The following is a 124,796-nucleotide window of genomic DNA, read 5'->3' as shown; positions in this document are numbered from 1 at the left end:
AGGGAGTTTTCTCAAATTGCAACCTTTACAAAAGTCAGCCCTATTTGGGGACAAAGGCTTTTTCTGGCATTCGTTTTCCCTCTGTTTTATACTTTGCACCTGAAAATATTATGTTATTATGAAAAGGTATTATAAACCTGGTGTGGGGACAAAGCCCCAGAGAGCAGTTTCCAGGCTCTCGGCCTCACATGGAGGGGTGCTGGCTCGAGTAGTAGATGGCCCTCAGTAGTGGCTAGTTGGCCGTCAGCTGTAACCATTGAGCAATTGGCCACTAATATAAATGTTGGGGAGTCCAGGAGAGTCTAGGGAAGTTAGAGAGTCGGTCGGTTGGCAGAAAAGCAGACAGCAGGTCGCAGGTCCTGTGAATCCAGCCTCCAGTGAGACTATACAGTATGACTCCCCTACCTATGGCTCCCTGGGTGTTCCTTTTCGACCTCACCATATCCTGCGTTCTTATGTGGGGAGTGGGGCGTGGGGACAAAGCCCCAAAAAGCAGTTTCCAGGCTCTCGGCCTCACATAGAAAGGTGCTGGCTCGGGTAGTAAATGGCCATCAACTGTGATCAGATGGCCAGCAGCTGTGGCTAATTGGCCGTCAGCTGTAACCCGTAAGCCATTGGCCACTAATATAACCGCTGTGGCTATGCTAGCAGAGAGAATGGGGGCTAGCAAGAAGATGGTGGCTGGCAAGTGTGGACTGCTGTTAGGATGGCGGGTTGCAGATTACGTAGATCCTGCTTCCTGTGTCTCCAGCCCAGCCGCCAGCGAGAATATATTGGTTTGACTCCCCTACCTATGCTCCATGGGTGTTCCTTTTTGGCCTCACCATGTCCTGCGTTCTTATGTGGGGAGCGGGAGCACAGACCCCGCCTGTGACCCCGCACGACAAATGGCACAGCGAGCAGGGGCCCCCCAACGACACATGGTGTAGTCGGCAGGATACAGTGCTGGCGAGAGCTCTCCGAAGGGCAGTGGAGCAGTTTGTGCGTATGAAAGCTCAGTCTGAGGAAGACCAGGAGGAGCAGCTGCCGGAGAGCTCGATCCCCGTGGAGAGGTGGAAAGACGTGGATGGTTCCCCAACCAGCGGAGGCTGGAGAAAGCGAAGATTGTTGCCGCCCTGTGGGCTGGGAAGTGCTTGCTGAGGCAGCCCAGATGCAGGACTTGTCCCAGGAGGAAACGCTTGCTGAGTCCTCCCTGGGAGATGAGGGTGAGGTCAAGGTCATCCCTCACCCCCAGGACAGCCCTGGCAAATGACTATGGACTATGAGGAATTGCCTTCTATTCCTGATTTAATGGATGCTTGGCTGTTTGGGAACATACCACCATGTAGTGGGACTGGCGGATGTTTGCTTTTGCATCTTGACTGGCCACCATTGATAATATGTAAGCACGTTGATGTGAGCCACTGTTGTTCCAGCACAGTACCCTGAGAGGCCCAGAGAGAGAGTGGCAGTGCCCTGAGAGGCCCTGGCTGTGTCCAGGAAGTCTGGCTGTGTCCAGAGAGAGTGGCAATGCCCTGAGAGGCCCTGGCTGAGTCCAGGAAGTCTGGCTGTGTCCAGAGAGAGTGGCAATGCCCTGAGAGGCCCTGGCTGAGTCCAGGAAGTCTGGCTGTGTCCAGAGAGAGTGGCAATGCCCTGAGAGGCCCTGGCTGAGTCCAGGAAGTCTGGCTGTGTCCAGAGAGAATGGCAGTGCCCTGAGAAACTCTGGCTGTGCCCGGGGAGACAGGTGGTACCCTAAGAAGCCCAGGAAGTCTGGCTGTGCCCAGAAGTACTGGGGTGGTGCCCTGAGAAATCCTGGCTGTGCCTGGGGAGACTGGTGGTACCCTAAGAAGCCCAGGAAGTCTGGCTGTGACCAGAAGTACTGGGGTGGTGCCCTGAGAAACCCTGGCTGTACTCAGAGAGCCTGGCTGTCCTGTCCAGGATATTGCATTCACCTCCAGGCTCCTTGCACAGGGCCCCTCGCAGAAGACGCTTGTCGCGTAGATTGTGAGGCAAGACCCTGTAGGGGTGGAGTGTGGGGACAAAGCCCCAAAAGCAGTTTCCAGGCTCTCGGCCTCACATAGAAAGGTGCTGGCTCGGGTAGTAAATGGCCATTAACTGTGATCAGATGGCCATCAGCTGTGGCTAGTTGGCCGTCAGCTGTAACCCATAAGCCATTGGCCACTAATATAACTGCTGTGGCTATGCTAGCAGAAAAAAAGAATGGGGGCTAGGCAAGAGCGGATTGCAGAGAGGCAGATGCCGCCAGTGAGAATATAATGATATGACTCCCCTACTTATGGCTCCGTGGGTGTTCCTTTTTGGCCTCACCATGTCCTGCGTTCTTATGTGGGGAGCGGGACCAGAGACCCGCCGGACGCCCTGCACAACAAATGGTGCAGCGAGCAGGGTCCCCTGCGTGACAACATCCTTTGTTGTGCCTTGCACAGTGCCAAGTGCCTGGTAGGAGGTGAATAAACACCTTGTGGGGACAGAGCCAGCAATGCAGTTTCCAGGCTCTCTGCCTCAGTTGGAAAGGTGGTGGCTCAGGTAGTAAATGGCCATCAACTGTGATTGGATGGCCAGCAGCTGTGGCTAGTTGGCCGTCAGCTGTAACCAGTGAGCCATTGGCCACGAATATAACTGCCGTGGCTACACTAGCAGAAAAATGGGGGCTAGCAAGAAGATGGTGTCTGAGCGAGCAGGAACGGATTGCAGTTAGCACGGAGGATTGTAGCTAACAAGTGAGGTTGGTTGGCAGAGAAGCGGACGGCAGGCTGCGGATAGTGTGGCTCCTGCTTCCTGTGTCTCCAACCCAGCTGCCAGCGAGAATATAGTGGTATGACTCCCCTATCTATGGTTCCATGGGTTTTCCTTTTTGGCCTCACCATATTCCGCGTTCTTATATGGGGAGCGGGAGCTGAGACCCCGCATGCCGCCCCGCATGACACACCTGATGGATTGAACTGAATCCCACCTAGTCTACTAAGAGGAAGAGGGAGTATCTTCACTCATCCCCAACCCACCTGTTCTGAGCATCCAAACAAACTCATTTAAAACAGGTCTGTCTGTTGGAGAAGGCAAAACCCTGAGGGGTAAAGAGGGAAAAGAGATTAAGGAAGCTATAATGTAATCATTTAGCCATTAACCCTTTTATATTTATTTAACCTGATAAAGCAGGTTCCTCTATAAAAGAGAAATCATTACATTCGTAAGAGGGGAAAGAAATACCCCATCTTACAGAAAAGGTTAGACTCTTCAACCAGAAAGTTAATAAATGGTCATGTCATAGGTGACAGGCAATATTGCCAAATTAAATAAGAACTGAAACCAAGATAACCTTTTCTTAACTTTGTTATCAGCAAACCAAATCACAACAAGTGAAGTCTCTAGAAATTTGTCAAGCATTACAGTTTTGGTCCAAACAAAAGATTTCTGAGAGGCTACAGCATTATTTCTCAGAAATAACATGTATTAAAATCACTTGGCAATTAGGGCTAGTTTGGTTCCATTAACCACGTTCTTTGTTTTTGTTCTTTGAGTGTGCTTTCCTTTCATCTAGAACTGTGTTAAAGGCTATGAGGGGTAGACACACAGACCATGCCCTCGAGATTGTGTGACCTGATGGGACGATAAGATATATAAAGTGAGAATACACAACAATGGGCTTTGGTAATGCTAGGAAAGCAGCGATATTCTTGGTAGTCAGGAAAAGAAGAGAATATGAGAAATGAGTTGAATGCATAGGATTTGATTAAGCTGAAAGGAGGTGAGAGCTGCAGCATGAAAACAGGAATTAGCAATATGTGTCCAAGGCCCATGAGGAGGCAGGTCTGGCTAGATGGAGGAGTGTTTCCAAAGTCATTGGTGATCCAGCTGATCAGATCAATAGATCTGGCAAGATAATAAAGGGCCTGGAGTGCTAGGATGAGTTTGATCTAGTTTCCTTAACAACGGGCAGCTAATGAAGTTTTTCATGAGCTGTTTCTGGAAAAGAACTCTTAGGAGCTATGTGTAGGATGGATTTTAGGGCGCACTGCCCTGGAAGCCGAGGAAGACTGCTGCAGTCATCCAGATGGGAGGTGCTAAATCTGTACCAAGGCAGGACACACTGCATTCTGTAAGAATTTCTCAAAATGTGGAGGGGCAGGGAGAGTTCCATCTGCAGCACAATCAGCTGGGGTGACTGTAACAAATGCAGGCTCCTTATCCCCACCCTACACCTATATGATTGAAATCCTAGGGCGTTAGGCTCAGAAATATCTGGGTTTGTAACAAGCATACCAGGTGATTGGCATTTCAGCCCTACTACGATGCATCAATTGAAATACCAGATGAATTAATTGCAGGTCAAAAAACTTAAATCAGGGGCCGGCCTGGTGGCTCAGGCGGCTGGAGCTCCGTGCTCCCAACACCGAATGCTGTTGGTTCAATTCCCACATGGACCAGTGGGCTCTCAACCACAAGGTTGCCAATTCGACTCCCACAAGGGATGGTGGGCTGCGCCCCCTGCAACTAACAACGGCAACTGGACCTGGAACTGAACTGCACCCTCCACAACTAACATTGAAAGGACAACTTGATTTGGAAAAAGTCTTGGAAGTACACACTTTTCCCCCAATAAAGTCCTGTTCCCCTTCCCCAATAAAAATCTAAAAAAAAAAAAAATGAAATCATAAAAGCCCTAAAATAAAAAATAGATGATTATGCTAAAATGTGGACATAGGGGGGACTTTCTAAACTGAAAATGTAGAAAAAAACTACCATGTAGGTAGATTTTACTACATAGACCTTAAGAACTTTTATATGACAAAAATATAATTAACAAATTAAATCATAAAAACAAACAGAAAAAAGATACACACATATGGCCAAGGCTCATTATCTTTATTGTATAAATAGCTTATATAAACTGATAAGAAAAACATGACTCCAGTAGAAACCTTGGCAAAGGCATGGAGAGATAATTACAGGGAAAAGAAATGTATTTGGTCAAAAAGTGCTTTGTTCTACCTCACTGGCAATGGCAGAACACGCAAAGTACATCAAGTACACATTGTGATTTTACCTACCAAACTGGTGGAGATTTAAAAAGCACGGGGGAGGCTGGATGGTTCAGTTGGTTAGAGAACGAGCTCTGACCAACAGGGTTGCCGGTTAAGTTCCCACATGGGCCAGTGAGCTGCGCCCTCCAAAACTAGATTGAAGACAAGGAGTTGTTGCTGGGCTGCTGGAGGGGTGGCCGGATGTCTCAGTTGGTTAGAGTGCAGGCTCTCAACAATTCCCACTATGGGATGGTGAGCTGTGCCCCCCGCAACTAAAGATTGGAAACGGAGACTGGACTTGGAGCTGAGCTATGCCCTCCACAACTAGATTGAAGGACAACAACTTGGAGCTGACGGGCACTGGAGAAACACACTGTTCCCCAATATTCCCCAATAAAAATTTTTTAAAAAGCATGAATGTTCCTCAAAGTAGATCATGGGCAGTGAGGGGCAGTGAGGCGGGATGCTCTCACACATTGCTGGCAGGACTGTAAATTGATACAACGTTCCCGGAAAGCAATTAGAATCAAGAGCCTTTAAAAATTTCATACTATTTGCCCTAGAAATTCCACCTCTGGGAATCTATTCTAAGGAAGTAGAGATACAGAGAAAGATATATGCCCAAAGGATCTCACGGTTAAAAATAAACAGCACCAAGATAGATGTAGGGACGGAGTCCCACAGAACAGTTTCCAGACCTCATGTGAAGAGGTGCTGGCTTGGATAGTAGATGGACATCAGCTGTAACCAGTTGGCCATCAGATGTAACCAGTTAGCCATTAGCCACTAATATAACTGCTGTGGCTATGCTAGCAAACACGGATTGCAGTTAGCAAGTGGATTGTGGATTGCAAATCGTGTTGATCCTACTTCCTGTGTCTTGTCAGGCTGGGGTGCAGGAAGACCCTTCGTTGGGGTACTGAAGGATGTTTGCTTTTGTGTTTCGACCAGCCGCCATTGAGAATATAGTGGTATGACTCCCTTATCTATGGTTCTGTTCTTGTTCCTTTTTGGCCTCACCATGTCCTGTATTCTTGTGCGGGGAACGGGAGCTGAGTCCCTGCATTATAATAGAACGTTAGAAAAATGTGGAATGGTTACATAAAATACAGAGGGTGTGCGGGGACAGAGTCCCAGAGAGCAGTTTCCAGGCTCTCAACCTCATGTGGAGAGGTGCTGGCTCGGGTAGTAGATGGCCATCAGCTGTCACTAGTTGGCCATCAGCAGTTACCAGTTAGCCATTAGCCACTAATATAACTGCCGTGGCTACGGTTGGCAGAGAAGTGGATGGCAGATTGTGGATCCTGTGGCTCCTGCTTCCTGTGTCTCCAACCCAGCCACCAACGAGAATATAGTAGTATGACTCCCCTATCCATGGCTCCATTGATGTTCCTTTTTGGCCTCACCATATCCTGCATTCTTGTGCGGGAGCAGAGCTGAGTCCCTGCATGAAGGGTGCCAAAAAAAATGTATACACATTTTAAGAAAGGAAAAAGCTATTAAAATTATAATACTCAATATATACTGATAACAAAAGATAAATACAAGTCACGTTTGACTTCTGCAATTACAAGAGGTGCTCAAAGTGGTTATCCAGAAACTTCTGATTACGACGAACTACTGCTTGAGCAACGTTGACCAAAGTGTCTACTTATATACATTTTTTGGTACCTCCGGTATGGTCTGTCCATAGACTACCGTGTTTCCCCAAAAATAAGGCCTAGCCGGACGATCAGCTCTAATGCGTCTTTTGGAGAAAAAATTAATATAAGACCTGCTCTTATTTTACTATCATATAAGACCTGGTCTTATTTCACTATAATATAAGACCCGGTATAATATTGTCATGCGGAATGAAAGGCGGGGTCTCTTCTGGGGTCTCTAGCCCCGCTCCCCACATAAGAAGGCAGGATATGGTGAGGCCAAAATGGAACACCCACAGAGCCATAGATAGGGGAGTCATAACACTATAGTCTCCCTGGCGGCTGGGTTGGAGACACAGGAGGCAGGAGCCACACGATCTGCAACCTGCCGTCCTCTTCTCTGCCAACAAACAACCCCACTTGCTAACTGCAATCCACCCTGCTAACTGCAATCTGCTCTTGTTAGCTCAGCTACCATCTTCTTGAGAGCCCCCATTTTCTGCTAACGTAGTCACAGAAGTTATATTAGTGGCCAATGGCTCACTGGTTACACGTGACGGCCAACTAGCCACAGCTGATGGCCATCCAATCACAGTTGATGGACATTTACTACCCTCAGGTAGTAACCGTTCCACGTGAGGGCGAGAGCCTGGAAACTGCACTCCTGGCTTTGTCCCCACAAATATAATATAATGTAATGTAATGTAATATAATATAATATAATATAATATAATATAATATAATATAATATAATATAATATAATATATAATACCGGGTCTTATGTTAATTTTTGCTCCAAAAGACACATTAGAGCTGATTGTCCGGCTAGGTCTTATTTTCGGGGAAACATGGTATTGCAAAGCCACGAAAAATGACATTCAGGGTATGGTGTTAGAAGTCAGGATATGGTTACCTCTAGGGTGTGGGGAGTGGCTGGCAAGGGCCATGGGCGGGCTTCTGAGAGCTGACAATATTCTATTTCTTCATCTGGGTGCTGGTTATACAGGTGTGTTCATTTCGTGAAAATTTATTGAGTTGTACTCTGGATATGTGTACTTTTCTGGATGTATGTTATACTTCAATAAACATTTAACTTAAAACGGTGCCTTTGAAAGTTTGTAATGACGTGGAAATATGTGTAGAAGGCAACCTTAATTTAAAAATACAGGATAAAGAATTGTGCATTCAGTATGATCTGAAATTTGTAAATAAAATATGCACTAAAAGACAATCGATAGTGAGCTTGGGAGTGATTCATTTGTCGATTTATTTTCTATTTTTGTACTTTGTAAATGTTCTACAATGCACAGGCATTACATTGATAATAAGAAAAAAAGTAAGATATCAGAGAAAAAAGTGAATTGATGAATCTTATTGAAACCCCCATAGTCCAGACTGTAAAACTGAGAACTAGATTTTATCAGTTCCTGTGGAAGGGATTGAGATTCTGAAGGACTAATTTACACTGAGTGGATTTATAGGAAACTGGCTTACAAACCAAATGCCGGTAGGACTATAGTTTCTAGTGACTGAAATATTTTTATCTCCTATCTCGGGTTATATCTCCCAGCTATTAATGTACCCAAGAAACCAAACTAGCAATCAGAAGGTCACTTGCAATTTGAACATACGGGTCTGAATGCTTTTGAGGGCTCTTTGACTGGATTATTTGTAACACGTCTACCAGACCAGTGTTCCTGTAACTTGAACAGTGCTGGATAAACACTGACTCTCCATGTTCTTTTTTACCACCATCTCTAACTAGTTACCAGAATCTTCTGTCATTACAATATTACCTGCCTCCTATCTTCATTACATGTCACAGTTGCTAAGGTAACAGCTCATCTTACATGAATTACATTCCAGGTTGGTAGCTCCCAGGTGAGATATTGGGAAGCATCTTAATTTCATCTGCAGTATATCCATAAATTGTATTTATAAGAAGTCGCTTTGGGGAAGAGTTACAGATGGTTAGTTTCATCCACTGTGAAAAAGTTTTTTCAGTTGAAGTGTCTATCATTTCCTGATTTATGTGTCTAATTTTTTTCTAAACTATATCTCTTATGTTTAGAGATACATATTACTTTTTAAAAATTTATTGGGGTGACAATTGTTAGTAAAATTACATACATTTCAGGTGTACAATTCTGTATTACATCATGTATAAATCCCATTGTGTGTTCACCACCCAGAGTCAGTTCTTCTTCAATCACCATGTATTTGACCCCCTTACCCTCATCTCCCATCTCTTTTAAATTTTAACCAGCATTTTCAAATTTTAGTGTGCATCAAAATTCCCTGGAGGGCTTGTTATAACAGACCTCTGGTCCCATCTCCAGAGTTTATGATTCAGTGGGTCTGAGGCAGGGTCTGATATTTTACATTTCTAACAAGTTCCCAGGTGATGCTGACATTGTTGAGGAGAGGACCTATACTCTTTGCTCCATGGCCTCTGGTCAAAGGCAAAAGAGCCTACAGCTTTAATGGAGCACAGAGGGCTTGCATTCTCCTCATCACTCAGTGGTCAGAGTTCCTGGGATGTGCAGGTTCCAGTCACTGCCTGTGCCACTCCAGGAAGACCAAAAGACTGGCTAGAGACTCCACCCTCGGAGAGAAAACAGATCACAGGCTGTGCTCATAGAACATAATATGTCTGTGGGGACAGAGTCCCAGACAGCAATTTCCAGGCTCTCGACCTCACGTGGAAAGGTGCTGGCTCGGATGGTGGTTAGCCATCAGCTGTAACCAGTTAGCCAATTAGACACTGATATAACTGCCATGGCTGCATTGGTTGGTTGGTTGGTTGGTTGGCAGAGAAGCTGCTGACAGATTGAGCATCATGTGGATCCTATTCATGTGTCTCATCCGGCCGCGAGCGAGACTGGGGTGCAGGAAGACCCCTTGTTGGGGTACTGGCCGATGTTTGCTTTTGTATCTCCAATCCAGCCACCAGCAAGAATACAGTGGCATGACTCCCCTATCCAGGGCTCCATTTGTGTTCCTTTTTGGCCTCACCATATCCTGCGTTCTTATGTGGGGAGTGGGACCAGAGTGCCTACATGACTGTCATGCGGGGCGGCAGGCGGGGTCTCTGGTCCCGCTCCCCACATAAGAACGCAGGACATGGTGAGGCCAAAAGGGAACACCCACGGAGCCATAGACAGGGGAGTCATATCACTATATTCTCGCCGGCGGCATCCGCCTCTCTACAATCCTCTCTTGCTAGCCCCCAATTCTTTCCTGCTAGCGTAGCCACAGCCGTTATATTAGTGGCCAATGGCTTACGGGTTACAGCTGACAGCCAACTAGCCACAGCTGCTGGCCATCTGATCACAGTTGATGGCCATTTACTACCCAAACCAGCACCTTTCTATGTGAGGCCGAGAGCCTGGAAACTGGTTTTTGGGGCTTTGTCCCCACAATGACACATGGCGCAACGAGCAGGATATGGTGCAGGGCAAAGCTCTTTGAAGGATAGTGGAGCAGTTTGTGCATGTGAAAGCTCAGCTTTGGGAGGCCCCTGAGGAGCTGTGCTGGGAAAAGGAGGCGTGTCTGTCTGGGAGACTCGAGTCTCTGGATGGCACGCCACCCTGTTGGCCATGACAGGCATTGTTTTCCTTTTGGTAGTTTGCTGCTGCTGTAGGCTCTGAGGGTTGTGGACAACTTACACCAAGGCCTCCACCCAATCAGACGCCTCTCACGGCAACCAGGATTCTGGCCAGGTAGGAATGGCGTCTGACTCTGGGGGACAGGTGGCCCCAACACAGTGTATGGTAACCGGTAGCCACTGTTTTCAGGAGGTGGACCCCCGAGGAGGGGTGGGAGGACATGGACGGCTCTCCAGCCAGTGTGGAGAGGGCCCTGCATGTTCTGGCTGAGCCTTTGCCGGAGGAGGCGAAAGGTACAGCCAAGTCATGTGGGCTGGATGTTCATCACTGCAGTGCATCATAACATGGAGGACCCACTTAATGAAATAGCTCAGGTGCCAGGCCAGCAGCCCCGGAGGGAGTTGCTGGAAGCTCGGGTCTGCCTGTTGGAGGAGGAGCCCCACAGTGGAGACTCTGAGGCAGAGTCAGACAATGCAAGTGGAGTCAATGTAGCCTTCAACCCCGAAGCCCAGCCCATCATGAAGCAAAAGATAAAGCATGAGCAACCTTTGGACCCCGGGGGGCCTTTCTGCCAGAAACCCAGCTGTGACTGAGTTCACAACCTACTCCCCTTACACTTCCACTGAGTTGCAGGACATTGGGACGTGGTGTTGACAGTGCCCTGGAGAGCCAGTCTCGGCTTGGCTACTACATTTATGGGATAGGGGCAGACAGCATTCTCTGCTCCCCAGACAAAATGGAAAAGCTAGCCTTCATGATGGGGCATCCGTCCCTGTGACAAAGGTTACAGAATTGCCATAGGTTGGCCCAAGACCAGGGCAACCACACTCTAATGGAGTGGCTCACTGCTGTGGTATTCACAGTATGGGGACAGGCTGGCAAGCTGCCAGACACTGTGTTAAATGGCAATCGTATATGGAACTTACTCAAATCATCTGTGAAATAGGTATGAGACATGCTATGTTCAACCCTGATATGCAGGGGATGAATGATGAACGTTTTACAACCAGCATGAAAGATCTGGTTTTGGACACTGCCCCTACAAGTACTTTTGGATCCTTGATCGCCATTCTTACACCCTACGTGGGGCGGCGGATCCACGAAGTTACCACTGCTATAGCCATCCTGAGGGATGTTGAAAGCCATTGGCAAGGGAAGTTAAAACAGGAGATACGAGAAATTAAAACCTAGAAGCCCAAATGAAAAGTAAAGGGGCGAGGTCGCAGGCCTCAGAAAGTAACACTTACCCAGATGTGGAGTGACCTCATGGCAGCAGGGGTTGATCAGGAAAAAATACACCGACAACCCAATGCACTCTTGTTGCAAAGTTGGAAACATTTGATTCCAAAACAACAATTCCAGCAAAACCCAAAGTGGAAGTCCAGGAAAGTGTGACCTGTGTCCCTACAGGACTTCATGTGGCAGCTTGAGGTTGACTCCTTTCAGCTTGATTGGGGTGTGCAAGGTACCTGGTAAGAGGGGATGAGCAGGGACCAGAGGCCCCACGTGAAACTTTCCATACATTGGTCCCCTTCTAATGTGCAGAGGGTTTTGGCCCTAGTTGACACTGGCGCAGACTGCAGTCCTGTTTATGGGAACCCAGAACTGTTCCCCGGACCAGCAATCTGCATTGATGGCTATGGGGGAAAGACTGTGACTGTGAAAGCCATTTCCTTGCCACTGGGTATAGGAAGGCTTCCCCCTCGTACCTATAAGGTTTATGTCTCCCTCATTCCAGAGTATATTCTAGGGGTGGACGTGCTACATGGCCTCAGCTTACAGACGTCGGTAGGAGAGTTCCGTCTCCATCAGGGAGGTGAAAGCGGTGACACGCGGGCATGCTCACCACCCTCCTCAAGTGTTGCCACAGCCCTGGAGTGTGGATACAGTGTGACAGTACCGCCAGCCAGGAGGGCAGGAGGAGATTGGTCATACAATATTGGAAATGGAGAAGGCACATATTGTGAGGCCAATGCACAGTCCCTTTAACTCCCCAGTATGGCCTGTCAAGAAACCAGATGGGACCTGACGAATGACTGTGGACTATAAGGAGTTAAATAAGGTGACGCCACCCTTGCACGCTGCAGTGCCTTCAATACGTGATTTAATGGATCGTCTGACTGTCCTCCTGGGAACTTATCACTGTGTAGGGGACTTGGCCAATGCTTTTTTTTTTTCCATTGACATTGCACCCGAGTGTCAAGAGCAGTTTGCTTTTACTTGGGATGGGCGGCTGTGGACTTTTCAAGTCCTTCCACAGGGATACTTGCACAGCCCCACTGTCTGCCATGGGCTCGTAGCTCAGGACTTGGCACAGTGAGATTACCCGTCCTCGGTGGTCTTGTTTCACTATGTTGATGACATATTGCTAACTTCTGATTCTCTTTCAGATTTAGAGCAAGCAGCTCCCTCTCTTCTCTGCCACCTGAAGTCACGTGGCTGGGCGGTGAGTGAGGAAAAGGTCCAAGGCCCTGGCTTATCTGTCAAGTTTTTGGGTGTTGTGTGGTCGGGTAAGACAAAGATCATACCTGAGGCAATTATTGATAAAATACAAGCATATCCCCGGCTGACCAAGGTCTCTCAACTGCAGATGTATTGGGATCTGCTGGGGTATTGGTGGGCATTTGTACCCCATTTTGGACAAATGGCAAGGTACTTATATAACATGATAAAAAAGGGGGCCTCATGGGATTGGACAGAAGCTACAGAGCAAGGCTTTGTTGCCACAAAACAGGCAGTGCACCAGACACAGGCTCTAGAAGTGGCAGTTGTCCGTTTGAACTTGATGCTCACGTAACCCAAGAGGAGTACAGTTGGGGGTCTCTGGAAACGACAAGAGCATCTCCAGTTGCCAGTGGGATTTTGGTCCCAATTGTGGAAAGGAGTGGAAGTCCGCTACTCTCTAATAGAGAAACCGCTGGCTCCTGTGTACGCAGCCCTATTGGCCACAGAAGCCATCACAGGAACGGCATGAGTGTTGGTTCGAACAACCTATCCCGTCCAGGGGTGCGTCCGTATGTGGACCCAGGGACCCAAAACGAGGGTGGCACAGACCACCATTCTTGCCAAGTGGTGTACCTACTTGGAGCAAAGCAGCACCCTTAATTGAAGCCCTGAAGAGCTACTACAGGTCCTGAGGCCTGTGGAGCTTATAGCCCAGGCTGAGCCAAGTGCTCTGCCTAGGGGGGAGGACTTGGAGCCCTCTCTCTACAGAGAAGGACAGCCCCCAGTACCTGAGGATGCCTGGTATACTCATGGCTCTAGGCAGGGAGCTTCAGCCATTTGGACGGCTATTGGTGTGCAGCCCAAAACAGACACCATTTGGTTTGATACTGGGACAGACCAGAATAGCCAGTGGGCTGAGCTACGGGCTGTGTGGATGATAATCAGCCATGAGCCCAGGGCCCCTAGTTATTTGTACTGACAGCTGGGTGGTGTTCCGCGGCCTAATGCTGTGGCTCCCTACATGGAAACACCAGAACTGGTTGGTAGCACACCATCCACTTTGGGGTCAAGCCATGTGGCAGGACCTCTGGGACCTAGGGCAGAGAAAGGAGGTGACCCTAATGCAGGTCACAGGTCACTCCCTCTTAGTGTCCCCAGGTAATGATGAAGCAGATGTCCTAGCACAGGTCCGATGGTTAGAACAGGCCCCTGCCACTGATGTGGCCCATTGGCTGCATAGGAAATTGCAGCATGCTGGAAGCTGAACCATGTGACAGATGAGAAGACGCTGGGGTCTGCCTTTGAAATGGCAGGAGATATCAGATGCCTGCTATGATTGTGCCATCTGTGCCCAGGACAGCCCCCAAAGGTGGAGGCTCCCCTGGGAGACACAGCAGATTACGCAAGGGAGGGTGCCCCTCACTTGCTGGCAAGTGGATTACATCAGACCCCTGCCTAAACCCTGCAATGTGATGTATGCGTTCACAGTAGTGGACACTGCTATGGGGTTGATATTTGCTTGGCCGTGTCCAGCTGCGGATCAGCAGCATACAGTGGTCACTCTTACACGGCTATGTGCCCTCTATGGGTGCCCCCAAGTCATTGAAAGTGACAGGGATACTCATTTTAGAGGGCAAAAAGTGCAGCGCTGGGCTGCCAGGATGGACGTGCAGTGGTTGTTTCATACCCCGTACAATCCACAAGCAGCTGGCATGATTGAACGCTACAACAGCCTTTTGAAGCGAGGCCTCCGGGTGTCAAAACACCCTCTCAAGATGCACGAGTGGGCCTCGCGTCTGTGGGACATCTTGAGAATCCTGAATGAGAGACCACCTAAGGGAGGGCCTGCACCAGTTCTGCTACATCGAACGGCCGCTCCCATTCAATTACAAGTTACCACAAGTGAGATTCTGCTAAAGCCAGGCTATGGCAGAAATTGAAACATTTTGCTGCCAGCACCCACATGCTTAAAAGAAGGGGAACGGCAGCAATGGACTTGGCCGTGGTGGGTCAAAAGCCCCCACTGTCGGTGGTTGGGCCTGATAGCCGCATGGAGGGCTGGTTTGACCCATGATTTGCAAGTGACTCTAGGGGTGGTGGCCGAGTGGCCACCGCCAGTGACTGTAGTATACGGAGGTTCTGATACCGGGATGATTTTGCGGGAAACCTATGTTCTCTCGCTATGGCCTATTATGGGGTCCCCTGTTCTGTTACTTGTTGAAACTATGCAAGGGACCCCAAGCACTGCCATAAAGATCTGGTACCACAAACGAGGAAAGTTACCAGTGGCAGCGACCCTCCTTTCCCAGGACAAAAAGCTAGCGTGTATCCTCTCAGATGCAAAGGATTTGCCACTGTTGGTTCCTGTGACTACTACTTCTTTCTTTCCGTAGGTGCCTATGGGCTAATACAGCACAGGTGCTGGCTCGGGTGGTGGGTGGCCATCAGGTGTAACCAGGTAGCCAAGTAGCCACTGATATAACTGATGTAGCTGCGTTGGTTTGTTGGTTGGTTGGTTGCTTGGCAGGGAGAGAAGCGGACGGCGGATTGCGCATCGTGTGGAACCTATTTCATGTGTTTTGCCTGGCTGCTAGCGAGATTCGGGTACAGGAAGACCCCTTGTTGGGGTACTGGCCGATGTTTCCTTTGTATCTCCAACCCAGCCGCCAGCGAGATTATAGTGGTATGACTCCCCTATCTATGGCTCCATGGGTGTTCCTTTTTGGCCTCACCATGTCCTGCGTTCTTATGTGGGGAGTGGGACCAGAGTACCTGCATGACAATGTCTCAAAAGAGCTGGGTTAGGCTTAGTGTCTTACTCCTGACAGCTACAAAAAGTTGATGCATGTACAATATGACTTTGGTTTTCTTTTGAAAGCAGCTGAAAGAGTTTAAGGTGAAGCACAGTACTTGCTCTTCCATAGGTGGGTAAGAGTGTAACTACCTAATCAGTTGGAATTATGATATAACTGACACATGCAGTCCATGTAGGGTCTCGATTAGCACTACTTGTGAAGCTGAGAAAGCCATTACTGTGCAAACTCTCCTCAGAGCTTGTTTCTCACACCTACCTTATAAAAATTATAAGTTGCCTACAGTAGACAGAGACGTTAAGCTGAACATAATGCTCACCCTACCATAATCTTATTTCTCTTTTCACCTTTTACTCATTTCCCACCATGTGCCTTGTATTCCCCTGAGATCAGCTGAGGTAGCTGCGTTTTAAGGCAACAAAGCAGAGTGCAGTGTTCATTAGTGTGGTTGAACATTAGAATCACTTGGAAAGCTTTTGAACAATATCTGTTCTGGGGATCCCACCCCAGGCCAATTAAATCAGAATATCTACAGATGGGCCCTGCTTATATGCATTAAAACAAATTTACTATACTATAAGACCTGGTCTTATTTTACCATAATATAAGACCTGGTCTTATTTTACTATAATATAAGACCAGGTTTTATGTTAATTTTTGCTCCAAAATACACATTAGAGCTGATGGTCTGGATAGGTCTTATTTTCGGGGAAACATGGTAGAACCCATTGGACTTATTTCACAGGGCTGTCTTGAGGATCGAATGGGCTGGGGTATATAATGCACTGTAATTATATAATGCCTAGCACAGAGTGATCACTCATTAGATGGTAGCTAGTGATAAAATTAAGATACCCCACTTCAGCCTACAGAGCAAGTCATAAGGCTGTGACCCTATGAGAGATGTGGATGCTGTAACCACTCTGCTATGGATTTCACCATCACTATGACAGGGTAAATGACTCTGTAGAACATGTATCTTGCAAACCTCTTCCATAAAAAATGGGGGAAATGGTGCTTCTTTGGATAAGACACCAAGTAAAAGCAAACCAGAAACAAAGTAACATTAATACTCTAAGATAGCAGCCCACAAAGTACCTCGAGGAAGCAAAGGACCACTTGGGGTTCTCAGAGCACACTTTGAGAACCACAAAAACAGTGCATGATGGTCTGCACTGTAACTGGTGGCCTCACTAGCAGTAACCCCAGAATTTCTAGAGAATTCGGGGGTCACAATACAAAAAACTTAATATCTGTTACCTAATGTCTTACCAGATTTGCACATTCATAATAACTCCTCATTCTCTGAAAGCATGTGAGTTTGTGACCCCTGGTACCATCACCACCCAGAGATTTCTTCGGTTGAAGCAAAAACCTACAAATATCCAAGTGGTAGGATGTATGTGACAAAAGATATCACGAACAGAATTTCTCATGTCCTAAGAGACAACAAATAGGGCCACCTCTTTGTAGGGACTGGGTATTAGATCTCAGTTCAGTTTCAAGTTCAAGTTAAAAAAAATCCAGCATTCTATTTCACCTCCAGAGCCAAATAAAGACCAAGAATATCCACCTCAAACCAATAGACAACATTATGATAAATAAAAGTTAGTAAAATGTAGTAGCTCATAAAATGGGCTTTTGGTTTCAAACCTAACTGAGTTTCAAATCCCAGCTCAGGAAAAAACAGACATGTGAATTTGAGCAAGTTACTTAATCAATGCCTAATAATGACAGTTCCTACTTTTTTGGGTTGCTGTAAGGAATGAATGAGATTATGTATGTAAAGCATTTATAATGACACATGGTAAGCCCTCAGTAAATGAAAGCTCTTTACTAACTAAAATCATTTTCACCGGCTTCAAGACAAAGCTAGACTGCTGCCATTTAAAAGTGCTTAGTAGTGTTCTGAGTAACCAGAATCTTTCTTACACTTGGGCAAGAGGGGCTTCTGTTCTGGGACACATGATTTAGACAATCCGTCGCATTACAAATACCAAAAATAAATTTATTAAAGAAAACGTGCACTTATGTTGCTCAGGATCCAATGCCCAACACTTAACCCTAAAACTCTGCTCTGGTGATTAGCATCATTCAAACATAAGGGGAATACTTCATACCTCTTTCCTATGTAATTGAAACAAAAGCCAAATGCATCCAAATGCCATGAAGTTTTGTGAGTTATGCTGCTGCTGATGTCAGACACTGTTTTGGTGTGCACGGAGAATCTGAGCAGCAGAAGTGCTTAGTAACAGAAAAGACAAATTAATTTGTCAAGTCCTTCCTCTCTCAATAACCATAGATTCTTCCATAACAACGATTGTTTCCCAGTAGTAATAAGCGTTGGCTTTCTTGCTTCTCTTCGTGTTCCAATTCATGATTCCTTGACATGTAATAAGTGGGTCTCCATTTGTACTCTTGCCCCAAGCCAGGCAAATGTTAGAAGCTCGCCCATGGATAACACAGTAAGATGTGAAAAAGAAATGTGGTATGACTATTGGAAGGGAGACAAAATCGTCATTATTTGTAGCTGATTCACTTGTCTATCTAGAGAACACCCAAGGGAATCAATTGAAACACTCATAGATTTTTTTTTCATTGTTCAGTGTTCTATATGTAAAGTCTCGTTACTGTTGGATGAACATTTTTAGGTTTATTTTTCTTTTTTTTAACTATTAACTTGATATTTCATTTAAATTGACTTTATATACATTACCCTCCCCCCTTTTTTTAATTTATTGGGGTGACAATTGTTAGTGAAATTACATAGATTTCAGGTGTACAATTCTGTATTACATCATCTATAAAGCCCCTTGTGTGTTCACCACCCAGAGTCAGGTCTTCTTCCATCACCAAATATTTGATCCCCCTTACCCTCATCTCCCGCCCCCCACCCCCTTACCCTCTGGTAACCACTAAACTATTGTCTATGTCTATGAGTCTTTGTTTCTCATTTGTTTCTCTTGTTCTTTTGTTGTTTTTGGTTTATATACCACTTATCAATGAAATCATAGGGTTCTCTGCTTTTTCTGTCAGACTTATTTTGCTTAGCATTATACTCTCAAGATCCATCCATGTTGTCACAAATGTTCCTATATCATCTTTCCTTACTGCCAAATAATATTCCATTGTGTATATATACCACAACTTCTTTATCCATTAATCTATTGAAGGACATTTTGGTGAAACATTCATAGATTTAACAAGAGAGTTCAGAATAGAATTCAGCAAAGTGGCTGAATACCAACCAGTAATTTTCCTGTAAGACAGTAACAACCAGTTAGAAGATATAATGGGGGGAAAAATACATTCATGATGGAAAGAAAAAAAATAAAATTCCTAGGAATAACTTTTTAAAAAATGAATAGGCTATACACAAAAAAACAAGGATATTTATATACTCTCAGCAACCAGGATTCGAATAAATGGAAACTTATGCCTTGTTTTTGGATGTGAAAGCTATATTTTGTAAGATATCAACATTTAAAAATTAATTATATGTTTGATTCAATCCAATCAAAATCCAAAGTTATTTTACCTTGATAAAGTGATTGCAAAGTTCATCTAAAAGAATAAATAAGGTAGAATGGGAAAAGTTTCCTTTGGATAAACAATAATAATGAGGGGAGACTTGGCTTTTAAGATACTAAAACGTATACATAAATTATATTTAAAACATCACACTATTGTCACAAGAACCAACAAACAAATCCATGGGACAGAATAGAAAGCCTTGAGACTGACTTAGTAAAAAGATAAGAATTTGGACTGACGTCATAAAAATGGCGGTGTGAGGTGTGCCTCTTGAAATCTCCCCCGGAATTTACAACAAATTGAAACAACTATAACTTCACAAAGGACTCCCTACGGAGCAGACATGCAAGAATAAGAGGCACCCTACTGAAATTATCTAAAGGTGGGCAAATTGTACAAGAAGGGGAGGAGGGAAGGAAGAAGTGTGGCCACGTGTCTGCACGGATGCAGGACACAGACCTAACTCAATGCTCCAAGCTCGCTGCATTCTGGAACTACTGCAGCTGAGGGAGAGGGAAGAACTCGGACTGCTAGGGCTCCGCTTATGGCCCACAGGGCTTACGGGGCAGCATATAACACGGCTGAACCCAACGCTCTCAGCAGAGACCTCAGAAAAAAGACTGAGGGAAGAAGGCTGAACACTATGGTTTAAGGCCTCACTGCCAAGCAGAGAACGGAAGCCTTAGGCACTGAGACTAGCAGCCCCCTTCATACCATCCCAGAGCTCACCTCACCCCCAACTGCCCAGTGCTAGAAGCAGAACAGTCGCAGTGTCAGATCAGAAGAACAGAATATTTGCTGTTCTGAGAACTGTGGTCTGCAGACCCAGATTCGCAGCCCAACTAATTCTGGCAAAGGGTAGGGAGCTGTGGAAACAGGACCCGCTGTGGCGATGGTCACCGCCATTGCTCTAGGCCACCTCTCACAACCCACCCCGCCCATGTCTCCACCTATCTGGGTAGATCCCTGCAGGTGTAAACAGAACTGCTGAAACGCAGGGCTCTGAATCTGGGGCGGGAAGAGCTTTGGAATTTCAAAAGCTCTCCGCATCACCACGCGGACATAAACTGCTAAGACATAGGCGAACTGTTCACAGAGGAGAAGCCCACCTTCCAGGGAATCCCCCTATTGTGTGAGAAGCTGGAATAGTGCAGAGAAAACATAACACTACAGTGTGAGAGTGAAAAAAAGGCTGCAGTTAGAGAGAAAATAAAACATTCTACCAACACGTACTGGAAAACAAAAGAAAGACCTCTTCTTATCAACCTATTGCAGAAACCACTCTGTAGATGTATAAGAAGAGAAATAATAAATCATTAATTGCCATGAAAAACCAAGGCAACAAGACAGCTGAGAAAGAAACTGAAAAGTCTCCAGAAAAGGAAATTAAAGGTATGGAAATATATGACTTAAATAACAGAGAATTCGAGATTGCAGTTCTGAAAATACTCAATGAGATGCAAGAAAACACAGACAAGCAGTTTAATAAACTCAGAAACACAATCAAAGAACAACATGAACATTTTACCAAAGAGATTGAAATTTTGAAAAAGAACCAAATATAATTTCTGGAGATTAAGAGCTCATTAAAAGAAATGAAGACTGAAATAGCCAGCTTAGGTAGTAGAGTTGACCATATGGAGGAAAGAATCAGTGGCATTGAAGATAGAAACGAGAAAATGACACAGATGGAAGAAGAAAGAGACTTGAGACTTAAACGAAATGAAAGAACTCTACAAGAACTTTCTGACTCCGCCAGAAAGAGCAATATAAGAATAATGGGCATACTAGAAGGACAAGAAAGAGAGAAGGGAACAGAGAGTATATTCAAACAAATAGTCGGTGCGAACTTCCCCAACTTGTGGAAAGAACTGGATCCTCGAATCCAAGAAGCAAATAGAACACTTAATTACCTCAACCCCAAAGGCTTTCACCAAGGCATATTTTATTGAAGCTGTCAAAAATCAACAACAAAGAAAGAATCCTCAAGGCAGCCAGGGAAAAGAAGACTGTAACCAGCAAAGGACAGCCCATTAGATTATCATCGGATTTTTCAGCAGAAACTGTACAAGCCAGGAAGGAGTGGAACCAAGTATTCAAACTATTGAAAGAGAGAAATTATGAGCCAAGAATAATATACCCAGCAAAGATATTCTTTAGATATGAAGGAGGAATAAAGACCTTTCAGACATACGGAAACTGAAGGAGTTTTCTAATACATGACCTGCACTACAAGAAATATTAAAGGAGGCTATTCGACCACCATCAACAGGGACAATTTGTGGAAACCAAAAGATAAAAAGGGAGAGAGTAAAGGTCTGAACCGGAATATGGGAATGGAGAAAGTAAGCATGCTGAAGAAAATGGAATACTCTAAATATCAAATTTTCTTTTACAAAAACTTAATGGTAATCACTCAAAAAAAAATCCAGAACTGAAATATATTACATAATAAAAGAAGAAACATAGGGAAAAATCATGGAATACCACCACACAGCAATAATAGAAAACAGAAATGCAAAGAAACAATGGAGACACAGCCTTACCAGAAAACCAATGATAGAATGACAGGAAATCCTCACATATCAATAATCACCCTAAATGTAAATGGACTGAACTCACCAAGAAAAAGGCACAGAGTAGCAGATTGGATCAAAAAACTAAACCCAACCTATGCTGTCTCCAACAGACACATCTCAGCTACAAGGACAAGCATAGACTCAAAGTGAAAGGGTGGAAATTGACACTCCAAGCTAATGGTATCCATAGAACATCAGGTGTAGCCATACTGATATCAGATGAAACAGACTTCAGGATGAAAAAGGTAACAAGAGACAAAGATGGACTTTTCATAATGGTAAAGGGGACTATAAAACAAGAAGACATAAAAGTCAAAAATATTTATGCCCCCATCAGGGAGCACCGAAATACACCAAGGAACTACTAACAGAACTAAAGGGAGAAATTGACCAAAATACAATCATACTAGGGGACTCAAATACATCATTGACAGCTATGGATAGATCATCCAAACAGAAAACAAATAATGAAATAGCAGCCCTAAATGATACATTAGATGAAATGGACATAATTGACATATATAGAGCACTTCATCCTAAAACATAAGACTATACATTCTTTTCTAGTGTATATGAAGCACTCTCAAGGATAGACCATTTATTGGGACATAAATGTAGCCTCAGCGAATTTAAGAAGATTGAAATCATACCAAGCATATTCTCTGATCATAAGGCTTTGAAATTGGATATCAAGTGTAAAAAGAAAGCAGAAAAAACCACAAATACATGGAGATTAAACAACATATATTTAAAGAAAGACCAGGTCAAAGAAGAAATAAGAGGAGAGATGAAAAGATACATAGAAACAAATGAGAATGAAAATAGATCCTACCAATATTTTGGGAATGCAATGAAAGCAGTTTTAAGAGGGAAATTTGCATCATTACAGGCCGGTCTCAAGAAACAAAAAAAAAATCCCAAATAAATAACCTCACGTTACACCTTAAAGAACTATAAAAAAAGAACAAATGAAACTCAGCAGAAGAAAGGAAATAATGAAAATCAGAACTGAAATAAATGAAACAGAGAACAAAAAGACAATAGAAAAAATTAATGTGAGAAAGAGCTGGTTCTTTGAAAAGATTAACAAAATTGACAAACCCTTGGCTAGACTCACTAACATAAAAAACGAAAAGCCACTAATAAACAAAATCATAAATGAAAGAGGGGAAGTTATCACGGATGCCACAGAACTACAAAGGATCATCCAAGAATACTATGAAGGACTATATGCCACCAAATTCAATAACCTAGAAGAAATGGACAAGTTCTTAGAAACATATAGCCTTCCAAGTCTGAACCATGAAGAACATGAAAATCTAAACAGACCTATAACCAGTAACAAAATTGAATCAGTCATCCAAAACCTTCCCTCAAGCAAAAGTCCGGACCAGATGGCTTCACTACTGAATTCTACCAAACCTTCAAAGAGGATCTAATACCAATCCTGCTCAATCTCTTCCAAAAAATTGGAGAAGCGGCAATACTCCCTAACTCATTTTATGAGGCCAACATTACCCTGATACCAAAATCTGGTGAGGATAACACACAAAAAGAAAACTAGAGACCAATATCTCTGATGAATACAGATGCAAAAATCCTAAACAACATTCTAGCAAATCGAATGCAGCAATGCATTAAATAGATTATTCATCACGACAAAGTGGGGTTTATCCCAGGGCCACAAGAATGGTTCAGCATACGCAAAACCATCAATTTGATATGTCACATAAACAAAATAAAGGAGAAAATCATATGATTATATCAATTGATGCAGAAAAAGCATTTGAGAAGATACAACATCCATTTATGATTAAAACACTTAATAAAATTGGTATAGAAGGAAGGTAACTTAACATAATAAAGGCCATATATGACAAACCATTAGCTAATCTCATATTTGATGGTGCAAACATGAAGCCCTTTGCCCTACCTTCAGGAACATGACAGGGCTGTCCCCTATCACCTCTGCTTTTCAACATAGTGTTGGAAGTTCTCACTTGAGCAATCAGGCAAGAGAAATAAATAAAAGGCTTCTAAATTGGGAATTAAGTAGTTAAATTTTCACTCTTTGCAGATGACATGATGCTATACGTAGAAAACCCTAAAGACTCCACCAAAAATCTATTAGAAACAATAAATGAATAGTTAAGTTGCCGACTACAAAATCAACATATAAAAGTCCTTTGCAGTCTTATATACTAACAATGAAATCTCAGAAAAAGAAATAAAAGAAATTCATTTTGCAATTGCAACAAAAAGAATAAAATACCTAGGAATAAACTTAATCAAGAATGTGAAAGACCTATATGCTGAAAACTGTAAGACATTTTTAAAAGAGATGGAAGAAGACACACGGAAATGGACAGACATTCTGTGCTCATGGATTAGATGAATCAACATAGTTAAAATGGTCATATTACCCAAAGCAATATACAGATTTAATGCAATCCCCATCAAAATCCCAGGGGCATTTTTTATAGAAATAAAACAAAAAAATCTTCAGATTTGTTTAGAACCACAAAAGACCCCGAATAGCCAACCCAATCTTAAGAGAAAAGAACAATGCTGGAGGTATCGAACTCCCTGACTTTAGCTTTTCCTACAGGGCAACAATAATCAAAAAAGCATGGTATGGGCAGAGCAACACACACAAAAACCAGTGGAACACAATTGAGAACCCAGAAATAAAACCACATAAATATGGACAGACAATTTTTGACAAAGAAGCAAAAAACATACAATGGAGGAAATACAGCCTCTTCAATAAATGGTGCTGGGAGAATTGGAAAGCCACGTGCAGAAGAATGAAATTGGACTCCTATCTGTCACCATGTACCAAAATTAATTTAAATTGGATCAAAGACTTAAGCATAAGACCTGAAACAATAAACCGCATAGAAGTAAACATAGGTACTAAACTTACGAATCTTGGGTTCAAAGAGCATTTTATGAATTTTATTCCAAAGGCAAGGGAAGTAAAAGCTGAAATAAATGAGTGGGACTATATCAAACTTAAAAGCTTCTGCACAGCAAAAGAAACCATCGACAATATAAAGAGGCAACCAATTGAATGGGAGGAGATTTTTGCAAACAGTGCCTCCTATTAAGGGCTAATATCGAAAATATACAAGGAACTCATACAACTCAATAATATAAAAACAAACAACCCGATTGAAAAATGGGCAGAGGACCTGAAGAGACTTTTCTTCAAAGAGGACATACAAATGGCAAATAGATATATGAAGAAATGTTCAACATCACTAATCATCAGAGAAATGCAAATAAAAACCACAATGAGTATCACTTCAACCCAGTTAGAATGGCTATCATCAACAAGACAAATAGTAACTAGTGTTGGAGAGGCTGTGGAGAAAAAGGAACCGTCATACACTGTTGGTGGGAATGCAGACTAGTGCAGCCGCTATGGAAGGCAGTGTGGAAGTTCCTCAAAAAATCACAAATAGAATTACCATATGACCCAGCAATCCCTGTCCTGGGTATCTACCCAAAAAATCTGAAAACATTTATCCATAAAGACAAGTGTACTTCAGTGTTCATTGCAACTTTATTTTGGCCAAGACATGAAAACAACCAAAATGTCCTTCGATAGATGATTGGATGAAGATGTTGTGGTATACATACACAATGGATTACTATTCGGCGGTAAGAAAAGATGAAATAGGACCATTTGTGACAACATGGATGGATCTTGAGAGTATAATGGTAATCGAAGCAAGTCAGACAGAAAAAGCAGAGAACCACATGATTTCACTGATATGTGGTATATAAACCAAAAACAACAAAAGAACAAGAGAAACAAATGAGAAACAAAGACTCATAGACACAGACAATAGTTTAGTGGTTACCAGAGGATTAGGGGGTGGGGGGTGGGAGATGAGGGTAAAGGGGATCAAATATTTGGTGATGGAAGGAGACCTGACTCTGGGTGGTGAACACACAAGGGGATTTATAGATGATGTAATACAGAATTGTACACCTGAAATCTACGTAACTTTACTAACAATTGTCATCCCCAATAAACTTTAATTTAAAAAAAAGGTAAGAACTTGATATACAATAAAGGAAGCATCACAAACCAATGAGGACTCTGAATTAGCCGTCAGTATAAAATGTAAAAAACAGAACAAAACATAAAACAGCTTTAAGAAATTATAGGCAAATATTTAATGTTGAGATTGGGAAGAAATACCTAAGCATAAAAGCAATGGAAAATATTATAAAAGTATTGCTAGATTTGACTCCAATTTTATTAGCAAACCCAAACTGGAAAAAATACTTAAAATATGATTGATAGCTGTATGATATAAAGAGCTCTTATGAATCAATCAAAAACCACCAATACTCAAAATAAAGGAAAAGAACATAAACAGAAGATATACATATAACCTATAAATAGATGAAAAATGTTCTAACAGATCAATTTTCCATGAAATAAAATTTTTTTAATGAATGAAAGTGGTGAAGATGAAAAACACACTGAAATTCTCAATGCAGAGTTGTTGTGGTGATGCACACACACTTCCATACTGCTGATGGGAGGGTAAATTCCTTTCTGGAAAGCACATTAGTAATATGCATCAAAAGTCTTTTAAAATGTTTTCGATTAATTAAAGTAGCAGCAGAAGCATAGTGAGGCACAACACAGGTTTAGGTTGACTACCCCAAAAGGTGGCAGCCCTGCTCTGGACTCAGGGAACTGATTCACTCCTTGCTCTGTTTCCTCATCCATAAAATGAAGACAATCAATAGTACTAACTAATCTGACAATACATGCAAGTCACTGAACATAGTGTCTGGCATCCTTTAAATGACAAGTAAATGTTAGATATATGAAAACTTTATAATTCAACTTCTGGGAATTTATCCTAAGGAAAAATTTAGGAATTCAGGCAAAGTTTTATGTACAAGAAAAGTGCATCACATCTTTATTTGCGGAAGTGAAAACCGTGTAAACATCAGTATCTAGCAATAGGAGAATAGTTAAATGAATTACAGTACATTCAAATGGTGCTGAAGTATTATGCAATCATTATTATTTTTTAAAATTTGAACTGCATCTACATTTTTGTTAAACTCACTAGGTGTTTTTTAATTTTATTAAATTTATTGGGGGTGACATCGGTTAATAAAATTATATGGATTTCAAGTGTACAATTCTATAATACATCATCTGTATATTGCATTGTGTGTTCACCACCCAAAGTCAGGTCTCCTTCCGTCACCATTTTTTAGACCCCCCCCTTTATTCTTTTCTAATGCAATCATTTATAAAAGATTGTATTTTTGAAGACAGTCCAATGATACAGAAAAATGCTAACCAGAGGGGAAAAAAACGGTATAAAACTGACTATAGTAGGATCAAATTTTGAAAAATGAATTCATATCTATTTTGCACATAGAGACGTATTTAAGAAAAAGGTCAATTAAAATATTGATCAAAATATTAACAATGTTTATCTCTGCATGTTGGGATCATGAGTTATTTTTTTTCCTATATTACTTGTTATTCAGTATTTTATATATTTTATAATGAATACTATTATTTCCATTATCATGCAATTTGAAGGGAAAAGTAGTATGTATGTACATATTTCTTTTATCAGTTGCTTAACTATGTGAATGGGCTTCCCTAAGTACTCATTTGACTCCCATACTCAATGTAGGACATTTGGAAAATAAATTATAAAGACAAACATTTCATTTTGGTTTATTCTTTCTAGTATTTCCTTCATGTATAAAGAAATTCTCTCCTCTCTAACAAACCCTATTCTCTACTCTACAGCAAGCCCATTGGGATCAGGGTCTTTGACTCATTTATCTGTATAGTCCCACGGTGCCTAATTCCCTTGTATTCACTTTGTAGGCACTCAGTAATTCAATTCAGTAATTATAATCAGAAAAGAGTCTGAAATTTTTCTACCATAAGATGTAAATGACTGCTAAATCTTGAAGTGTTACCATTCCTAGGGATATTTGCATTTAAATTCATCAATTTTTTCAAACGAAGATTTATTAGGATCTGGTGCACAAAAGGCGCTATTCTAGATACTATGGGAGGATATATAGAAGTTGTTCCTATCTTTTACATGCTTATAATCTAACTAACTGAAGTGGAAGGCAGAAGAAGCAAGAGAAGTGTATCCATTGAGGTATCATTATATGTTAGACACTTGCTAGGCAATTTGCTTACATGGAATTCTTACAACAAACCTTTGAGGCAGAATTTTGATCTACATTTTATAAATGTGAAAATAGAGGCTCAGGTAAGTTAACTGACTTATCCAAGTTCACAGAGGTAGTGGTAGAGCTGGGATTTAAACCCTGGATCTTCGGGACCTAACTCCAAACTATCCTCTCTCCCTTACTGAAATGAACACTGCCTCTCAGAAAGTTGTGTGTGTGTGTGTGTGTGTGTGTGTGTGAGTGATTACAGTATTAGGTAAGTGCCCTACCAATGATGCAAAATATCATACAGAGAGGCAGTAGAGCAAAGGTTAATAGCCTGGGCTCTGGAAATGACTGCCTAGGTTTGAATTCTGGCTCTCCATTTACAAGTGCATACTCTTGGGCAAGTTGCTTACTTACCTTCCCTGTCCCTCAATGTTCCATCCATAAAATGGGAGCTCATATCTAGCTCATGGTGTTGCTGTAAAGATTAAATGAGTTAATACAAATAAAGGGCAGTGTCTACCACTTTGTAAACAGTCAATAAATATTGGTTATTATTACAGAAAATCAGAGGAGGAAGAAATCAAATCCGGCTGGGGATGGATCAGAGAAGGCTTTGTGGAGGAGGTGACATTGAAGAGAAAGTTGAATGTTAGTGAAGAGTGATGGGGTAGGGAAAAAGAATGTAGAGGAGGTGGGAAAGCTCAGGTTGTATGGGGCCATGAGTAGATTGGAGATGAAGGGTGGCACGTGGCAGTGGGAGCTATTGGAAGATACGCCTCCATAGAGGGGCAGAGATCAAAATGTGGACGGTCTTGAACGCCAAGTTTAAAACTGTGGAGTTAACAACTGGGCAATGGGAGCCATGAACGGCTTTAGAGGAAGAGAAAGCCTTCCTTGGCAGCAATCCAGCCTGGCAACTTCGCAGTTTTATCCGTGTCATCAACTGCAGAAAACAGCAACTCTGAGGACTATCGATTTGATCTGATCCAGGGAAAGGAAAGGGGAGAAAAAGAAAGAGGTTGACAAAAGGCAGTGATCACTAGAGGACTACAGAGATGGAAAGTGTTCCTGGTGTAAAGTGGTAGAAAGGCGGTCTTCCCTGATCCTCATTCCAGAGACAGTTCAGGGACTGAGCTCGAAGCATACCCTACCTTTCCCCCATTTAAGACTACTTGAAGTTTCCATCTCAGTTTAGGGCTTCATTTAACCTCAAGACTGTGCTTTTAGCCAGTGAGGAGCAAACGAAGGGCATTAGGACCCAGCGATTGTTGTAGTGAGAGAGGTTGAATCTGGATCTCTCAATTTTTCTCTCGAGCTCCCTCCTCTCCCTTTGTCATTCTAGCTGCCTGCCGCCTCCGCAGCGTCCCTCTCGAACTCTCTGTGCTAACTGCCTGCGCTTTCGACTGACAGGGTGCGCAAAGCAATAGGATTAGTTGGGACCTGCCTTGGTGACTCCATGGCATCCCCCAGAACCATAACTGTCGTGGCCCTGTCAGTGGCCCTGGGACTCTTCTTTGTTTTCATGGGGACTATCAAGTTGACCCCCAGGCTCAGCAAGGATGCCTACAATGAGATGGTAAGTGAAGCGAACGCGTGAGGAGGAGCGCACCCGCAGGGGATAGCGAATACCTTTCCCCTTCTTTCCTTCCCAATCCGCGGTCCCATCCCCATAACCCCCACCCCCACCACGGACCCTCCTGTCTCCCCAACAACTTTGCAGCTTGGAAGGAGCAGCTGGACAGGAGCGATTTCATTTGTGGGCTATACCGGGAGCAAGTGTTCTGGATCTAGCCACTGACTGCTAGTTGGGGGAGGGGTTGCCCAGCGAGTACCCCCTCACCCCCCCAAGTAATCCAGAAGGCTGAAACCTGAGTAACACCTGTCACTGGCAAGAACCCTGCCCTTCTCCCCGCACACCCAAAGTCGGGGCAACCAGTCTGCAAGTCTGATTCCTTCCCTTGAAGCTAAGAGTTAGGCAAGCTGGAGTTTATTTATTTTCAGGAAGAACAAAGGGGAATGAAGGAAAGGGCTAAGGGAGAAGGTGCCAGTAAAAGAAGCAATTTTTAGGGGCGGGAAAGGTATTCCTCATCCCAGGCGGAGAGCTGATGGTATTCCCCCAGCAGCCTGGGCGCGTGTCTGTATCCTTGAGACAAAGCAGTCTTGGCCCGAATAAAGGTCGCCGGGGGCTCGCTTCTTCCCCTTCTCTCAAGGGAGAGCTGGATGTTTTGGTTTATTTTGTTTTGTTTGAGGACGGATCTGCACAAGTCTGCTTTATCTCTCCTGCAAAATAGTCTATAATCCCCACCTTTCCTCCTGTGGATGCCCAGGGCCAGGCCCTCTGCAGGTTTTCCCCTCTGCAGAGTTAGAATCACGGAAGGTGACTGGCCAAAACATCTCCTCTGCAACCTGGGGGCTGGGCTGCTCTCCCCAGTTGGGCGTGAAGAGGACTTGTTCCTCTGCTGTGGAGTATCAGGAGACGGCAGGTGACGTTTCCTTTTGGTCTCTCGCCTCTCGCCTTCACTTTGCCTCTTCATTTCCCCACCCCAGCTGAAGGGAACCTGCTTCTCACTGTCTTTGCCAGACTTCCAGTAATAAGAGGGAGCCCATTACTGGGCTCTCAAGGTCAAGACGGAAAGGAGCTTAGGGGAGGAACAGGAAGAGAGAGAGAAAAGAGTCAAGACGGATGCCCCGGTAAGGCTGAGGCAAAAAGGAATGGCCCCACAGGTTAACAGGAATACATAGCAATCCTGGAGTCGACTGACAGCCTTCCAGGGCCCCTCAACTTGAGCTGCAAATGGATGGAGAATGGAAAATTGTAGATGCTCAGAAAATGTTTCCAGGCAGCTTTGGCTTCTGTCTCAGGGTTTGATCTGGTGCTTTCCACGTCTCCCTCACCACAGAATCACCCTAGGGTGGGGGAGGTTGGCTGGAACTCAAGGGCCAAGTCTAGCCCCAGTAGCAAATCCTAATGTGTTTCTCCTTTTCCCTTACCCTCCTCCCAGCATGTTTGACCAGATGGAATTGAAATCAGGTCAAAATGAGTATCCAAGGCAGCCTGTCTTTGGGAGGGGTGGGGAGAGAAGGGGAGGTGGGGTAGCAGGAGCCACCAAAGGCAGAGGGACTGGGTGGAGGGGAAATGCCAGTATATTTTTGTCTTGGCAGTAGTATAGTGTTATAAACAAATGAATTTGCTTTTGCTTTATTTTTCATATACACATATATGTATATGTTTGTATGTGTGCCCCTTAGGTATCTTTAAGGTTCCCTTTCCTTGGGAACATACTCTTCTTCAGTATACTCCCTGTCCCCCAGACCCTGTTCAGCTGCTTTAGAGCCCACCCCCACGCCCCGCAGCTGCACCCTAAGTACAGTGTTAGGCTCTGCAGGCAGTCCAACTAAGATGGAGTCACCGGGAAGCTTTCTACCAGCTTGTCAGCAGCTCACAAGGAGGACCAGCCACAAATGGGTTCACAGTAGGTTTCTTCCTAGGGAGTGGAGCTATTTCAGTGTAATGAAAGGCAGAAGAAACAACTATGAAGATTTCATATTGTACAAAGGAACATATTTAAATAATATCATACAAACATATTTAAATAATGTCATACAAAGGAACCTATTTAAATGAGTATAATCTAATACAGTAGTACAGAACCATTGTGTGTGTGTGTGTCTGTGTATGCACATAATTCTATAATTCTACGCTTCTGTGCTCAGGGAAATCTGGAGGGAATAAAAGAACTATATCTAGCCAGGAGGGAGATTTCACAGTAGTATGAAGCTTAAAGAGGATTTTCAGATTCCCCTTTTCTAGAGTCCCCTCCTGCATTGTGCACTGGGCTCCAGGCTGCAGATGGTTGTCTGGGGTAGGACCCACTGCATAGTGCCTACGCTGGTCCAGCTTTATTCTTGAACCCATAGGAAATGGAGAAAATTCACTTCTAGTACAAAGGAAGTTCTCAATTTATATTTTCTGAATGGATGGGTGAATGAATGAGTCATTGTAGCACTGTCTTGGCTGGTCACCACTTTTCAAATTTCTCTGATTGGCTCTTAATTATGCAGTTCAGGAGCTGTTTTTTGCCTCTTAGAAGGGAGTACAGCCCCTCAGGACCTCAACCCTAGATCAGCTGAGATGAGTATCTGGGATTTTCTGTTTTCCTTAGGAATGATTCCTCTGCATTGATGGAGTTAGTCATGTATTGACTGCAGTGGCTTTTCTCATAAGATCTCAAGGTGATGGTGTTACATACTGTTGTTTTAAGATTATTCTTTAAAATGTTTCTTGAGGTAGATTCATTTTGTTATTTATTCTTACTTTATTGATGGATAAACTGATCCAAGGTCATAGAATAAGCTGTTGTTGGAGCAGAGATTAGAAACCAAGTCGGTGACTCAGTACTCTCAGAAGAGGAGTCTTTAATGGTTACAACTTTTTAGGATATCAGAACTCACAACTGATTTTTAAAAATATACAGCACATTCTCTCTTCTTTTTTGTGTCAGTTCAACTGCTCCAGTCCATATCTTGGGGGTTCATTTTACTTTGAAACCGATTTTTCAAATTCAGATTTTTTTTCTTTTCTGCCGACTATTTTTTCTTGTTCTAAAACCGTTAGTGCTATGCCTAGGTGTTATCCTCGCCATGAAGAATCATTGCTACAAACCAAACAGACAAATGACTATGAACTTCTTTCCTGTCTCTACTGGTAAAGCCAGGAAAAGTTAGTGGAAAGAGTACAGGCTTTGAGTCATATAGGTTTCGGTTCAAATCCTGACGATCTTAGTTCCCAGTTTTCTCATCTGTAAAATGAGGATAATAATACCTACCTCAGAAGGCTGTTGTAAATATTAACTGAGATTACATGTGGAAGCATCTGGTACAGTGTTTGCATATAACAGGTGTTCAAAAAAATGTGCTGGATGAGGTGATAATGATAATTGATTCTATTTTATGCAGTGGATTCCTGGCTAATTTGAATGGCCAATTTAAGGGATTGAAATCCGGCATTTAGAAGAGCAAGATGTCAGTTTCATGTGCCCTGGTGAACAAACTTTATGCAATCAGCTAATATTGAAAATGCCATACTTGCTGCTGGGTAATGCACAAGTGAATCCCATGCAGAATTTCCAGGTGCCTCTCTTGAATAGCCCATTTGGTGTGTGTTGCCCCATACCTCCTCTAGATTTGGCAAGTGTCGTTGTAGAGCACTCTAAATTCCGCGTGAATTCAACGTGGCTGACCACTCTCTTGACTAACTAAATGCCTTTATTAATTCACTTGAAATTGGGAGGCAGCACTTATAAATGCTACTAAGGGAAATATGAATGGTATTCAGCTCTTTATAGCAGTGGTTCCATCCTGTAAGCACAAGGGGCCACATGTAGAATGGTAATAAAACACCAAAAACACCAAAAATCTTGTCACAATGAAGCCAAGTGATTTGGGCCTTCAGGAAGATAGGACAAGTCTCTGCTTCCTTGCATCCCCTCATAGGAAAGTTTTGTTGATTCGATTGATTTGCTTATCTATAGTTAAATACTCTCCTGTTGGTATAACCCTGGGGAAACATTGCAGATATGGTTGAGCAGTTTATTTAATGTCCACAGGTAATCTTTTATGCTTCCAATCACTGCCATTAATTGCTTTCCAACTAGGTAATAAGATAGTAATTCACCGATGCTTAGACTGCTCTCTGAGGTAGTACAGGATGTTTATTCCCTCAGAGTGGAAGCTGAATCTGAGATGTGAAGTGGCTTTGCCTAATTCACACAGCTAGCCATCCCAAGCTAAACTACATTGGAGCTTATGCCAGGGAACTTGCCGCCTCTCAGTGGCCAAAAACTGCTTGTTTCAGAGTGACCTTTGACTGGCAGTAGAAGTCAGATTCTTCTGTCCTGAAATGAAATCAGGGAGGGATCCACTTTTGTTAGTAGGACCAGGTTTCCCAGCTTCCGCTGGGAGCATTATATGACTGTAAGGAGTAGAACTGCGTAAAAGGTGCGTAAAAGGTGTTTATCATTCATATGCATATTTGGCAATTAATTATACATGTGATGGCTTTTTGTTACATTTAAGAAATGATCTGTGATTCACATATGGCATTTTCTCCTACAGAGATTCAGGAGAATCTTATTTGAGTCAGTAAATTTTGTAGCACTTAATGGCTTTATGGTATAAGACAGCAACCAGGCTGAGATTTTTGTCAGTGCCCTCCTCTGCTTTCATATAGGTTTTATTCCCTGCAAATTTTATCTAAGTATTATATATACCGAAATGTGCACATAAGTGCAAGGGGTTTTCAGCATACTCCTGTGTAACCAGCACCCATATCAAGAAACAGTACATAACCAGTACCTCAAAAACATCCCCTCATGGCCCCTTCCAGTCACTACCTCCTAAAGGGTAATCAGTATCTTGACTTCCAACAATGTAAGTTTTACCTACTTTTGAACATTATATAAATGGAATCATGCAGTATATCAGCCAAATTATTTTTTTTCTTTTACCTAATTTGCATAGGTGAACTAAAGTGGAACAAACCACTTGCCCTCTGTTCCCATTTTGTCCTGATAGCTGCCTTGGATCTGTTATTAATTATAATCAAAGATGAATATTATTCAACAATTTTGAGCTGTTCAAGTTTAATGTCATTAATATGAGATCATGGACCCTGGGGTGTTGTGAAGAATAAATGACAAAAAAAAGGTATGACTAAAAGAGGCTCCATATGCTTTGACTCATGTCTGAATCATATCTCCTCATACCGCAAGAATGGACCTGCTTGATTCATCCCTATATCATTAAAATAATTACTGTGGCTTGCAAACGTATGGATTTCTAATTGTGTATTTCATTAATAATAAAATGTGTGTGTGTGTGTTGATGCTATGGTGCTTTGACTAAATGCTATGATTCTTTGACCAAATCTCCAAAATGCTCATTTAATTTACAAAAGGGGAAACCGAGGTAATAAAATACTTAGTAATTCTCTCTAAGCAATTTAGGGACAAAACTAAAATTGGAGTTTAGCTTATCTAAAGAATCCCAGCCCAAGGATATTGCTGGATGATTGTCTTTGATTAAAGGGATTTGAAACATTCTCTTTCCTGCTTCCTTCCCCTAAATGGAAGCTATGGTTATAGGGTCTGGGTCATTGCAATGGAAAGGAAACAGACCTAAAAAAGTGAATTGTAAGAGTCTTTTGGGAGAGTGATTTAGTCAACTCTCTTTATTCTTACTATCAGAACAATTAGTCTTTAGAGATCTCCTTACTATACACTCAAGATATGTGACACGCCTATTGTTAAAACTGAGGTGGCCGCGACCAAACATCGATGAGACTGGCAATAGTAGGATTCTTTTGATGTCTCCATCCTATTCCACAGGAGAAAGTATAAAGCACCTCCTGTGATGTCAAGACCCCATCTAAGCCCAGTCCTCTCTCTAACAAATTAAACATTCCTTATCTGGAGTCCTGGAGAACAGATGCTATCTCTACCTACTCAGCTTTGAACTAAAGATTTGATGACATGGCTAATCCACATGCAGTTTCTCTTGAAAAAAGGAGGAAAGAAAGAGGCAACAGCTGCATGAAAAATATCCACAGCTGCAGTTTAAGGGGTTAGATAAATAACTGAAAAAGTAATATGGAGTTACACCAAATGGAGAGAAAAAAAGATCACTGAATTCATAGGAACTTGATTTAAAGACCTGGAATTTGGCCCTAGGCTACATTTTCCATTATAGTATGCCAGATCATAATCTATTCTTGAATGATGGGTGGTTAGCCCTAGTCAAAAAAGGAGCACTTTCCAGAAGCCACTCAGCCAGCATCTGGAAGGCTTGGTTCTAAAATGACTGTAAGATAACTCTTCTTCCATCCTGTGTTCATCATGTCAGAAGCTTACATTTAGAATTTAGGAATTGCCTCTTGGGAAGCTTTGTGTTACTAATTGGAAATAGACCTTACTTAAAAGTGTGAAGTAAGCCTCTTGGGTCTAGATTTCTTTCCCTACGTCCCCCTGCTAACATAACCAGAATGCAGAGTGGGAGAGAATGGGCAAGTGGCATCTAGGTTGATAGTGAGAGGAAATGGGCAGGCTTCTCCCCACTACCAGGCGACCTAACCCTCAGCTCTGCTCTGCTACTTGTGGGTCTGGCTGAATTCAGCTCCAGGTTTTACTCTGCCCACTGGTCAACTTTTCTCCAAATTCCTCTCTGAAAATCCCTGATTTAACCCAAGATGGGGAGAGGGAGGAAGAACAACTAACATTTTGTATTTCTTTATGTGCTCAGGAACAGGGTAAGGACTAGAGTGAGGTAAAATTTTGAATAAAGACAGTATCTGACAGGGATGAGATTAGGAAGAGGTGAGTGAGGCAGTGTTGTGAAAGTACAGAGTCAGAGCCTGCCTTTATTTAAAATTTTGACATTTTGTTCATCACGGATATCGTTTACCTTGATCAATGAATATATTTTCCCCTCTTAAATTTTGTACTCAAGGCAAATAGCCTCACTCACTTCACCTTAGTCTCATCCCTGCTCAGGAAAATGAAGTTAAGGGAGGTCAAGTAATTTGCCCATGGACACGCAACTAGAAAGTGGCAGAGATGGGATTTGAACCCAAGTCTGTTTGAATCCAAACCCATGCATTTTTCAGTAAACCATCAGTCTTCTAACAGTCCTTACAGAGGATTATCTGTGCCACTCATGATAATTAATCCATGAAATAAGGGTGCATTCACTTGTCCAGAAGTGAACATTTGTTCCAAACCTAGAGAGTGTGAACACTATTCTAAGCGCCAGATGCTTCTGAGAGGTCAAGTTGGCTTTCTGCCCAATTCTTGTAATACTTGTCTGGCATCTCGTGCTTTTGACTGTTTTCTTATTTTTTCTTTTTTAATTAAAAAATATTAAAGTATAGTTGTCATACAATATTATATTAGTTTCATGTGTACAACATAGTGATTCTACATTTATATACCTTACAATGTGATCACCACGGTAAGTCTAGTAACCGCCTGTCACTCTACAGTCATTAATGATATTATTGACTATATTCCCTTTTCTGTGAGCTATATTCCTGTGGCTTATTTATTTTATAACTGGAAGTTTGTATCTCTTATTCCCCTTCACCTTTTTCATCCATACCCCATCCCCCACCCCTCTGGCAACCATCAATTTGTTCTCTGTATCTATGAGTCTATTTCTGTGCCATGTCTTTCTCTGTCTGACTTATTTCACTTAGCATAATACTCTCTAGGTCCATGCATGTTGTCGCAAATGACAAGATTTCATTCTGTTGTGTTTTTTTTTTTTGCTTAGTAATATTTGTGTGTGTGTGTGTCTGTGTGTGTGTGTGAATCACATCTTCTTTATCTATTCATCTATCGATGGAAACATAAGTTGCTTCCATATCTTGGCTATTGTAAATGAACATAGGGATGTGTATATCTTTTCAAATTAGTGTTTTTTGTTTCGTTGGTGAGGACATGGGGAAAAGGGAAAGGGAACCCTTGTTTACTGTTGGTGGGAATGTAAATTTGTTCAACCACTATGGAAAACAGTATGGAGGTTCCTCAAAAAATTAAAAATAGAACTACCTTGTGACCCAGCAATTCCACTTCTGGGTATTCTTTTCTTAAAACTCCTCTTGGCCCATATGACCCTGTCTCTCTTGGTTTTCCTCCTACTTTTCTGACCACACTTTCTTCTGTCTACTTTGTGGACTTGCTTCCTCTCCCCATTTATTAGTCTGTTACACATTTTTTCCCCACTGCATACGTTCTACCTGGGCATACTGATGACTATCCATTCTGTATCTTTACCCTAGACCTCTCTTACTGTTTGCCTACCAGACATCTCCACTTAGATATCTTAGAGATACTTAATCTCAGAAAACCCCAAATTGAGTTCCTCACTCCTTCCTGCCCTCTGCCATCCCAACCTGTTCCTCTATGTGCATTCCCAAACTTTTATCCAGGCATCCAAGCCAGAGACCAAAGAATCTTTCTTGACTTCTTTTCCTCAGTGTCCACACCCAGTAAAACATCAAATTCTGTTGATTTTGCATTCAAAGTATCTTCTACTCTGTCCCTTTCCCTCTATCCTTACTGTCATTACTCTAGTCTAGGTCTCTTGCCTGGTCTCCTTGCTTCTAGGCATACCTCTCCCAATCCATCCTCCATATTATTTCCAGAAGGAGCTTCCTTAAAAGCAAGTTATGTTGCTGCCCCTGGATTATAGGGTAAAGTCCAGCTCCACAACACAACGTATATAATTTTCCATGATCTGATTCATATCTATCTCCCCAATCTCATGTGTTCCCTCCCTCTCCTCTTTCCCCCAACCTATGCTGAACTGGGGCAGTGTTCACAACACACAAGTCTATTTTGTTTTTCAGGGCATTTGCTCATCCAGCTTCCTCTGTCTGCAATGCCTTTCCCTTATTGATCTTGCAAACACCTGCTCTTCTTTTAAGAGTCTGCTCTAGCTTTTCTCAGTCTCTATCTAGGGAGACTTGACTACTCCCTCTGGTGTGCCTCCACTATACCCACTACATAATTTTGGTCAGCATTCACAGTACTTTATTGCACTTATGTATTTGCACAACTTTTCTTCCTCTTAGAAACTCAAGGTTCAGGAAGGCAGGGCCTTTGAATAATTGATATCTGTGTCCAGAGTACCTAGTATAGTGCCTAGCATAAAGAGACACTTAATAAATATTGAATGAATTAATGGACACTTAATGAAAACAAAGTAGTGGGCCAACCCAATAAGACACTTGATAAAATCTCATCAATTTACTCCAAAATGAGGATCAGGCCACTCTGAATAGTGATAAACATGATTCTCTATTACTCTAAGGTCAACATAATTCTATTACTTTGTAATATATCCAGTGACTCCCTCCTCTGTCCTATGATGTCTTCCTTTGGGCTACAATTGGACATTGTACAGACCTCTATTATATACCACTAACCATGCTGCTTTATAATGCTGTTTATGTATCTGTTTCCCCCCACTAGACCAAGAGCTTCTTGACCCTGTCTTATTCATCTGTATATCTCCATCGAATAATCCATAGTAGGTGTTCAATAAATATTTGTTGAATTAAAATTAATGAACTCGAACCAGGCTAATCAAAGTAGTGTCTTGTAATGGCTTTGGGATTTATCTCAATGACCATGAGAATGATTTTTGTCTTACTATATTTTAAAGATATATAAGGGGCTAACACTTGCATACATTTTTAATTTTCTATTTGCTTAGCACACACTTTAAAAAAATAGATTCCATAAATATAAACTCCAGCTCAGCTGAAGTTTCTGAAGAATCATGAATTCCATATTAGGGAGGTCCAAATTAGTGAGGCTTTACAATACTGTGCCTTGCCTTGTTTCATTTTTGTTGGCATTCATATGCATCTGGGTTTGGACAAGGCACTAGAAAATGAGGTTGTGGGTAATCTGTACCAGTTCTTATGGGCCCGGTGAATTTTCTTTTAAATTTTTAATGTTGTTTATGATTCGTAATCAGAAAAAAATTAAACTATAAGGCCAAATTCTCTTACCTTTGGTGCTGAGTAATAAGGTTTAAATCACAGGGCTCTTAGCAGATTGCTTGCTTTTTTTTTCTTAATTACAAGGCTTTTATTTAGGGGGCACAGTATAAAATGGGACACCCTTGGCTGTTGCGGAAAGGGAAGCGTGGGGAAGGAGGACCTTGCTTGTGTATTATTCATTCTAATGTTAAAATCATAGTTAACGCAGTGATTTCCTTATGGTATTCCACTCTAGAAACGTGCTTACAAGACGTATGTCCGAGCCCTTCCTCTGCTGAAGAAAATGGGGATCAATTCCATTCTCCTTCGCAAAAGCATTGGGACTCTTGAGGTGGCCTGCGGCATTGTCATGACCCTTGTGCCTGGACGTCCCAAAGATGTGGCCAACTTCTTCCTGCTCTTGCTGGTGTTGGTTGTGCTCTTCTTCCACCAGCTAGTCGGTGATCCTCTCAAACGCTACGCCCATGCCCTGGTGTTTGGAATCCTGCTCACCTGCCGCCTGCTGATTGCGCGCAAGCCAGAAGACCGATCTTCTGAGAAGAAGCCCTCGCCCCCAGGAAAGATGGGAAATGCAGGGAAAGGCGAGGAGCAGCCCTCCTTGTACGAGAAGGCCCCTCAGGGCAAAATGAAGTTGTCATAGGAAAACAGAAGTGCAAAAAGTGGACCTTCCTCGCAGTTGCCTCCATGACACCCAAAAAGATGTCTGTGTGTGTTTTTCATTTGAGTTATTTACCTTGGGGGAGAGGGAAAAATATAATCTGCAAGTTAATGGCCCTATTGGCTTGTGTACACCTATACTCTAAAATGACCTCCCCACATAGACATATGTGCACCACCTTAATCACTTCGGGGCAACTCTCACATCTTGCTGCATGTACATGTATATGGCTAACTATTGAAGTGTTTTTTTGAGATGGACTCCAGCAAGCATGTGACTGTGAAATTATATGTATGGGAAAATGTATTTACTGTGTGTGTGTGTACGCACATGCCAAGGAGAAGACTCTGATCTTGAACTAATCCTTCATAGGTATCCTTCCCTTTATAGACCAATTTTAGTGAAGACAGAATAAAATAAACCTCCTATAAAGGTAATCCTACTTTTGGTATAAAACAAGTGATGTATTCCCATAGGATGGGGGAATCCCTCAATTTGCTTAATAGATTAAGCTGAAAACTTAAACCTACCACTTAAAGAAAAAGTTCTTTCAATTTGAGACAGCGAGTTACGATCCTTTACTGACAGTTTGAAATTGAAGCAGTGAACTTGTTGCCCAGACATCTTTTTCGGATTTTCTTAAACCAAAACTGCATCACTTCCACTATTCTCAGCAGCTAACCAGGATTTGGCAGCTTCTCCACTGCTGTGGTTCAGGGAGCAGGGATTAGTCCTGTTAGAAGTCTGTGAATCTCAATCTCTAGCTGTTCTCTTAAATCATCTGAAATTTGACAGAGGAGCTATACCCAGTGTTTTCCTGCCAACTAGATTCACTATTCCAATTGAATCACCACTGAACTTTGCTAGTGCAAGCAGAGATCCAGGTTACCCGCCAAAGTTGTCTCCTCTACAATTCTTTATCATTCCAGGGTGTGGAGTTTGGCTGTGGGAAGGACATTTGATGAGTTAGCTGGATTGAGCAGTATGAAAATTTGCTTTCTTCATTACATATTGCTGTTTCTCCTTGCTAGATGTGCTTTGATGGTTTTAATATTATTGTGCCAGGGATGGGGAAAGGGGTGGGGGGTGTTGTGTGTGTGGGGGAGTACAAATTATTGTATTTTCTTCAATGTCATTGTTCTTGTTAATTGATACCTCTCTGTTTTATTTCTCTCATTCTTTCAAAATAAAAAAAAGTTTTGAAATTTGGAGGAAACTGGACAAATAATGAAAATCTGGAAAGCAAGGGTAATATCAAGGCATTCAGGCTTTCTTTTTTTCTTTTTTAGTCTTGATGAGGGAGGAGAAGAAAGAGAAGGGAGAGTATAATCACTTAATATTAGTATGTGAGGTTATCAACTTTCCAATATCATTTAAGTTTCCCCCAGAGTTCTGTGATGTCAGCACATAAGATGGAAAGCCATAGAATTAGGATCCCAATACAATTTCCAGGTTTGGGGAATTCTGCTCCATTAGGTGATGCCAAGGGAAGGTGGAAGAATTTATTTCAGAGAACATTGCAGGTGTATTAAATAAAGGTGAACCAGTGTCTCTCAGTATATGTGTCCACAAGGTAGTACAAGTTCCAGTGCCACAGACTTCTCATGTTAGGCAAGTTATTTCACCACTCAAGGCCCCAGTTTCATCATCTACAAAAAAAGAAAGGGATTGGTGGCTTAAAATTCCTTCCAATTTACATTTGAATCTATGAGATGACTAAAAGCATAAAAAGGACTTTTAAGAAATGTTCAGTTTTACTAGATAAGGAAGAGCAGCTATCATAGAAAATACTGAACACTCAATTCTTATGCATGATTAAATAAGATTTCCTGAAAGTGCTCTGAACCCATAGAAATATATAATGTGGTAAATAGTCATTTCTGCTGTAGTCTTTCCCAAATACATCAACTTAATCTTTGATTCTTCTCTCCTTAAGACAGCAAAATTTCTAACTACAGTTTTGCCTACATCTTGCAGGTATGTTTTGGCCTCAAAAAAAAAAAATCAGCTAGAGCTGTTAAAGATATCTTTCCTCTCTGATTTCTACTCTATTAAACTAGGAACTAAGCTGAGATGTCACACTAAGCCTTTGTAGCTGTTTTAGCCAGTTTCTTTAAGGTCCATCCATTCCTCAAAGTTAGGAATCTTTATGTATTGACTGGCTTGTTTCTTGCAAGGCGCCACATTTGGCTCAGGACACATGTTTCTAGCAAACTCTGGAAGATATTGGTGCCCATCCTCGGTAATAAGAGGGCAGATCCAACCTTTCCTCCCACCTCCTACTTTCACAAAAGGGGAAAAATGACAGCTTTAACTTGTCTCATGCCCGGCACGGAAGAGGCAGTCTGTATTGTGAAGTTTGCAGTTTTATATTTTCCTACAAAGTTCCGACATTTGGGGTCAATCTGGGAAAAATGATCACTATAATTAATCTTGTTAAATTCAAGAATCCAGACACTGCTCTGTTTTACGCAAAATAACGAATGCGAACATTATTAGGGCAGTGGGAACGCCAGTCAATCACCTGCCTCCGGCGGCAACCGCCCACTTGCCGCGCGTCCCCGGGTCCCGGTGGGTGGGGCCAACGGCAAACTGGAATTGAGTTTGCGTCAGCTTCGGCGCGCGCGCCGCCTCGCGCCATTGAGCTGTAACCCAACCAATCAGGTTACAGCAGAGCGCGCCGCTCCGCCTGGCCGCTGCGTGAGTCTCCGCGGAAGCGCATGCGCAGGGCGGGGCACGCTCATTTGAATCCTGGCGGAGATTCCTGGGCGGCGGAGATTCCTGGGCTCCGGAGATTTGGAGACAGTGAAGCGTATTAGGTGAGGTACTTTTAAATACCGCGCGAAATAGGGGCCCCGAGAGTGAAGGGTATCTCCTGACTTCTGAGCAGGACTATCCTGCAAGATGTGGCTGGGGTCGGGTTTTCCCCTAGCCCAGTAATCTGCCCAGGGGGTCAGTTGTCGTGGCCAAGTTCGTTCCCTGCTGGGGCAGGCTGTAAAAAGTGGGGGAGGTTCTTGGGAAGGTATGGGACCGGTCAATCGGATGGGGTCAGAAGCTGCTCGCCCGTCTTTCTTTCGTAGGAGTCTAGGAAACAATTCGTAACCTGGAACCTCCCATTGGGTTAGACGTATATACTGATTTCTTGCCCTGGCCTCATCTATTCTAGGGAAGTGGGATTGAGTGTCATTCCGACCATTCCTTTGGTTTTTCCCATTTGAAGCCAAAAATTTAGAAGTCCTCCTGTGTTCCTCTTTTAACTTTTCTCTACATCCAATATTTGTCATGCTCTTGCCCAGTCTATCTCCAAAACTTATCATGAATACAATCATTTTCTACCTCTTCCACCGCTGTACCTTTGGCCTAGTTCAGACTGCAGTTAATATCTTTTTGGACTTCTGCAAAACCCTTTTAGTCTGTTTCCACTCCTTGACCCCTAACATTCTATTCTCCACACTACAGCTAAAATGGTCTTAACACATAAATCAGATGGTATCACTTCTCTCTCCAACACCACTCTATTCCCCCATAGTTGCCATGATACTTGAAATTCAAACTCTTTAGCCTTCAGTTCCCAATGTGCTCCTCCCTGGCTGCCTTTCTGACTTGATCTCCCATTACCCTCTACCTTTTTCATGTCACTAACTCTCCCTCTCCCCACTGATGTTGCTGCTGTTTCTCTAACCCACAAAGCTGTTGCTTTAAGGCCTTGGCAAGTCTTGCTCTTCCCCCTTCATGAAATACTCTAACACCAGATATTCACAAAGCTGGTTCTTTCTTGGCATGTAAATGTCAGTTTGAAGGTCAATCAGAGAAGCTTTCTGTGAACGTTTATTCCAAAGTAGCTCTTCATGCATATCCTGTTTCTATGACATCACTGTGTATTATGATCACTATCATTTGCTTATTTATTGACTCGCACCCTCCTCCCCACCCCCATAAGGTTCATGAGAGCAAAGACTTTGACTGTTTATTATCTTATCCCTGGTAACTAGAACTCTACTTGGCATATAGATCATGTTCAGTAATTATTTGTTGAATAAGTCAATTAATAGGAAATGTTTCTATTCTGAGAATCCTTAGTTTGCCCACCAGTTTGACTTTTGAACACTGCAGTTTTAACTTAGCACTGACAAAGTAGGGAGCATAAAAGATGAAAGCAAAATCAAGGAGGAGTGGAGAAAAATAGGGGTGATTTGAAAAAGTAAGATTGAGTTCATAAGATGGCTTAGTTTTGGACTTGTTTATGTGATATAGTCATTTTAAGAGAACTGTACTCTTATTGTTTTTATTTTTTGTTTTTGTTTTTCTCTCTAAGAAGGCCAATTCAGTTCATTACTGTTACCTTGGAGAGTTGTTTTTCTCTATTCCTATTTAGGTCCAGGGCTTTCTGAGAATGTTAACCTGTAGGTTTCGTTGCCTATATTGTGGACAGTTTTTCGTTTTGTTTTTTATTATGCTAGGTACTGTATCCTAATTGTTGGGAATACAGGCAGATATGGTCGCTGTCTTTGTGGAGCAAAAAGGCATTTTGGCTGATTAATGGTAACTTGACCTTTGTTTCTGTATAGAACATGTGCAGTAATGTCACCTCAAAAGAGAGTTAAGAACTCTCAGACACCAAAGAGAACTTCACAAGGTAGTAATAGTTATCAGACTAATCTCTTGGCCTGGAAACTAAAAGAGGACCTAAGCAACTCAAAGAGCATCTCAAAACATGAACAAAACAATTCAGTGGAAGCTTACGAACATGCCAATGATGAAGCAGAAGACGCTCTGCAAGTAGCATTGAGATTCTTTGAGAAAGGTAAGATTGTTTTCCTTATGAAAATCCTATTTCTGTGAAAATATTCTAGACTTTTCTTAAGGAATTTTAAAGGAAAGCATATTTTTGCTCACTCATGCTTTTGTTTATTTGGTAGACTAATTGACATATAGTACATATCAGTATTCTAGGTTCTGGGGCTACAACAGCAAAGCACGTTCCTGGCAGAGCAGTTTCCAAACTGCTGCACGTTGGGATTAACTGAGGATCTTTAGGAAACATTGATGCCTGACATCCACTCTTAGACAATCTGCTTTTATTGGTATGTGATGCAACCTGGGCATCGGGATTTTTTTTAAAAGCTGCCAAGGTGATCCCCATGTGCAGCAAAGTTTGGGAACCACTTCCCTAGTCATAACACAGCTTATTGTCTTAAGTTCAGTACTTTAGTTAGTTTAGAGAGCAGAGATGCCAGGGCAGGGTTCAGTTTTCCTCACTGAAAGTGCTATTGCTATTAAATATTCTAGAGTTTTAAAGGCTTTGAAAAGTTTTTAGGAAGACATTTTATACATGAAGCTATTTCTTTAAAGTATCTCGAGTTGTAATTATTGAGGCTGAGGACTGAAAGAATTTTAGAGGTCCCACTGTTTAATATGGTTCTTTTTTCCAGGTCCCTTTAAAACTTCACGGAGTAAAGATAAAACCTTGGAAAAACACTTGAAGACTGTACAAAATGTGGCTTGGAAGAACGGGTTAGCTCCAGAAGAAATCGACATTTTATTAAATGTGGCACTCAGTGGCAAATTTGGTATGTCAAGGGGATACATTTGCCATCAGTATGCTGTTGGTTTTGACTTCCAGACTTTGAATTAGATTGTTGGACTCAGTTGCAGTTTTTTATTTTTACTATTAATATTCTCTTTGTAAAACCAAAACGGGTCTTTCTTACATTCAAACTACCTTATGAGCCAAGTTTCTGTGTGCATATGCTGAAAATGGCTAGTTATCACATATACAGAGGGTGTCAAAAAAGGTATGCACATTTTAAGAAAGGAAAACTGTATTAAAATTGTAATAATCAATATATACTGATAACAAAAGATGAATGCCAGTCACGTTTGACTTCTGCAATTACAAGAGGTGCTCAAAGTGGTTACCATCAACATCCAGACACTTCTGATTATGGTGAAATACTGCTTGAGCAACGTTGGACCAAAGTGTCCGCTTGTATACTTTTTTTGGCACCCCTGTATTTATGAATAAAATGTGTAGACTTGTCGCAAAATACATTGGAGCCAATTTTTACTATTTCTGTGAAGAAGTGTAGATCATAATTTAAGCCATGTTGCTGGAAGGCACTTTAAGACATCACTTGGTGTACTTCATTGCCTTTAGGTTCACTTATCTCTGACAAGTCCCTGTTGATGCTGTCTCCATTCCAGGATCTGTGACTATAACAGTCAAGACGCTTTTTCTTTTGTACAAATGGTTCCTTTCCTGTTCCAAGTTCATTTGGAATGGGAGTGGAGGTGGGGTTCTTAGAAAGAAATAACATCTGGGCAGTATTCTTTTTCTTTGAGAAGAATGTTTTAACCTATTCTCATCCAAATTCAGACTTGGCAGTTATTTTAGACCCTGTACATCTTCATTTTAAAGGTGAGGAAACTGAGGTCCAGAGTAGTTAAAGAGACTTGCCTAAATGTCAGAGCTAGAACTGGGGAACTCAGATCTCATAGCTCTTCTTTTAGTGTTTATACTGCACCATCCTGCTACTGGGTTTCCTACTTTTTTTTTTTTAAGACAACTACCCAAACTGGATGCTTTATATACTATTTCCGGGCCCTTGTATATTGGGTTTCTTGTGTATACCCTAGTCATGTTTTCAGGGGTGTGTATGTGTGTGTTTTAAATCAACAACACATTACTAGCTGAATTCAATATATGATTCCCAGGTATATTCTCGCTTTTACCTGATTAGTTCTCTGTGTTTTCCTAGAAGATTAAATTCGACCTAATGAAATTGGTTCTTCTTATAAGTGTTTTCAGATTTTTCAGTTCTAATATCTTTCCAGGAGTCCATGTTTAACTGATCAGCGTCTATCGAGAACAATTCTCTCTCTCCCTTCTACCCTTAAAACAGGTATAGAATGTACAGGTGTTTTCTATTCTGCAATTTCTCTTTTTTGCTATCTCAGAAATTAATGGTTAGAAGGTTTTCATGATATTTTCCAGGTCTTGTGGCAAATGCATGCCTCTTTTAAAATGCATGCCTCAGACTTGGAAACCTGTATATAAGAATTTAAAAGAAACAATCTCTGGCTCTTTTTTTTATAATTTATTAGTTAAAGGTGTACAAGACAAGGTAATACTTAGACGTTTCATCATTTATATCCCTCACACTGTGAACCCCCCTCCCCCCATCCACTATCCCTCCGACCTCGCACCGAGCCATCACGTTATATATATAATTAGTAAGATTTTCACTGATATATCCCCTCGCGCGAGGGAAGTAAGAGAAAAAATAAACATGTGGGATTACATCAAACTAAAAAGTTTTTTCACAGCAAAGGAAACCATCAATAAAACAAAAAGGGATCCTACTGAATGGGAAAAGATATCTGCCAATGATATATCTGATAAGGGATTAATATCACAAATGTATAAAAAAACTTACTCAACTCCAAAAAATCTCTGGCTCTTTAGTGTAACTTTTCATTTTTCTGTTAAGCTGGAATTTGGTGATTTCAAATTGTGGCCTCCTTAATTGCTTTTTTCCCCCCTTTAGTTATTTCTATGATATCCCTCCTCACTACTAGGTCTTTGCACGTAGCTCTTTTGCTGAGTTGAAATGCATATTCAGGGGCAGGTGTGCTAGAAATGTCATCATAATCAGATGCAAAGGGACTTTAGACTCTTTAGAAATTAATTAAAAAGTCACTGGGAGGTAAGAATACAGTTTGTATTGAATTCCCCCTTTGAATTTGGAACATGTGTAAAGTGTCAGTGGCCAGACTATTTTAAACTTTAGAAGGGTTAGGGGATGGGAGTGTGGGAGAAAAGAGAAAGAAAAACAAGAAACCACAAGAGTGGAAAGCCAATTTTTATTCTTGTGATTCATTGTCTGCCATCACTGCTTCCTTTCTTCTCCACACAATGATGGGTAGAAATTGATGAGACGTATTGTTGCAGTTATGTAGGATAACTAGTAGAGACCTAGTGGAGAGCTTGATGACTGTAGTTAATAATACTGTATTGAATACTGGAAATTGGCTGTGACTAGATTTGACGTAGATTTGAGTAGATCACCACACATACAAATGGTAGCTGTGAGAGGAGATATGTTAATTAGCCCGACTGTAGTAGTCATTTTACTATGTATATGTATATAACATTATCATGTTGTACATCTTAAATATATACAATTTTTATTTAAAAAAATAAAGAGGTCTTCATCCTCAGGGAAATAAAAAAGACACGTTTATAAGACGTTTCTGAGAATGCTACTTGTGGGAGAAGTTGAGAACAGTGTTATGATAGTGAATGGATGTGCTTGCGTTACTGTAATGCGTGTCAAACAGTGGCTAAAGACACATGCATCCAAGATGTTTTTGAGAATTCTGCTTGCATGAGAAATTGAGAACAGTGTGTTTTTTTCAGTGAATGCTTGTGATCATCACACTATAATGCAAATAAAGCAATATTTAAATAAATAAAGAAATTAATGAGGTACGTATTTAATTTTTTCTTAAAAAAAAGATTTTATTGGGGAAGGGGAACAGGACTTTATTGGGGAACAGTGTGTATTTCCAGGACTTTTTTCCAGGTCAAGTTGTTATCCTTCAATCTTAGTTGTGGAGGGCGCAGCTCAGCTCCAGGTCCAGTTGCCATTGTTAGTTTTAGGGGACGCAGCCCACCATCCCTTGTGGGAGTCAAACTGGCAACCTTGTGGTTGAGAGGATGCGCTCCAACCAACCTAGCCATCTGGGAGCTGAGCGGCAGCTAAGCTCAAGGTGCCCTGTTCAATCTTAGTTGCAGGGGGCGTAGCCCACCATCCCTTGCGGGACTCCAGGAATTGAACCGAGAACCTTGTGGTTGAGAGCCCACTGGCCCATATGGGAATCAAACTGGCAGCCTTCAGAGTTAGGAGCATGGAGCTCTAACTGCCTGAGCCACTGGGCCGGCCCCCCGTATTTAATTTTTGAAACTTAATAAGCAGTAGTTGATATAGGGTGTATACAAAGCTATTTGCAACATCACTTCTCTTAACAGGTGGGAGTATACCATGGAAGCCAGAGAATATGATGTAAAAATTGGACCAGTATAGAATATTACTGCCAGCTAATTCCAAGAATAGTTGTTCCATTCTGCTGTTCTCCCCACTTTCCGGGGGAATGGAGAATACAAATATGTTTATTTATTCTTAAGTGTAGCTGCTCATGCAAATGTCTATCAGTAGCTTTAAGTACATCAGAATCTATTGTGCTATTAAAAATAATGAGGTAATCCTTGAACATTTCCTGTGAGTAAAAGACTTTTTTTTTTTTTGAGGTGTAATTCACATGCCATAAAATTAACCCTTTTGAAGTGTACAATTCAGGTTTAAAAAAGGAAAAATAACATTTGCAGAGTTGTGCAACCATCACCACCAAGTATTTCATCAACCCCAAAAGAGACCCTGTACTCATCCTCCCTTTTTAAATAGAAATATTAGAGCCAAAGACATTGCTGTATAATTTATATTAGAAGTTAAAGGTACATGTTTGTTTTGAACTCTGTTTTGTAATGGTAAGAGATGTCAAATATTACTCTTTTTTATTGTCTTCAATATAAAGTGAGAGTTTTAGGGCCAAGAGTGAATAATAGTAAGGAAACTATCAAGATACTAAAATATAGTTTAATTTAGAGTTTGTCTGCTTTCCAGGAAGTGCTGTAAACTCACGGATATTGAAGTGCATGATTCCAGCAACTATAATATCAGAAGATTCTGTGGTTAAGGCAGTCTCCTGGCTTTGTGTTGGCAAGTGTTATGGTAACACCAAGGTAATCTTTTTAAACGCTTTGATAAGTCCTTCAGAACCACTTAAGTGCTGACAAGGAAGAGCCACTTATGGAATAGTGAGACTGGCCTTTTGTGCAAAGCCTGTAGTTTTGGAACAATGTAGCCTGATGCAGAGACTCTGTTCAAACAGAAATTTGTACTGAGAAATAAAATCTATTATCCTGCTATGTGTTAAAGGCTTCTAAAACAGCCCTGAGGGGGGAATTAAGTTCTTCTGTACCAGGTATATTTCCCTAAAGATCAGCATTTTATCTCTCAATAGGTACTTTTTTATCGTTGGCTGGTTGCAATGTTTGACTTCATTGATCACAAGGAGAAAATTAACTTGCTGTATGGCTTCTTTTTTGCTTCATTGCAAGATGATGGACTGGTAAGTAAAAATGGGACGGCATCATGCGTGGATCAAATGGTGTGCACTTGGATATTGACACACCATGTGCTTCAAAGTGCCACACAATGTGTTTTTCCTTCCTTACTGTAAAAGATATCAAACATAGAAAAGTATAAAGAATAGCTTGAACACCCTTGCACTTGTCTCTCAGATTAACAAATATAAAGTTTTTACTACATTTGCTTTATATCTTCTTTCAAGGAGATAAAATGTTTCAGATAGGATTAACTCCACCTTGGAGTTTCTTTCCTGATCTAGAGCAGTGATTGCCATCTCTTCCTTTTTAAGCCACTTCCACAGGGTCCTTTGGATCACTTATTCTACATTTTCTTGATTAACACCGCAACATCCTCATTAGAATTAATGAGAAGGAGAGCATTGCTTTTCATGAGATCCCAATGGACTGATTTTGATTCAATAGCCTAGTTATTCCCATTGAAAACATTAATAACTAAGAAATCAATAAATGTTCACCTGGAAGACTTTAAAGGACCATCAGTACTTCGCAGACCACGTGAACCATTCATCTAATGGAATTCCTCTTGCCTTTTGGGGAAGGGAATTCATCCATTGATTTCATTTTTTAAAATTGACATTTCCACTGTGTTTGTTGCATTGTATTAGACACTGTAGAAGATTCGAAGTTTAGCAGAGAGTTTCCATGTTCCAGGCATTTGTAATCCAGTTGGGGGGTTAGGGAAAACAGTCAAAATTGTTAAAGAGAGTATATGATAATGTAGGATAATAATTGCTGTGATATTTCCAGGAAGGAAGAGAAAACTAGAGTGATTAGAAGAAGTATCATAAAGTATGTGGGCATTGAGCTGGCCTTGAAGATTGATTAGGATTTGATAAAAGGAAATGATATTTACATGACACGACTATTTCAAGCAAAGTTGTGCGATGTGTACATTATGTTTCAGGAGACCTTCACTAGATTGACTTATAGTTGGTGTCAGGTGGTGGTGAGTGGTAAGGGGGAGAAGGTAAAGACGGAAGAGTACAGCTGAGGAGCACACGTAGATGAGGTTCAGGATGCCGGATGACATTCTAGAAGGATAGGAATTTGTAGCATTGGAGTTGAAGATTTCAGGAGGGATGGTTCACTTTACTGAACTAGAGTGAGGGAATGAAGGTTATTGGAATTGAAATTTTCTGTATCCTTATGGATTGTTTTGTTGCTGCCCATTGATCAATTACTGAGTGAGATATATTGAAAATCTTCAACTATGAGGGCAAAATTGTCAGTTTTTCCTTCAAGTTCTGTCAATTTTCGCTATGTGTATTTTTAGTCTATTATTAGGTATATGCACAATGACAGTTTTCATATTGTCCTGGTGAATCAAACCTTTTATCTTGGAGTAATTGTTTGTTGTTAGAAATGCTTTTTGCTTTAGTGTATTGTGGCTGATATTTGACGTTGCTACTCTGCTTTATTTTGGCTAGTAGTTGCTTGGTATATTTTCATCTTCTGGTTTAAAAAAAATTTTTTTTGCCCTCCTGTCTTATATGCCTCTTTTAAATAGCGTATAACTAGATTTTGTTTTTACATCCTGTTTGATGATTTTTTTTTTTTTGCTTTACTGGAGGATTAGTTTATTTACCTTTGTAGTGATTATTGTTATAACAGAAATAAATTCAAATAACTCATTTCGAGCTTTCGAAATGATCTCTTTTTTTTATTTTTTCCCTCTCTGTTTTTTCCCCTCTTCTTGTTTGGAAGTTAACATATTCTGTGTGTGTGTTCTTTCAGGTGCTGTTGTACCTATTTTAACATGCATATATAATGTAAAATGTAAAACAATCTCACTCTACTATTTTTCTTTTTTGGAAAATACAGTAATTTTTCATAAAATATGTTATTTATGTTAGCATCTGATAGGTTTATTTTTAATGAATTAATAAACATCTAAAATTTTATCAATTTTCCTTTCTAATGTGGTTTTTCTTAAAGTCAAAAGGTAACCAGTATCTGTACCTTCATCTTAAATGATACCAGGACCTTAGAATGTTTTAAGTCTGGTCACATCACTCCCAGTTATATGCTATTGTTTGGTTTAGTTCTAGCTCCTTCTTCTCCATCCTCCTCCACATACACGTGAAGGAGACATTATTATTGTTTTCACAGTTGATGTTTGTTTAGATTTGCCCACATATTTACTGATATCTTTGCTCATTATTTGTTTTTGCATCTCAGACCTCCAATCTGAGATCATTTTCCTTTGTCTAAAAGGATATCCTTTAGCATATTCTTTCAATGAGAATCTTTTGATGCTAAACTCTGTCTTTGTCTGGAAATGTCTTTACTATGTTCTTGTTCTTGAAAATTGGTTGTGCTATGTGTAGAACTCTAGGGTGACAGTTATATTCTCTCAGGACATTGATGATATTATTCCATGGACTCCTTTCCATTGTCATTGAATCAGTCTAACTGTAATCTGTCCTTTCTTTCTTCTCTGTTTTAAAAAACAGCTTTATTGAGATGTAATTCATATACAATACAATCCACCCTCTTAAAGTACACAATTCACTGTTTTTTACTATGTTCACAGATACGTGTAATCATGAACATAGACAATTTTGGAACGTTTTCATCATCTCAAAAACCCTATGTGCTTTAGCTATCACCCCCCATCTTCCTCTTTAGAGGTTCCTAAATAACTCTTAATCTATTTTTTGTCTTTACCTCTTTTGGACATTTCATATGAATGGAATCATATGAGATGTGATCTTTTATGACTAGCTTCTTTCACTTAGCATATTTTCAAGTTTCATCCATGTAGCATGTATTAGTACTTCATTTTTTAACCTGTTTTGTCTATAACATAAAATTTACCATTTTAAATATTTTTAAGTGTGCAATTCATTGGCATTAATTATAGTCACAATGCTGTATAATCATCACTATTATCTATTTCCCACACTTTTTTATTACCCTGAACAGAAACTCGATCTATTAAGCAATAACCCCTCATTCGTCCTCCCCCCAGCCTCTGGTAACCTCTAATCTATTTCCTGTCTATGAATTTGCTTATTCTAAGAACCTCTTATTAGTGGAATCACAGAATATTTGTCCTTTCGTGTCTGATTTCTTTCACTTAGTATAATGTCTTTAAGTTTCATCTGTGTTTTAACATGTATCAGAACTTCATTTTTATGGCTGAATAATACTGTATGTATATACCACATTTTGTTTATCCATTCATCTGTTGATGGATTCTTGGGTTGTTTCCACCTTTTGGCTAACATGAATAATGCTGCAATGAACATTGGTGTACACGTATATGTTCATGTCCCTGCTTTCAGTTCTTTTTGATACATACCTAGGAGTGGAATTGCTGTATCATATGGTCATTCTATGTTTAGCATTTTGAGGAACCACCAAACTGTTTTCCACAGTGACTGTACCATTTTAGCTTCCCACCAGTAGTGTATGAGGGTTCCAATTTCATCACATCCTCACTGACACTTGTTATTTATCTGACTTTTTTATTATAGCCATCCTCGTGGGTATAAAGTGGTGTTTCATTGTGGTTTTGGTTTATATTTCTCTAACGATTAGTGATGTTGAACATTTTTTCTTGTGCTTATTGGCTATTTGTATGTCTTCTTTGGAGAAATGTCTATTCAGATCCTTTGCCCATTTTTTAATTGGGTTATTTGTCTTTTTATTATCGGGTCATAAGTGTTCTTTCTGTATTCTAGGTTCAAGTCCTTTATCGGATATATGAGTTGTCTGGGAGGTACAACTAAGCTGGAACCACTTTAAATTCTTCACTTGAAGTTTTCTTGGTCATAGCACTAGTGTAAATTCAAACTGCAGACCTATATAGTGCCAGCTTGTGGTTACAAATTCATGGGAGAGGCTTGTCCTGTGGTGTACAAGAGGGGATGAATGATGATTAGTATGTGATTGACTCTCCCTTATCTTTGACATCTCTTAACCTTATATTTGTTTTGTTCATCAACTGACCAAATTGCAATAAAATGAATTCTGTGTTTATGCATACTTTGTAAAGAATGGGAAATAATAAAGCATTGTTTCCCTTTTCTTGTAATAACTCATTAGACTCAGTTCTTCCAGGCAGGGACTGAGCCTTTTATGACCGAAGTATTTAGTAACACTATTCATGGCACACAAACTTCATAAGAGCAGGCCTTTTTGTCTGTTTTATTCGCCACACAATAAATATTTGTTTTATGAGTGAATAAATTAATAGGAACTACTCAAATATGTTTGTCAAATCAGTTGCAATATACTTGAGTAGTTTTCATAATGCTGACTAGAGAATTAATTGCTCGGTTTGACAAGAGGGAAGGGGCCTACTATTTTTCTTTTACTTTTTTTTCTGTCTTTTAAAAAATATTTATTGACATATAATATACATACAGAAAATTGCCTATATCATAAGTGATCAGCTCAATTAATTTTTATAAACCTAACAAATTTGTGCAGATATCACCCAGATCAATAAAAAGCCTAACTTTTAAACACATACTTCAGAAAAGTCATTTTCATATAATTTGGTGGGAGCCTCACTCTGTAGTGACCCAGATACAGTGGTTAACTGTTTGCTAGGACAATTGACTACCAAAATACAAATTTGTTTAATGAAAGTTTGCTTTTGTTACCTTCTCTTGTTGCATTACATAATTTATTTCTCAATTTCCTAACACTTAGAGCAGGTGTCGACAATTTTTTTCTTAAAGGGCTAGGTAGTAAATTTTTAGGTTTGAGGGTCATACTGTCTCTGTCACGACTACTCATTGTGCTGGTTTAGTGAAAGCAGCTATAGACAATACATAGATGAATGAATGTGGCTGTGTGCCAGTGAAACTTGATTTACAACAACAGGTGAACCGGAGTTTGCTGACCCCTGATCTAGAAAAAATCCTCAACAAGTGGACACTCAAAATGAAATGGTATATGGGAACCAATCATTCAGTAATTTAAGTAACATGTTGAGTGTGTGCTGTTTACCAAACTGAGGTCTAAATGGTTAATTAAATTATGGTTTGTCCGCTCACTGGAATATTAAGATCATTGAAAATGCTTTTAAGTGGGAATTCAGGATAAAAGTTTTAAGCTTGTATCTTAATAAATAATGGACTATACTAGAAGGGATACATTAATTTTTGTTAGATAGGATGTTTTTCTGTTTTTCAAACTGCAGTGTTTTTATATTCTAAAAATAATTTTTAAAACAGCATAATGGGACGCCAGTTAAAACTATTTTTTTATCACTACTATGTAGTATGAAAAAGAGAAGCTTTGTACAACTATTTTGTCCAATGATATCCTGAAGCCTTTTTACTTAATCATTATAAGATTGACATTTGAGGAAAATGTGTTGCTGCTCTGTTCAAGATATACTATCATTTTTCTCTTTTTTTAATCTTTTTATTTTAACAGTGCCCTTATGTCTGCCATTTCTTATATTTGCTTACCAAAAAAGAGAATGGTGAGTATTTTCATTCCAGTTATATTACATTCACTCTGTGGTATTAGCATGCATATTTGTCTTTATAAAGTTAACTATTAGCATTATTAGTTCTATAACAGGATTTTATGAGGATTGCTTTTTAGTATTTTTATCTAAAAGCATCAGCTTAACGTCTTAACTGAACAGGGTGTTTGTATTCTTGATGTGTTAGAAGAAGCTATATGGGCCACATGCATAGTACTTTTTTTTTTAGTTTTGTTTTTTTTACCTTTGCTAGTCAAACCGTTTCGTGTGAGAAAGCTCCTTGATCTTCAGGCCAAAATGGTGAGTACCAAAAAGACCCAAAACTGGCCATTGTACTCTCTGATAGGTACTAAGCTAGGCTTTGGGGATATAAAATTGAATGAGTCATTATCTTCAAGGAACTTATTGAAGTTCTGGGGAGCTCAGTCAACAAAATAAAAAATCAGAATCAGGCTGGGGTCAAGAGGAGACTGGGGTCAACTATTATTTATAAATATACTATTTATAATAAATAAAATAAATATACTATTTTATTTATTTTCTTAAAATAAAGTGAGCAGTTTATTTTTTTGTTGTTGATGTGATCTAGGAAAGCATTCGTTTTGGATACGTAAACTTCAGTATAGTCCCTGACAATCAGCTCTTGTCCTTACAGCTCTCTTGTATTGTTATTTCCAGCATGCCTGCCAGGTAACAGAAGCCTATGAAGCTTCGGGTATAAAACAATAGGAAGTTGTAGTGCGACCTACCCAAAGGCACTCAAAGTTAATGAAAGATACACATGCACATTCATGCTTCTCTAGTATGAGGCTTCCTCTTAGTACAGTTCAATGATTGTTCTTGTTTTGGTTTCTATGGGCACAATATCTTCTCTTAGCTCTCTGAGGATATTAATGATAATGTTTTTGTCCAAATTGAATTTCATTTCACATTAATAGAAATTGTGAAGAAGATAAACATTTTTCCATGTTAACAGCAAAACATTTCAACAGAATAAGAAAATTCTTACCATAAATAAGCTCTTGGCTCATTTGTATTAACAGAAACAACAGGGTATTGTTCAAGTTTAAGAAAATGATTTAGTACATGATTGTCTAAAAATTTTGAACACAGATGTTAAATGTGTGGCTTCATTATTAACATTCTATGTAATACATTACTAACTTCAATTATCAATGCCCATTTAGAAAGATGTATTCATAAAATTGTTTTGATTAGCTGGATTTTGGTGAGTTTGGACAAGTCCAGCACTATCAAACCAAGAAGACTTAGCGATGCTCACATGTAAGTGAACATATGCAATGGTAACAGCACACATGAACACATATAGTGGATATGTGAATTTCTGGTACCTGCAAAGGCATATGTCCCCTCCATACCCATCCATGCCCCATAACTCCCGATCCATGGAAGAAACAAAACACAGAAGTTGTCTTTCTCATGGCAAGCATGAATGGTGGGAAGTGGAGCAGGCACGTTATTTTATAATCACCAGGCCCTGTTGAGAGCAACGTTTGCAACAGGAAGGGGCAGTTAGGTCTCACCTTAAGGGTTGATGAGGATGGTTTCTGGGATTCTCCCCTTGCCAGCATGAGCCTGTGTGCTTCAGGCTGTGGTTTGGTTTTTCTGTTCCCAGCTTTGTCTTTGTTTCCTCAGAGTGCATTTCTTTAGTTTGGTCTTTCATGGTAGAGGCTTTTCTCTAAAGCCTGGTGGTAAACCTTGTCCGTCTGTATTTAGTAGTGAAGCATTAAAATGGTGATTGGAAACTTGTGTGCATGAGCAGGACTTTTTTATTGTAGGAACTTCATGTTTTCATTGAGCCCCCCAGATGAGTGTGTCACTTTTCCTAAAGAGAGGAATTCCGTCTCCTGCCTCGGGGTTGTATTAGTCAGGCTTCTCCAGAGAAACAGAACCAATAGCATGTGTGTGTATACAGAAGGTGCCAAAAAATGTATACACATTTTCAGAAAGGAAAACTGTATTAAAATTGTAATAATATATACCGATAACAAAAGATGAATATAAGTCACGTTTGATTTCTGCAATTACCAGAGGTGCTCAAAGTGGTTTCCATCAGCGTCCAGACACTTCTGATTATGGCAAACGACTGCTTGAGCAATGTTGGCCAAAGTGTCCACTTGTATACATTTTTTGGCACCCTCGTATATAGGAAGAGATTTATTATAAGGAATGGGCTCGCATGATTATGGAGGCTAGCAAGTCTAAAATCTGCAGGGTGGGCCAGCAGGGTAGAGACCTAGGAGATCTGATTTTCCAGTTTGAGTGCGAAGGAATTCTGCTGTAGAACCAGGAAGGGCCGGTGTTGCAGATGAAGTCTGAAGGCAGTCTGCTGAAGAATTCTCTCTTGATTGAGGGAGGCTGATCTTTTTGTCTGTATACACCTTCAACCTGAATGAGTACAGGCCCACTCACATTATGGAAGGCAATCTGCTTTACTCAAAGCCCACTTATTTAAATGTAAATCATTCAAAACATCTTCACAGAAAAGCCCAAAGTAATGTTTATTACTCTGAATATTTGGGCACCCCGTGGCTTAGCCAAGTTGACACATACAGTGAACCATCATAGGGGTAGGAACCTGGCTATTAGCACTCCAAAAGCTTAGTAGAAAGGGGTGCAGAGAGGTCCTGGTGTCCTCCTTCCGCTGTGCCTACTGCCTGAGTCCAGCTTCATCTGCAGAGTCAAACGCTGATATTCACCAATAAGTGTAGTGAAGGAATTTGGGGTTCTAACTGCTTCTTACATAGGTTTTTCAAGCAATCTTCCTGTTTTCTGCCCCTCTTGCACCTCCATTTTTCAGAGATATCTAGTCCTACAAATTCTTGAGCTTTTCTGGGAGTTCTCAAGCATGATTCTGCTGCTTTTGAGGCTTTTTCTGTTGCTGCCTTAGGTTTCGTTTTCTCTGTTCTGCTAAGTTGGTTACTGTTTGTCCATCTTCATTCTAGGTTCCAAAATTTTGTGCAGAGTTCTCATTTGCTGTTGTCTCCTCTCTTGCTCTTTTTGAACTAGTGCTTTATGCCTTTTTCATTCCTTTACTTTAAGTGAGACTTTGGGAAGACCCAGAGTTAAACACATACATTCAATATGCCATGTTTAACTAAAAGTGTCCTTTTTAAAAGAGTGTTAACTTTTTTTAACAACAAAAATAGGTTAGTTAAGCAGACAATAAGTTCTAAAGATCTTTCCACTCCTAAATACCTGCCCTATCAAAAAACATCTCAACTCAAAGCAAGCACTCTGATAGTAATTGATATAAGTACAGAGATCAGAAGATATTTTGGCATAGAAAAACTGGGTCCTTTTGGTTTTGTTGTAATAAATTTAATTTCAAGAAGCTGCTATAAAATAGGGATACTCTACTACTAAGCCCCATTTTCTGCCTTATTTTGTACAGTATTTGATTCAACAAAATTGTAATATAATGAAACAATTTGGTTACTTCCTTGGGATAGTGGTATGTTTTCTCTGCATAGCCAGATATATCAAACACAGGTATACAGCACTAATGACTTCTGTCATTGTAAAATTAATGTTTTTCTTAAGACTTGTTTCAGTTATAGCAAGCAGTTTGATTAGATTTTCTAGTTGGTTTTTCAGGGATTATAATAATACATCAGTGTTTTCCTTGCTTTATTTTCTTAGCTTCCCTTTTTGTCCTCCCACCTTTTTGTCTAAATCAAGAATGAGTAAACTTTGAGTCCTGAATATGCTACCAGTGAGAGTAAGCCATGCTAGCACGTATGACTGGTGAGCCCAAGGCATGGGTGGCGAAGAGAGAAAATATAAGGAAGAGGTAAAACAGGGGGAAAGGTCATGAAGGAGAAGACAACAAGTTGGCAAGGATTGTTTTATAATAGTTGATTTAAATGTCTGGACAGTCATTCCTTGATTTTCTATAGCATCTTCCTATAACTGTATCACCTTGTAAAATTGGGGTCTGAATATATGTTTAATCTGTTTATTTTATTGTTCCTTTATTTTATTATTGACCATAGAATTGAACATTGAAAACTCATCTTGTTTCAGGGAAGGCAGCCTCATCTCCAGGCTTTGTTGTCGCTGTATAAGTTCTTTGTTCCTACTTTGATTTCTGTATCTTTGCCTGTAAAGAAGAAGGTAAGGGATTAAGGACCAGTGAGTCATACTGAGATTGAAATACGTTATTTTTGATTAAGTTAATTTACAGAGTCAGACTAAATGTTTATGGCATACTGTTTTAAGACCTAGTATTCTGGCATTGTTTCTGGGAATTTTTTTTGCGGGGGGTGGATTGGCACTTTGTTTTGATTCTGTTTGATGTGTTTAATAGATTCCTGATCAGTAAAAAAAAAAAATCGTTAAATTGATTTGCATGCCAGCAAAATAGTTCATAATATACTCTCAATTAATAAAGAATTTTAGATTTTATGTTGCTTCAACTTATGGGTACCTACTCTCATGTAGTTTACATCCAAATTATAGATCTATTTTAAGAATTCAGAGAATCTGTGGAAGACAGCTCTAATTGCCGTGAGGCAAAGGAATCAGGGACCTTCTCCAGAACCTCTGAAGCTCATGTTAGGTCCAGCTAATGTCCGTCCTGGAAAAAGAGTAAGTATCTTTAAATGACTTGGGAGGCCTTCTTTTATTAAATCCAAACGATAACCATTCATATACTTAAATACATTTTTATTACCCAGGATTCTATACAAAGTCCATTGAGAGGCCATTTACTGTCTTTCTTCTTTAGAAATGGAATGCTCACTCACTTATACCAGTGCTAAATTCCGGTAGCTACCGTAAAGAATATGGAGAAAAAGGAATGAGTCTTTCTGATTATCTCGGTAGCAATAGATCATTTCCAGTAGAACAGCTTAGAAGCTTCCCTCAACTCTTACAGAATATTCATTGCTTAGAGGTATGTGACTGGACCATGTGCTGATTTGCACTTTCCATTTGTTCTTCATGGCCTTTCTTTTTGTTATATATTTCCTATCTGATGGGTTACTTGTTGCTCTGACCTACTTTATATATATTTACAGTTGACCAATTGTTCTGTCTTTGTAGCTGCCTTCTCAGATGGGCGCAGTGCTGAACAATTCTCTGCTGCTTCATTATATTAACTGTGTCAAAGATGAATCGATCTTACTGAGGCTCTATCATTGGTTGAGTCAGATATTACAAGAAGGTAAAAATGGATACTTCGAAGTTGGATGAATGAGGAAGGAAGAATATAGTTTACAGATGGGTTTCTTTCATAAGGGTGCCAAACTAGACAGGAAGAGCCTTCATATGCTGTAATTATTTCTCAGATAATCATATATTCAGAACGTGAATGCTTCCATTGTTGTGATTTTAAGGGCAGTAAGAAAGGAGGGGTGTTGTTAAGGAGATACTGCCAGATGGCACCAAAATGCATTGGGTGCCTCCACTTTGATGACCATCACAATCCTCTTCATCTTTGTATGTCCAGAAACTTGCCATTAAGCCCCGGAATCTATAGATTGATGCTAACCAAACTCAGAGGAGACTATGGTATAAGCCAGAATGTCACCTTATTTTATAATAGAAGTAATTCTGATGACCAAAATGTTCGTGTCTGCCAACTCGAATATCTCCTCTCTTAGACCATTCAGTATATTTGGGAGTCAAATTAATCATTAGAGGATTTCCTGATTATGGAATTGAAGGAAAGGGCAGCAAGGGAGTTTTTCATCCAGGGTGTAGTAAATTCTGATCATTTCGTTCCTCCAAGGAGGTCGATTTCTTTAGAGATAGTATTTTGTTCACCACATTGTTTCTTTCCTAAATAAGCAACTCCTGATTCTTCAAATGCTTAAAAGTTGGTTTTAGTCAGTTCCAGGTTAACGCTCCTTTTTCTACTCGGAGTCTTTCTTTGGGTAGGATATGATTCAGTTTATTCTATTTCCACTTATTAAAGTCCTATCACTCTTAGATTACCTCCAGCTCACCCTAATTGAAGTTTGGGGCATTTGCAAACTTGAAATTCATACATTCGTAGTCTCCTGGATTACTATATGACATAAAGCTAATCACATTCATTGTACGTGACTTTTAACAATTATTTTTTCACTATAAACTTTCCCCCTGCATTACCAAGTTCTTGAGGAACTTCTCGTTATCACCTCCACATACCTTTTTCATTCTACAGTGCCAGTTGGCTAGGGTGTGTGAGACTGATGGCTTGTTTATATTTGTCATTTATTTGTCACTATAGTTACGGTAATCATGTTTTATGTTGTTTTTATTGTTGTGCAACTGGATACTTATGTTTAATATTTCTGCTCCAGAATGTATTTGGTACAAGGTCAATAATTATCAACAAGGAAAAGAATTTACCAACTTCCTGGACACTATCATCAGGGCACAGTGCTTCTTACAAGTAAGGTTCCACTTACTCAAATTTATTTAAACATCCACTGAAAACCTTTTCTTTAGTGCTCCACAGCTTTGATAAACAATATTTGCTCAATTCAAAACTCATTATAAATAGAGCCGAGTTGATGTTTGTCTTTGTATTGTTGGATTTGAAGAAATAATTTTTTAAATTATGCAAATAAGAGAGAATGGCCTATAAGTTCAGAGAACAAACTGAAGATGTAATTGAATGTATTCAATTAGTTGAATTACCCACTAAGATAAATCTCATGAGTCACTACTTGTGTTCTTAAAGTCAACAGACTTTTTTTTGAATGTTGAATATATTCTGGCTAATTATTTGGCATGGATAACCCTGAGTTGTACTTTAAGCTACATCTCATGTATCAGCACCATCAAGAAGCCTTTACTCAACACCCCAGTATGGGTTAGATGTTTGTTCTCTGTGCTCCCTTAGCTCTCTGTGGTTACCTGTATCATGGAACTTTTAGCATGTTTCGCTACACATTATGAGCTCCCAGTGGGTGGGAACCATGTCTAAATTTTGTTTGTGTACAAATGTTCAGCTTGGCACCTGGTACAAAAGCGATGCTCAAAAAATGTTTGTTGAGTAAATAAATGTTAAGGATTTGGCATGAAACCATTGAATTGGAAGTTGGGTGTGGATGATATCGGTGAAGGTAAAGAGATGAATTTAGGTTGACTTTTTAGGTTTCCTGCTTGGGAGGATGATAATAGCATTCAGTGAGAAAGGGAATGACTATAGGAGGAGCAGGCTTTGAAGGAAAGATAAATTTGATTTAAAAGATGACTGTTGGGCTCCTAAGAGGTCATATTCAGTAGACAGATAAGGAGTCTGGAGCTCAGTAATGAGAACTGGGCTAGTGATACAGATTTAGAACTGCTCATGATATAGGTGGTGGTTTTAGCTATGCAGTGGATGAGATTGCACAGAGAATTCATGTTACGAAAAGGTCTGGAGTAGAGTCCTTGTGTGCACCACTATTTAAGGCCTGGGGTGACACAGGAAAAAAGGAAAGCCCTGGATCCTTACTTTGGTGGAAACGTAAATAGCCTAGACACTCAGGCCTCTCCAGATGGAGCTGTCCAGAGTTTGGATTTGGTTTGTGGCCTCTAATGAAATTCCAGCCTTATTATGTACAACATTGTATACATTTATTGACTGTTCAAGTGACTGTATGTACCCCAAAAATCATACAATTTTATTTATATTTAAAAATATTTAGTAACTTGACTTTTTACCTTCTTTCCAGTCGATGATGTTTGAAAACATAGTGTTTGAAAACTATGTTGATAAAGATGGTAATATATCCAAATATTAATCATCTGAATCTTTTTATGAGGAAGACTGGCACCTAACCCAAGACTTTTAATTATATTAATAACAAAATTAGTCTAAGAATAAGACAACTATAGCACTGAATAAACTGGTTGTTTAGAGAGCAGTTAAGACTGAAGAGCTCCAGATAAGGTTTTACTATTGACTTGTGTTACAGGAGGGATTTTGTTCCTGTGAAACATTCCTGTATAAGAGCCTTCCTCTCTGGGATGGCTTCTGTTGTCGGTCACAGTTCCTTCAACTTGTGAGCTGGGCTCCTTTTAGTAGCTTCTCTGGTATGTATCATGAAAATTTGGTGTGATATGTAATTCAATGTAACATTAATTAAAAGGATTTTGAATACTCTTTTTTTTTTAATTCCTAGAGATGAAACCAGTTATTTTTGACCATCTAGCACAGCTCTTCTTCACATCAACCATTTATTTCAAGGTAAATAGCCTAGACACTCAGGCCTCTCCAGATGGCCTGAGTGTCTTGCTTAGATTCAGTAGGAAATATTATTCTATGGCCAGTGGTACATAATTCCAAACCCACATTACCTGGACTTGAGGTGCTGCATCACTGAAATCAGAGTTAATGCATAGGGTTTTCTGTTTCTAAGGTTTTTGTTGCATACAGTTTCCTAAACTGTTTCCACTTGTAGCAGATGATAAAGTGAATGAATAGGTAACACATGAGTATTGTTAGGTTGGTGCAAAACTAATTGCGGTTTTTGCAATTATTTTTAACCTTTTAAACTGCAGATACTTTTGCACCAACCTAATAATAAAAGCAAACTGAGAAATTCTTAAGCATACTTGGTTTGACTTCTATGGTTGATATTTTTGTAGATACACTTATTCATCTCACCAGTATTTATTGAGCACCCACTGTGTGCTAGACGCCCTTTTGACACTGGGGATACATACAGTAATGACCAAAGCAAACAAAACTGCCTGTGACACTCATACTATATATTTGTAATATAGTCATTTTCTGCTAATATAATTGTTCCAACCTTATAAATTATGTTTCTATTTTGGGGCATTCTCCAAAAAGACCACTGTGGCTTCCAGGAGTTTCACCTGAGTTTGAGAGACACTTTCTTATAGAATGGTTATTCCTATTCCAAAAGAGTGACAATATAAAATGATATTTCTTTTATAATTTTTTTTCACCTTAAATCATCTACTGTTGGCCACATTTACAGGAAAAATATGTTTTTCTGGTGTTTGTCATAATCAAAGGGCATTTTATTAATTACCTATCACATTAACATGGATTTGAGGTTTATTTATATTATTGGTCTAGTAACTTATTTCTAGACCAGTATCATTCGTATCATTCATATGACATCACACACTACTTCTTTCAGCTAATACATTTTCAGTAACTTCATTTTACAGTTTTTTGTGATTCTCTTCTGTTCTTCTAATTCAGGTATTCTTTATTTCTTTTCTCATTCCACTAATCTACAGAGCTATTTATCTGCAAATATTAGATATCTGCAAATATTAGAACCATATGAAATTGCCATTTTTGTAGATCAGGGATGTTTAACATCTGGCAGTTTCATATGGCCTAGCTTAATAAGTAAATATATATTTATATACACATTCATATATTCATATTTGAGAGTGGAGGTTGTGAGGAGAGGAACAGATGGAGGAAGAGAAACAGACAGTGAACCAAGGACAGAACTCGGGAATGAATACTCACTATTTAGTTTTCAAATGAAAAGGAGAGTCTATAAAAGAACCTTTTCAAGAAGTATGAAAGTGTAGTGTTATTAACCAATGTTACCCCAATACATTTAAATTTTTCAAGGTATGAAAAGAACCAGGAGAACAATAGTGCCAAGGAAACAGAGAATGCAGGCTGTCAAGGAGTGAGGGAATAATACAACCATATATCGCAGGAAGGTCCAGAATGATAAGGACCAAATCAGTTTTTGGAATTGATAATACAGAGGTTTTAGTTACCTTTGTGAACAGTTTCAGTGGAGTGTGGAGGTAGAAGCCAGATTGTGGAAGTTGAGTCAATGGGAAATGGAGACCAGACAGTGAGTATGGACTATGTTTCGAAAAGTTTGCTAAAAAAGAAGAGATAGAGAGATAGCTACAGTGGGACTTTGAATCAAGGGAAGGTTCTGGGGTTTTTTTGGTTTGGGTTTTTTTTGTGTGTGTCCAGAATGAGAGAAACCTGAGTATGTTTATAGATAGAATAGAGGGGCCACCAGAGAAGAGGGAGAGGTTGAAAAAGGAAGAAGGATGGGGGATAATTGATGGTGGAGAAAGAAACATGAAGGCACTGGTTTAAGACTAGGTAGATGGATTTGATTGAATGGATGTTGAGGGATTGGTGCGACTTATTCTCTAAGACTGGGGACAGGAACATATAGATAGGTGGGTATGTATATTTATACAGTTGGAAGAAAGAGCAAGAAATTGAAATACTCTGTGCCTAAAAATGTTATATTCCTAAAAATAGGAAGTGTAGAGGATAGAATTGCATAGGGGATTTGGGGGTATTACATGTCAAGGGCAGCCACTGAAAAAAACAGGAGACAGAGAGCTGATTAAAGATAAGTAAAAGGATTGTTGGACTTCATTAATGGCCTATATGAAGTTGGAGATCATAAATTTGGAGCGGTGCCTATCTGTTTAGTTTTGTTTTTCTTCAGCTCAGATGTAGGAGCCGAGAGAGTTACGAGATTGAATCATACAGGGTTTCGCAGGTTGAATGGAGTGTGAAGGAGTTGTGAATGATTAACAGTGTGGTCTAGTCTAGATAGGGAGGTGAGGCCAGGAGAAGGCTGAAAAGACTGCAAATTGGCATTAAAAATGAAGGAATCAAGGGATTGAATATCCCTCTAAAGTTGGAAGAACAAGAATAACTAGTTGGAGTTGGGTGTCTGAGAAAGCTGGAAGAATAGGAAGACATAACAAAGAAGAAAGGATAATAGATTTTGATGGTGGTTCAGTTCAGGTTATGACAGTTTAGTGTGGCTGTGGGAGTGCGAAACTAAGGTAGAGTGAAGGTGAAGGTTATTTGATTTGGGGTCAAGAAACTGTGAGGCTGAAATATTGGGTAGATCATCTTCATGGACATGGGGAAACTCAGGTGCTGATGGCAGGACATGAGGCACCGAGTGCTAAGGTTCTCAGTGAATGTACATGAGTGTCAAGGAAGTAGACAGCAGAGATATGGAAAGGTTAAGTAAAAGGTAGTGTAATTGAATAGTGTCAACATCAAAGGAGAAATGGTTTTTACATAAGGAAGGAGGAGGAATAGTTTGGGAATAGTGTTGAAGACAGATAGTTTTTGTGTTATGTTCAAAAAACCAAAAGATTGTCAAATTCATGAATAAAACAGTTCAATCTAAACCGGGAGTCTTTGATCTTAGCCTAGCAAATTCAGCTGATATTACTGCTAATGAGCTTCTGTAGCTCACAAAATATTTGTAAATATTCTTTTAAAAAAGTCAGTGTTTCTGTGGCACTTGATTAAATAGAAAGTTCATTGATTTCTTTTTTTCCCCTTTTTTTTAATTAAATTTATTGGGGTGACAATTGTTAGTAAATTTACATAGATTTCAGGTGTACAATTCTGTATTACATCATCTATAAATCCCATTGTGTGTTCACCACCCAGAGTCAGTTCTCCTTCCATCACCATATATTTGATCCCCTTTACCCTCATCACCCACCACCCACCCCAAAATCAGCAATGAATCTCCCTTTAGGAAGGGAGTCAGATTTAAAAAGGTATTATAAAGAAATCAATTGTCGCAGAACATAGACACAGACAATTGATTTCTTTATAATACCTTTTTAAATCTGACTCCCTTCCTAAAGGGAGATTCATTGCTGATTTTATATTTTCCGTCTCAAAGAAGGGGTTTATATTCTGTTCCCATCTGAGCAGTGGGGAGCCACGACAGTGTCCAGGTATTGAAGTGGGATGTGGAAAAGTATTCACAGGAAACAGTGCCCTAGCTGAGTGGCAAGACAGAGCCCTGATATGATGAGAGTGAGAAGACAGAACAAGCAGACTTTGAAGACTATGCAGGTGTTGGTTTAGATTACCATGGAATAGAGGTTCTGGAAACTGCAGTTGAAAGATTTGGGAAGGATGGGATCAATGAAAGGGGGAAAGAAACACAGAGAAGTATAGGGTACAAGAAAATACTCGAGTAAAGCAGCTTTCTTTTACACCTGAATGTGAGGTGTCAATTTCTTGTCTAGATAAGAAACATAAATGCCCAAACCTGTAGAGAATTTTTTATGAGAGTTTGAGCCAAACTGATGACCCGCTGGAAGTAAGATCTCAAATACTCTGCAGTTTATTTTATACATATGGGGTTAAGGACAGTTACATAAATGTGGGAGAAAGCGAGGTCCAGCTTAGTTAAGATTATATGATTATAAGATTATACATATAAGATTTTATATATATATATATATATATATATATATACATATTATAAGATGATATATATATATAAGATTATAAGATTATATGGTCCCTTGAGGGGTCTGGAAAAGAGGATTACTCTCTTTCAAAGGCGTGTTAACCCAGATGCATGAGAACAATGGTCAGGGCCGGCTTAAAAATCTTTTCTTAGGATTGCTTTGGCTATTCACGGTCTTTTGTGGTTCCATACAAATCTGATGACTTTTTGTTCTATTTCTTTAAAAACTGCCATTGGGATTTTGATGGGGATTGCATTAATTCTGTATATTGCTTTGGGTAATATGGCCATTTTGACTATGTTGCTTCTTCTAACCCATGAACATGGAATGTCTTTCCATTTCTTTGTGTCTTATTCAATTTCTTTAAAAAATTTCTTACAGTTTTCAGTATCCTTGGTTAAGTTCATTCCTAGGTATTTTAATCTTTTTGTTGAAAACTAAGAAAAAAGAACAGTGCTGGAGGTATCACACTCCCTGACTTCAGCTTGTACTAGGGCAACAATAATCAAAACAGTATGGTATTGGCAGAAAAACAGACACATAGACCAATGGAATAGAATTGAAAACCTGGAAATAAAATGACATAAATATGGACAGATAAATTTTAGCAAAGAAGCCAAAAACATACAATGGAGAAAAGACAGCCTCTTCAATAAATGGTACTGGCAGAATTGGATAGCTATGTGCAAAAGAATGAAACTGGACTGCTATCTGTCACCGTGTACCAAAATTAATTCAAAATGGATCAAAGACCTAAACACAAAACCTGAAATAATAAACTGCATAGAAGAAAACATAAGTACTAAACTTATGGACCTTGGGTTCAAAGAGCATTTTATGAATTTGACTCCAAAGGCAAGGGAAGCAAAAGCTAAAATAAATCAATGGGACTATATCAAACTAAAAAGCTTCTGCTCAGCAAAAGAAACCATCAACAAAATAAAGAGGCAGCCAACCGAATGGGAGACTTTGGCCAACAATGCCTCCGATAAGGGGCTAATATCCAAAATATAGAAGGAGCTCATACAACTCAACACCAAAAAAACAAACAATCCAATTAAAACATGGGCAGAGGACTTCTTTCACTTAGCATAATGTCTCTAGGTCCATCCATATTGTTGGAAATGGTAAGATTTCATTCTTTTTTATGGCTGCTTAATACTCCATTGTATAAATGTATCACAGTTTCTTAATCCACTTGTCTATTGATGGGCATTTCGGTTGTTTCCATATCTTGGCTAGATACCTAGGAGTGGGATTGCTGGGTCATAAGGTAGTTCCATTTTCAGTTTTTTGAGATACCTCTATACTGTTTTTCATGTGGCTGCACCAGTCAGTCTGCAATTCTACCAACAGTGTACGAGGGTTCCATTTTCTCCACATCCTCTCCAGCACTTGTTTGTTGACTTATTTATTTATTTATTTATTTGATTTTTTTTTTTAATTATTGGGGAAGGGGAACAGGACTTTATTGGGGAACAGCGTGCACTTCCAGGATTTTTTTCCAAGTCAAGTTGTCCTTTCAATCTTAGTTGTGGAGGGCGCCGCTCAACTTCAAGTTATTGTCCTTTCAGTCCTAGTTGTGGAGGGCACAGCTCAGCTCCAGGTACAGCTGCCGTTACCAGTTGCAGGGGGCTCAGCCCAGGAGTCAACCGGCAACCTTGTGGTTGAGAGGACGTGCTCCAACCAACTGAGCTATCCAGGAGCTCAGCGGCAGCTCAGCTCGAGGTGCCATGTTCCATCTTTGTTTCAGGGGGCGCTGCCCACCATCCCTTCCAGGACTCAAGGAATCGAACAGCCAACCTTGTGGTTGAGAGCCCACGCTCCAACCAACTGAGCCATCCGGGAGGCAGCTCAGCTCAAGGTGCCATGTTCAATCCTAGTTGCAGGAGGCAGAGCCCACCATCCCTTGCGGGACTCGAGTTGAACCGGCAACTTTGTGGTCTCTGAGAGCCTTCTGGCCCATGTGGAAATTGAACCTGCAGCCCTCGGAGCTAGGAGCACTGAGCTCCAACCGCCTGAGCCACCGGGCCGGCCCTTTTTGTTGATTTATTGATGATAGCCATTTTGACTGGTGTGAGGTGGTATCTCATTGTGGGTTTTATTTGCATTTCTCTAATGATTAGTGACAGAAAGACAAATACCATATGATCTCATTTATATGTGGAATAAAAAGAAAAGAGGAAATGAATGAGCTAATCAGAAACAGTCTCAGAGACATAGAGGAAAAACTGAGGGCTGCTAGATGGGAGGGGATGGGAATAAGGGGGAAGGTGAGGGGATTAGTAAGCACAATTGGTAACCACAAGATTGCCACGGGGATAGGAAAGTCTATTTGGGGAATGTAATCAATAATGTAAAGATTTTGTAGGGTACCCGATGGACACTTGTCTCATTAGGGGACCACCTCAGGGATGATGTAGATGCCTGATCATTGCACTGTACACCTGAAGCTGAACAATAATGAATGTCAACTACAATTTTATTTATGTCTATATATATATGTCTATATATGTCTCTATATATATGTCTATATATATCTATATAAATATATATATAAATGGTTACAAATACATATATATATATATATATATATGGTTACAAGAAGTGGAGTACAGCATTAGGAATAGAGACAGTGGAAATGTATATGGCTGTATGGGGTGTCAGGGGTAGTAGATGGGGGAGGGGGAATATCACTGTGTGAGGGATATAAATGATAAATGTCTATTACATTGTTTTGTACACCTGAAATTCATTTAAAATAAATAAATAAATAAATAATGGGCAGAGAACCTGAGGAGACATTTCTCCAAAAAGGACAAAAATGACCAATAGACCTGAAAAAATGCTCAACATCACTAATCATCAGAGAAATGCAAATAAAAATCACAGATATCACTTCACCCCAGTTAGAATGGCTATCATCAACAAGACAAACAGTAACAAGTGTTGGAGAGACTGTGGAGAAAAAGGAACCCTCATACACTGTTGGTGGGAATGCAGACTGGTGCAGCCGCTATGGAAGGCTGTGTGAAGGTTCCTCAAAAAATTAAGAATAGAATTACCATATGACCCAGCAATCCCTCTCCTGGGTATCTACCCAAAAATCTGAAAACATTTATCCATAAAGACACGTGTGCTCTAATGTTCATTGCAGCTTTGTTTACGGTGGCCAAGACATGGAAACAACCAAAATGTCCTTTAATAGATGAATGGATAAAGAAGTGGTGGTATATATACACAATGGAATACTATTCGGCGGTAAGAAAAGATGAAATAGGACCATTTGTGACAACATGGGTGGATCTTGAGAATATAATGCTAAGCAAAATAAGTCAGACAGAAAAAGCAGAGAACTGTATGATTTCACTGATATGTGGTATATAAACCAAAAACAACAAAAGAACAAGACAAACAAATGAGAAACAAAAAGTCAGAGATACAGACAATAATTTAGTGGTTACCAGAGGGCAAGCGGGGAGGAGGGTGGTAGATGAGGGTAAAGGGGATCAAATATATGGTGATGGAAGGAGAACTGACTGGGTGGTGAACACACAATGAGATTTATAGATGATGTAATACAGAATTGCACACCTGAAATCTATGTAACTTTAAACAGTTGTCACCCCAATATACTTTAATTAAACAATATCATCAACAACATTAAAAAACCTCTTACTAAAGAAGTTAGTCGTATGCCTGGGGCTTGATTACCCACCATAACCTGCCTAGTTAGGAATTTATAATCAGAACACCCTGTGAGGTGATTTTTGTTTACTGAACTTGTATATACCCTCCTTTTCATCCACATTCTAAAAAATATTAATTGAACTGTTTCTATGAAGTAGCAGCAAGCACCCTATCACTGAAGATGCTCAGATATAGGGCCATTATTTATTAAGGATGTTTAAGAAAGCTTTCCTGTAGTAGGTTTTGGGATGGCATGAATTGTTTTCAAATTTATAGATGTTATGATTTATCCTCATAAATGCCCCGGGCACCCTTCTGTCAAGACTATTTTTGTGTGTGAGTGAGTCCCTGGAAAATCAAGGCAAGGCCTGAGAAAGGAAAGACTAGAATTGTTTGTTACCCAGTCACAGAAGACAAGATAAATTTTATGACCATCAACAAGAGAGTAAATTGTAGGCATAGACCTAACAAGGTGAAAAGGGTGGGAAACTCTTACCTGTAGCAACTTCAAAGGATCTCTGAGAAGAGACAACAAGGGGTGGGTGATGTTCTATTTGATGATGTAATATATGTTATAAATGAATGTAATTTAGAGAAATAGAAGTCTGTTCCTGGGCTGGTAAGCTGGGGTCAGTCCTGTAGAGAAAATGGCCAAATAAACTTGTATTTGCATTCGTTTGTCTCCTGGAGACTGATCAGGTTGGAGCAGCAGCTATTGGTTTCTGAACTGAATGAGCTCACCTCCTCGGTCCCTTCTACTTCTAAGCCTCTGGTTTAGTTTGTTCGTTCTCAATGCTGTGATATGTCTGAATGATTTTATGAATTTTTTGTTTTGCCCCCTCAGTGTAGTGTTCTTGAGAGCCTGAAAGAGCTACTGCAGAATTGGCTGTTGTGGCTTTCTATGGACATCCACAAGAAAACTGTGCCGGACAGTCCTCTGTGAGTTATCTTACTGCCCTCCACAAGACGTGATCTGTATAAAACATGTTTGCATATGGTATTTAATAGTGTGGCATGAGACCTAGTTGTTTTATGTAAATGTTTAGTCGTATTTTTCTGATTTTTTTGTTACCTTTCACTCTCCTTCCCCAGAATCATGTGAAGAAGGTTAATTCTTCAAGTGCTGTTATGTTAGGTTGTTGCAAAAGTAATTGAGGTTTAAAAGGTTAAAAACAATTGCAAAAAACGCAATTACTTTTGCACCAACCTAATATCAGAAAGCATTGCCTAAGCATCTAGTAAGTGACTTCAAAAGGTTAATATAGCAAAACATTGGAGAGTTGACATTAGAGCTTTGACTTCCATTCAGATTAGCTCACTTTATAAAATGTATTCTTGTATGTAAAGTCAATTTTGATGATGGCTAGGAAAGTCTGTAATTTTGCTGTACAGTTTTGTTTTTCTGTTTCTCTGCAGTATTTTGGAGATAGATAGATAGATAGATAGATAGATAGATAGATAGATAGATAGATAGAGATAGGTATTATATATATATACACACATATATATACGTGTGTGTGTATATATATTTACATATATATATATATATAAATTTATTTTCACTTTGTAATAAAAAAGAGCCCTGAGTTTCCATTATGTTGATTATTGTTAAATGTGTGCTTTACCCTCAAAGTGAAAGTAAAAGGCTGAATTTCAAGGAACTGCCTAATTAGGTTGTTTTCAAGCTACATAAAATCTTTGGCTTCCCCTATAGTTTATTATCAGCCACATGATTTTTTTAACATTAATTTTTTAAAACTTTGTATTGTAGAAAATTGCAAACTTAATCAAAAGTAGAGAAAATAGTATGTTACCCCAGTGTATGCATCATCCTGCTTCAACAATTATCAACTCATGGTTAGCTTTTTTTCATCTGTGACACCTCTCACTTTCTTCTTCCCCATACTAGGTTTTTTTAAAGCAAAACTTAGACATCATTTCAGCCGTTGAAAAATGATGCCAGTATAACACCTAAAATAATAGCTCTTAATATCTTCAAATACCTAATCAATGTTCAAATTCCCTATATCAGTCATATTCTTTATAAGATAAGGGTCCATTAGCCTCAGTTGCAGATAGCTGGTGATTAGCTTGGTTAAAAGAATGGCCGAGACTTATTTTTCTTCTTTTTTTAAAGATTTTTTATTGGGGAAGGGGAACAGGACTTTATTGGGGAACAGTGTGCACCTCCAGGCCTTTTTTCCAAGTCAAGTTGCTGTCCTTTCAGTCTTAGTTGTGGAGGGCGCAGCTCAGCTCCAGGTCCAGCCGCCGTTGCTAGTTGCAGGGGGCACAGCCCACCATCCCTTGTGGGAGTCGAACTGGCAACCTTGTGCTTGAGAGCCCACTGGCTCATGTGGGAATCGAACCGGCAGCTCTCAGAGTTAGGAGCACGGAGCTCTAACCGCCTGAGCCACCGGGCCGGCCCAAGAGAATTTTTCTATATGTACTTTTCCTTGTGATCTCCTACTTGAATACGAGAATGGAGAATAGAAGCTTCTTGGGAGTAGCTTGAAACTTTTTAATTCTTCATATTCATTGCTGTAATCCTTCTGTATATCATGTATATGTGATCACTTTTGGTAGGAATAGAGCATTTGTGGGTAGTGAAAGCATCTTGTAATGCTGTGCTTCTCAATGTGTGGTCCCTGGACCAGCAGCATCGCCATCACTTGGGAACTTGTTAGAGCTGCAAATTCTCGGGCTCTACCCTAGACCTACTGAAGTAAACTCCTGAGGTAGGGGCCTGTAATCTGTAATTTTGGTGCAAGCTAAAGTTTGAGAACCACTGTCAAAGAAATTCCATTTAAATGCTTAACTTCTTCGAACACCTCAATTCTATTAAGAATAGTATGTTTGCATCTATAATCTTCGGCCAGCTTCCAAGGTAAGTCTTAGGTATCCCGATACAGGTGCTTTACAATTTCCATATTTTCTTTCCAAAACTCCTGGGATTCCCCCCCCTTTTTTTTAAATTAGTGTCATATGTTTTAGGAGGGCATTTAAAAAGATCTTTCTAAAATTCTTAAAACAAATAAAGGAACATAAAATGTAGATAACTTTGTTTATCATAATACTACTTGTCATTATATACTATAGCTCTTAAAAGTTCTCAGTAATTCCTCCTATTCTGGGGATATAGGTGTAATGTCATGTCTCCATCTCATGACTATTTGCCATATGACTGTCAAAGAAAGAGTAAATTATAGTCATAAATCACAGGGAGCAAAAGGTGGGAAACCATTTTCAGCAGTGGGTCTCCAGGGGGCATTTTTGGTTGGCATGGTAACTGGGAAGAGGGTGCTGCCATCATTAGTAGGTAGGAGCCAGGGATGTTAAATATGCTGCAATGGGTGGGGCATAGGAGGCAGTCCTGAGTAGCAAATTGTTTCATCCAAAATGCCAGCAGCTCTTCAAAGGATGCTGTTCTGAGCAATCTCCATTGTTCAAATTATCTCAGACACATTTACAAAGTACTGGCAAAAATCATCAAATACAATTTTGCAAATGGCCGGCTGACTGTGTGGATGTCCACCTGTTTGAATGGCCTCCTAATGTTTTCCGGCTTGCTCTGGCACTGAACTGTCATGGTGGAGGGGAATGACAGAATCATTATCATCGATTCCCTTTTCCTTATGCATAACCATTGTTGGCTACGTAGATCACAGGGTAAAACTATGACATCACATTTCTAGGTCTTTTCCTAATCTACTCAACAGTGGATTGAAGGACAGGGGTAAGTAGATGGATGAATTGAACCAATTATATCCATGATTTAAAGAGATACAGTTCATTGATTTGGGAAGAATATAAAATACCCAAGAATGCTTTTTACTAAAAGAATGAAAGATGCCAAAAATTTTACTAATTTAGGATTGAACTGGATTCCAGTTAAATGACAGAAAATATTTTAACAGCATTTTAGCTCAGGAATGTAGGCAAAACCAGATTTTGATTTGTGTACTTAGAAACTAATTTGCTGACTGCGGTGGTCCCTGGACATTGGGTATTATCTAATATTATCTAAAGTCTGTCTGGAGCTTAATGTTTTATTTCTCTGGTATTTATGAGTAGAGTGTTACAGAAGATGTTCTATGAATTGATCTTAATGGTTCCCTAGAGGGCTGTATAGTCTTATGATTAATCACTGGTTTTAAAAAAAAGTGAATTATACATTGGAGCACTGATCATTTACTGAAACCCCTAACAACTTTTGCTGTATATTATCCAGCTTTACCTTGGAAATTGGGATGACTTTTGCTAATATGAATCTGATTGTCCTGGTTTCTTATTGCAGAGAGACGACATTCGGGGGATCCATGAACTCTCTGTCTAAACTTATTCACTATGTAGGGTGGCTGTCCACTAATGCAATGCGCTTGGAAAACAACAGTACTTTCCTGTTACACTTTGTTTTGGATTTCTATGAGAAGGTAGTACACGTCTCATTTACCCTATTTAGATTGTTGTGATGGCTTTCTGCTGTATTTGTCTGTTATTTAAATTTTATTTGCAATCATTAAGTTGGGCTTTGACCTTATTAGCATAGTTAGAATGACCTACATATTTTGAAGGTAATGATTCTATTTTCACCTGAAAAACTGACTTTCATAAAACAAATTGGAAAAACAAATGCTTTTTTGGGAAAAGTGCAAGTACCACTTTAATAGACATTCTCGTGTATGATGCTGGCCCTAGGCAGAAGTCTGTCTCTAGCATCACTTTTTGCTCATCCTTAACCCCTGGCAAAAACTGAAAGTACCTTCAGCTCTCCGCTCCACCTTTCAATTGCCTTGTTTCTCCCAGTACCTATGATTCTGGTCCTGTTCTATTGTTTTATAGTATTTGTTCTGGACAGAACTATTATCTAGGAAGTAGCCACTAATCTCAGTTTTTCTGGCCTCCTGCCTTCCCTAGTACCTAGATGTCTTGTGTTGTATTTGCTTAGAAGCATGTTCCTTTGTTTTCCAGGTTGACAGCTAGTTAATATGATAAATCATTATTTATGGGACTTAAGGAGAAAGAGATGTTCCCTTCCCCTTTCTCTCCAACTCTAAAATCTCTCCCCCTAAAAAAAAGAAAGATTTGAATAATCTTCTAAAAATAATCCTCTGTGATAAGTTTGATGTTTGGTGAGACACGAGGTTAGACAATTAAGTTCTCAAACTCATCCTAGAAAAAGTGCTACATACCTCATTGCTGAATATCACTATGGTCACCTTCTAAGTACTCCCCTTGGGAAGCTATGCACCAATGCCAGTGCCTAGTCACCCTTGTGAGCAATTCTGGAACTCTTTTTCTGGAATGGCCATCAGAGCTGTCATCATATTACCCTTGATGTCCTGAATGTCATCAAAATGTCTTCCTTTCAATATTTCCTTTATCTTCCGGTAAAGAAAGAAGTCATTGGGGGCCAGATCAGGTGAGTAGGGAGGGGGTTCAAATACAGTTAATTGTTTACGGGCTAAAAACTCCCTCACAGACAGTGCTGTGTGAGCTGGTGCATTGTTGTGATGCAAGAGCCTTGAATTGTTGGCAAAAAGTTCAGGTCGTCTAACTTTTCCATGCAGGCTTTTCAGCACTTCCAAATAGTAAACTTGGTTAACTGTTTGTCCAGTTGGTACAAATTCATAATGAATAATCCCTCTGATATCAAAAAGGTTAGCAACATTGTTACAATAAGTTCACGAACTTAATTGTCAGACCTCGAACTTAATTGTCAGACCTCGTACTTTTGTTTTGTGTTGGTGAGGTACATTTTTAAGCAGGTTTGTGGCTACCTATTCTATGTATGAGTCGGGCACTCTCCAACCTGGTGTTATATCGCTTGTTCTCTACTGATGATTCCTTGGGTGAACTTGGTTGAAGGGTTCTGGGGAATAATCTATATACTGATGTTATCATTCTTCCCAAAAGGTGTGTGACATATATATAAACTATAACCTTCCATTAGTGGTGTTGTTTCCTCCTGGAATCTTCTATCTCGCACTCCTCAGTCTGGATTCCAGTATCCTGAACCAGCTCTGTTACATTATGCACAGGTACAAAGCCTTTTTACTGGTTTATGAATTAGTACATCATAATTTTATCTTCATTTTTCAAGTGTGAATTTATAAACACTATAATAAATTTGTATATGATACAGTAAAATATTAAACAGTAAAATGACTAGCTGTTTTTTGCCTGGGCCTATGGAAATAGGAAACATTCCATTCTTTTGGAAATGACCTTCCAAAATGAGGCTATTTTAACTGTGGTTTGTTTGTTTGTTTGTTTGTTTGTTTGTTTGTTTTAACATGAATATGGGGGATATAGATTTTAAAAATTCATAGTTAAGAATCTTTGGTGCAGTGGTACTGCTGCACTCAGCATTTTTAATTCTCATTGCTGTGTCTTAAAAAAAAAATAGTCATTTACTGACAACTGGTTTAGGTCTCTGTAGCGTCTCTAGGGAAAATAACATTTTCTGAGGGGTGAGGGGGTGTTGCCAGTTACATGAAATGGTATTATTTCTGGTTCCTTCTACTTCTTTCACTTATGGACTGAAATGACTCTTTTTAGTCCATAGGTGTAGACTCCTTTAGCATAACTTGCAGGATTATGCCAAGGTTAAAATTTTTAAAAACTAATTAGATAATAGTTCTCAGGCAAGAAAAAGAGATTGCAGTTTTAAATTTCCTCTTTATCCTTTCTACTGCACCTTTTTTCCACATTAAGAAAACATAGTCTGTATTAGTGACTGCTTTTTATTTTAATTTGATGGGGGAACAGTGTGTTTCTCCAGGGCTCCAAGTCGTTGGAGGGTGCAGCTCAGCTCTAAGTCTAGTCGAGCCCTCCATCCCATGTGGGAATTGAACTGGCAACCTTGTTGGGAGCTTGCACTCTAACCAACTGAGCCATCTGGCCGCCCCAGATTGTCTTCAATCTACTTGTGGAGGGCGCAGCTCACTGGCCCATGTGGGAATCGAACTGGCAACCCTGTGACTGACTGTTTTTGAGCCTCTATTAATTCTTTGACAGTGAAACATTAAAAGCATTTCTTTTATTGTTTTCTCTTTTGTATAACTTGAATACAGTTACATACATATCTTAAATATACAACTCAATATTTGAGCCACTAATGATTTTTATTCCTTGAGGAGAATGTACCAAAACAGGTTAAAAACCTTAACTGGACAGTTGGATATTTATGTATGTGCATATCTGCATGTATTTACATTTAGAATACACACTTTTATTTACGTTTTACATTTCAAAGGCATTTAATGTTAAACGCTCATTCTGTTTGTTCTCCCTTTTAGATACCGTAAAAATTTAACAGCTGCAAAAAAAAATGAGTTGGTACTAAAGGTATGAATGATAAACCTCTGTGTCACCATTGTTTAAAAATTGGGTATAGATATTTATGATCTGTTGGGAATATGAAGGAAAGGAAGAATAGGTGATAATGACATTTTTTTCTTTCCCAATAGTCAAAATCAGAGTTCATATTCAGCAGCAAGACCTATGAAGAATATAATCACTATTTGACAGCCATGGTTGGTTGCCTGTGGACATCCAAACCCTTCCAGAAAGGATCATATATTGACCCCAAAGTCTTTAAAAAAATTGGAACAGAAAAATATAAAAACAGTTTAAATTTGGTTCAACACCCTGCTCTATTGAGTTATGCTGTTTCCTTTTTGCTACAGGTAAGGATATGTAGATTTTATATGGGAACACTATAATGGCAGAAATAGGAAGTGCCATAAATTTAATGTGTCTAAATTGCAAAACGTGTTTAGTCATTCCTTTTTGAATACCAGCTAAATTGTGGGCATCCTGGCAGGCTATAGGGAATCAAAGTTAGCTTAAGTAAGTCTCCAAGAGCTTGAACTTGTGGCAGAGACAGACTTGTAAGTATTACTGCATTACGGAGTGACAAAGTGACAAAAGGTATAGTTGTGAGAAAGCTGGGGGAGTGATTATTAGTTCAATTCTGCTTGAGTAGAGGTGGTGCCAGGTAAGAAAAGTCTGCAGAGAAGTGGAAGCTCTCATAAAATCCTTCTAGACAGACGGAAAATGTAGGCTAGATAATATTACAATTAAAGTTGGAGTCTTAGTCAAAGACTGTTGATTATTTACTAGATTGATGTCAAAATACAGGAGGAGTTGGGTGGGGGTCCTCTTAGGACTTTATTATCGCCTTGTCATTTCCAGCATTATTAATGACTTGAGGAAGAACTCAGTGTGCATATCAAATGTGTGGATGACACAACAGGGTAGGATCACAAACACACTAATAGTCCGGATTTAGAATTCCCTTTAACAGACTGGAACATCAAGAAATCTAACAAAATTGGGGAAGTTGTATAGAATGGAAGAGGTATTCATTGAATAAATGTTTAATATATGCATGCAGTGAACCAGATACTGTGGTAAATAAGACACATCTGGGTGTTGCCCTCATACAGCTTATGGTTTAATCGGGGAGGTAGTCATTAAACAGACATCTTAGAGTAAAGATCGATGAATAATATATGGAAAGTACAGAGAGTGGTAAAAAATATACAAGGGTGCTAATCCAGTTCAGGCTTTACAGAAGAAGTGATGCTAATTGGAGTTTTAAAGAATGAGCATGAGCTTGCCAAGACTGGAGCAGTATTTGAGGGAAAGTGCAGATAGTGGACGGAACAGCAAACTTTTTCTGTAGAGGGCCAGATTGTAGATATTTTGGGCTTGCAGGCCATGTGGTCTCTGTTGAGACTACTCAGCCTTTTTCATTGTAGCATGAAAGTGGCCATAGACAATTGGTAAGCAAATGGGCATAGTCGTGTTCCAATAAAAGTTTCTTTACAAAAACAGGCACTGGGCTGTGGGCTATGGTGTGCTGACCCCTATTTAGAGCCTGCCATGTTGGAGGAACTTAAGTAGGGCTTGAACAGGGATTCTACCCTGACTGAGCAGCAGCAGTTCCCAGAGTGTCTTTCCAAAGTATACATCCCTGATTGCTCCCACCGAGATTCTCTTTTAATAACTCTAGGGTGACATCAGGATCTGTTTTTTAATATAATTATTCTGATCAACAAGGGTTGAGAGCTGCCAGGCTAGACTATATAGCATGTTAGGAAATAAGGATTTGAAATGTAGTCAAGGACCAGATGGTGAAAAAAGTAATATGTGTCCTGCAAAAACCTATTGATTGTTTTCAATATTTGAATGAAAATTATATTTTTAAGTACATAGAGGAATTTCAGAGGTCATATAGTTTAGTGATTTTCTGATATTCCTCTTTTTTTTCTTGCCTTCATAACTTGCCTGATTTATCATATAATATGTAAAAACTTGTTTCAACTTGATGGTATTAGTATTACTATTAATGAGACGACTGCATAAAATTTGAAATAATTTTGTTCTTTTTGCCCCTGGACTGAATCCTACTACAAGTATAGAGTGCACATGCTATATTTTACATATAGCTGAGTACATTTGTTTCAGTTTGTTTTTATGTTTTAGATATTGCATTTTTTTCTTTTTGATTCGGTTCAATACCTAGAATATGTAAAGCATTTACATGGTTACAAATTCTAAACTATAGAAATCTCACTTCTGTCTTTGTCTTATTTTGGATTCATAATGAATGCAATTGTATGTTTTAATCACAGCCATCTTCAGAATTGAACGACAAAAGAAGAATAGGAAAGAAAGCAAATTTAACATCTCTAATGCTTCAATACACCTAGAGGAGACATGAGTATTTGATATAACATAAGGACCATATCTAAAGCTCTCTTAGAAACAGGAGATTTTTTTAAACCAAAGATAATACGAAAACTAGTATTTAAAAAAAGATTTTTATTAAAGTTTAGCTAACATTCAATATTATATTAGTTTCAGGTGTACTCCATAGTTATTCAACATTTATTATATATACGTGAAGAAGTGATCACTATGATAACTCCAACAACCATCTGACACCGCACCACGCTATCACAATATTTTTAACTATATACCCTAGGCTGCACATTACATCTCCATGACATTTGTTTTATACCTGGAAATATGAACCTCTTATTTCCCTTTACTTTTCCCCCCTTTTAAAATTTTTCAATTACAGTTGACATTCAGTATTATTTTGTATTCATTTCAGATGTACAGCATAGTGGTTAGACATTTGTATAATTTAAGAAGTGATTCCCCTGACTAGTTTAGCACCCACCTGGCACTACACATCGTTATTACCATATTATTGACTGTATCCCCTATGCTTTACTTTACATCCCCATGACTATTTTGTAACTATCAATTTATACTTCTTAGTCTCTTCATCTTTTTCACCCGTCCCCAAATCCCCTCCAATCTGTCACCCCAATAAAGCTAATACCCATCTGATACTTACTTAGTAATTACAATACTGTTGACTGTATTCCTTATACTATACCCTACATGCCCATGACTGCTTTGTAACAACCAATTTGTACTTCTTAATCCCTTCAAATTTTCACACTGCCCCACATCCTCCCTTCCATCTGGCAGCCATCAAAATGTTCTCTGTATCTATGACTATGCCGCATCTGTAAGGGTCTTGTTTTCTCATCCATTCTGCCACCCTGTCTTTTGATTGGAGCATTTAATCCATTTACATTGAAAGTAATTGTTGATAGATATTAGTTATTGCCATTTTATTATTCGTATTATTTATCTGTTTCCCCCCCATCTTGAAGAAGTTCCTCCAAGATTCCTTGTAATACTGGTTTGGTAGTAAGGAACTCCTTTAGCTTCTTGTTTGGGAAGCTCTGTATCTGTCCTTCAATTCTAAGTGATGGCTTTGCTGGGTAGGGTAATCTTGGTAGTTTGTCCTTGCTTTTCATGACTTTAAATATTTTGTGCCAATCCCTTCTGGACTGCAAAGTTTCTGTAGATAAATCAAGTGACAGTCTTATGGGACCTCCCTTGTATTATAAGTAACTAAGTGCTTTTCTCTTGCTGCTTTTAAGATTCTCTCTTTGTCTTTAACCTTTGGCATTTTAATTATGATGTGTCTTGGTGTGGACCTGTTTGGGTTTATCCCGGTTGGAGCTCTCTGCATTTCCTGGGCTTGTATGTCTATTTCCTTTGCCAGGTGAAGGAAGATTTTTTCGTCATTATTACTTCAACTAGGTTTTCAATTCCTTGCTCTCTTCTCCTTCTGGTAGCCCTCTGATGTGAATGTAGATACGCTTGTTGTTGTCCCAGAGGCCCTTTAAACTATCCTCATTTTTTTATTATTATTTTGCTGTTCCGATTGGGTGTTTTCTGTTACATTCTAAATCACTGATTCAGTCCTCTGTTTCATCTAATCTGTTGATTTCCTCTAATGTGTTCTTCGTTTCCCTTATTGTATTCTTTATTTCTGACTGGTTCTTTTTTTATGTTTTCTGTCTTCATTTTTGTGTTTCCTGTCTCTTTGTTGAAGTACTACCTGAGATCATTGAGCATCCTTAAACCCGTGTTTTGAACTCTGCATCTGGTGGATTGCTTGCCTTCATTTTGTTCTTTTTCTGGTTCTTTGTTCTGTTCTTTCATTTGGGACATGTTTTTTGTTTGTTTGTTTTGTTTTGGGTTTTTTTGTCTCTCCACTTTGGCTGTCTCCCTATGTTTGTTTCTATGTGTTAGGTAGAGCTGCTGTGCCTCCCAGTCTTAGTAGAGGGGCCTTATGTAGTAGGTGTCTGTTGCAGTTCAGTGGCACAGTGTCTCTGGTCACCAGAGCCAAACGCTCCGGGTATGTCACTTGTGTGGGTTGTGTGTGCCCTCCTGTTGTAGTTGAGCCTTAGTTGCTGTTTGCACATTAGTCGCAGGAATTGACCCTTGGAATCCTTGGTTGTGAGCACTGGCCGTGACTACAGTGGAGGAGCTGTGGTGCACGGGCTGACCCTGCAGAGCAGGATTTGCTTCAGCAGGGCTCTGGTGCCTGCCCAGTCTGCCCTTTGGGTGTGTCATCCTTGGACATGGCCGGGTGATGCTCCCTCTTAGTCCAAAGCTGACCACTAGACTTGCCCCCCCTTGGGCCTCCTGATTGGGGCCATGCTGCAAGCCATGTTCAGCTGCAGCCTGGCCCTACCCGGGGCCTCCTGGCATGAGCCACAAAGCAATCCGATGATGGCCATCATCTGCACTGGCCTTGGAGGTGCCGTGAGAGGCCAGGCTGTAAACCATGGTTGACTGCTGCTAATGCCAGGCTTGGGGCTGCTTAGCCAGAGGGACAGAACACACCGAAGCCAGATGCTGCTTGTTTGAGTTTTGTGAACATTTAGAGATTTTAGGAAAGTCCACAGCAAGAGCCAACACAGGTTGTTCATATGGAAAAGCCACTGGAAGTGGCTTGAGTGGGCCCAAAAGTTGGGTGGGGCAGGGTCTCAGGAAATCACTGGGGCTTGGCGAAGGAGCAATTTTACTAGGTTGATAGAGACTCAGATATAGCGACAGCGTGCATCTGCGCTTTGAGAGGTGGTAGGGCGCAGCAAAGAAACAGTGGCTTCTGCCAGCACTTCTGTCTGAGAGAAAGCTGCCCCTCCAGCCCCTGCTCTGAAGCTAGATAACTCACTTCCTCCCTGTATGTCCCTGGTGCTTTTCTTGGTGCTGCCCCAGTGCTGGAGCTCAGAGTGAGTGAGTCCCTCAGCGAGTAAGTCCATGTGTGGGCCCTTTAAGAGGAACACCTGGGACTCGAGCAGCACTCCATCTCACTCAGCCACAATCTCTGCTGGTTTTCACAGCCAGAAGTTATGGGGACTTCTTCCCTGGCACTAGAACGCTGGACTGGGGAACCTGATGTGGGTCTGGGACCACTTGCTTCTCACAGGGGGATGTCCGCAGCTGAGACATCCCCCCCGATTTTTAATGGTCACATGCAGGCACGGGATCAGCTTGTTCCATATTTCTGCCCCTCCCACCAGTCTCCAGGTGGCTTCTTTTGTATAGCCTTAGTTGTAGTGCTTTGGTTCAGCAAGACTTAGGTGATTCTCGGTGATGGGTGTTCTGTAGTTTAGTTGTAATTTTGATGTGGTTTGATAGGAGGTAAGCACAGCATTTATCTCCTCCACCATCTTGACTGGTCATTGTCCTTGTCTTTTCTTTAGGTAGCCATTTTTATTGCTTCTTGTTGGTGTTTTTTTTTTTCCATTCAGTGTTACTTCTTTAAACTAAGTAAACATTTTTTTATAATCTGGGTCTGATAATTCCAATATTGAAAGTTTCTGTGTGTCTGTCTGTGTTGCCTCATTTTCCTCTTGCTTCATAATGTTGCTTAATTTCTTTGTATGTCTGGTTATCTTTGACCATGTGTTGGGCCTTGGTGTATTTTTTTTTTAGAAAGAATTAGAGATTAGAATATCTTTCTGCAGAGAGAACTTTCATTTGTTTCTGACAGGTACCTAAGGGTGCTCTTTTTCTGGGACTACCCTAATCCAAGTTCTCTGCCCGAGATTCCCTGTGGGCGGACAGACTGCAAGTGAACTCTTACCTTGAAGTTGTAGCCCTTTGGGTTTCTACTAGTTTAAAATCAGGGAAGTGTTCCCACTTTTGGCAAACCTGTGCTTTGACTTTAGTCACCTAAGCCCTTCAAAACTGTAGAAGTTCAGTTTTGCAGTTTATTCCTCTGGATTGGCAAATTTTCTTAGGCCAAGATTGATTTTGAGTATTAAGCTTGCCCCTCTTGGTTCCATCTTCTACTTTTTGGCTTACCTTACCCCAGATTTTGGCGTTCCTTACCAGCCTTAGCTCTTTGTTACTCTTTTTGGAAAACTTTTTTTTTTATTTTGTAAATTTCAAACATAGAAAAGTGGAGAGAATAGTATAATAAACTCCCACATACCCATCACCTAGTTCGGTCTCTGCTCCCACCCAGTTTTATAACGTCCAACACCCAATTCTGAAGCAAATACCAAATATGATACAATTTTACTGTAAATGTTTCATATACCTATAAAACACAGGGGCACTTTAAAATTTTTTCTGTCATCTTCATTTTTAACAGTTTTAAGATATAATTCAAATACCATGCAATTGACTCATTTAAAGTATACAGTTTAATGACTTTTAATACCTTCACAGAGCTGTGCATCCGTCATCACAATTTATTTTAGAATATTTGTATTATCCCCAAAAGAAACCCCACATCCCTTAGCCATCATCACTCCCTAGTGTTTTCATCCCCTCAGTCCTAGACAAACACTAATCTACTTCATAGCTATGTAGATTTGCTTATTCTGGAAATTCATAAAAGTGGACTCATGCAATATATGTTTTTTTTGTGACTGGCTTCTTTCACTTAGTATAATGTTTTCAAGGTTCATCTTTGTCATAGTATGTATCAGTACTTCACTTGTTTTTACTGCCAGAAATACTTTTGTGTGGATATGCTACATTTTGCTTATCCATTCATCAGGTAATGGACATTTAGGTTATTTCCACTTTCTGGCTATCACGAATGGTACTTCCATAAAGACTTGTGTGCACCATTTTTTTGTAGACCTGTTTTCATTTCTCTTGGGTATATATTTAGGAGTGGGAATGCTGGATCATATGGATCTCTATGTTTGATTGGAGGAACTTCCAGACCGTTTTCCAAAGTAGCTGCACCATTTTACATTCCTACCAGCAATGTTAGAGGTTTCCATTTTCTCCATATCTTCCCCCAAACTTGTTATCTGTTTTTTTTTTTTTATTCTAGCCATCCTAGTGGGTGTGAGGTGGTATCTCACTGTGGTTATGATTTGTATTTTCCTGACGTTCAGCATTTTTTCATGCACTTATTGACCATTTGTACATTTTCTTAGGAGAAATGTCTATTCAGACCCTTTATTTTTAATTAGGTTATTTGTGTTATTCTTACTGGCTTATAGGAATCATTTCTATATACTAGATTCAAGTCACTTATCAGATAATGTGATTTGCAAAAGTTTTCTCATGTTCTGTGGGTTGTCTTTTCCATTTTTTGTTGATATCTTTTGAAGGACAAAAATTCATAATTTTGATTAACTCTAATTTACAGATTTTTTTCTTTTATCACTTGTGCTTTTTTTTAATGGTTTTTAATGCCTCCCCATTTCCTCCTCCTCCCAGCCCCTGACAACCCATTCTATTGTCTGCTTCTATGAACTTGATTATTTTACTTTCATCATATAGGTGATGTCATGTAGTATCTGTCCTTCTGTGTTTGGCTTATTTCACCTAACATAATTTCCTTTAGGTTCATTCATATTGTTGTAAATGATAGGATTTCCTTCTTTTTTAAGGCTGCATGAGATTCCATATATACCACATTTTCTCTGTTCATTCATCTGTTGATGGACATTTAGGTTGCTTCCTGGTCTTGGCTGTTGTGAATAATGCTGCAGTGAACCTGGGTGTACAGATAGCTCTTCAAGATCCTGATTTCAATTCCTTTGGATTTGAATCTGGTTGGTCTAGTTTTTTTAAAAATAATTGTATTTTTAATGGTTACATTTTACAACTGTGAAATTATGGGTATTCTTAGATCTTTTTTTTTCTTTTTAAAAATATATGGAACACTTCACAAATTTTTGTGTCATCCTTACACAGAGGCCATGCTAATTTTCTCTATCATTCCAATTTTAGTATATGTGCTGCCGAAGTGAGCATGAGAACTTTTGCTACTTTGTGTTTTTTTCTTTTTTAAAATAATTTTTATTTTTCAATTGCCGTTGACATATAATATTAGTTTCAAATGTATAATGTAGTAATTATACATTTATATAACTTATGAAGTGATCACCCCAATAAATCTAGTACCCATCTGACAACATACATAGTTATTAATATATTATTGACTATATTAATTGGACTATACATCCCGTGATTATTTCGTAACTACCAATTTGTATTTCTTAATCCCTTCCTCTTTTTTACCCAGTCCCCCAACCCCCTTCCCATCTGGCAACCATCAAAATGTTCTCTATGAGTTTGTTTATTTGTTTATTTTGTTTGTTAGATTCCACATATAAGTGAAATTATATGACATTTGTCGTTTTCTGTCCAACTTACTCCAGTCAGCACAATACCCTCTAGGTCCATCCATGTTGCTGATGGCAAGATTTTGTTCTTTTTTATGGCTGAGCAATATTCTATTGTATAGATGTACCATCTACTCTTTATCCATTCATCCACTGATAGACACCCAGGCTGCCTCCACATCTTAGCCATAAACAATGCTGCAATGAACATATGGATGTACATGTCCCTTCAAAGTACCATTTTGGGTTTCTTCAGATGAGGAACTACTATGCTGTTTTCATAGCAATTATACCAATTTACCTTTCCATTAACAGTGTACAAAGGTTGCCTTTTCTCCACATCCTCGTTAACACTTGTTATCCTTTGTTGTTGTTGTTGTTGTTTTTACAAAAGTCATCTTAACAGGTGTAAGGTGATAGCTCATTGTGGTTTTTATTTGCGTGTCCCTGATGATTAGTGATATTTAATAACTTTTCATATTACTGTTGGCCATTTGTATGTCTTCTTTGGAGAAATGTCTCTTTAGTTTCCTTGCCCATTTTCTAACTAGGTTATTTGTTTTTTGCTATTGAGTTGTAGGAGTTCCTTATATATTCTGGATATTAACTGTTTATCAGATATATATGGTTTGCAAATATTTTGTCCCATTCAGAGTGGCTGCCTTTTCATTTTGTTGATTTTTTTCCTTTGCTGTACAGAAGCTTTGTAGTTTGATGTTATCCCACTTGTCTATTTTTGCTTTTGTTATCTGTGCTTTTGGTGTCATGTCTAGGAAATGATTGTCAAGGCCAATGTCCAGAAGCCTTTTCCCTATGTATTCTTCTCAGTTTTATGGATTTTAGTTGTTTTTTTCTTTTTTTTAAAGTCTTTAATCCATTCAACTTAATTTTTGTGAGTGGTGTAAGGTAAGGGTTCAACTTCATTCTTTTGCTTATGGATACCCACTTTTCCTAGCACCGTTTATTGAAGAGACTGTCCTTTTACAATTGTGTATTCTTGGCACCCTTGGCACCCAACTGTCAAAATCAGTTGACTGTATATGCAGGCATATATTTCTGAGCTCTTGATTCTGTTCCATGGGTTTTTGTATCTGTCTTTATATCAGTACCATACTGTTTTGATTACTGTGGCTTTGTTATATATTTTCAAATCAGGAAGCATGATGCCTCCAGCTTTGTCCTTCTTGCTCACAATTGCTTTGACTATCCAAGATGTTTTGTAGTTACAGGACTTCTATGATTTTTTTTTCTATTTCTGTAAAGAATACCATTGGGATTTTGATAAAGATTGCATTGAATCTATACATTGCTTTGGCTAGTTTGGACATTTTAACAATATTCTTCCAGTCTGTGAACACGGGATATCTTTCCATTTATTTGTGTATACTTCAGTTTCTTCCATCAGTGTTTTATAATTTTCATTGTAAATGTCTTTCATCTCCTTGGTTAAATATTGAAATATTTAACCTAAATATTTCATTCTTTTAAAAACTATTGTAAATGGTATTGTGTTCTTAGTTTCCTTTTTGGATAATTGGTTGTTTATGTCTCACTTCTGCTTTTGATGTCATAGCTAAGAAATCATTGCCTAACCCAAGATCATGAAGATTTACTTGTATGTTTTGTGTAAAAGTTTTATAGTTTTAGCTCTTATAGGGTTTTGATTCATTTTTGCATTAATTTTTATGTAGGATGTGATACAGGTATTCTACTTCATTTTTTTTTTTGCATGTGACTATTCAGTTGTCCCAACACCATTTGTTGAAAATACTCTTTTTCCCCCATTACAATGTCTTGGCATACTTGTTGAAATCTATTGATCGTAGGTGTGTGGATTATTCGGAACTCTCAATTTTGTTCCGTTGATCTATGTCTATCCTTATGCCAGTACAACCCTATCTTGATTGGTATAGTTTTGTGATAAGCTTCGAAATTGGAAAGTGTGAGACCTCCAGCTTTGTTCTTTTTCAAGGTCATTTTGGTTATTCTTGGTCCCTTGAAATTCCATATGAATTTTAGAATCAGCTTCTCAGTTTTTACATAGAACCAACTGAGATTTGGATTGGTAAAGTCTTGGATCTATAGATAATTTGGATAGCATTGCTGTCTTAACAATGTTATGTCGTCTAATCTATGAACATAGGATGTCTTTCCATTTATTTAGGTCTTCTTTAGTTTTCTTCAACAATGTTTTATAGTTTTCATAGTATAAGTTTTATACTTTTATTAAATTTATTTCTAAGTATTTTACTTTTGACATTATTATAAATGGGGTTGTTTTATTAATTTAATTTTCATTTGCTTTATTGCTTCTGTATAGAAATGCAATTGATTTGTGTTAATTGATCTTATATCCTGAAACTTTGTTGAACTCATTCATTAGTTTTTATAGCTTTTCAGTGGATTCCTTGGGGTTTTCTGTATACAAAATTATGTCTTCTGCAAACAGATAATTTTATTTCCTCCTTTCAAGTCTGGATGCCTTTTATTCTTTTTTTCTTGCCTAATTGCCTTCCCTAGAGCCTCAGGTGCAATGAATGTTGAAGAAGAGTGGCAAGAATGAACAAGTTTATTCTTTTCTTGATCATGGAGGAAGCAATTCAGTTTTCCACCAGTATGATGTTAGGAGTTTCCATGGATGCCCTTTATTAGGTTGAGAAACTTCCCTTCTATTTTTGGTTTGTTGAATGTTTTTATCATGAAAGGGTATTGGATTTTGTGAAATGCCTTTTCTGCTTCTACAAACATGATCACATGGTGTTCTTTTTTTGCCTTTTATTCTATTGATATAGTATATTATGTTAATTGATGTTCAGATGTTTAACCAACCCTATATTCCTGGGATAAATCCCACTTGGTTGTGGAGAGCAATCCCTTTACATGTTGCCAGATTTGATTTCCAAGTAGTTTGTGGAGAATCAGGGATATTGATTTTTCCTTGTGGTGTCTTTGTTTGGTTTTTGTTTCAGGTTAATTTTAGCCTCATAGAATAAGTTAGGAAGTATTCTCTCTCCTACTCTTTGGAAAAGTTTGTGAAGGATTAATTCTTTAAATATTTGGTAGATTTTACCAGTGAAGCCCTCTGGTCATGGACATTTTTTGCTGTTGTTGTTGTTTTTAGTGGGAATGTTTTAAATTACTATTCAACCTCTTTTCTTGTTTCAGGTGTATTCAGATATTTTATTTCTTCCTGAGTCACTCTCAACATTTAGTTGCTTTTTTCTAGAATTTGTCCATTTCATATAATTTATGTAATTTATTGGTATACTTTACAATACATTATTTTCTGTCGTCATTAGTAATTTCCCTCTTTTCATTTCTGATTTTAGTAACTTAGTAATTTTTTTCTCGCTTATTTAGTCTAGCTAAAGGTTTGTCAGTGTTGATCTTTTTCAAAGCACCAACTTTTGGTTTCATTGCTTTTTCTCTACTTAATTTTTTTTAAGATTGTAATTGTGGTTGAATACACATAGCATAAAATTTACCATCTTAACCACTTTTAAGTGTATAATTCAATGGCATTAAGTATGTTTACACTGTTTTGCTACCATTACTACCATCTGTCCACTGCACTCTTTTCATCTTATAAAACTGAAACTGTATCTACTAAATAATATCTCCTTATTTCTTCCTCCCCATAGCCCTTTGCAGCCTTCATTCTACTTTCAGTCTCTATGAGTTTGACTACTCTAGGTACTTCATATAAGTGGAATCATCAGTATTTGTCCTTTTGTAAATAGCTTATGTCACTTAGCATAATGTCTTCAGGGCTCATCCATGTTGTAGCATGTGTCAGAGTACCCTTCCTTTTGAAGGCTAAAAAATATTCCATTGTATGTATATACCACATTTTGTTTATCTGTTCATCCTTTGATGGACACTTGGGTTACTTCCAACTTTTGGCTATTGTAAATAATGCTGCTATGAACATGGTTATAAAATTATCTGTTCAGGTCTTTGCTTTCAGTTCTGTTGGGTTTATACCCAGAAGTGGAATTGCTGGGTCATACGGTAATTCTATTTTTACTTTTTTGAGGAAACACCATACTGTTTTCCATAGGAATTTCCATATGAATTTTACATTTATACAAGCAGTGCACAAGGGTTCCAGTGTCTCCATGTTCTCACCAACACTTATTATTTTCTGGGTGTTTTTCTTGGGGGGAGGGATAATAGCCATTCTAATGGGTGTGAGGTGGTGTCTCTTTGTGGTTTTGATTCTCCTTCCCCTAATTAATAATGTAGAGAATCTTTTCATGTGCTCATTGGCTGTCTATATCTTCCTTGGAGAAATGTCTATTCAAGTATTTTGCCTATTTTTAAAATCAGGTCATTTGGTTTTTTTGTTATTTTTTTGGTTGAGTTGTAGGAGTTCTTTATATAAAAAGTTTGGATATTGACCCTTTATCAGATACATGATTTACAAATATTTTCTCCCACGCCGTAGGTTGCCTTTTCATTCTCTTCATTGTTTCCTTTGATACATAGAAGTTTCAAGTTTGATGTAGTCGCATTGGCTATTTTTTGTCTATTTTTGCTTTTGTTGTTTATGTTTTTAGTGTTATATCCAAGAAAACATTGCAAAGTCCAGTGTCAAAGCTTTCCCCCTGTTTTCTTCTAGAAATTTTATATTTTAAGTCTTACGTTTAGGTCTTTAATCCATTTTGAGTTAATTTTTGTGTATGGTGTAAAGTAAGGGTCTAACTTTATTCTTTTGCATGTAGATATTCAGTTTTCCCAGCACTTTTTGTTAAAGAGTCTGTTCTTTCCTCCTTTGAGTTGTTTTGACCCTTTGTCAAAGATCATTTGACCATATACATGAAGGTTTATGTCTGAGCTCTCTGTTCTATTCCATCGATCTGTATTTTCATTCCAGTACCACACTGTTTTAATTACTGTAACTTTTTAGTAAGTTTTGAAATCAGAAAGTGTGCGACTCTGTTTTTATTCCTTATTTCATTTATTTTTGCTCTAATCTTTATTATTTACTTCCTTCTTGCTTTAGTTTTAGTTTGTTCTCCTGTTTCTAGTTTCTTAAGGCAGTGGGTTAGATTATTGAATTGAGATCGTCCTTTATTTTTAATGTAGGTGTTTATAGCCCTGACCCCTCAGCCACACTCACTAGGAAGGAGCGGTCATGGCTCACATGCCCCAGACACTCACTGTTCTTATGGAATTGTAGTATATTTTCTTCAATAAATATTTTTATATTTGCCATATGCTCTTAGGACAATTTCCAGAGACATTAAATACTAGATTTTTAAAAATTGTTTTTGCCAGTTTTGCCCATTTTGCTAGGGGATGGGTCCACAGAACTCCTCATGACCTCATCCTGGAAGTGGAAGTCCATGTGGGCACTTTTTATGATAAGATAACCACTCTCAGTTTCTTATATCCTTCTAGAGGCATACTGTGTACATCTTTGTAAATGATCTTTTTCAACACTATACGCTATACATATTTTTCTGCTTCTTGATTTTTTTGACTTCATATCTTGGCTTTGTTTAATAATTTTACATAAAGGACTGCCTCATTCTTGTTGAAGTCTGTAGTATTTCATTGTATGGATCTAACATAAGTTGAACATATAATTTATAATTGAGCATTTAATTTGTTTCTAATCTTGTTATTAAATTATACTCTAATGAATGTTCTTGAACTATATGCATCATTTTAAACACATGCAAGTGTGTCTATTGGATAAAATTGGTCCAAGTGGAATTACTTTCAAAAGAGTATATCTTTTTAATTTTGTTATGTATTGTCAAATTGCTTTTAGTAGAGGTTATACCAGTTTACATTACCGTTAACAATGAATGGGTGCCCATTTCTCCATACCCTGTCAACACAGTTTCATTCAATTCTTATTTGGAAAAGCATGTAATGAATCATAGAGTGGAATTGATTTTCATAAGTCAGTTTTTTTCCCTATACTGTGTGTGTGTGTGTGTGTGTGTGTGTGTGTGTGTCTTAGTTATAAGACTCAGTCTCTGAAGTAGTAAATGGTATCAACTTTGATATAGATAAGCAAACTTGTTTTGGAGGATCAAGAATTGATATATTCTTTTAAATAGAAAATAGTTTTTAAAATGTTTAAGGAAGGTTGGTTCTGGATGGTTAAATTCTAGTGGCATAGAACACATTTGGCAGAAGGTGAAACTGCCATTTTTATAATTGATGATGTTTCTATGTGGTTCTGAAAGTAGACTTTAATGCCAATCTTTTTTAAAAAAGAATGCCTTTTGAGCCCTAATTATCACCAACTAATGATTTATTATCTAAGTATCTTACTTTTGAGATGGTAAAAATAACCTCCGATACTTATCATGTTAGTATGATTTAATTTTGACAGTTTTATTTTACTGAATTATCACACTGTAAATATTTCAAATTAGCCAAATTTTTAGAGATAATTCAGTAAATTTAATTTAGCCAATCAGTTCTCAGTGTCAAGGAGCTCAGCTCATTTAATGAGTTGAAATATTTCAAACATTTGTAGAGCTTACATTTCAGGAAATTCTGAAGCTCTAGGTTTTCTTATCATAAATTCCCGTTGAATTAATGACTAGTTGTTTCTTTGTTTACTCATTCAACAAATACTTATTTAGTGTCCACTATGCTTCTGGCATTGGGAATACAGTACTTAAGAAGATAGATACCATCTCTGCCCAAATGGAGTTTAAACACCTGATGAAAATAAACACCATGCAAGTAATGAAATAAGTAAACATAATTTTAAATTTTGAGAAAGGCTAAGAAGGTCATAAATAGGGTGGGATGAGACAGCGAGTGACTGGAGAGTTGTCAGAGATGGGTGTTCATGAAGGCCTTTTTGCGGAGCGACATTTGATCTGAGGTTTCTTCTAAAAGATGAGAATAAGCTGGCTTAGGAATATCTGGAAGAAGAGAGTTCCAGGCAGTGGGAGCAGTACAAGGGCTCAAGGGATTCGAGGGAAAAAGGAAGTACAGTTTGACTTGATGGTTAAGGAGCAAGAGGGAGAATGGAATGCCGTGAGGTTGGAGAGATGCAGGGCTATCTACCTTACAAATCTGGTAGCAGTGCCATGGGGAAACAATTAAAAGATTTTTAAGCAGGGTTGTAGTATGTTCTGAGTTGATGTTTAGTAGAGATCACTTTGGCTTTTTCATGGAGGATAGTTTTAAGGGGAGGCCTGAGTGGAAGCAGGGACGCCAATTAGGAGGCTGTTGGAGTCTAGATAAGAGACACTGATAGTGATTTGTATCCGAGTGGTGGTAGCAGACATGCATAGAAGTGGACTGATGTGAGACATACTCGTAGTACAGAGGTGGGACAGACAAGACTTGAAGATAGCTTAGCTAGAAGTGGGGATGAGGAAAACAAAAGGACTTTTGAGTTTTTTGAGTTGAGCAATTGGGTTGATGGGTGGTTTCGTTTATTAATAAGAGGAATACTGATGAAAGAACAGGAGAGGTTATTTTGGTTGTTTGGGAAGGCAAGTTGAGAATCAAGTTCTGTTTTGACCTACTTAAGCTTGAGATGCCTGTTAAGACATTCAAGAAATATAAGTGGGCTGTTGGAAATGGGGGCTTGGAGCTCAGGAGAGAGGTTGGAACTAGAGAAATAAATACGGAATTCATCAGCCTGGACAATAGTTCATCAGTTCCAAAAACATACTTTGTTTTTTACTTTTTAACGTCTCAGAGATCTGGATGCATCTCATCTTCTGATTGATGTCAGCCAGGCAGCAATGCTGTAGGTGTCATTTGCAGTTTTTGAGAGTGCTCAGGCAGATTAGCAGAATTAGACCTTGCACAATGGATGTCAGCAGCTTGGGGAAAATTGTTAGAGACAGTATTGGAGCACTGTTTTAAGTCTCAGAAACCAGATGACTTAGAGGAAGAGGAGAGGGAAGGATACATGTTGTGGACTTTTTTTGAAACAGGGACCAAAAGCCGATTAGCTTTATGTAACTGGCACCCCAGCACCAGTAACTTTTAGTTCTCTTAAGAAATGCTGCATGATCCACACTCTGGCACAGATGATGCTATTTTGTGAACACGCAGAGATATTCAAACTCAAGTAGCAGAAAAGTAATTCAGACGAGTTGGATTCGAAATGTGAAGTTTTAGAAAGACTTTCACCACTAATTTTGTATATATTTACCATTTCATGTTTATAAAAATGATATATGATCATAATCTGCCTACATCTTGCAGTCATTATAAAATTTTAAAAAATTCTAAGTGTTGAAAAGGCATTGTGTTATATATAATTTAATAGGCAGGTTTTTCTTAGCAATGAATAAAAACTGTTTGTAAGAATTGACAGCTTTTCAATGAAATACAGTAGGTGATAGTTAAGGCCAGGGAATAAATGGGGTCACTTAGGCCTGAGTTCTCATAAAGAATTACAGTTTTATAGCTACTATTTACACAGACTGCCCCTCACCAGACTTCCTCCTCTTCCTTCAAGACTCAGTTCGGGTATCTTATTCCTCTGAAAAAGACTTCTCTCTTATACCTTCCATTCTTATACCGTCCAGTGGCTGAACACAGAATTTTACAAAGTGAGGCCATAGATTAGCAAAATGTTGCTCACTTTATCCACTGTGGTTTTACTTGTCTTCTGTTTGTGCTTCTAGGAAGAAATGTGGAAGGTTATGGTGTGTGTTTATTCAAAAGGAATCCAAGACTGATGGTAGGAATAGAATGTAGCAAATGAATCAGACAGTAAAGAGCCATCTTAGTGTTCTGGTAATTTTTGCTAACCGAATATTTCTATCCCCATATGGACACCCTTCCTTATTTTGTGTGTGTGTGTTGTTTTTTTTTTAAAGGAATGGCCAGAAGAAAGGACAGTAGACGTGAGCTCTATTCAGGTAAATACATTTATTTTACAGGGAATTCATACAGCTTCATATCATCAAAAGAATTTATACCTTCACTTTTTCCCAGATCTTAAGTCTGCTGCCTCCACAAAGTCAAAATGAAATGTTTGCCTTCTGAATTTATTCCAGTGACTTTTAGGTGAATTTATTGACACATACCCTCTACAGTCTTCTCTAAAGATAAAACTATGCATGGTTTTGGCTCTTGTTGTTACCATGTGTCTCATTGTAGAATACAGTTGCATGTATTCATAGTGTGACTATAATAAGGCCAATTTAACAAAAGCATACACAGTTGTCTCATTATCATAGAAACCCTGATGTGTACATGTTTAACATAGGCAGTAATATAATAATGTCTGCTCCTGTGTTACCTATTTCACGGTGGGTGGGCGTAATGACCCATTTCCATTTCACAATACTTACTCAGTTGAACAGCTACATTTTGTTGCCAATATAGTAAAAGAATGTTTAGCCCTTCAACTTTGGGTACTTTCTGGTCTGAATGTTACGTAGTGACCAAGTTTCAGTTATGAGCCTGTCTCCTCCGAGCTAACTCAGCGTGTGAATCCAGGGTGCGGGGGCCTTTCCTTGGCAAAGAAGAGGAAGTAGACAATAAGCATAGTAAATGTTTGATAAGTAATTATCCCCTTTTTTTGCCTACAGGGAAAGAAATGGAACTGGTATTTGGACTATTTATTTTCAGAGGGGTTACAAGGCTTGAAACTTTTCATAAGAAGTAGTATCCACCGTTCTTCTGTCCACTGATCAGAGAGCATAAACCCCATGATCGACATGAAACGCCCGCTGATAGAAATAAACAGAGCATACGGGACTAAATTCCTTCCATGTTGCTGGAGAGGCCAAGTGGCTCAACTTGAGTTTCCATATTCTTTTCACCAACAGACATCCTCAGGGAGTGCTTGGACTAGCCTTCTGTCCATTGCTCAGGAGAGCTTCAATATGGTTAACTTTGTTTTTCAGGATCTAGAGTCTTTAGCCCCCTAGTGAAAAATGATTTCATCATTAAGCTCTGCCTTTCACCAAATTATATATCAAGAGATACATCGTTATGTGCTGGGGTTTTTTAAATTCTTGTGGAATGTAAACTGCGCTGATGGAAGAGAGCAGGTAATACAGTGGCAGTTAAGCCACAGACATGTTCATGCAAAATACTCTGCTGCCTTCGTGAAACCTCTGTGGGTATTGCCGTTTTTCTTACTGTGAATAACTGCACCAACACCCAGTTAACAGGATACATTTCTAACTCTAAAAGGTAGCTTTAGGTAATTGGTAGAGTCCTTGGCCTTCACTGGTAGCAAATTGATGAGAGAAGGAAGGAGAGAGAGAATTGTGGAATAATCAAGACATTACTATTTCATGAAACTGCTCTCTTTTGTGTGCATACCAATATATGTATATATCCCACTTTTTAAGTCTTCAGGCACAAATAAACTAATTGCAACTTTATTTTCAGGGATAATTCTGAAGCTTTAAAAAAATATAATAGTTAAAATAGCTTGCTGAAAACTTACTATAAAATTTTGCTTCAGTGCTACTGAGTAACTCTCCCCCTTTTAATAAAATTCATATCATTTGAGAGAAATCAAGCTGAATTTTTGTTTTTAAGGGCACATTCTTGTGGTTCTTTTGCTTTTTTTTTGTTTGTTTGTTTGTTTTGTTTTTCTGCTTCAAAGCAAAATAAAACCCTAAACTACATTACTTGATAATGCTCAGAATAGAATCCCATTTATTCATTCATTTTCAGATTCAATGCATATTTATTGAGCTTACTATGTGCCAAGTATTCTTCTGTGTGCTGGTTATACAGCTGTGGCCAATACAAAGTACATGCTTTTGTGGAATTTACTATATCCTATTGGAGAAGACAGACAATAAAAATATAAATAAACATGTAATATCAGATGCTATAAAGAAAAGGCAAGGAATAGAGACAGAATGTTAAGAGCATCGCTATTTTAGATAAGATGGTTAAAGAAGGCTTGTTTGAGCTGGTGGCATTTGCAGAGGCCCTATTGAAATAAGTGTATGAACCATGTGACTTTGGGGAAAACATTCTGGAAAGACTTCAAGGCAAGTGAAAAAGCTTAAAAATGTTAACTTACTTGGCCTGTTTGAAGAATAGCAGAGAGGCCGCTAAGGTTACAACATAGTGATTAAGGGAGAAGAATGTTAAGAATTGAAATGGGAGAAAGCCAGAGGATAGTTCATGAAAGTCCTTACAGCTTGGTATGGATATGTCATGGGAAACTATTCAAAGGATTGAATGCAGAGGAGTGACATAATTTGACTTAGCTACATGGAGCTTCAGGGTGAAGGTTAGACTGAAGAGGATTTAGGGTTAGAGAGACCGGTTAGGTTATTAGTGTTCCAAGCGAGAGTCTTAGACTAGTGTGGTTGAAGAGGGCGGAGGAGATGGTAGATTCAGGCTCTACTTTAAAGGTAGAGAAGGTAGCATCTGCTGATAATTTGGACGTAAGGAGAGGGGAAGAGAGCGGTAAAGGATGACTCCTAGGTTTTTGAGCAACTGGGTGAATTCTGGGATGCAGAGGTGAGGTATCTTGGAGGAGGAATAGATGTGGAATCAGGAGTTCTGTTGTGGCCATGTTAGATTGGAGATGCTGAGTAGGCAGTTCAATATAGTTGGATATCCAAGTTGGATATCCAAGGTACAAGTGGGAACTGGCAAATTAATATGGGAGTCATTAGGGAATAGCCATGACATTGGATGAGCTCACTTAGTGCAACTAGGAAAGAGAAGATGACAAAAGACTGAGCCCTGGGGTGTGCCAACCTTAAGATGTAGAGGAGAAACCAGCAAAATACTGAGAAGGACCCTCCAGTGAGCTACAAAAAAAGTCAGGCTTCGCTTTGCTGGAAGCCAAGTGAAGGAGGCATTTCAAAAAGTATTTAATGGTGTGGTATGTTGACGGCAAACTTTAGTTGCTTCGAAACAAATATGATAGCTTCCGCAATGGGTAATCTCATATAGAGTTCTCTTTGGTTAAGTTTGTACTCCAAATAACTTTCCATTTTGTTTTTCAGAACGTGATATTTTGATCTTTAAGGTCATATAGAACTTTCACTTGTGAGAAGGGATCTGATTATTTAACACCTAACAATCTTCAAATTATTGAAGAAACTTTTCTAAACTTAAGTTTACGTTCCACAAGAAAAAAAAGTTCCCTTAGGTTTGTCATTTGTTCAGTAATTATTCCCTGGGCACCTTTTTGCCCCAGTTTTTCCTTGATCAATGTTTTAACTCACTTGAGATTATACATATGGCTATAGAAATAGACCAAACCTCTAGTTATTTGAAAACTCTTTTTGGAAGACTCTTTGGGGCAAAGTAAAACAAGGTTTATATAAGAATAGCTATTTTGCTTCGGTGGAAAAGATGTCTAGAAAAAAATAGAAAACTTGATTTATTATCCCAATTGTACACAAATAATACTTTGTTTACCTAGTATTTGTGCAAAATTGTTGACATTATAAATGTTCACTTAATGTTCAATGCTAAAGTTGTTATTAGATTTCTAACATTTTGTTTTCCATTTTATCGTAACTTCTTCCTTGGCATTGGGGATGATCTGGAAAGAAAAGTAGTTCAGTCTGTGGTACTTCACATAACTTTTATTAACATAGTAGAAATTTTCTCTTTACCTTTTATATTACAAAATGGTTTACTAGAAAGAAAAAAATCTCTAAAATTGGTATTAATACCGGGGGTGCCAAAAAATGTATACGCATGATTTGTATTCATCTTTTGTTACTGGTATATATTATTACAATTTTAATAGTTTTTTTTTTCCTTTCTTTCAATGTGTATACATTTTTTGGCACTCTCTGTATTTTTAAGATTTCAGTTGATATTACTTTTCACTTTATTAAACTTTTAGGTTTTTAAATAGAATCATTTAAAAATTCTGTTTCTAATAAATATGAATGCTGTGGGCTGAATGTTTGTGTCTCCCCAAATTCATATGTTAAAGTCCTAACCCCCACAGTGTAATGGTATGAGGAAGTGGAGACTTTGGGAGGTAATTAGATCGTGAAGGTGGAGCCCTTATGAATGGGATTGATGTCTTTATAAAAAGAGGCAAGAAAAATACGACCTTTCTCTCCACCATGCGAAGAAATATCAAGAACGCAGCTGTCTACAAACTAAGAAGAGGGCTTTCACTGGAACCCACCATGTTGGACTTCTAGCCTCCGGAATTGTGAGAAATAAATTTCTGTTTTTTTTTTTAAAGCCATCCAGTCTATGGCAGCTTTTTTATAGCTACCTGATCTGACTAAGACAATGGGCAACAGTGTTTAACAGAACATATTGTTGACCTGAATTACCAATGTTTTATTTTTGTAATATTCAGAAAAGGATATCTTCCCAAGGAGCATAATAGTACATGTGAATTGAAGTCTACTTTTAAGTATATGCCAGTAAAACCAATTTTTTCAGCTTTCCAGGAAGAATGTTAGTTTATCTAACTAGATTTGGTGCACAGAGCTGAAGGCTGGATGTCAAGGAGTCCTTCCATTGCTTCTAGTTCTAGGCTTGTTGTTAATGAATTGTACGACTTTGGAAGTCACTTAAGCACTTTTCCTCTTCATTCCCTCTTTGGTAAAATTTAGCTTTTAATGTCTGTTTTTCAAAGGTTTGGCATATAATATGATAGAAAATCTGAAATTTCATTGAAAAGCCAAAAAGGGGAAAATGATATAAAAATGTTTCCTAACTTTGGAGTATATCCAATCAAAGTATAGCTTACAGAAATTAAGCTGAAGACTGTCTATCCCAGAAAGCAGGAGCTTACCGAGGTAACATGCCTTTTCTAAACTGTATCCTCTGGTGAACAGAGGTTACCTGAGCCTTTCTGAAAAAATGCTGAAAGTATAAATGTATAAGGACCTGTGTAATAGTTCGACATCCTGGGCATTTATGAGTATTCCACCTGAATACAATAGCACAGTTAAATCATGTATGAAATTGAACAATACTGAATTTTTTACATGCTGGGGTAATGAGGAAGAATAAAGTATATAATTTTTTAAGTTAGACATTAATTTCAACTTAAAAATTAGAAATTCATTTTTCTGTTTATAATCAGCTTTGTGGACTAAGTTAAATACATACAGTTGATCACCCATTTCTGCGTAGTCAGTTGAAAATTGATGCAGAGGACTTCTAGATGATAATGTGCAGATCTCAGTGGAACCTCTCCCCAGAGAAACATCTGTCTACTTGGTCAGAATTCGCAAAGACAATCATTCAGAGTCTCTGGAGAATGATAAAATGATTTACAATGAATTGAAAACCATTTATTCAAAATCTGTAGAACTAGTAATAGTAGTAGGACGCAACGACTTCTGAGCTAGAGGCTATACCCCAAACACCCACCCAACTCTGAGTTACAGAAGAGGTGTTCCAGTGGGCTCAGCAGCCAAGTGGCAGCTCCCATGTCTCCTAGACACTGTTGCATAAAACAGAGGTTCTGCCTAGGAGATGGTCAGAGAAAACCTCAAAGACTGGCAATACGCTGGCCCTGCCCGAGGGGCCTAACTTTATTGTGGAACAATTTATGCCTCCAAGGAATTGTCCAAAATGAAAATCAGTGGAGTCCAAAAGAGTGGTATGACACTAATAGAGGCAGAGTAGCCAGAAGTTTAGTAGGGAGATCAGAGAAAGCGCAAAGGAGGCCTGGTGATATGGAAGAATGTGTACATGCCTAATGCCACATGCAGGAGCAACTGGAGAGGAAACTGCTTTGCTATTAGTCCTTGACTAAATGTGTGACAAACTTGTAAAGTCCCTGAAGTGTGAAAGCAGTGTCCAGGCCGCACAGATTAAAACAACAAAAAGTGAAAACCTTACTGATTCAAGGGTTTAAGCACAACTCAGATCAATCAGTGTCTGACTGCTAAATTACTGACCCAGGGATGACCCTCAAGAAGCCAGGTTTAAAGATAATAACAAATCCTAACAGGAACATTAGAGGCGGCACACTGGGGGGGGGGGATAGACTTGACAGATGGTGTCCAGCCAAGTTACTAAACAGCAGCAAATCTTGGAGCAGGAACAATCAGTGTCCAGAGCTGCTACAATATATTACCTAAATTGTTCAAATTAATAAGAAGTTATAAGAAATGCAAAGAAACAGGAGCATGTGACCCATACATAGGGGGAAAAGACAGTAGAAGTTGACTTTAAGGGGGATCAGATGTTGAACTTGATAGATAAGGACTTCAAAGTAGCTACTATAAATATGTTCAAAGAGCATTAAAAAGTCATGTTTAATTAATTAAAGGACTATATGATGACAATGTCTCATCACAAAGAGAGTATCAGTAATAGAGTTCATACATATATACACGCCAGATGGAAATTCTGGACTTGAAAAGAGTGAAGAAATATGAACGGAGCCTTCGAGAAATGTGTGCTTACACTATTAAGCACACAAACACACTCATGGGTATATCAGAGGAAGAGACAAAGGGACAGAAAAAACTTTGCAGAAATAAGGTCTGATAATGCCCCAAATCTGATTTAAAAAAGAAATCTACACATTTAAGATGCTTGACAAAATACTAGCAGATCAAATCCAACAATATATATATAAAAAAAAAATTATACTCCATGACCAACTTGGGTTTATCCCAGTAATGCAAGGTTGTTTAATTAACATCAATGTAATACACCGTATCAAAACATTATTTAAAGAAAGTAAAACTGCATCTAATGCATTTTTTTACTCATAGATATTTGATGCTCATAGATGCGAAGACTGACTATTCTAAGGTAGCAGTACTCCCTAAATTGATATATAGTTTCAGTGCATCCCTATCAAACCCCAACTGGCATTTGTTAGAAATAATCAAGCTGATCCTAAAACTCAAGTGGAAATGCAAGGGGCCACAAATAACCAAAATAATACTGCAAAAGAACAAAGTTGGAAACCTCACTTCCCTGTTTCAAAGCTTAATACAAAGCTGCACTGATCAAGATACTGTTTAATGGTGTAAGGATACACATAGATCAGTGGAACAGAACCAAGAGTCCAGAAATAAACCCATTCATCTAGGGTCAATTTGTTTTTTAACAAGAACACCAAGACAGTTCAATGGGGGAAAGAACAGTCTTTTCAGAAAGGGGGGCTGGGACATCTGGCTATCTCCATGCAAAACAATCTGGTTGGGCCCCTATATCACATCGTATGTAGATATTAATTCAAAATGGATCACAAACCTAAATGGAATATCTAAAACTTGAAAACTCCTAGACAAAATAGTAAATCTTCGTGACCTTGAGTTAGTGATTTTGTAGCTATGATGCACAAAAGCACAAATGAATGAAAATTTCATGAATTTAACTTAATCAAAATTAAAAACTTTTCTTCAAACGAGACCAAGAAAATGAACAGAAAATGCACAGAATGGGAGAAAATATTTGCAAATCGTATATCTGATAAACGTCTTGTATCCAGAGTTTATAAATAACTGTTACAACTCAACAATAAAGTCAAGCCAATTAAATCACAGGCAAAGGATCCAAATAGATATCTTTCCCCAGAAAAGTATGTGAATGGATAATATGAAAAGACACTCAACATCATTAGTCATTAGGTAAATTCAAATCAAAATCACAATGAGATATCACTTTGCACCATTGGGATGGCTGTAATAAAGACAAATAAGGATGTGGAGAAATTGAAATATTCACTGCCAATTGTACTATAAGTGGTGTAGCCAACTGCAGTACAATTGGCAGTTCCTCAAAAATATAAATTAGGAATACCATATGACTGAGCAATTCCACTCCTGGGTATATACCTAAGAGAAATGAAAACGTCCTCACAAAAACGTGTACACAAATGTTCATAGCAGCATTATTCATAATAGCCAAAAGTGGAATCAACTGATGAATGAATAAATAAAATGTTATTTCCATATAATGGAACACTAACAAAAAAATAAAGAAGTGATACATATTGTAATATGGACAAACCTCAAAAACAATATGCAAAATGAAATAATCCAGTCATGAAAGAGCATATATTGTATGGTTCCATTTATATGAAAATATCCACAGTAGGCAATCTATAAATAGAAAGTAGTTAAGTGGTTGCCCAGGGCTCTTGGGGATAGGCTGACTGATAATGGGGAGCACTATAGACTGAAAGTTTGCCCCCCCCCATTCATATGTTGAAACCTAATCTCCAGTGTGATGACATTTGAAGGTAGGGCCTTTGGGAGGTGATTAGATCATAAGGGTGGAGCCCTACTAAATGGGATGAGAGCCCTTAAAAAAGAGACACCAGAGAGCTCCCTTGCCTCTTTCACAGGTAAGTTTATAGCAAGAAGATGGCTGTCTGTGGACCAGAAATCCGGCCCTCAACAGAATGAATCTGCCAGCACCTTGATCTTGGACTTCCCAGCCTCCAGAACTGTGAGAAATTTCTATTGTTTATATGTTGCCCAGTCTGTGGTACTCTGTTATAGCAGCCGCAATGGACTAAGACAACGAGTGACTGCTAATGGGTATGAGGTTTCTTTTTAAGATGATGAAAATGTTCTAAGCTCTAAACAATAAAAACCACTGAATTTTATTTAATTTTAAATGGATGAGTTTTATGTTATGAAATTGTATCTCTAAAGCTGTTAAAAAAAACTTGTAAGGACTGCTTCAAGTCCCATTTTGGAAAACGATGAAATATCTTAAAGATCTTGTACTTGCATAATGATTATCTTTTGTATAATAACAAATTTAGAAAATTTATAGTCAGCAAATCATGATTTGCTTCTCATCTGTTTCATACCGTGTCTTCTTCCGGTCTAGGAAATTATGAATATGCAAGAAGAAGAATTGTATGGGGTAGTTGTGCACCTATCAAGTACTTCTAGGAATTTGGGTGGTAGCATGGCTGAGCAGTCTAAGGCGCTGGATTAAGAATTCTTAAAGGTAAATATCAGGTTTACATATTTATTTGAGATATTTTAGGGTCATCGAGGAAAACAAATACAGTGGAATAATTTTCTAAAATAGAGGTCAATAAGTAGAGGAAGTAGGTTTGAAATTGTATGTGGGTAAAAATCATCATTATTTCTCTTTTAAAAGTTTTTGAGCAGTTTTAGATGGATTTGCATATTTTTCTACCGAGAATGAAATATATAATATAGCTATTATGGCTATATTCAAGCAAAAAAGCACAACTAGATTTCTGACAAAACATTTAGTTAATTCCCCGTATTCTGAATTGAGGGTATAGTATATAGCTAGAATGAATACATTAAATAGGATTTGGAAACTTTCACATTTTTAAATGGATAACTGTAAAAAAAAAAGTATTAATCTATTTAATTTCAGATGAGAAGTGTAAAAATTAGGCTTATTACAAAAACTTAACTCAATTTCTAAGATGTTCTACGTAAAAAATTTAAGTCATGTTTAGAATTACGTGTTACTGCTGAATCTAGGATAAAGTACTATCACCCCTTGCTGGACATTTACCCCACTACAAGGAAGTAAGGATTCGATCTCTGCAACAGCCTTTACAAGCACAGAGAAGGCTATAGTAATTAGGGTATTGAGCTGAATGGGGAGCTAGAGTACAATTCTGATTCTTCTGCCCTTCCCGACAAGCCATGTGCCTTGTGTTTGGAAATGACCTGAGCTGAAAGAAAGCACTTGAGGATTCTTGGCTCATGACTTAGGTTCTAGGAGTTGGACAGTAATTGAATCTTGCTGGGATCTACACTTCATGAAAAAGACTGCCTCTGTCCGCCATTGACCTAACAGTAGATATATTGGCTAATAACCAACTACATTAGCTCCTTTTAGCTTAGCTCTCAGACTTTTCCTTAGCATTAATGAGCATTAATTTTTTTTCTTAGAATTTTTTCTTATTTGATCACCAGTAGTTTTAACTTTGACTTCTTAAATATTTCATATTTTGTATTTTTGTATTATTAGCTTTCTTTAAGCACTTGTTTTATTATTAGTTTCAGGTGTCCAAAAAAATGTAATAGTTAGACATTTACACCCCTCACAAAGTGATAACCCTCCCCCCAATCTACTGTCCCTCTGACATCGCAGTTCCATTGACTCTATTCCCTATGCGGTACTCCACATTCTGTCACCATATACATATAAAATTATAGTTGACATTCAGTATTACTCAGCTTCAGCTTCAGGTGTACAGCACAGTGGTCAGGCACCTACGCCATCCATAAGGTGGTCTCCCTGATAAGATAAGTGTCCATCAGAAACGCTGCAAACTCTTTATAACGTTAATGATTATATTCCCCAAAATGTCTTTCGTATCCCCGTGGCAATCTTGTGGTTCCAATTTGTGCTTTCTAATCCCCTCCCCTTCTCCCTCATCCCCATCACCCTCCCACCTAGCAACTCTCAGTTTTTTCTCTATATCTCTGAGACTGTTTCTGATTAGTTTGCTCATTAATTCTATTTTTAAGCATTTTTAAGGCTAGTTTTGGTAAGATTACTGTTTTACATTTTACTACTTGTCCTGATAAAATACACATAGCATAGTGTTTACCATTTTAACCATTTTTAAGTGTACAACATTAAGTACACTTATAATGTTGTACAACCATCACCAATATCTAGTTCCAGAAATTTTTCAACACACCAAATGGGAACACCAGGTCCATTAAGCAGTCACTCCCTGTTCACCTCTCTCCCCTAATCTCTTTTGTCTCTACAAATTTGCCTGTTCTGAATATTTTATATTAATGGAATCATACAATATATGGCCTTTTGTGGCTGTCTTCCTTCACTTAGCATAATGATTTCAACATTATGCAACCTGTATCAGTACTTCGTTCCTTTTTATGGCTGAGTAATACTCCATCATATGGGTAGACCACATTTTGTTATTCATTCATCAGGTGATGGACATTTGTATTGTTTCCACCTTTGGCTATTGTCATTAGTGCTGCTGTGAACATTCATATATACAAATGTTGATTTGAACACCTGTGTTTCAGTTATTTTGGGTATATACCTAGGCATAGAATTGCAGGGTTCTACGCTAATTTTATGTTTAACCTATTGAGGAACTTCCAACCTGTTTTCCAAAGTGTCTGCATCATTTTACATTCCCATCAGCAATATATGAGGATTGCGTTTTTTCCACATTCTTGCTAACACTTGTTATTTTTCATTTTTTAAAATTACAGTCATGCTAGTGGGTCTGAAGGGGTGTCTCATTGTGGCTTTGATTTTCATTTACCTAATGAATCTGATGTTTAGTGTTTTTTCATGTCTTCTTGGCCATTGTGTATCTTTTTTGGAGAAATGCCTATTTGAGTACATTGCCCATTTTTAAAATTGAGTTGTTTGTCTTTTTGTTGTTGAGATGTAAGACATCTTTATATATTCTGAATACAAGATGCTTACCAGATATATGATTTGCAAGTAGTGGGTTACCCTTATACTTTCTTGATAGTGCCCATTAACGTACAAAACTTTAAATTTTGATGAAGTCCAGTCTGTTTTTTTCATTATTTAGTTGCTTTTTCTTGGTTAGGTGTCACATTTAAGAAACTGTTTACTGGAGTGACATCATATGAATGGCGGCAGCGGGGCACACTTTTTGAGTTCTCCTCCGGATCTTATCACAAACGGGACCTCTATAACCCATTAAAGGACTCTCCGCTCATCATGCAGAACAGCTAAGAGATTCGTGCAAGGATTACTTGAAGGTAGGCAAATTGGGCGAGCAGGGAAAGAGGGAAGGGAGCAGAGTGGAGACGCAGCCCGCATCTGTGGCAGTGGAAATGCAGTTCGCACCTCTGGCTGTGGAAACGCGGCCTGCATCTGCGGCTGTGGAAACACGGCCAGCATCCGCAGCTGCAGAGACGCAGGGATCCCAGGATAGAACAGAGAACACAAAAGCCAGGAGGTGTGCTCTTTCCCTGTGTCCCACAACTGATCTCTCCCGCCGAGGGGGCAGCATATCCAGCATTTGAGGCAATAACCTCAGTGAGACCTCCAGTTGGGCCCTAGGCCGGACACAGGACACAAACTCCATACCTGGGCCCCTCTCCCTGCTCTTCCAATCCTACCGCTGCCCTCCCAGAGACTTAAACTCGCCCCTGAACTGAGGAGTATGTCAGATTACAGAGGAGCCTTCGTGCTCAGGCGCTGGGAAGACTGGCGTGCAGCTCTGACCCAGGGAAGAGGCTGAGAAGAGTGTGATTTTTGCTGGGCTAGGAAAGAAGAGACTCCTCCACCCCCCAGCCACCACCTTTTCTGGCCTTTGGGAAGAGTGTTGACACGGCTGGGCTGGGAGAGAGAAGACCCCTCCATCCTCAGCCCCCACCCTTGCTGGCCTGCCCAGGGCAGGGCAATTACAACTGCAGAGGCACTCCCAGGGATCAGCAGTAAGCGGCAGACGTAGCTCTGGGCTTTCAGCAGCTCACAAATCTCCCGCCCACCACAAACACACACACACACACACACACACACACACACACACACACACACACGGAAGAAGTGCCCTAAAGCTCAGGAGAACTGGACAAAGGGCTGGTGGTGCTACTCTCAGTGCGCATATGTGCAGGCAAGAGCAGAAACTGCACTGACTTTGTAGGAACTACCATCCAGACCCCTCAGCCCCACGCATCTAAATCTGCAGTTCCAGTGTCACTGGGCACTAGGTGACGGGCTCTGCATGCACAATATGCAGAGGACTCTTTGGTACAGCAGAGGACAACCTGGAGAGTACTTGGTGGGCTTAAGCCAAGATTGGCGCTGCATTTTGTTTTCTTTTGTTTTGTCTTTATATCTTTGATATCTTTGCCTGAGTTGAGTGGGGGTTGTCAGTTGCTTTTACATGTGAAGGTATTTGATTTTTCTCTTTGTTGTTGTTGTTGTTGTGCTTGGTGATTTGCTTTGTTCTGAAATTGCCCTACCAGGGCCCAGCTTAAGAGGCACAAGATTCAACACACCCAGAGGCCAACTCCAGACCAAACCAAAGCATTACCGGGTTTGACTTACAAGTGACACACACAGAGGGAATTCTCTTCAGGCACAAGAGCCCATAGAGGCCAAACCACATTTAAGTGGTCAAACCTCACAGCAGAACACCCTGTGGTGGGCAGAGCCAAGTCTCACAACTAGTCAGTCTAGGAGTTAACCCCACCTACTCACAAGCAAAAAGCAATTAAAGATCTTCTTTAACAGGACACTATACACAACACAAGAGTCACCTTTGGAGCACACGCAGAGGAGAAGAACGAAGTAGTGCAAGTCAAATATAAAGGACACATACTCCATAAGATAACCCAGCAAGAACTAAGAGCTCTAGGGGATCTACCTAATACATTGAAGCAAACACAGAGAGTCAGCCAGAATGGGGAAACAAAGAAACATGTCCCAAATAAAAGAACAGAAGAAACCTCCAGAAATGGAACCAAATGAAACAGAAGTAACCCACCTATCAGAGACAGAGTTCAGAACACTGATGATGAGAATTTTTAAGGAGCTTAGAGACAACATAAAGAAGGATGTAGAAATCATAATGAACAATCAGTTAAAACTAAAGAACACAATTACTGAAATAAAGAACTCACTTGAAGGAATTACCAGCAGGTTAGATGAATCTACTTTGAGATTATTGTTTTATACAATGTGAGTTTGAGGTTCAAATTCATTCCTTTACATGGAGATATATACATTTGTCACACCACTTATTAAAAAGGCTATTATTTCCCCCAATGAATAAGGCTCTTCCCCCATTGGTAACTTGTTAGAAATCAATTGACTATAGAAGTGTGGGTTTATTTGTAGACCTTCAGTTCTGTCCTGATGATCTATCTATATGTCTGTTCTTACGTCAGTACCACGCTGTCTTGATTAGTGTAGCTTTGTAGTAAGCTTGCAAACTGAGAAGTGTGAATACTCCAACTTTGTCCTTTTTCAATGCTGTTTTTGCTATTCTGGGTCCCTGCATTTCTTTATGAAACCTAGGATTAGCTTCTCGATTTCTACACAGAAAGGCAATTGGAATTTTGATGGGGAACAGATTGAAACTGTAAATTAGTTTGGGGAGTAGTGCCACCTCAACGATTTTAAGTCTTCCAGTCCATGAACACCAGATGTCTTCCCATCTATTTAGGTCTGCTTTACTTAATTTCAACAATGTTTTGTGGTTTTTAGTGTACAAATCTTGAACTTATTTTGTTAAATTTATTCTTAAATATTCTATTCTTTTTATAAATGCTATTGTAAGTGGCATTGTTTTCTTTATTTTTACATTCTTCATTACAAGTGTATAAAATACAATTGTTTTTATTTTCATTGTATTTTTTCACTGAAATTTTGTACCCTTTGACTACTGCCTACCCACCCCCCCTCCCTCCAGCCCCTGGCGTTACCATTCTACTCATCCTTTTATGAATTTGACTTTTAATTCCTAAAATTCATAAATTTCTCATATAAGTGGTATCATGTAGTACTTGTCCTTCTGTGTCTGGCTTATTTCATTTAAAACAATGTCCTCCAGGTTCACCCATGTTGTCGCAAATGGCATAATTTCCTTCTTTTATAGGTTGAATAATATTCCATTGTATGTACCTGTATAGACCACATTTTCTCTGTTCATTCATCCATCTATGGACATTTAGGTTGCTTCCCTGTGTTGGCTGTTTTGAATAATGCTGCAGTGAGCCATGTGAGTGCAGATAGCTCTCCAAGATCCTGATTGCAGTTTCTTTGGATATGTACCCAGAAGTGGGATTGCTAGATCATACAGTAATTACATTTTAAAGTTTTTGAAGACCCTGCATACTGTTTTCTGTAGTGGTTATACCAATTTACATTCCTGCCAACAGTTCACAAGCGTTCTCTTTTCTCCATATCCTTGACAACACTTATCTTTTCAGATTTTTCAGAAAAATGATAGCCATCCTAATGAGTGTGAGGTGGTATCTCCTTGTGGTTTTGATTTGCATTTCCCTGGTGATTAGCACCTTTTCATATACCTGTTGGCCATTTGTCTGTCTTCTTTGGAGAAATGTCTGTTCAGTTTCTTTGCCCTATTTTAAAGTTAGGTTATTTGTTTTTTTGCTATGGAGCTATAACAATTTCAAAATACAACTGATTTTAGTATTTTGATCTTGTATCTTGCATCCTTTCCATACTCGTTTAATACCTCAAATAGTTTATTAGAGGATTTATGTGGTTTTCTATATACAAGATCATGTCATCTGCAAATAGAGATATTTTTACTTCTTTTCCAGTCTGGATAACTTTTATTTTACTTTCTTTTCATGGCTCTTAGAATCTCCAATACAATGGTGAATGGAAGTGGGGTGAGAGGATATTCTTTTCTTGTTTCTAAATTCAGGGGTGGAGCTTTTAGCCTTTCAGAATTAAGTATGATGTTAGCTGTGGTTATGCGTTAGATGTTCTTTATGAAGTTTAGAAAATTCTCTTCTATTCATTTGCTGAGCTCTTTTATTATAAAACGGTGTTGAATTTTGTCAGGTGGTTTTTCTGCATCTATTGAGATGATCATATGGTTTGGTATTTGTTCTTTATTCTAGTAATACTGTGAATTACATTGATTGATATTTCTATGTTGATTCAACATGAGAAATCCCATTTGGTCCTGGTATGCAATACTTTTTATCTGTGGCTGGATTTGATTTGCTAGTATTTTGTTGAGGATTTACTATGTCTACATTCATAAGTGATCTTGGTCTGTAGTTTTTTCATGATATCTTTGTCTTTTTTAAAATTTTATTTTATTGGGGAATATTGGGAACAGTGTATTTCTCCAGGGCCCATCAGATACAAGTCATTGTCCTTCAATCTAGTTGTGGAGGGCACAGCTCAGCTCCAAGTCCAGTCACCTTTTTCAGTCTTTAGTTGCAAGGGGCACAGCCCACCATCCCATGCAGGAATTGAACCAGCAACCTTGTTGTTAAGAGCTCGCGCTCTAACCAACTAATCCATCCGGTCGCCCTTCCAGCAGCTCTGCCACAGCTCGTTGTCTTCAATCTAGTTGTGGAGGGCGCAGCTCACTGGCCAATGTGGGAATTGAAATGGCAACCCTGTTGTTCAGAGCTCACGCTCTACCCAACTGAGCCATCCGGCCACCCCTCTTTGTCTTATTTTGATATTGGATAATACTGGCCTCATAGAACGAATTAAAATGTGTTCTTGCCCTCTTTTATATTTTGGAAGAGTTTGTGAATGATTGGCATTAATTTTCTAAATATTTGGTAGAATTCACCAGTGAAGCCATCTGGTCCTGGGCTTTTCTATTTTGTGAGGCTTTTGATAACTGATTAAATCTTCTTACTCATTGTTGGTCTGTTCAAAATTTTCTATTTCTTCATGATTCAGTCTGGCAGGTTGTATGTTTCTAGGAGTTTACCCATTTTTTCTAAGCTATCCAATTTGTTGGCATATAATTGTTCATAGTAGTCTCTATGATCCTATGTGCTTCTATGGTATCAGTTGTAATGTCTCTTCTTTCATTTCTGATTTTATTTATTTGAGTCTTCTCTCTTTTTTTCTTAGTGTAGCTAAAGGTTTGTCAATTTTATCTTTTCAAAACACCAGCTCTTAGTTCCGTTGATCTCTTTTATGATTTTTATGGTTTCTATTTCATTTGTTTCCACTGATCTTTATTTCCTTTCTTCTGCTAACTTTGGGCCTAGTTCTTCCTTTTCTAATTCCTGGGGGTGTAAGGTTAAGTTGTTTATTTGATATTTTTTTTCCTTAATGTAGACATTTATCACTTTCCTCTAAGAACTGCTTTTGCTACATCCTATAAATTTTGGTATGTTGTGTTTCCATTTCTATTTGTTTCAAGATCTCTTTTGATTTTTCATTTCTTCTTTGACCCATTGATTGTTCAGAGTATGTTGTTTAATTTCCACATATTTGTGAATTTTCCAGTTTTCCTTCTGTAATTGGTTTCTAGTTTCATACCACTGTTGTTGGAAAAGATACTTGGTATGATTTCAGTCTTCTTAAATTTGTCCAGACTTGTTTTGTGACCTATCATGTGATCTATCCTGGAGAATGTTCTTTTTGCACTTGAGAAGAATGTATATGCTGCTGTTGCTGTTGTTGAATAGAGTATTCTATATATGTTTTTTAAGTCCACTGGTCTTTAGTATAGTTCAAATGCAAAGTTTTCCCTTACTGTATGGTGCTGGTGACAGAATCAAAACTAAATGGGGTTGTAGCCCAGTCTTCAGGGGTACAGAGCTGTTTCTGGGACTATAGCTGGGGCCACAGTAGGCAAGTCAGCAGCCTGGGTACAGGCCTGTCTTCTTAAAACGACTGTCTGCATTCTTAGAGTGTGCCAGGATTTTAAAATCTCTTACTGTGACTCCACAGCTCCCACAAAGGCACTTTGGTGTATAGATGGATGCCAAATTGATGTTGAGAAGGGAATATGAGCAAAGGATGTCTAATGTGGCCATCTTGCTGATGACACTCTTCCCATTGGTCTATTTGACTATCATTGCATAGACCATGCTGTCCTAATTACTGTAGCATTATAATACAAGTCTTGATATCTGATAATGTAAGCCCTCCAGCTTTATTTTTGTTTAAGATTACTTCCACAACCTTTGCATTTCCATATAAATTTTAGAATCTTGTTGATTTCCACAACAAAACTTGTTGGCATTTCTATTGAGATTGTATTGAAACTATTTATCAATTTGGGTAAAATGAGCATATTAAAAATGATGAGTTTTCTAATTCATGAACATAGTATAACAGTCTATTTAGTTTTTCCTTAATTTCAGCAATATTTTGTAATTTTCTGTTTTCAAATTTTAAATAGCATTCTTTTCTATCTTTTTATTTTTTCTATCCTCAAAAATTATATACATACCCAACCTCATCTATTTTGTTTTTCTGTTAGATGTGAATTAAAAAAAAAATACTGTGTTCTTTCTCTATCTTGATTTTCCCCTACACATAAGTACAATGAGGCACCGTACTATGGCTAATAGTCAATTGAGAGAGGTATAATTGAAATATTTGTACTCATATTATTGTAAATGACTGAAGTTCTCCACCAAAATCTTAAGATAGAATTTGAAGGCTCGCAGAGAAGTTTCTCATCCTATCATTTACTATTAGCATCAGATCTTACACCTCTTTCTTCAGTATGCTTAGATGAGGGAATAAATTTTTGCAAAACCCACTTTGTTTATCAGTTATCTTTGAAATTACCACTTAAGCAACATCCCTTTAGTGTTTTGGCCAGCCAATAAAAGGAAAACTTCTGGTAGTGTATTTAAGGGGCTGGTAGACTAAAAGAAGGCTTTTCTTAGCAGAATTTGACCTGATGGTCTAAAGTCTAATGGTATACCCTTTATGTTTATTTATTCAAAAAATTAACTCCCTCTCAGGGGTTAATTCTTATGTCTTTAATTCTGTTCAAGAATCCCATCAGAAAATTTTTAGGAGCCTCATTTCTGAAAAAACATTATTCAGACTAAACCCTGGTTTGGTACTTCAGTCAGATTCCTCTGAGAGTTCTATGAAACCTTGTTTTTTTAAAAGCTCATTTTCTTAGTTTAATGCACATTGCAGTTTATGAAGTACTTATATTTACCTTATCTTGTTTGAACTTTATAACTCTGTAAGGCAGATAGTATTTGTATACACAGAGGTCCCAAGAAATTTCTGCAGTCTTTTTCCTCTAACTTTATATATTTGAGGTCACTTTTTTGTTAGAAAAATTTCCAACATTACCTAGTAGAGGAATTGATTTTTAAGATTAGTGTAGGGGTGGTCGGTTAGCTCAGTTGGTTAGAGCGTGGTGCTGATAACACCAAGGTTGCTGGTTCGATCCTCGCATGGGCTACTGTGAGCTGCGCCCTCAAGAAAAGAAAAAGATTAGTGTAAAACTCAAATGGCATCCTAATTTTCCAGTTCAGAGGCCTTCCTTCACATTATGTAGTACCCATGATTCGTATGGTCAGTATCTACTATAGTTCCCATCCTGTCTTTTTTATTGATGTGCCTCTGCTTGCTCCAGCTGAAAACTCTCTCAACAGAAAGCTTGCAGGGATTTCTGTTGAGGATTATCTCTACAACTATTTTATTGCATTTGAAAACCCTGGGCTCAGGCAACTAGCTATGTAGATCATTTAGTTTACCCATATTTAGACAGGTATGCCTGTGGCCTGCCTATCTGACCAGATTAGCTCCAAGAAGTTTATGCGGTGATGAGGACAAGAATATAGTGACAAGATGGCTGAAATATACTTATTTATACCATCTACCTATTGGTTCTAATTCTGCCCTCCCTCTGAAAGTACAGAAAATAATAAGTTCAATTCCTCTTGTACCTGGTAGCTCTTTAAACATTTTAAGACAGCTGTGGCTCCTTTTCTTCTATGCCCAAGCTTTCCCTTTTTCCAGAATAGTATAAACAACTAGACCTTTACTGTCTTAGTCATCCTTCACAGTGTGCCCTCTTGTTCATTGATATTTTACCTAATGTCACCTACTTTATTAATATAGCCTCAGATCAGACCTTTTTTGGTAGCCATGTTTGTTCATACAGTAGAATATTATATAGCAATAAAATGTATGAATTACAGTTCCTTGCATCAGAATGGATGAATTTTATGAATATAATGTTGAGTGAAAGAAACCAGACACAGAAGAATACATATTGTTTGATTACATGTGTATAACAATTCAAAAAATAGAAAAACTATATGATTCATGCTCAGGGGTACATGCTGACGTGGTAAAGCTATAAAGCAAGATGAGGACATGATTCTCATAGAAGTCAAGTTAGTGGTTACCTTTGTGGAAGAGTGAGGACTTAGTCATTGACAAGAGGATTCTGGGGTACTGGTTACGTCACTGACTCTTGGTAAATCATTGAGCCATATGTTGCTGCGTGCTATTTTTTCTGTGTGTGTTATTCTTTACAATACAAAACGTTTTTTTTAAGTACAATATTTTGCTGTTTTAAGTGATGCTATTTCTGTATGTATCACTTTCTTGAAATCATCGGCAGGGATCAGATTGTCTCATCTGTAAGTTCTTTGTGGTCTTAGGGTCCAGCCATGTAAATAGAATTTAAATTACTCTTGACGTTTCAAACAGGGAATTTAATAAAAAAAAGAATTAGTTATAAAGGTTTTGAAAAGAATGGTAGAGCAAAAGGGAAAGGGCAGAGTGTGAGGGGGGGACAAGAGGAAAAGAAACAATACCCAGAGAGGAGTGAAGCTCTCAAGCTCGTACCTACTATTGTACTGCTAGAGACATTACGATCAATCCCAGATCTGCCAAGGTGGTATCATCTTAACCAGAGCTAGAAACTTTACTATTGCTGCTACTACAGCTTCTGCCAGCAACTGCCACTCATCAGAGCCAAAAGCAGGATGCATCACTTTTCCTCCTGCCTTCTGATCTGCCAACACCTCCTATTGGCAAACCCTAAGGGCAAGCTAAATTGGCAAGAGAGCCTGGGAAATGTACAGAGCAAAGTATAGAATGGTGGGAGTGGGGATGAGGGGCAATGGGTAAATTACTGGCACAGATTCCTAGAATTTATTTGTTACAGATTGTTGAGATGTTGTCTGAAGAAATGGGAATGAGATGTCAATGGTCTGCTGCTGTTAAATATCTTTCTAATGCAAGTAGAAGAGGGATTGGCTCCTGGAGACCATGTATAGGGATGAGGATGTCTATGGGTTCTATAGCTATCAGTAGAAGAGTTCTAGGGTAGGTTTTCAGAGTTGAAAGAAAAAGTACCTGCCCATTACTTAGGATGAATTTCTAAATACTTCATCACAAGCCTGCAATTATTGAAATCCTATAATCAGTACTATTCCTAATTAAAAAAAAAAATTAAATGAATACATTCAGTCTTTTAAAGAGAAACTCAGAACTGTAGAAGATGTAGATTAAGGCTGAATGATCTGGATTAGTTTCTCTGAATGTCCCAGGAGCAAAAACTTGTTAGACTCCATGATGCTATGACTAGGAAAGAAAGTTCAGTCCTACAACATGAGCAGGTTTACCTATGAGAATTCTTTTATAGATACAGGGTGGAATGAGAAAAGTGTTCTGATGATCTCTTGTTGTGTAACAAACCACCCCAAGGTTAAAACTATTTTTGTTTCTCACACTTGCATGCTAACTAGTCTCAGTTGGGCAATTCTTGGAGTCTTCGAAAGGCTTGATCGGGCTGGATGTTCAGGATGGCTTATTCACATCACTGGCAGCTGATGCTGGCTGTGGGCTAGAAACTCAGCTGGGGCTGTCAACTGGAGCAACTACACGTGCCCTCTCCACATGCCTTGGATTTATCACAGCATAATGGCTGGGTTCTTAGAGGAAGTGGTCCACATGGCCCAGATAGAAGCTATAAGGCTTTTCCTGCCCTCTCCTCAGCATTCATATAGTCACTTCTGTTGGTCAAAAGTTAAATCACAAGACCAGTCAAGATTTCAAGGGAAAGGGAGAGACATGGGATGGATCACATAGGGCGTGAATGTAGGGAGGCATGGGTTCATTGGGGGACCACCACAGGAAGAAAAGATTATAATGTGTACATTTTGACTTGTGCAGAAGAGTCAAAGCAAAAAAGAAAGAAGATGAAATAATGCCATTGAGGAATTACTGGGGAATATCCAGCATGGGAAAGAGAGTAAAGGGAATTAAATATCATGTGCCTACTATGAGTAGGCATTGTGATTACAAAGATGAATAAAACATTGTCTGCCCCTCCAGGAGTTAAGGTCTTTTGGGGGAATATTTTGAAAATATCTCCTGCCTATTGGTTTGTCTTATGTGTGTGTGTGGTTGGGGGGGCGGGGTAGTTGCATGTTGTGTGTGGGGGGGGGTAGTTGCATGTTAACACAAAAATAGTGGTTTTATTTTATCTTTTGTTCAAGAGGGAGAATTATGGACAGGGTCTTTGTCATAAATTGCCTTTTGTGCTAAGCTAAGGAGTTCAGACTCATCTTAAGGGTATGAGGAACCACAGTAGGTATTAAATAGTGGAGTAACATGATCAGGTTTGGGTTTTCAGAAAGTGTGCACCTCAGCATGAGTATATTGGAAGGGACTGTACCGGAAGCAAGGCCAACTAAGAGGCTATTGCTACAATTAAGGAAAGACAAAAGCCTGAATCAAGGCAGTAGCAATAAGAATAGAGAGACAAATTAGAAAGATTGAAGTTGAGTCAATATCAGACTTTTTGACTGATGATATAAGAGTATGTTATCAGCCTAGCATTCTCAGGTTTCTAATGTAAGCTACTAGGTAAATAAAAATGGCACAATTCACTGTTTAGTTTAATCAGAGTCCTTTATTGGCAAACAGAAAAATAATAGATATATGATCCATAGATGGATCGATGGATGGATGGATGGACGGACGGACAGACAGACATAGACAGATAGACTCTAACTGACTTAAATAACAAGAACAAAAAAAACCTAAAATTCATTGGAAGGATATAGGAGAGGTCACAACTGAAGGAAGAGCTGAGCTACCAGATCTTGGAAAGGACAGGATCACAGCAACTCCTATGGGTTTCTCTACAGTAGGAAATTGTGGATGTCTCTTTAGGGTGCTGCCATTACATATCCGAGCCCTAGCTAACTTCCATCTCCATATGCACTTGAGATTCAGATTCCTAAGACAGAGAGTCCGACCTTGCTTGGATCACATGCCCCTGCTGTCGCAGGGAGGTGGAGATACTGTGATTCATAATTCCACAAGAACGAATTAAATGGGATAGGGCCAATTTCTCCAAAGAATAATGCGTGCTTTTTCCAGAAACAGGGACAATAGGATGTTAGGCAGACAGATATGTCAGGGGAGCAGGATGTGGAGGGGAAGGGTGGTTGTGTGGTTGTATGGAAAGGAGCTCTGGGGAAGACGTACTCAATTTTAAGCATGTTGAGTTTGAGATGCCTTTGAAACACCCAAAAAGTTAGCAGTTATATTTAAAATGTAGATAACAATAGTTGCTGCCTTGTTGTGTTGTTGTGGAAATTAAATGAGTTAATGCATGTAAAATATTTCAAATGGATGCTGACCCATAGAAAGCTCAAATGTTATTAATCGTTTCTATTATTATTACATGGTTATCTTTCCAAAAAATATTTATCAAATATTTATTATGTGCTACCTTCTGCACTAGATGTATAGGGTTCCCAAGAGAGTAAAATAAGAAAATGCATACAGAGCAGTTGGCATAGTACCCCCATGTGGAAATAAGCAGAAACCAAGAGGTAGAGAAAAGATCTCTTGAGCAGATGATGCACCCTGCTGGTTGGTAGGGGTAAGGAAGGAGAGAAGATCAGTTTTTAAAAAATCAGACACGAGTTTAAATGTGTGATTCCACTTATAAGATGACCTTAAGCAAATTACTTAGCCTCTGCCAACCTCAATTTTCTCATTGGCAAAAATGGGATAATATGAACTACCTCCCAGACTTGTGGTAAAAAATAAATACTATTATGGGCATATTGTATAGCACCTTAGGTACTCAATACATATTTGTTAAATTAATGCATACTTTTGTAATTCTCTCATTGCATTCCTAATGTCCTAAGTAAATCAATAATGGAGGAAGCAGACTATGATGATCCTCAGAAAATGATATTTCTGAGGCTTGGTTAGCGATAGATACCGTTGTAAACCCTGGCAAGAAACCCTTCACTAATCCCACAGAGAAAAGTTTCCATCAGAGAAAAGTCTATCACCAAAGATCTATCATGTGGAGCCTCTTTTTACTCCTATTTCTTCCTGATTTCCAAATAAATCTTATCTCTGAAAAATAGTAATTCCAATATAAATGTTAGGATCAGTCTTCGTTCATTTAACAACTATTTAATGATCCTGTACTATGTGTATTAGTTTGCTCGGGCTACCATAACAGAATACTATATGGTGGCTTCAACAACAGACACTTATTTCCTCACAGTGCGAGAGGCTGAAGAGTCCAAAACTAAAGTGCTGTCCAATTCAACTTCTGATGAGAGTTCTCTTCCTGGTTTGCAGAGAGCCACCTCACCATGTCCTGACATAGCCTTTCCTGGGTGCGTGCACATGGGGGGCGGGGCAGAGAGAGAGAATGTGCTTTGGTGTCTCTTCATTTTCTTGCAAGGACATCGATCCCATTGGATCAGGGCCCCACCCTTATGACTTTATCTAACCCTAACCACCTCCGCAAAGGACCTTTCTCAGAATACAGTCACAGTGGGGGTTAGGGTTTCAGCATATGAATTTGAGGTAGACACAGACCTTCAGTCCATAACACTATGTATGAGCACTGTGTTACTAGAGTTAGAAAGATAAAAAGAAAAGATCCCTGCCATGGTTTGTCTCCACGGTACACATATGGTACAGCAGATACATCATTGGAATCCCACAGGCTTGAGTTTGAGTCCCAGCTGTGTGCCCTTGTGCAAGTGACTTAGGCAGTTTGTATCTCATTTCTCTTATCTGTAAAATGAAAACGACAATACCTAATCCGTTCATTCATTTAATAGATGTGTGTTGAGCAACTGCTATGTGCCAGGTATTCTGTTAGACCCAAAGGGTTGTTGTGAAGCTAAAAGAACATAAAAATACATAATGTGCTTAGCACACTGTAAGTACTCCATTAGTGTGAGTTACTGTCACAAGGCAGAGCCTCACTGATAATTGCATTCCAGGGCTAGCACTTCCAACTCAACACGCCGAACTCCAAAGTCATAATTCCCTCCTGGTATGCCTCTTACCTCTTAATCCCCACCTACCCCAGTCAGACAAGTAAACAAAGTCTATTTCTCCTCCTGCATTCCCTCTCCATTAACATCTAAGGAGTCATGCAAATTAGACACGTCCATCATCTTTAATTTTGCCCTCTCTTTCCCCACATCGCTTTGGTCACCTTGTAGGTATGCTGGCTCACGCTGGCTCACCCTGGCTCAAGAGAGCTGATTCAGCACATCTCTTCCCGACTCCACAACCCATGACGTCCAGTTGGTAGCTTGAACTCAACTACGGGGAAGTATTTGCACCATGGGAGTCAGCAAATACTATACATCGGGCCTTTGTTTTTTTTCTTTTCAGGAGAGCCAGTTTATCAGCACACCACTGCTTCTCAGTGTTGTTCAAATCTATCACCTTTCACTCCCCACTACCACTGCCCTAGATATGGTTGTCCTTTCTTACCTGGCCTTTTGCGAGAGCCTCCTAAATGGTCTCCTTATCTCTGCCTATCAAGCCTCCATTTGCCCACCAAAGCTCTCTTTATAAACATGGATTGGATTGTGTTTCATCTGCTTAGAACACCCCATTGCCTAGAGGAGTCAGTCCCCACCCCTTAGCGTGACATGCTTCACAGTCTGCCCCTCCCTACCTGTTCCATTCTCGGGCATCACACTCTGCTCTCATACCTTCCACTGTAGTCCCACTCAGCTTTCGTGAACCTGCCTTCCACTTACATACTGCGCTTGCTCATGCTGCTCTCAGCCTGGGATGTGCTTCTTTGCCTGGTGACCAGTTTAAATATCAGCCCCCCCTTGGAAAGTCTCACAGACGCTCTCCCCTTGAGGTCAAAATTAATTTCTCAGTTGCTGTGCAGTCAGGCTGAGCTTTCCCGAAAGGAAACTGATGAAAGTGGTAATATTTATTCTGTAACTGAAAATTTGTACCTCTTATTCCCACAGCATGGGAAATCTATTTGTTAATATAATAATTTTGCATGGTGACAGGCGGTTACTAGATTTATGGGGTGATCACATCGTAGGGTATATAAATGTTGAATCACTGTGTTGTACACCTGAAACTAATACAATATTATATGCCAATGGCAATTCAATAAAAAAATGTTTTTAAAAGTAGTAGTAATAGCAGTAATAGCAAGCTTTCAGTAAGCAGAGATTTTTCTGGATAGCTTGGCCCTTGGTAGGTTTGAACAGCAGCAACAACAAAAGGCTGAACAGCATGGGCACCAAACCTGGCTCATCTCTGTGGGAGTCAGCAGTAGAACCAGAGATCCACATGGCTGGAAAAGGCCGTCCTCTGCTTTCCACACAACTGCAGCTGATCCACCCAGACCAGCAAAGGAGAACTTTGTGAGAATGTCTTGTAGAAGAGAAACATAATCATAGAAAATGACTTGCGTCGCCTGTTCCTCCCCCTCGCCTCGCTCCTTCTTACCCTAAGTGGGAGGTGCGAGGAACTCAGACACCGGAATCTGGAGAGTGTACTGATGTGTGGGTCGGTTGGTGGCTCGTCAGTATTCAGGGTTCATTCTGCTCAGTCTGCCTTTGCCCCGGTTCCCTCACAATTCGATTGTTCACAAAAGGTTGCTCGCCAGCCCACTGTTTCTGAGGTTCAGCCCAGCAGGGGTGGAAAACAAAAACAGGGCCTCCAAATGGCCAAGGCACTGGAAAGAAAACAGCTGGCAGAGCAGTGCCCAATGATGTGAACTCACTGTGTATATGCCCTTGAGGCTCTCCAGCCCTTCCCTGGGAGGACCAGAGATATATCACTGGGTTGGTTATTGTTTAAAGACTATGGAACTCCAGTTCAATGAGAGACTGGTGCAGCAGAGAACACAAACAGAATTTGATACAGTTCTAGCTGCAATCCTATAACAGACAGGAGTCCCCACACATGGTTTTATGTCACTTTGTGAATCGAGTGCAAGAGGCCCTAACTCTTAAGTGCTATATGTAAAGTAAAAGCAATTAGTGCATCTGTTACCATTGTACTCTAATCTGGAATTAAATTATAGCAGAAAACGAAGAATATTTTTCCTGCTTCAGTTTAACCACAGTTTGGAAGCAGGAAGCTCATTTATTGCTTCGTTTCTGTCCCTTGCAATGCTTAGCACTGCTGTTGCACAGAATACACACTTTATAAACATGAAAGCCACAGAAGGGGTTAAAGGTTCCTGCTGGACAGCCATTAGCATGGTCAAACAGTATTTTCGTCTTCACTCCCCACCTTCCCTCGTTGCTTTTGAGCCTCGTCCCAGCAAAAGACCCTAACCCCCACAAGGTAGTCCAAAATCAGTCCTCTGCTCAGTTAGCTTCATCAGTTGGATTTTCTCTCTGCCACATTTTGCCTTTTCTTGGGGTCAATTGGGGTACCACAACTTACAGGACGAATTCCAGGAAAAGTGCTGCTGAGAGAAAGTTGAAATAATGTGGCAGGCCCCAGGCTTTGCACCTAGGAATCATTGTCCTAAGTCTGCACTGTGCCGTTAGTCATGTGATGGAAAACAGGACGGGTAGGGGCTTGGCTGTGTTAGCAGGAATCATTTGCCCTAGAACAGAATGTATTGCTAGGCAATAATTTCCTCCTTGCTATTGATATTCTTCTAAAACTTCAGCAGTGCACCAAGTAGTTCTCTGGCATCCAAGGTATCATTCCTACTTTAACTCCGCCAGTCAGGAGGTACCTACCACTCTTCTCAGCAGGTGCTTCTTCCCCAGAGTGGCTCCAACAATGGGCCCATGAAACTGGCTGAAGGGCTGTCACATTTTACTGCTATCTGTTGATCCCTGACAGGTTTGCTCTGATTCTGCAAGAATAGCAGTAATAGCTAACATTGATTGAACACTTCCAATGTGCCAGGCATTTAACATGTGGATCTCATTTCCTCCTCACACCGACCCTATGGTATGAGTCACTTTATTATTTTCATTTTACCAAGAGGGAAACTAAAGTCAATAAGAAAACACGAGAGTCAGGGTTTGAGCCTAGGCAGTCGGCCTTCAGAACCCGTGCTGATAACCACTATGCTATTACGACTCTGGAGTATTAAAATTAGTAAGTGCTCAATAAATATTTTAATAAATAGAGGGCTCTAAATTTCCAAAGGGCTTCCCTCAAGGCCTCCCTCAGGCAGAGTCATGTGTTTTTGCAACATCCTGGCCCATTTGCTGTAAGCAGGGTTTAGACAGATGGTTGAGGGCAATTAGGTTGTGCTTGACATTTTCAAGCACAATTGAGTCCCACTTCAGGAAAGTAAAGAGCAGTTCAAAAGTGAAATTGCCTTCTCTGGTCTGTTGAATAGGAGTTAGCTGTGCTCAGGCAGCCTGTTTCCTCTTAGCTACTCTCAGGAGAAAGGCTTGGCGTCTGGGGAGTAGGAACCCCAAACCCACAACCTAAATAGCTGCAGTTTCCTCATGAGAAGAGGCGGGGTAAGAGGGAGAACACAGAATTTCAGTGTGTTAACGTGATTTCTTTTTAATTATTGGGTCACTTAATCTCACATTTCCGTTAAGAAATGGGAGCACT

General features: G+C 39.3%; 2 protein-coding genes across 2 annotated transcripts; both read left to right on the top strand.

The window, feature by feature from the left end:
• Nucleotides 1-29,109: 29,109 nt before the first annotated feature.
• Nucleotides 29,110-41,273, top strand: TMEM35A (transmembrane protein 35A). The gene is made up of 2 exons (XM_081043511.1): nucleotides 29,110-29,415; nucleotides 39,638-41,273. The coding sequence occupies exons 1-2, from the start codon at nucleotides 29,296-29,298 to the stop codon at nucleotides 40,040-40,042; spliced, it is 525 nt and encodes a 174-aa protein (XP_080899637.1). The 5' UTR covers nucleotides 29,110-29,295; the 3' UTR covers nucleotides 40,043-41,273.
• A 3,368-nt stretch (nucleotides 41,274-44,641) lies between these two features.
• Nucleotides 44,642-100,032, top strand: CENPI (centromere protein I; the record flags this gene model as incomplete). Its single annotated transcript, XM_081042877.1, has 20 exons — nucleotides 44,642-44,864; nucleotides 45,493-45,630; nucleotides 49,744-49,862; nucleotides 50,144-50,251; nucleotides 55,686-55,734; nucleotides 55,994-56,040; nucleotides 59,788-59,877; nucleotides 60,223-60,351; nucleotides 60,491-60,658; nucleotides 60,808-60,928; nucleotides 62,052-62,143; nucleotides 63,657-63,774; nucleotides 63,864-63,928; nucleotides 72,488-72,582; nucleotides 75,938-76,073; nucleotides 77,557-77,681; nucleotides 78,942-78,990; nucleotides 79,113-79,331; nucleotides 96,449-96,490; nucleotides 97,166-100,032. The coding sequence occupies 20 exons, from the start codon at nucleotides 44,642-44,644 to the stop codon at nucleotides 97,265-97,267; spliced, it is 2,235 nt and encodes a 744-aa protein (XP_080899003.1). The 3' UTR covers nucleotides 97,268-100,032.
• Nucleotides 100,033-124,796: the final 24,764 nt, after the last annotated feature.

This window comes from Rhinolophus hipposideros (assembly GCF_964194185.1).
Source record: "Rhinolophus hipposideros genome assembly, chromosome: X".
NCBI lineage: Eukaryota > Metazoa > Chordata > Mammalia > Chiroptera > Rhinolophidae > Rhinolophus > Rhinolophus hipposideros.
The sequence above is the reverse complement of the archived record's forward strand: the minus strand, read 5'-3'. Positions and strand labels throughout refer to the sequence as shown.

What these genes read in the sequence shown, in the direction of transcription:
- TMEM35A (XM_081043511.1), top strand. Translation starts at nt 29,296, where the DNA reads ATGGCATCCCCCAGAACCATAACTGTCGTGGCCCTGTCAGTGGCCCTG. An exon ending in AGGATGCCTACAATGAGATG is followed by an intron (nt 29,416 to 39,637) that starts GTAAGTGAAGCG and finishes ATTCCACTCTAG; the next exon opens with AAACGTGCTTACAAGACGTA.